Source organism: Lacerta agilis, chromosome 12 (genome assembly GCF_009819535.1).
Source record: "Lacerta agilis isolate rLacAgi1 chromosome 12, rLacAgi1.pri, whole genome shotgun sequence".
Classification (NCBI taxonomy): domain Eukaryota; kingdom Metazoa; phylum Chordata; class Lepidosauria; order Squamata; family Lacertidae; genus Lacerta; species Lacerta agilis.
The window spans coordinates 55,345,339-55,467,627 of NC_046323.1; the positions used below are offsets into that span (position 1 = coordinate 55,345,339).

At 47.3% G+C, this 122,289-nt stretch overlaps 5 protein-coding genes and 1 long non-coding RNA gene across 6 annotated transcripts; all 6 read left to right on the plus strand.

The window, feature by feature from the left end:
* Positions 1 to 495: 495 nt before the first annotated feature.
* Positions 496 to 1,232, plus strand: LOC117056202. The gene is made up of 3 exons (XR_004427702.1): positions 496 to 543; positions 816 to 897; positions 1,150 to 1,232. It is a non-coding gene; the product is annotated as an uncharacterized LOC117056202 (long non-coding RNA).
* A 668-nt stretch (positions 1,233 to 1,900) lies between these two features.
* On the plus strand, positions 1,901 to 28,017 carry LOC117055473 (zinc finger protein 420-like). The gene is made up of 10 exons (XM_033165007.1): positions 1,901 to 1,999; positions 2,686 to 4,002; positions 14,672 to 15,374; positions 15,464 to 15,467; positions 18,188 to 18,304; positions 21,602 to 21,631; positions 21,833 to 21,914; positions 22,633 to 22,724; positions 23,619 to 23,745; positions 26,473 to 28,017. The coding sequence occupies exons 1-10, from the start codon at positions 1,966 to 1,968 to the stop codon at positions 27,300 to 27,302; spliced, it is 3,336 nt and encodes a 1,111-aa protein (XP_033020898.1). The 5' UTR covers positions 1,901 to 1,965; the 3' UTR covers positions 27,303 to 28,017.
* Positions 28,018 to 33,232: 5,215 nt separating this feature from the next.
* On the plus strand, positions 33,233 to 38,441 carry LOC117055474 (zinc finger protein 850-like; the record flags this gene model as incomplete). Its single annotated transcript, XM_033165008.1, has 3 exons — positions 33,233 to 33,552; positions 36,244 to 37,531; positions 37,589 to 38,441. Coding segments are annotated over exons 1-3 (2,274 nt in total), but the record flags the coding sequence as incomplete, so codon positions are not given.
* A 10,293-nt stretch (positions 38,442 to 48,734) lies between these two features.
* LOC117055475 (zinc finger protein 345-like) lies at positions 48,735 to 55,902 on the plus strand. The gene is made up of 5 exons (XM_033165009.1): positions 48,735 to 48,757; positions 51,212 to 51,385; positions 52,344 to 54,140; positions 55,033 to 55,221; positions 55,871 to 55,902. Exons 2-5 carry the CDS (start codon positions 51,253 to 51,255, stop codon positions 55,900 to 55,902), a joined length of 2,151 nt encoding a protein of 716 aa, XP_033020900.1. The 5' UTR covers positions 48,735 to 48,757; positions 51,212 to 51,252.
* A 9,290-nt stretch (positions 55,903 to 65,192) lies between these two features.
* On the plus strand, positions 65,193 to 86,811 carry LOC117055476 (zinc finger protein 208-like; the record flags this gene model as incomplete). The annotated part of the gene is made up of 4 exons (XM_033165011.1): positions 65,193 to 65,335; positions 67,273 to 67,531; positions 67,562 to 69,154; positions 85,320 to 86,811. Coding segments are annotated over exons 1-4 (3,477 nt in total), but the record flags the coding sequence as incomplete, so codon positions are not given.
* Positions 86,812 to 101,377: 14,566 nt separating this feature from the next.
* LOC117055477 (zinc finger protein 850-like) lies at positions 101,378 to 112,458 on the plus strand. The gene is made up of 3 exons (XM_033165012.1): positions 101,378 to 101,407; positions 109,078 to 109,251; positions 110,209 to 112,458. Exons 2-3 carry the CDS (start codon positions 109,119 to 109,121, stop codon positions 112,257 to 112,259), a joined length of 2,184 nt encoding a protein of 727 aa, XP_033020903.1. The 5' UTR covers positions 101,378 to 101,407; positions 109,078 to 109,118; the 3' UTR covers positions 112,260 to 112,458.
* The last annotated feature ends 9,831 nt before the right edge of the window (positions 112,459 to 122,289 follow it).

Sequence of the window (122,289 nt, forward strand, 5' to 3'; positions counted from 1 at the left end):
GTGTCAATCTTACAACAGAACAATGTATTTGTTTTGTAGTATTTTCTAGCACCTGTAATTTGGAAAGATAGGACTTGGCAGAAGACTAAGGGTTACTTCCAGTCTCTTAGAAGATTCCTGAGAGCACAGATGGATGAGCAATACTCAGCTGACCCTGAAGCAGGAAGAGGCCATGACATCCAAACTAGGAGCAGTGGGAAATCCCAGGAAAACTCTTTGCGAAAGATCGTGGGAGAGGAGGACATCCTCTGCTCATATATGCAGAGCCAGCAGTTCAGGCAGTTCTGCTACAAAGGTACTGAAGGACCGCGAAAGGTTTGCAGCCAACTCTACCACCTTTGCCATCAATGGTTGAAGCCAGAACAGCATACGAAAGCCGAGATGCTGGACCTGGTGATCTTGGAGCAGTTCCTGGCTGTCCTTCCACCGGAGATGGAGAGCTGGGTACGGGAATGTGGAGTGGAGACCAGTTCCCAGGCAGTGGCCCTGGCCGAAGGATTCCTCCTGAGTCAGGCAGAGGAGAGGAAGCAGGCAGAGCAGCAGGTGAGAGAGACTTTCCTCTGGATACTCCCAAGGGGCTTCCATCATGAGGGAGAAGATCCCCAAATTCTCAGCTAATGGCTCTTCTTTTTTGGAAAGCATTCAAGGAATGATATCTGATACTCCTAAATTGTTTGCCTCTGCCATTCCTTTTCTAACTCTTCTCCTCATTCTCTTTTGGAATCCTTGTTGAGGTTCCTGCTTTGCATGGGGTTCGACAAGATGACCCTTGGAATCCCTTCCAACTCTAACATTCTATGATTCTTTTATTTCAGGGAAAGGATCTGTTTGCAGAAATGGGCCCGTATTCCTCTGAGGCAGAGAGAACTCCCTTGGACATCAGAGAGAGGCCACAGGGTATGGAGGATTGGGTTGTTTTCTGTTTGGTCACATTCCGTGAATTCTAAAACTCATGCAGGGGTTCCTTGAATCTTCTTGGGGGAAAGCCCCAAGGAAGGGAAGACACTAAAATACGAAACGGGTACAAACGTCCAAATGCTCTCTGCGAGTGAGGCTTTTTCTAAGGCCCATCTGTTGTTAGACCTGCACTGCTTCACCTCTGAGAGAAGCATGCACACCTGGCTTCACACTTACCTTTGTCTCTTGCAGGTGACGATAGGATGTTGGCAAGACCTCGTTCATCCTTTCATGGCTGTGGAGGGGAAGCGGCAGCTGTGGAACCAGATCAGGTAGGAGGAAGGAGCATATTGTGGAAAGAGACTGATGGGTGAGATATTCAGGGTGTCTCTGGGCCCAAGGAAATCTCACTCCTCCTCCACTTTGTTTCTGTCCAAGCTGCCCTGAACAAAGACCAAATAGGCCTTTCTAGAAGGTTGGTGTGCTGAAAATAAGGAACAGCCACCTCACCTCAACTAGCCTTACTGTTGCTTGCATTATTTCTCAGTCACTGTTTTCTTTATTTATTGTTGAATGCTAAAATAGGCTTCTAAGCAGTTGAGAAACCATAAAAAAGTAGCCAGGATTCACATTCGGGGCTTTCCTAGGTCTCCTCTTGCTTCTCATTTGCCCCTGAAGAACAGCACACAGGAAGAGTACAGAGGGGATCCTCCCCCCCCCCCCTTGCAAATTGGAATGCTTGCGCAGAGAGAATTATTTGAGGAATACCATGTTCAGTTCCACCGATTTGCAACAAGATTTATACTCACCATTGAAAGACACAATAGAAGAATTCGTTTGAAATGTTAAAATAATACTCCATAACTAAAATGTGCAGCAAATCAATTCCTTGAAAACAACACAGCAGAAAACACCAGATCAATGTCTAGTCGATCATCTTTACGCTGTATGAGGACATTTCCCTTTTTCTTTTAGGGTCCAGTGTGCTTTGAAGATATCACTGTTCCTTTCACGGACGAGGAGTGGGTGTTGCTGGATCCTGACCAGAAAGCTCTGCATAAGGAAGTCATGGAGCAGAATCGTGGGATGATGGACTTTCTCGGTAAAGGTCCCTGTTGAATCATCATATCTGTTCTGAAATGTAATATGTATATCTCTGTGTGACAAACCTCCAATATTTTTATGGAGCTCAACAATGACACCTACAACATTGTGACTCTTCACACCCGTACAGAACATTTTGAATAGGGGGCTATCTAATGTTTCGTCTGTGAATATTCTTCCTCCAGGTATTATTACTATTGTTATTATTCCTTTCATTTCACATTAAAAAAAACCTCAAAGCGGTTTACAAACTATGTTAAAAGTCAAATAAAACAATCTAGAATAAAATATTACATAAGGGAGTCAGCCTAGTCTGAACTGCCAAGGCCTTTCCAAACGTAGGCTTTAGAATTGTTAGGGAAGTGCCAGTAGTTTCTCCTAGGCTCTTTTGATGTTGCTTCTGTCCATTTTTTGTTGACCAATGAGGCTACTGACCTTGGAGATGAAGCGGATTTGATGATAGGGCCAAGTAAAATCTGAGAAAAAGGGTCAGGTTTTCTAATTTCAGGATCTCATAAATACCATCCTTAATGCCAGTCAACAAAGCTAGTGAACCCTTTAGTAAGACGTCACAGATAACTCCCTTCAGTTCTTCCCTTATGAAAAGCATTCATTAGCATTGTTCAATCATTGAGGGCTACATTTCCTCCTGAGGCTCTGATCTGTTTTTCCTCTTTGTTGCAGGTGGTGATAAATTAGAAATGAAAAACAAGGGAGACCATGACAAAATCCACACAGTGGAGAAGCCACATAAATATTCAGACTGTAGAGAGAGCTACAATCAAAACTTCCATTCCCCTTCCCATCAAATGAATCCCAGTCATACCGGGGAGAAACCCTACCAGTGCTTGAAATGTGGAATGAGCTTCAGTCAGAAGGGAAAGCTCACTTCCCATCAAAGAATTCATACAGGAGAGAAACCGTATCAGTGTTTGGAATGTGGAAATAACTTTAAGCACAGAACCACTCTCACTTCCCATCAAAGAATCCATACAGGGGAGAAACCTTATGAGTGCTTGGAATGTGGAAAGAGCTTCAGTCGGAAGGATCATCTCACTTCCCATCAAAGAATTCATACAAAGGAGAAACCCTACCAGTGCTTCCAATGTGGAAAGAGCTTCAATCAGAGTTCCAATCTCACTTCCCATCAAAGAATCCACACTGGGGATAAGCCCTATCAGTGCCTGGAATGTGGAAAGAGTTTCAGCCAGAGCTTCATTCTCACTTGCCATCAAAGAATTCATACCGGAGAGAAACCCTATCATTGTTTGGAATGTGGAAAGAGATTCGTTAAGGACTCCCAACTCATGTCCCATCAAAAAATCCACACTGGGCACAAACCCTATCAGTGCTTGGAATGCGGAAATACCTTTAATCACAGAGCCACTCTCGCTTCCCATCAAAGAATTCATACAGGGGAGAAACCCTATCAATGTCTAGAATGTGGAAAGAGCTTCAGTCAGAGTTCCCATCTCACTTCCCATCAAAGAATCCACACTGGGGATAAGCCTTATCAGTGCCTGGAATGTGGAAAGAGTTTCAGTCAGAGCTTCATTCTCACTTGCCATCAAAGAATTCATACAGGAGAGAAACCCTATCTGTGCTTGGACTGTGGAAAGAGCTTCAGTCTCAGGCACAGTCTCACTGTCCATCAAAGAATTCATACAGGGGAGAAACCCTATCAGTGCTTAGAATGTGGAAAAAGCTTCAGTCAGAGCTCCTCTCTCACTGCCCATCAAAGAATTCATACCGGGGAGAAACCTTATCAGTGCTTGGACTGTGGAAAGACGTTTAATCACAGCACTGCTTGCATTTCTCATCAAAGAATACATACTAGGGAGAAACCCTATCAATGCTTGGAATGTGGAAAGAGCTTTAATCGGAGTTCTGTTCTCACAGTCCATCAAAGAATTCATACTGGGGAGAAACCATATGCGTGCTTGGAATGTGGAAAGAGCTTCAGTCAGAGCTCCAGTCTCACTTCCCATGAAAGAATTCATTGCAGGGGAAACTGTAACAATGATTGGAATATGTAATGCACTTCAGTCAGAGCTCCTCTCTTAACTTTCCATGAAATAATTTTCATGGGCGAAAACCTTATCAGTGCTTCAAATACAGAAAGAATTCCACAATCTCACTGCCCATCAGTGAACTCAAAATCAGGAGAAGCCATACCCATGGCTGTGTACAGAACTAAATTTTAAGGGACTTTAATGAATAGGTAGATGAGGATTGCAACCGTGTTTTTGACCTTTGGGGACCCAGCACGGAAGTCGACCATGTCTTTCAGGACTATGGAGTACACACCCAGAGCCCAACATTTCTTCACAATACTATGCAGCTCTGTGAGCTGCAAGCCATTAGCCAATGACCTTCTTCATGCCATGTGTGGCGGAGGGTCAAGCACGATTTGGCCCCACTGATGAGGTTACCATCTATCAGTGGAGCACTGCTATAATTGGGCTCACAACCGTAGTGTAATGAACGGACTCTTCTGTCAATATAAATATCACCTTAGGAAACTCAGAGCCCCAGAAATGCGGGGGGGGGGGGCCGTTGGGTGGATATTGAATACAGTACTAGGGATCCCTGCTACCCACATGCGTTTGCACACTAACAATTGGACAAATGGTTGTGAGACCAACATTGAAATCCATGTGGCTTCACTCTATTCTTAAAGCCTCTTGTAGCAGTTTGCACAGCAATACAGAAAGCATGAGGCAGCAAAGTCTGTATTAGGTATCCATTCTGGGCACTTGGGATTTGCTAACTCTGCTCCTTTTACCAATAGCCAGACAGTCTTTCAAATGAGCATTAAAGGGTTTACTTATAGGAATCTTGTGTCCTTCAAAAGCAGTATGAATTGTTGGGATTTTTATATATCCTCTTCTGCTACAGCAGGACTGTTACAATTGGTGTAAATCACATCAGTGAGTGTGGGAACGGAAGTCTAGTCTTCTCTTTTCCACCTAAGTGTGTTATTGTATGTTTAAACAAAATAAAAAAAATCCTTCCAGTAGCACCTTAGAGACCAACTAAATTTGTTCTTGGTATGAGCTTTCGTGTATCTGAAGAAGTGTGCATGCACACGAAAGCTCATAGCAAGAACAAACTTAGTTGGTCTCTAAGGTGCTACTGGAAGGATTTATTTATTATTTATTTTGTTTTGACTATGGCAGACCAACACGGCTACCTACCTGTAATTGTATGTTTAGTTTCACTTTTGCCGTTTCACAGTTCTGTACTGGTGTTCACAGAACACAGACAGGATTATCAAGCCTCTGTAAATAAGACTGTAAATAAAGTAGCTTAGATCTACAGATGGCTCTTTCTTCTTGCTGTGTGATGCTAGAAGACCTGTGTGCTCTTTTCATGAGGGAAGAGTCGCAGATTACTGGCGCTCTGGACTGAAGAGGGATGCCAGCCAGAGAGGGCCACCGGGAGGACGCTCCGGAGTCTGGGGGAGTTTGCCATCCGCCCCAGAGTGTTTTTCCGACATGAATATAGGCAAAGACACCGTACATCATAGATAAATACGGAAGTTAGCATGAAGGTCATTTATGTGTGTCTGCAGAGCAGCCACACGCCCTTCCAGACTGACAGCATGGTAAGCAAGAGAAAGAATAGTCTTTGTAAAAGGCAAAGGGACCTTTTTACGCTTCCTCCTGGAGAGAAGAGAGATCAACACTAATCTGAGCCTTGCAGCCTTATCTAGGATTTAAAGGCTCTGTGGTTGTTAACCCCTTGCCTTCTGGCAATCATAATAATAATAAATAATAATAATTTTTTATTTCTACCCCGCCCTCCCTGGCCAGAGCTGGGCTCAGGGCAGCTAACATCATAAAACTAACACAGTATACAAAGAGCATAAGAAACATAAAAACAGGCAATCAATTAAAACACAGTACATCTTAAAATTAGTTCAAAAGAAATTAAAATCTGGACAGATGGCAGTCCACAGGGTAAAATTGAGAGTGGTTAATATTCTCTAAGGCCAACTTACCACTGGTCTTATAAAGGGCCTGTGAGTGGGCGAGGAGGCCTCCTTAATGTTTAACTACTTGACATTCAGAAAATACCTGAAGGCAGCCCTGTTTAGGGAAGTTTTTAATCTGTGATATTTTAATATATTTTAATAGTTGTTGGAAGCTGCCCAGAATGGCTGGGTTTTCCCAGCCAGATGGGCGGGGTACAAATAATAAAATTATTCTTTATTATTGTTATTATTATTATACAGAGAGAAAAGAATCAGGCTGAACCCCGACCAAAGGCCTGGTGGAACAGCTCTGTCTTACAGGCCCTGCGGAAAGATGTCAAATCCTGGTCTCTTGTGAGAGTGTTCCACCAGGCCGGGGCCACGGCCAAAAAGGCCCTGGCTCTGGTCGAGGCCAGTTTAATCTCCCTGGGGCCTGGGATCTTCAGGGTGTTATTATTTGCAGACATTAAGGTCCTCCGTGGGGCATACCAGGAGAGGTGGTCCCGTAGGTACGAGGGTCCTAGGCCGTATAGGGCTTTCAAGGTTAAAACCAGCACCTTAAACCTGATCCACCAGGAGCCAGTGCAGCTGGTATAGCACTGGGTGAATGTGCTCCCGTGGCGAGGACCCCGTAAGTACCGGTAGCCTTGCCACAGCATTCTGCACCCGCTAGAGTTTCTGGGTCAGCTTCAAGGGCAGCCCCACATAGAGTGAGTTACAATAATCAAGCCTGGAGGTGATGGTTGCATGGATCACAGTGGCAAGGTCAGGGCGAGAGAGAGAAAGGACCAACTAATTAACTCGGCAGAGATGAAAAAATGTGCAGTTGTCTTGGTCTGCATTAAATTCACACAAGGAAGGAAGGAAGGATTGTTTTGAGTATATGTCTAACTTAACACATGTATATAATGTCCCCACTGTGGAAGGATGTGTGGGTCCAGAATTGGCCTCCATAGTCACTTACGGACCCACTGTTAAAACCATGGGTAGGCAAACTAAGGCCCGGGGGCCGGATCCTGCTCAATCGCCTTCTAAAGCCGACCCATGGACAGTGGGAATCGGCATGTTTTTACATGAGTAGAATGTGTCCTTTTATTTAAAATGCATCTCTGGGTTATTTGTGGGGCATAGGAATTCGTTCATTTCCCCCCCCAAAAAAATATAGTCTGGCCCCCTGCTGAAAGTTTCCTGGACCCCTGGTTAAAACCGTGTTTATGGAAAACAATCTTACTCAGCTACGAGGGATCACCAAAGAAGAAGTATGAATAATAAATTATTATCATTATGATTATGATTATGGCTCTGGACATATAAAGGGCACCATTACCTTCAGGAGCTTAGGGCCTCATCAAACCTAAATCCAGCCCTGCTACCCAATCCCCACTCAGCCACGAAGTTCACAGGGTGACTTGGGCTCCATCACTGCCTCACCTCCATCAGCAGGGGGGGTGACCCCCACTCCCACCCGCAGGCTGGGACCCTCATGCATCCCCTGCTTTGGAGAGGCAAGGGGGCGCAACTCCTCCCTTCCGCCCCATTCACAAGCCGGATGCTCGAGGAATTTGAACCTTTCTCCAGGATCAGGGAAGCCCCAGGAGGGAGGAGGGGCTCGGTCTGCAGCAGGCGGAGCAATTTTGGTGGAATGGTAGAGTTCAGTCCCCTCCTCCTCCTCCTCCTCCTCCTCGGCAGTGAAAGAAGACCAGTGCTGGACCGCACCTCTTGGGGAGCCCAAGGAAGCATCCTGACTCTCGATTTTGTAGTCGAAATAAAAAAAGTTCCTTCCAGTAGCACTTTATAGAGACCCAACCAAGTTTGTTCTTGGTATGAGCTTTCGTGTGCATGCACACTTCTTCGATTTGCGTATACTGTATGTGTGTGAAATATACATCTATATATATAAAATGCAAGTGTCTCTGCGTCCAGTCCGTGTGTCTCTGGGTTTGCGCTACTGCGCATGTGCCCCACGGACACAGGGATTGGCGCAGAGAGACATCAGGCCACGAGCAGCGTCGGCAGTTCAAGCGGGGCGGTTGAATCCGAACGGCGGCGCTCCAGAGGCCGAGGAGAGCAGCCCAGAACAGCCCGCCCCACAGAGCGCCGGCGTTCCGCTTCAACTGCCACCGCCGCTGCGTCTTTTTGCTTCCCAAAAAGAGAAGCCGGTGAGCAGGAAGCAGCCGCCCCACCGGCGAGGTCCAGCGCCTTTTGAGGGAAGCGTGCCTCTTTAACCCCCTTGGGGGTGGGCGTGTCCGCGCTGCTACCGCTGCTCCACGGCCCGGGTAGAGAAGGAAGAAAGGGGGCGAGTCAGGGGGGGCGCCTCTTCTTCTTCCTCCGTGCTTCTTCCTCCTCCTCGCGCTCCGCTTCCCCCTCGCCGTCGCCCGCCTCTCTCTCCCCCGCTCCCTCCATGCTCCCGAAAGGCTGAGGGTGGTGGCGGCGACGGCTCCCTCTTCTCCCTCCTCCTGGACGGCGGCGAGAGCGAACGGGCAACTTTTTTTCCACAGGGCGTGCGAAAGAAAGCAGCGGTAGCGGTGCCTCCTTCTCCCGCGTGGACCAGCCCCCTTCCTAAGCCCTGACTGGGCCCAGGCCCGCTGGAGGTTGAGAGATGATGGGCCGTCCCGGCCTCGCGCGGAGCTCCGCCCCCGTCTTGCCTGTCTCTTCTTCTCCCCTCACGCCGCTTTCCCGCCGCTTTGTGGTGGTGGGGGGGAGCGGGAGTGGACGGTTCTGCCCCCCCTTCCTTTCTCCCTCAGAGGAGGGGCCACTTCAGTAGGGGTCAGTTCTGGCCCCTTTACTTTGGGGGTGGGGGTCCGTTTTGACCCTTTCTGCCTCAGGAGTGGACACAGTTCTTGCCCCCTGGGAAGGGCGACCCCTTTGGGGTCAGTTGGTGCCCTTCCCGCCTCTGAAATATGGCATGTGTATGTGCCATTATTGTCCTTTGTCCTTCGGGCGGCCTCGAGTCGCAACCAGTCTATGGGGGGGGGGGGTTGTGTGTGTGTGTGTGTGTGTGTTTTTCAGTTTAAAAAATCAATTGCAGGGGGAACTGGGGGGGGGGAGAGAGACCCAAACTGCGAGTCTGCGTGCAAGTGGTTTTTTTTTTTAAAGGGCCTCAGGAAGCGCAGCGGCTCCTTCATCTCCCCCCCCCCAGGTAAAAAAGCGGGCAAGAGGATCATTTAAAAACTCTTCTCTCTCGACCCGCAACCGACACCCTCCTGCTGCTGCTGCTGCTGCCGCTCTCCTCCTCCTCTTTCCGGGTCTCGCCCAGGCAGCTGGCGGAGGAGGAGGAGAGCCGGCAGCGAGGGAGGGAGGCCGGTCGGCTGAGGCGAGACCGCTGGCGGCGGCCGCGCTGAGGGGAACGCACCGAGCGCCCCTTCACAGAGCCCGGCTGTGCGAGAGGGAGCGCATGTACCTCCCTCCCTTCCGAGAGCCGGTTGACCCCTAGGGAGAGAAATCCTCCTATACATTTAACAGCAGTCCCCAAACAGCTCATGCAGTCAGAAGCTGCTCTTTCAGCACAATGCAAAGACTGCGCAAGAGAAGTACAGTGACTGCAAATTTCCCACTTCTCCAGCTCCTCCTATGCTACTGACAGCAGCCTGATATGCGAACATGTAATAGGTGGAGCGTATCCTGACATGGAGAGAAGTGCAGTGGGAAGCTTTGCCACCTTTATTCTTGGGGGTCCTGGTTGCTGACCCAGGGCACCTGTCTATAACTAACATTGAGGCAGAGTCGCCTCTGAAATTCTGTAGGACAAACAAACTGGTGTGATCTATACCATAGACCACATATGTTCTAGCGCCCGTTATTTTAACGGGCTTAATATCTACTAGTATATATATACTTCACTGAAGGGGAGGTTGCATCTCTCTCCTCCCCGCCCCCCCACCTGCCCCTGACTCGCCCGGTTGCACAGCCTGGTTACAACCCGAGTCCTGTAACTCCGGGCAACCTATGTGGGGAGGGAGCCTCTAAAAGGGCTGAGCCTCCTGCTCCTCCCACCGCGATCTCGGGCTGGCTGAGGAAGAGGGTTTTTGGGGGGGGGTATCTGCAAGGCTGCCCCCCTTCGAGAGCCAGGTGGGGGTGGGGAGGCAACGCCCCCACTCCTTGAGCTATGACGCCCCATGCCCACCTCCCCCCCCCCAGAGTGGGAGATTTCGATTCAAGGTGGGCTGTGGGGGACCCCAGATGCTGGAGGTGGTGCTATTGAGCAGCATCAAAATATTGGAGGTTTGTCACGCAGAGATTCAAAACAGAGGTGAACCAAAATGCCGATTGGGTGTTTGTGCTTACCTATGCCAAAATCTCAAGGGCTTTGTTTTTTTCCACACTTGATGCTTTATGTTATTGCTGTTGTTATTAATATTATTAGAATTATACAATCATAGAATTGTAGAGTTGGAAGGGATGCCAAGAGCTGTCTAGTCTAAGGTTACCAGACATCCCCATTTCCCAGGGAAAGTCCCCAGATTTAGAAATCGGTCCCCTGACAAAATCCATCTATTTAGTAGGAAGTTGAAAAGTGTCCATGGATTCATTGAAAAAAATCTGGTAACCTTAGTCCAATCCAACCTCTTTGTTGCAGAATCCAGCTACTACTACACTGATTACCCAGGGCAAATTAAAATTCAGTATTAGTGGTAATAAGAATTAAACCAAGACTCATCCATGCCTGCCCAAGGAACATTTTTCTTCTCCTGACTGCGTGTCAATCTTACAACAGAACAATATATTTGTTTTGTAGTATTTTCTAGCACCTGTAATTTGGACAGATAGGACTTGGCAGAAGACTAAGGGTTACTTCCAGTCTCTTAGAGGATTCCTGAGCGCACAGATGGAGGAGCAATACTCAGCTGGCCCTGAAGCAGGAAGAGGCCATGACATCCAAACTAGGAGCAGTGGGCAATCCCAGGAAAACACTTTGCGAAAGATCGTGGGAGAGGAGGACATCCTCTGCTCAGATATGCAGAGCCAGCAGTTCAGGCAGTTCTGCTACAAGGATGCTGAAGGACCGCGAAAGGTTTGCAGCCAACTCTACCACCTTTGCCATCAATGGTTGAAGCCAGAACGGCATACGAAAGCCGAGATGCTGGACCTGGTGATCTTGGAGCAGTTCCTGGTTGTCCTTCCACCAGAGATGGAGAGCTGGGTGAGGGAATGTGGAGCGGAGACCAGTTCCCAGGCGGTGGCCCTGGCCGAAGGTTTCCTCCTGAGTCAGGCAGAGGAGAGGAAGCAGGCAGAGCAGCAGGTGAGAGAGACTTTCCTCTGGATACTCCCAAGGGGCTTCCATGATGAGGGAGAAGATCCCCAAATTCTCAGCTAATGGCTCTTCTTTTTTGGAAAGCATTCAAGGAATGATATCTGATACCCCTAAATTGTTTGCCTCTGCCATTCCTTTTCTAACCCTTCTCCTCATTCTCTGTTTGAATCCTTGTTGAGGTTCCTGCTTTGCATGGGGTTGGACAAGATGACCCTTGGAATCCCTTCCAACTCTAACATTGATTCTTTTATTTCAGGGAAAGGATCTGTTTGCAGAAATGGCCCCGTATTCCTCTGAGGCAGAGAGAACTCCATTGGACATCACAGAGAGGACACAGGGTATGGAGGATTGGGTTGTTTTTCTGTTTGGTCACATTCCGTGAATTCCAAAACTCATCCAGGGGTTCCTTGAATCTTCTTGGGGGGAAAGCCCCAAGGAAGGGAAGACACTGAAATACGAAATGGTACAGACGTCCAAATGCACTCTGCAGGTGAGGCTTTTCCTAAGGCCCGTCTGTTGTTAGAGCTGCACTGCTTCACCTCTGACAGAAGCATGCACACCTGGCTTCACACTTACCTTTGTCTCTTGCAGGTGACAGAAGGATGTTGGCAAGACCTCCTCGTTCATCCTTTCATGGCTGTGGAGGGGAAGCGGCAGCTGTGGAACCAGATCAGGTAGCAGGAAGGAAAGAGGCTGATGGGTGGGATACTCAGGGTGCCTCTGGGCCCAAGGAAATCTCACTCCTCCTCCACTTTGTTTCTGTCCAAGCTGCCCTGAACAAAGACCAAATAGGCCTTTCTAGAAGGTCAGTGTGCTGAAAATAAGGAACAGCCGCCTCACCTCAACTAGCCTTTCTGTTGCTTGCATTATTTCTCAGTCACCGTTTTCTTTATTTATTGTTGAATGCTAAAATAGGCTTCTAAGCAGTTGAGAAACGATAAAAAACAGTAGCCAGGATTCACGTTTGGGGCTTTCCTATGTCTCCTCTTGCTTCTCATTTGCCCCCTGAAGAACAGCACACAGGGAGAGTACAGAGGGGATCCTCCCCCTCCCCCCCGGCAAATTGGAACGCTTGCGCAGAGAGAATTATTTGAGGAACACCATGTTCAGTTCCACCCATTTGCAACAAGATTAATACTCACCATTGAAAGACACAATAGAACAATTCGTTTGAAATGTTAAAATAATACTCCATAACTAAAATGTGCGGCAGATCAATTCCTTGAAAACAACACAGCCATGAACAAGCAGAAAACACCAGATCAATGTCTAGTCGATCATCTTTACGCTGTATGAGGACATTTCCCTTTTTCTTTTAGGGTCCAGTGTGCTTTGAAGATATCACTGTTCCTTTCACGGATGAGGAGTGGGTGTTGCTGGATCCTGACCAGAAAGCTCTGCATAAGGAAGTCATGGAGCAGAATCGTGGGATGATGGACTTTCTCGGTAAAGCTCCCTGATGAATCATCATATCTGTTCTGAAATGTAATATGTATATCTCCATGTGACAAACCTCAACAATGACACCTACAACATTGTGACTCTTCACACCCGTACAGAACATTTTGAATAGGGGGCTATCTAATGTTTCGTCTGTGAATATTCTTCCGCCAAATAAAAAAAATTCCTTCCAGTAGCACCTTAGAGACCAACTAAGTTTGTTATTGGTAGGAGCTTTCATATGCATGCACTCTGGGCGGCTTCCAAAAAATACCAAAATACATTAAAATATCACAGATTAAAAACTTCCCTAAACAAGGCTGCCTTCAGATGCCTCCTAAATGTCTGGTAGTTGTTTATCTCTTTGACCTCTGATGGGTGGACGTTCCACAGGGCAGGCGCCACTACCAAGAAGGCCCTCTGCCTGGTTCCCTTTAACTTGGCTTCTCGCAGCGAGGGAACCACCAGAAAGCCCTCGGCGCTACATCTCAGTGTCCGGGTTGAACGATGGGGGTGGAGACACTCCTTCAGGTACACTGGACTGAGGCTGTTTAGGGCTTTAAAGGTCACCACCAACACTTTGAATTTTGCCCGGAAATGTACTGGGAGCCAATGTAGATCTCTCAGGACCAGTGTTATGTGGTCTCGGCGGCCACTCCCAGTCACCAGTCTAGCTGCTGCATTCTGGATTAATTGCAGTTTCCGGGTCACCTTCAAAGGTAGCCCCACATAGAGCGCATTACTAGAGCATACACCACTCTGGCGAGACATTCCGCAGGCAGGTAGGGTCTTAGCCTGCGTACCAGATGGAACTGGTAGACAGCCGCCTCGGACACAATTAACCTGTGCCTCCATGGACAGCTGTGAGTCCAAAATGACTCCCAGGCTGCACACCTGGTCCTTCAGGGGCAGAGTTATCCCATTCAGGACGAGGGTGATAGTTGGCTATATTGGCTAAGTCAAAAGATTTTTTTTTAAGAAGCGGTTTAATGAGCGCCTCTTTCAGCGGGTCTGGGAAGACTCCCTCGCAGAGGGAAGCATTCACCACCCCGCGGAGCCCATCACCCAGCCCTTCCCGGCTCACTTTTATTAGCCAGGATGGGCAAGGATCAGGGAGACAGGTGGTCGGTTTCACTCGTGCAAGCAGCCTGTCCACATCCTCGGAGGTAACAGATTGGAGTTGACCCCATGAAACATGACTAGACAGGGCTCTAGCACTCTCCCGCCCCAGCCCTGCTCCCATGGTGGAGTCTACCTCCTTCTGAATCTGAGCAACTTCATCAGCAAAAAACTTTGCAAAAGCATTGCAGGAGATTTTGGGGTCCCTACCAGGCCCCGGTGACGAAGGTGGTTCTGATAGATTGCAAACCACCTGGAAGAGTCTCCTGCTGCTGTTTTCTGCAAATGCAATAGCAACGGTGAAGAAGGTCCTCTTCACCATCGCCATTGCCACTTGGTAGGCTCGAAGTTGAGCTCTAGCCTGTGTCCAGTCTGATTCAGAATGAGTTTTCCGCCACTGGCGCTCTAGCCGTCTCAGCGACTTGTTAGGGAAGTGCCAGTAGTTTCTCCTAGGCTCTTTTGATGTTGCTTCTGTCCATTTTTTGTTGACCAATGAGGCTACTCACCTTGGAGATGAAGCGGATTCGATGATAGGGCCGAGTAAAATCTTATCTGAGAAAAGAGCCAGGCAGGTTTTCTAATTTCAGAATCTCATAGATACTATCCTTAATGCCAGTCAACAAAGCTAGTGAACCCTTTAGTAAGACCTCACAGATAACTCCCTTCAGTTCTTCCCTTATGAAAAGCATTCATTAGCTACATTTCCCCATGAAGCTCTGATCTGTTTTTCCTCTTTGTTGCAGGTGGTGATAAATTAGAAATGAAAAACAAGGGAGACCATGACAAAATCCACACAGTGGAGAAGCCACATATATATTCAGACTGTGGAGAGAGCTACAATCAAAACTTCCATTCCCCTTTCTATCGAATGAATCCCATTTATACCGGGGAAAAACCCTACCAGTGCTTGAAATGTGGAATGAGCTTCAGTCAGAAGGGAAGGCTCATTTCCCATCAAAGTATCCACACTGGGCACAAACCCTATCAGTGCTTGGAATGCGGAAATACCTTTAAGCACAGAACCATTCTTACTGCCCATCAAAGAATTCATACCGGAGAGAAACCTTATCAGTGCTTGGAATGTGGAAAGTGTTTCAGTCAGAGTTCCCATCTCACTTCCCATCAAAGAATCCACACTGGGGATAAGCCTTATCAGTGCCTGGAATGTGGAAAGAGTTTCAGTCGGAGCTTCATTCTCACTTGCCATCAAAGAATTCATACCGGAGAGAAACCCTATCAGTGCTTGGAATGTGGAAAGAGCTTCAGTCAGAGTTCCCATCTCACTTCCCATCAAAGAATCCACACTGGGGATAAGCCTTATCAGTGCCTGGAATGTGGAAAGAGTTTCAGTCGGAGCTTCATTCTCACTTGCCATCAAAGAATTCATACCGGAGAGAAACCCTATCAGTGCTTGGACTGTGGAAAGAGCTTCAGCTACAACAGCAATCTCACTTCCCATCAAAGAATTCATACCGGGGAGAAACCCTATCAGTGCTTGGAATGTGGAAAGAGTTTCAGTCAGAACTCCAGTCTCACTTCCCATGAAAGAACTCATTGCAGGGGAAACTGTAACAATGATTGGGATATGTAATGCGCTTCAGTCAGAGCTCCAACACTTTCAAAAACCACGACCCAAAAGTCAAAGCTTGCTGGCTTCTGTTCCTGTCCTCTTGCAGCATTGTAACATTCTCGTGGTAAAATAGCAAAGCCCTGAGTGGTTGCACTTCTTTGTCTTCCTTCTGGACCATGACTTTTGCGTTATCAAATCCTTTTTGCATGCATACTCCCTTTGATTTTTTCCCCTTGGATATTCTCTTGTTCCTTTTGCACTTGTGTTATATCCTCCAAACTCACTTTTAGTCTCTAGTCCACTTTTCTGTAAAGTCAAATTCAGTCTTTCCACCCTCTGTCCCATGCACTCGATTTTCCCAGTTATCTGTTGCAAGAGTTCCAAAGTCTGTTTCTGAAATTCCACCGACCATTTCCCCTTAAGCATATTCAAGGTCGCAAAACAACTTCCCAGTCAACACAATTGCATTGCTGTGTACAGCGCCATTTTTGCTTTGTTCTTTGCCAATCCTTTCAAGACCTCCACAAAGAAGGGGTATAAATTTTCAAAGTCAATTCCAATTCAAATAAAGTCAAATCCAGCTCCTCTTTTACAGGAGAAACAGTTTCAGAAGACTTCTTTGTTTCTCAACTTTGACTCAGCCTCGGCTACAATGTAGCACTGTCTCTTACTGTATCAACTATCAGGGACCGACCTCCCTTCCAAACCTAATTTTAAAAATCCTTTTTTCCCCTTAATGCAATTGGTACTAACAAAGTCTAAATAGGCCAAATTTAACGGAAGAATGAAGCGCTCTGTTCTGCCGGCAATCGCTGCTTCACGCGGCCAGGATAGTGCTGGATCCACAGCGCCCGCGCCTGCAACCCCGTTCACTCCGGCAGCCCTTACTAGGGCTTACCAGAGAGTAGAGGAGGCGCGCTTGGGCACCCGCCGGATCACCATGTCTTCAGGACACCCCTCCTGAAGTTTTTAGGGGGTCTGCAGCGCAGTTGCGGCACCCCCGTTCCTGACAGCGCTGGAGTCTCTCAGAGCTGAGAGATCTCCCTACCGGTCAAAATGGCTCTCCACTGGAAGTCCCTATTTTGCGGCCAGTTTCGGGTGGATTAAAGATTGGATTTTGCTGAGGAATACAGAGATCTTAGATATTGAGGGGTGGTTGGCACTTATATTTGGCATATGGTAAAGTGTTAAATAATAAAGATTTCTTAAATCATATAATCAGAAGGCCCTTATATAAAGTTTGGGAAAGTCATTGTTGGTTACTTGAACCGAAAAACACCCTGGTGGGTTTCACCACCAGAGGTGATAGGAATTAAAAAATTGAACATGGGAAAGATCTGGCCAACCTACCATGAGTTAGTAATAAAAGAACAAGGTATTTTAAAATTAAGAGCATATGAAGAAATTAAAGACCATATGAAGAAATTAGTTGGCTCCATTATCATCAGATAGCAATTTTGTTTAAAGAGGATAAAAACAGGGTTTCGAACAGGGGATCTCAAATTTACAAAAGGAATTATTACAATCGGATAAAAAGATAATATCAAGAATGTACAATTTATTATTGGAGTGGGATGTAAAAGATGAAGTCATAAAGGAATCAACAATAAAATGGGCACAGGACCTGGGCAAAACAATATACCTAGAAAACTGGGAAAGATTATGGACCCAAGATATAAACTTTACCGCTTGCTACCTGATAAGAGAAAATATCATGAAAATGTGCCACCGGTGGTATGTTAACACCAGTGAAACTGGCCAAAATATATAAAAATTATTCAAACAAATGTTGGAGATGCAATGCAGAAGTGGGAACCCTAATTCACATGTGGTTGGGGTGTGTAGGCTAATAAAACAGTTTTGGATAAGGGTTCATGAAAAATGGGGGGGGGGGAATAAGATTACAATTCATTAACAAGAAGCATATTTATTGGGATTACTAACAGATGATATTCCTAAAAACAAGAAGAATATATTCTCATATGGAACAGCGGCAGCACGATTATTGGTTGCAAAAAACTGGAAAACAATCGTACCAGAGCTATAAAGGTCAATAAAGAATGGGAATGTGTTGAAATATATATGGAGAAGGTTGGAAAGGTAAACTAATTATTAGCAAAGAAATATTACTAAATAATAGTAACTGTATATTGCAAGGTAAATGAATAAAAATAAGAAAAAAATGAGTTTATTAAAGGAATTTAAATAACAGAATAATATAAGAACAACAAGATTGCATATAGGGGAGGGGGAGGAGGAAGAAATATTAAAGATTAAAATAATATAGGATGTAGTATGGGTTTGTTTGCTGATTTGTATGTTTATTTTTGTCTGTATGCTGTTATGATTATCAATAAAGATATTTTTTTTAAAAAAAATTACTACGGAGTACACACCCAGGGCCCAACATTTCTTCACACTACTATGCAGCTCTGTGAGCTGCAAGCCATTAGCCAATGACCTTCATGCCATGTGTGGCGGAGGGTCAAGCACAATTTGGCCCCTTCAGCTTAAAAGGTGAAACTAATATATGAGATAGACTCATGACATGCAAAGCAAGATATGTCAAGCCTTTATTTGTTATAATTGTGATGATTATGGCGTACGGCTGATGAGAACCCCAAATTAACAATTTCAACTTGGGGGTTTTCATCAGCTGGACAGTTCCACACCTGGGATTTTCCATTTACAGGTGCTACTGGAAATATTTTTTTATTTTATTGTTAAAACCTTGTTTCTGGAAGACAGTCTTACTCGCCTACGAGGGATTGCCAAAGAAGAAGTATGAATAATACATTTTTATGATTATGATTATGGTTCTTGGATCCAGACGAAGCCCCCAACCCTGTGCCCTGGCGGGCCACCTGCACTTGGCGACCTGCGCTTCTGGAGAGAGCCGGCTCCGGCTTCGCGCATTCGGCTCTTGCGGGGCAACCTGCTCGGGCGGGTGTGTGTGTGTGTGTGTGTGTGTCTCCCTCCCTCCCTCCCTCCCTCTGGCGGTGCTGCTGCTGGAGAGAGGGAATGCAGAGAGGAAGAGGGAGGGCTGAGCTTGCTGCGCTCGGCTTCTTGAGGGTTAAAAGAAACTGAGCTGCATTCCTAGAGAGGCCGGGAAAGAAAGGCGAGGGAGGGGGCGAGGCGAGCGGGTCCTCCAGAGCAGAACCCCCCCCCCCCGTTCCCGGTCTCTTCCTGCGAGAGGGTGGGGGGTTCCTTTTGTCTTTCTCCTTTGCTTCCTCGTTGCTCCTCCTGGGATCCGGTGAGTTTCGTCTCTCTTCCCCCATAGGGTGCAATGGGGAGAAGGGGGGGCAGGGCTGCCTGCAGGTGAAGGATGCATTGGGGGGGGGGTCTGCTCAGCTCAGGAATAGGGGGACCCCCAAGTCAGGGAGAAGAGAGAGCCCTGCCCCCAAAGCCAGAGAGAGGAGTGCAGGAGGTCTGCAACTCTATCCATGCCACTTGCCCCCCATTCAGATGGATGAGCTCAATATGGGGGGGGGGCCGCTGGCCTGATCCTGCAGAGCTCCTCTTCTCTTCTGATGTTGAGTTCCTGCAGATGCAGACGAACCCTCCTTTGCACTTCCCTTACAATCAAAGCTCTCCCCACACACACACACCCTCAAATAGGACAGGGGTCTTATCCAGACTCCTGGCTGGCACATGTGCACCTATCCGGACCTGCAGTCCCTACATGCTCAGAGGATCTTGTGAGATTGAACAGGAAGCCCTGCCGAGAACCTCTTGGGAGATGGACTGGATGACTCTTGGCATCCCTGGCAGCAACACTGGGGGGTCTTCATAATGCAAGGAATCAAACACAGAGAGTTGGGGTTGAAGGAGGCAGCACACCCCCCCCCCCCAAGGGCTTACAGTTGCTGGGAGACCCTCTCTCACCAGCTCCCTCTGCCCCGGCAAGAAGGAGGGGTTGCAAAACCACTCTGGGGGTCAGGGGGGGGTGCGTGTGTGTGTGGTTGAACAAGGTTCAGCTCCCATGGTTCTTGGCAGGAACCCCAAACCCATAAATGTGGCCAGGTTCTGCTTTGCAGATTTATGTCTTTTTGGATCATGGGACGAATGAAAGATACAGATAAATAGACCAAGTCTTCTCATGTCATTTGCATATAATAAAAAAGCAGAATAAATTTCCAGTCAGGGGACCTGGGGGTTGTGCTTAGATTAAGTGCAATAGTCATGTTTCCTCTTCTGTTACCAATGAAACAGTATGTAAAGGTAAAGGGACCCCGGACCTTTATATATTGTTTCGTTGGCGGCGCTCATGGGAGGGGGGTTTAAAGTGAAGAAGGTAACTTATGTTCAAATTTAAATTTATTTATTTTTTCCAAAAAAAATTATAGATTTTTTAACATAACACAAACAAACAAAAGCACTACACAAAAACTACGTACATACAAAAAAAGAGACACAATAAAAAACACTATTTAAACCTATCTAATCATCTATATAACATTGTAGGTTGAAACAAAATAGGAAATTCTTTCCAGTAGCACCTTAGAGACCAACTGAGTTTGTTCTTGGTATGAGCTTTCGTGTGCATGCACACTTCTTCAGATACAATGAACAATTGTAGGTTGACTTCCTCTCGTCCTCTCTGGCTGCTTTCCTTGGAAATTTAAATTTAAAGCAGTCAGATTGAGCCAAATGTTGGTGGGGTGTGTTTCCTTAAGGCTTTGTTTTTTCCTCACGATGCTGTAAAGTGCTTTGGTTGTTATTGTTATTGTTACTACTACTACCGTACTACTACTACTACTACATCATTTGTAACTCAGGTGAGTTACAACCATTTTGAAATTCAGTATTAAAGAGTTTAAACAAATTACACTTACAGGAGAGGGTGGGTCCTGAAAACATGTCTCAGGTGGTGAAACTACCAAGAGGGAAGGAGGCGGTCCTTCAAATATTTGGGGGCCTATGTGAGCCCCTTGAATTGGGCCTGGAAATGACATCTAATGCAGCTGTTTTGAAACAGGAGTTAAATGTGTTCTCAAGCAATACTGCAGGGGTTCAATGAATGGAGAAAAAGGTGGGGTAGAAATGCCATTAATACAGAGAGGAAACCAGCCCATCACCTGGTTTCTGCATTTTGGTTTCTGCAAGATTATTATTATCCTTTACCCACCCTTCACCCTAATTTCCCAGGGCAGAGGACCACATTAAAACGCAATATTAAAAGCAGTTTGATTCAACTTACGATCACAGAAAGAAGCAGAGTTCAACGTCTCTGACCATTTTGCATTGTCCTCTGGCCCCACCAACATGTCCCTTGGCCTCGCCCACTTGGCCCTCAGGAGACTGAGCAGAACAAAGAAACAGGGACCCCTCCCTAGTAGTATGTCTTGAGGACACTGGAGCTTCCAAGTGCTAGAAAAGGAGACAGAAGCAGGGAAGAAATGTGCATGGAAGTGGGGGGTGGGAGGGGGAGCAGTTCTTGAGGACCCCAGGGTTAGGACCCCCACTAGAGCCTGGTGTCCAGATCACACTCGGTACAAGTTCCTCACTTGTCCATCACGGTTTGACTTCAGGAGCAAGCAGGCTGATTCATCTCACAGAAATCCCTTCAGTTGCCTTCACATTTTGCATGGGAAGTGCCCTTCTATGTGGGCTAGAGGCTGACTTCTCCTCCTTCCCTTTTTTTAAATAAAAGAAAATTCAGTGTCTGGGCTCTGCTGCAGTCCAGCCCTTGTTTCTAGCGCGACTCATCTAATCTTGCTCAATGAACCTTTGTCTTCCGCTGATCATGACAATGTGTTTGCTTTGTAGGATTTCCTAGCACCTCTGCTTAGGACAGACAGAACGGGGCAGAAGACCAGGGGGATCCTTCCGATCTTTTGGGGGATTCCTGAGAGCACAGATGGATGAGCAAGACTCAGTTGTTCCTGAAATGGGAAGAGGCCATGACATCCAAACTGGGAGCAGTGGGGGATTCTGGGAAAACTCTGTGAAGAAGATCCTGGGAGAGGAGGACATTCTCCGCTCAGTTGTGCAGAGCCAGCAGCTCAGGCAGTTCTGCTACCAGGAGGCCAAAGGACCCCGAGAGATTTGCAGCCGACTCTACAACCTTTACTATCAGTGGTTGAAGCCAGAAAAGCATACGAAAGCTGAGATGCTGGACCTGGTGATCTTGGAGCAGTTCCTGGCTGTCCTACCACCGGAGATGGAGAGCTGGGTGCGCGAATGTGGAGCGGAGACCAGTTCCCAGGCGGTGGCCCTGGCCGAAGGTTTCCTATTGAGTCAGGCAGAGGAGAGGAAGCAGGCAGAGCAGCAGGTGAGAGAGACTTTCCTCTGGATGCTCCCAAGGGGCTCTCAATAGAAGGGAGAATACCCCAAAATTCTTTCCTAATGGCTCATCCTTTCTTTTTTTGGAAAGCAAGCAATGAGATCTGATAGCCCTGAAGTGTTTGCTTCTGCCATTCCTATTGTAATCCTTATTTTCATTCCCTGTTTTGAATCCTTGTTGCTCCTTCAGGGAAAGTTTCTGTTAGCAGAAATGGGTCCATATTTGTCTGAGGCAGAGAGGACTCCGTTGGACACCAGAGAGAGGCTTCTGGGTAAGGAGGAAGGAGTGTTTTCTCTTTTGGGTCTCATTCTATTAATACGGAAACTAATCTTTGGGTTTTCATTTTTGGGGTCGGTGGAGACAGTTGAGGCCAAGAGCCCAGAGGAGGGGAGATAGAATCATAGAATCATAGAGTTGGAAGAGACCCCAAGGGCCATCCAGTCCAACCCCCTGCCAAGCAGGAAACACCATCAAAGCATCCCTGACAGATGGCTGTCAAGCCTCCACTTAAAGACCTCCAAAGAAGGAGACTCCACCACACTCCTTGGCAGCAAATTCCACTGCCGAACAGCTCTCACTGTCAGGAAGTTCTTCCTCATGTTTAGGTGGAATCTTATTTCTTGTAGTTTGAATCCATTGCCCCGTGTCCGCTTCTCTGGAGCAGCAGAAAACAACCTTTCTTCCTCCTCTATATGACATCCTTTTATATATTTGAACATGGCTATCATGTCACCCCTTAACCTTCTCTTCTCCAGGCTAAACATACCCAGCTCCCTAAACCGTTCCTCATAAGGCATCGTTTCCAGGCCTTTGACCATTTTGGTTGTATTTTGGATGTATTTTTACACAAATAAAATATGAAATGGGTCCAAATGTCCAAATGTACTCATCATGTCAGACTTTTTCTGATGCCCGTCTCAGAGATGCACAGCTGAACCTCCGAGAGAAGCATGCAGGAATGTCTTGCCACTTACCTTTGTGTCTTGCAGGTGACAGAATGATGCCGACAAGACCTCCTCGCCCCTCTTTTCCTGGTGGTGGTGGAGCAGCAGCAGCAGCAGCAGCTGCGGAACCAGATCAGGTCAGGGGAAGGAGCCTTGTGGGGAGAGGCCGAGGGGTGGGGCAGCCCAAACAAATCTTCCTCCTCCTCTTGGCTTCTGTCAAAGCTGCCCTTAACAAAGGCTGAAAGGTCATCCGTATAATTCAGGCATGTCCAACAGGTAGATCGTGACCTACTGGTAGATCACTGGATGTCTGTGGTAGATCACTGGTAGATCACTGGCTCCCCCCAAAGAAACTCAGCAACTTTGGCTCCCCTAAAAAAAAGCTCTACATCTTTGCCCTGAAGCCCCCCAAACAGGGCTTTCCTTCCTAAAAAAAAAGCTCAACAAGCTCGACCCCCCCAGTTTTTAACCCTGTGAGTAGATTGCAGTCTCTTGGAAGTTGGCCACCCCTGAATAATTGATTGCCACTTGTTGCCATTTTCTTCATATACTTAACAATGAATACTAAAACAGGCTTCTAAGCAGTAGGCAGACTATGAAGAGTGGTCAGGATTCACCTACCCGGCTCCATGAGTTGCACAATGGGGCCTCCCTTCTCTCCTTCCCCTGCCTAGGCTGCCATGCACTCCTTAAAGTTTGCTTTAGGACATTGGGAAGGTGCCCTTCCATGTAACAGCGAGATGAGAGAGAGGATCTTTCCATCTGGCAAATGGGAATGTTTGTGCTAACAAAATGACTTGAAGAACACAGTGTGAAGTTCCACTCATTTAAACAATGATTAATACCCATCATTAAAACACATGAAAAAGTTTTTACACAGAGATGCCAATATAAGCATTCATACTTAAAATGTGCAGCAAAACAATCCCATTCAAACAAGACAGCCACTAACAGGCACAGAATACCAGAGCAATGTGTAGTAGATAATATTTACACTGCCTAAGAGGAGCACATTTCCCTTTTCCTTTTAGGACCCCGTGTCCTTTGAAGATGTTGCTGTTCATTTCGCAGACGAGGAGTGGGCATTGCTGGGTCCTGACCAGAGAGCTCTGCATAAGGAAGTCATGGAGGATAACTGTGGGATCCTGGTCTCTCTCAGTAAGGCTCCCTGTTGGATCATCATGCAGTGGTACCTCGGTTTAAGAACAGTCCTGTTTACGAACGATTCTGTTTAAGAACTCCGCAAAACCGGAAATAGTGTCCCGGTTTGCAAACTCTACCTCGGTCTAAGAACGGATTCCGAACGGCGGAAGGGCACCGGCGGCGGGAGGCCTCATATGGGAAAGCGTGCCTTGGTTTAAGAACGGACTTCTGGAACAGATTAAGTTTGCAAACCGAGGTACCACTGTATTTGTTTTGAAATTCCATACATATATCTATGTGAGAAATCTGCAATATTTTGATGGAGCTGGTTGCACTCGCTGAGCGAGAGTTGGCTGTCTTGGAGGAGAAGGGGAGAAAGTGAGGGCTCTGCGACTCCCCCCCAAAACCTCCAGGGGAATCTGGAGCCTCCAAGGACACCCCGCAGTGCAGAGGATCTCGAACGGGGCTGAGAAAGCTCCATGAAGGATCGGGGCAGGGGGTTAAGACAGCGAAGGGGAGCTATGCTCCCTCCAGGACAGAAAGCCCCTGGTGTGGACCTAACTGAGCGGTAGCACCCCAGAAACGAGCTGGGTCTGGGAGGAAGAGCCACTGGACCCCCAAAAGTACTTAAGAAAAAAGAAGCCCATCTCGATATGGCACTACGCTGCCTGGGGGGAAACTGACTGTGGTTACTGTTGAGAAGAACAGTCTAAGTATGAGGGAAGTGGAAGGGACGAGAGGAAGGGATGAGAAAGAGAGAGATGAACTTCTAAAGCTCAAACAGCTGGAAAATGGAGAGGATAAGAGGTGGAAGAGAGGATTGGAAAGGTGGAAGTGGAGGGGGGGATAAAAAGATGGTGGGTGGGTGAGTGACTGTGTCGCTGGTGGAAAATAGCGCTAAGGAGGAAAGAAGGGGAACATCTGTGAAGCAGCCCCTGGGGCGTAAGGGATTCTCTCTCTGAAAAAGACCACCCCAGAAAACAAAGATTTCCACTCAAGAAATTTGAGGCTAAAATTGGAGTATAAAACAGACTACAGACAAGAATGAATGCATGGGGGAAACGTCTTAAAGAGACTGAATAAATAGATGTTGAAACACAGCAAGACCTGAATGGACTATGGGACAAATGTGGATTGTGGAACTTGAGTGGACTTTGGCTTGATTTAAACCTTCAAGGGGGCAGGTAGCATTAAAACTCTCCTAAGGAAAGAATAAGCCAAGAGAGGACTACAGTGGTACCTCGGGTTAAGAACTTAATTCATTCTGGAGGTCCGTTCTTAACCTGAAACTGTTCTTAACCTGAGGTACCACTTTAGCTAATGGGAGCTGCCGCTGCCACACGATTTCTGTTCTCATCCTGAAGCAAAGTTCTTAACCCAAGGTACTATTTCTGGGTTAGCGGAGTCTGTAACCTGAAGTGTCTGTAACCCGAGGTACCACTGTATAGACTATAAAGGAGACAAGGCTACAGGCAAGCAGAGATGAGGACAGATTAAATAAGAAAAGCAGAGGGCTTAAGACTGAAGGGAGAAGGAAGGAAGAAGCTTTTTAATCACTTTTGTTGTGGGGGACAGTTAGTTTATTTTCCCCCTGCTTCCCATTTCTTGATGTCCAGAAGTATATTTAAGGGTGGTGTTTTGTTTTGTTTTTGAAAACTGAAAGGAGGGGGGGCGTATAGAAGGAGTGGTCTGGGAGAAAGAGACCAGAGGAGTGGGCATATCATGGCTTTTGATAATGTGTCCTGGGTTTTTCTGACAAGACTCCCTAGAATGCCATGTAGAGATGGACTGGAAAGTCCAAGGATAAAAGATAATGATGAATACTATATGATGCACATATGACTTGTAAAAATGCATTAAACTAAATAAATGATGCTGCTCAACAGTGCCACCTCCAGCATCTCTTATTCTAATACCCCTACAGCTCACCTTGAATGGAGGGGTATTTCCTGGTTTGTCTGCGAATATTCTTCCTCCATTCCTTTTAAAATACGATGATGAAGCTGGTCTGAACTGCCCCAGTATTTTTTAATGTACAGGTGAAACTTGAAAAATTAGAATATCATGGAAAAGTCCATTTATGTAAGCAATTGTTTTCATTAGCTACTGGAGTTTAATATATGAGGTAGACTCATGACATGCAAAGCGAGATACGTCAACTCTTTATTTGTTATAATTGTGATGATTATGGTGCAAAGCTGATGAAAACCCCAAAGTTGAAATTGTTAATCATCAGCTTTGCATGTCATGAGTCTATCTCATATATTAGTTTCACCTTTTAAGTTGAATTACTGAAAGAAATGAACCTTTCCATGATATTCTAATTTTTCGAGTTTCTAATTTTAATTAGAAATTTAATTTAATTTCTAATTCCATGATATTCTAATTTTTCGAGTTTCACCTGTAGGCTTTGCAGTGGTAAGAGAAGTAATTTTTGTCAGGATTTACGCTTTCGTTTTTGCTTCTGTCTGTTTTTGGTTGACCAAAGGGACGACTGACATTGGAGATGTGGTGGATTCCATGATTGGCCCAAATGAAATACATCCCAGAATAGTGTCAGGATTTTCAAATCCCATAAATATGTTAGTTAATTCCAGTCAATAAAGGCAGTGAACCCTGTAGTAGGACCTCACATTAATTCCCTCCATCTTTTCCCCTATCACAAGCGTTCATTAGCATTGTTCAATAATTTGGGGCACCATTTCTTTCTGAGGCTCTAATTAGTTTCTCTCTTAATTGTAGGAGGGGATGAATTGGAAAGGAAGAATGAGGGAGACCATGACAATATCTACACTGTGGAGAATCCATATCAATATATGGAGTGTGGAGAGAGCTTCGGTCAAAGCTCCCTTTCCACTTCCCATCAAATAAATCCCATTGGGAAGAAACACTATCAGTGCCTGGAATGTGGAAAGGGCTTCACTCGGAACTCCCGTCTCACATCCCATCAAAGAATTCATACAGGGGAGAAACCCTATCAGTGCTTGGACTGTGGAAAGAGGTTCACTACAAGCACAAGCTTCCATCGACACCAGAGAATTCACTATGAGGATAAAGACTATCCGTGCTTGGAATGCGGAAAGAGGTTCAGGTGGAAGGTCAGTCTCACTTCCCATCAAATAATTCATACAGGGGAGAATCCATATCAGTGCTTAGAGTGTGGCAAGAGCTTCACTCAGAGTGCCCATCTCACGACCCATCAAAGAATTCATACCGGAGAGAAACCGTATCAGTGCTTGGAATGCGGGAAGAACTTCAATACAAGGTCAAACTTCCATCGGCATAAAAGTATTCACCGTGAAGAGAAGCAATATCAGTGCTCGGAATGTGGAAGGGGGTTCAAGTGGAAGAGTAGCCTCGCTTCCCACCAGAGAATTCATACAGGGGAGAATCCCTATCAGTGCTTGGACTGCGGAAAGAGTTTCACTGTGAAGAAAAACCTCACTTGCCATCAAAGAATTCATACAGGCGAGAAACGCTATCAGTGCCTTGGGAAGAGCTTCGGTCAGAGCTCCCATCTCATTTCCCATCAAATAACTCAGTGCGGAGAAACCATAGCAATTGCTGTGTAGTGATAACTGCTTGGGAGAGACTATGGAAGGTAGATTTGAATTTTACTGCATATTCTGCCTTGAGAGAAAACTATATGAAAATAATGTATATATACTTAACACCATATAAACTAGCAAAGATGCATAAAAATGTACATGCCGGAAATGTCAATAGGAGGATTTTAACATATGTGGTGGTCCTGTGAAAAGGCAATGTATTTGGGGGGAAATGATATGCAATTAACTGAAATGGATGTTTAAGCTGACAGTTCCTTAAAAACCCAAGTGTTTCTTCTAGGAGCAATGGGGACAGAGGTCGTGAGAAAGCTAATTTATTTATGTAGCAACAACAGCAGCTAGAACTTTATATAGACAAGGGGTGGAAAGAGGAGGGATTACCAACAAAGGAGGAATGGCTTCTGAAATTCAGGGATTATGCTGGAATGGTGAAATTAACTGCCAGATTTGGAGGATATAATGATGAAGTGTTCAAGGGGGATTGGAGACCATTGATGGATTATCTATTGAAGTATCACTCAGACATGAAGTTGTTGGCAGGATTTGAAATATTAATGGATAGGTGAAAGAATTCACAATCCTGCAGTTTAGAAAGTAAAAAACATATGTGCTGTAAAACAACTAATAAAAGGGAGCAAAAAACACACATCAGGAAAGGGAGGTGGGACGTCAAGAAGAAAATTTATGGGGTAAAAAAATTATATAATGTTCTGAAATACTTTTGGAGATTTAATAAAAATGTTTTTTTTAATAAAAAAAATCAGTTTCTATGTAGTAATTAAATTTTAAGAGACTTTAATTAGTATTTGGGTGAGGATTGCAATGATGTTCTTGTGCTTCATAACCCCAGTAATTAATCTAGCAATTTGTTTTGCCATTTGAGTTTTGAGGGGGTGGTTTCGCTTTTCCAATTTTTCGCAGTTAGAATCCTGGCATCAGTTGTGAAGAACATAAATAATGGTCTGTTTGTCTTCTTGATTTCCATTGTCATGATTCCTAACCAAAAAAGCCTCCGGTCTCAGGCAGGACAGGCGGCCACCCAACCTCCACATCAAAATCTCCAGCAACGGAGAGTCAGGAATCGCACCCAGCCCCCAGGGGACCCCAGCACAGACCCACAAGCGCAGACATGCACGCGGAGGCCCCCCCACCTGCCACATGGAGCACAACCGCCTTCTTGACCCCCCCCCCGCCTCGCGACCCCCCCAGTGGCCCATGTGGCAGACGTAGGAGACCCTGTGGTCCTTGGTCAGTACGGGCAACAGGCGGGTGAAGCTGAAGGTGTCCCGATGTCCAGGAAGGCGTCCTGGGGGGCACCGGACCTCCTCTGTTTCCAGCTGACCGAGGCACCCAGAGGGTAGAAGTCTGAGACCTCGCAGGCCAGCTGAGGATGGGCACCGGGGGGGCCACTGAGAGCGTCATGGGGCGCAGCGTCACCTGGGGGGCCTCCGCAGGTGGAGAGGGGGGAGAGGAAGTGAGCACAGGGTCACCTGCTGACAACCAGGAGCGCTGCAGGCAGCCAGACTCCCAGCTGCTGGGAGGGGAGAGGGTGGCTCTTGGGTTCGAATCCTGGCTGGGGGAGGGACATCTGGTCAGCCGCTGTGAGGACAGGACAGGGCTTGATCCAGCAGCCGGCTCTTCTTATGGAGCCTCCCAGTCCAGGGGCTGTCTCCCTGGATTGCTTGAATGGTAGAGGTGGAAGGACCCCCAAGGACCATCCAGCCCAACCCACACAGGTATCTCAGGGCTATTTGGCCACTGCGAGGTTTGAGCACTCTCCCTGTGTTCTTTTGGAGCCTCCAGGTGCAGGAGCAGTCTACCTGGATCCCTAGGTCTGGCATTTGGACCCTGTGAGAATAAGGGTTGCAGGCTCAATGGTGGCAGCTGGTCCCCCTTCCCCTACGCCCTCCCTGTGAGGGAGGCCCCCTCCTCACTCAGTCACCCACCACCTGGAACTTGAGAGCCTGCTGGGCATGCAGCTGGGGCAGGTAGACGGTGCAGATGTAGGTGCCCTCGTGGCAGACGGCCACACTCTGTAGGCGCAGGGAGGCGCTGCTGCCCTCGGCGTCCAGTAGCAGCTTGGCCCCCTCCTTGGCCACCGAGACCCCCGCGAGGCTCTGCCGTACGCCGGCACTGAGAAGCCGCCATGCAGGACTGCCGGGCGCCCGAGGCAGGACTCCAGGCACGGCGTCCACATGACTACCAACAGCACCACTGCGCAAGGAGGGAGAGGGAGCGGGAGGAATCTAGACCATCCCCCTGTGCAAGGGAAGAATCTCAGAAGGGAACAACCCAAACCCAGCCTGCAAAAACAACAAACCCACCACCCCTTTGATTTATTCATTTAATTTAGTGGTGGACCCCCATAAACTCTTCCCCCCTCCAGCCAGTGCCCTAAAAAAGGCTTGGTTCAGAACAAAGGTTTGCACGACCCAGTAAGATGAAAGCAAGATTTGCCAAATGACTGAAAATCCACTTTAAACTACTCCAAGTAGTTCCACCCAGCAGATGCATTTGATGCAGGGATTTCCGCCTGCCCCGTGGTCGGTGCCCCCTACTCCCCAGGAGGGTGGAACCGATGATACTGGACACTCCTCGTTTAAATAACTGCATTTCTGCCCCTCCTTCTCCCAGGGGCTCAAGGCGGCCTCTCTCCCCTTCCTCGGCCATTCCCCCACGCTGACCCTGCCAGGTTGAGAGGCAGCATCTGGCCCTCGGTCCCTCTCGCCCAGGCTGCTGGCGCAGGGCTCTAACCACTAGGCCGCGCTGCTCCCCTTCTACGTGGCTGCGGTGGAGGTGACGCTGCTTCCAAGGCTCTGGGGTCTCCTCGGTGCGCCTGGATTTAGTCCCTCAGAAATCCCACCGGGGCCTGGAGCCTCGCTCTGATTGGCTGCCAAGCCAGCGGGGGGGGGGGCGGAGCCAGCACTTTTGGAGGGAAAATGAAAGGAGGCATTGGGAGAGGGGTGGTCTGAGGGGGGACCTTGGAGGAGACTCTCTCTGGCCAGAGGAAGGAGCCTCTCCGCTGGGAGAGGAGTCAGGCGGGAGTTCAAGGGGAGAAGCTGTGGGGAGGCAGGCGCAAGCGGGGTCTCCTTGAAGACCCCCTCCCCAAGCCCAGAAGAAGGGGACCCCCTGGGACTGGGACTGGGAGTCCCTCTGGAGGGGCTGAGAGAGGGGGGGCAGAGGAAAGGGGCCCCTCGCTCAGGAAGAGGGAATCTGTGCCCCAAGGATTGAATGGGGACACAACTCCGGGAAGGAAGGAGGGGGAAGAAGGGGCAGCAGATACCAGGGGCAGCATTTGGACCACCATTTCCAGAAACCTGAAGTGGAACAACTGCTTTTTGGCAACTGGAGCTGAAGAGAAGCTGTGCGTGGGCGACTGCCTTTAATGCCGTGACTTCCTCAAAGTTAAAGTATTATTAGTTACAGGTACGTAGCCGTGTTGGTCTGCCGTAGCCGAAACAAAATAAAAAATATATTAAAAAATAAAAATTATTTTGTTATAACAGACTTTCAGTCTTCTAGTGAGCAGACGGAGAAGAAGAAGAAGAAGAAGAAGAAGAAGAAGAAGAAGAAGAAGAAGAAGAAGAAGAAGAATGGTTTATTATTTATACCCCACCCATCTGGGGGCAGGGCACGAGGCTGCTGTCTTGGTGGCCTCTGAGCCGAGAATCACAGAGAACTCTGCACATGCCCTGGACCATCCGATTCGGGGAGGGAGGGAGAGCAGAGAGAGCTAGCGGTGGTCAGCTTGCGAAGGGTTATACAGAGCTGCAGTCCTAGAGAGGACAGGAAGTAGAGACGGGGGGCAGGTCCTCCAGAGAGGAAACCCCCCCCCCCATGCCCAGTCCCTTCCGCCATCTCTGGTCTCCTCCAAGTGCTGCCTCGGTTTCCCTTCTGGGAAGAACCCGGTGAGTCTCCTCTCTCTTCCCCCTTGGGGTGCCTGTGGGAGAAGGGGGTTCCGGGACTGCAGGGGGGGTGTTCTTCTGAATTGCAGGGGGAGACCCCTCCCCAAGTCTGGGAGCAGGGGGTCCTGCTGCCCCCCCATTCCTCTCTGCCAAGCCAGGGAGGGGCCGAGTTTCTAGGAGGTCTGCAGCTCTGCTCTTCCTTTGCATCCTCTTTGGGGAGGTGGGATGGGGGGGGGGAGTGCATGCCCAGAATCCCCCTTCCAATGGAGGAGCCCCTGCCAGGCCCTCCTTTGCTCCTGGCAGAGCCTTTTCCCCTGCAGATCAGCTCAGGTCTCCAGCCCAGAGGCTCAAGGCTCCTCCCGGGGTGCTGCTCTCCGTGGAGAAAAGGAGAGAGCGAGAGGAGAGGGTGCAAAGCCGCTTTAAGGACCCCAACATCTTGTCCTGAAGGGGATGAGACAATGTAAGGAGGAGGAGAGGGCTCTGGGTGGCAGGTCTGCAAACCTTTCTCTCTCGGTTCCCAGAGTGAGCTTTCAAGGATGTTCCCCATCCTGGAGTTTCTCTGCAGCTGCTGCTACTAGAGTCACCAGGTCGCCCGTCCCTTCCCAAAGGAGAAACACCAGTCTGGTCTCAATTGCAGCATGCTTTATTTACCTTAAATTTGTAACTTTCACAGCACGTAGGTAAAACTGGGGGACTCCCTTCCGCAGGAGTCCGGGATGGCCAACAACCCAGATGATTTTCAAGAGAGGATGAGGCCCCTGCAAGGAGGGGCTCTGGGGGGCTCTGTATCTTTTGCCCAAAGGCAACCATGCAAACAGACTATATCCAGGAAGAGGTGAATCCTGTAAAATGTTGTTTGCTTTTTGGAGACAACGGGAGCTACCGCTATATAGTTTCTCCAAAGATGGGAGAGGGCTCTGCCTCTGCCCACCCGCTGTAATGATCAATTGCAGTTAATAACAGTTTCAGGTTCAGTAAGAGCTGTGCGACCGTGGAATTTGCTGCCAAGGAGTGTGGTGGAGTCTCCTCCTTTGGAGGTCTTTAAGTGGAGGCTTAACAGCCATCTGTCAGGAATGCTTTGGTGGTGTTTCCTGCTTGGCAGGGGGTTGGACTGGATGGCCCTTGTGGTCTCTTCCAACTCTATGATTCTATGATTCTAGGTTAACAACAGACCTCCAGAACGAATTAAGTTCTTAACCTGAGGTACCACTGTAGACAAACTAATGTGAAAGCAAATTTCAGATCTATCATCAGGAAATGCTAAAGCAAGGATAAGACTCCTTCTCCTAACATTCTGGGACAAATGAGGGATGATCAGTCATTGGGTGGCTTGTACTATTAACAGCGGGCATGAAATGCATAAAATGCTTTTTGGCTGACTAATAAAATTCTAACCATCCTGATAGGTACTATACTCTGGTTTCTCTTCAGATCGTAGAGAAATTTCAATGCATTCCTATGGGAAACCGTGCTTCGCAAGACGAAATTTCCGTAAAACGAAAAGACTTGCGGAACGAATTAATTTCGTCTTGCGAGGTACCACTGTAGTTCTATCAATCTGCCCTAAGCCTTTGGAATTTTGTCACAAGAGGAGCGTAAACCTCACTTCTGGAGTTTTTTTTAAAAGGGTATGCATGCCTGGTGTTCTTAAGAACACTACAGATTTAGGACATGTGGCATCACCAGCTCCTTTGCTTCCACATACAGATTTGGTCCCCATGGAACTCCTGACAGAGGCAAATAGGGCCACAACACCTGACTGGCCTCCAATGAGAGAGTTCAATGAGTGTCAACAAGGCTCTCCGTACAAAGCACCTAGCTTGGAGGCACCTACATGTAATAGCTACTTGTCTATTTTCTGCCAATGTTATGGGGTTGCAGTTTTCAGGCTTGGGGACAGAATGGTGATTGGTTTTTACACTAAGTTCTGTCCATAATCCCACTGAGTTCAATCGGATCTACTCTCTGGTCACTACTGTGCAGACCATGCAAGCCTTACGAAGTGGGGTGAGAAGTAAATAGGTAAAATTGGAACCACTGGAGATGTTTAGAAATAGGGCTTCTTTTGGGAAGGGGCTGCCCCATTTGTGCTTCTCCAGGGGCAGGAGAATATCTAGGGCAGGAGAATCCCTGCAGGGCCTCTGAGGCTCCCTTTGCTTCTTCCTCTCTCCCAGGACCCTGCACCTTGTTTTGGCTCCTTGACTCCTCTTCAAGGATGAAAGAGATGGATCCTGCAAAGCTGGCAAGGATGGAAGGAGGAAGATGGACGGTTGACCTGGTCAGGTTGTCTCCTGCATCCCTCCCCACAACCTCTGAGCGTTCTCTCCCAGGGACCTCCAAGAGATCTGGTGAGTTCCAGGGGAGTGGAGATGGGGACATGGATGGATGGAGCCAGAGAGGTATTGCTGGCTTAGTTTGGGGGTGGAGGGAGGCAGGCAGGCGGATGGAGATGGAGAAGTGGAGCACCTTTTGGGCTCCTCCGCCTGCCTGCCTGAATCTTCCCTGTTTGGATGGAGACCAAGTGTCTTGGATTCTAACATCCCCACTGTGAACCCTGAATGGAGGGATATCAACTGTTTTCTCTGTGAATGTTCTTCATCTAGTCATGCCTTTTTCAACAATGACCAGACTTGTCTGAACCTCCCCGGCCTTCTTAAATCTTGGCTTCAGAGCTTTTAGGGAAGTTGAAGTAACGTCTCTGAGATCTGTTGTTTAGGCTTCTTTCTGCATTTGACTGACCTTGGAGATGCAGTGGATTCCAGGATTGAGCCAAACAAAATCTATCCCAGATAAAAGCCAAGCAATATGTCAGTTAATACCAGCCAACAAAGGCATTGAAAACTATAGTAAGGCCTCACATCTAACTCTCTCCACTTCTTCCTCTATCACAAGGATTTATTAACTTTGTTCAATAATGGATGTGAACCACGTCCCCTTCTTTCTGAGTGGGGCTGGGGCATAATCATGTTCACGCATCCGCATTGAATTGGTGGTGAGACAAGCAAAAGCTGCCATCAAAAGACTCTCTGGTGTTGGTACAATGTTCTGCTTTCTCAGTAACTCAACAGCTTGCGATGAAAGAGTTTTAATTTGTCCCCATGTGACATGATGATGTTGAAGCGGGACTCGATCACGATCTCTCTGCAAGTCCTGGATCTGAAGCGGTGCCGGATTGGGCATCGGGTCCGGATTGTTGGACATTGGAATCTGGAGACCCTGACGCCAAGCCATCTTTCCAAGTTTTTACGTACCGGGCTGGAACCCAAATTGGACCTGATGGAGAAAGCACAGCAGCGTAGCCCCGCCCCCATGTCAATAGGGGGACGGGCCCTTGCCAAAGAGGGTTAGGTAAAGCCCTATAACTAACCTGTGGCTGGGGATAACTCACCCTTTGGCCAAAATGATTTTCAACCAGAGTTGATAAATTTATAACATTCAAATGATTCAACGTAAACAGCACCTTATTTAACCATTCATGCTTTCCAGGAAGCCCAATAGGGACTCCCCCTGTTTTTTAATGTTTGTCAAGAGCAACCTTTAAGGTTCTATGCGCTCTCTCAATTATCCCGTCCTTGCGAATTATACGGAATTACAAAACGATGATCAATTTCCCATTGTTGGCAAAACTCTGCAAAATTATGACTACAGTAAGATGGTGTGTTATCTGTCTTCAGAATCTTAGGACGACCCATGACAGCAATCATCCGAATCCAATGGTTAATGACATGCTTTGTGGCTTCTTCTTTCTGAGGAGTCACCCAAATATAATGAGAATGCGTGTCAATCGTCACGTGAAGATGACTCCAAGGGGCAAAGAAAGAATACTGTGTAACATCCATTTGCCAAACTTCATTTGCTTTTAACCCTCTGGGATTTACTCCCGTAGAAGGTGACGGTACAATTTGAGAGCACTGAGGGCACTGCTGTAGGTTTTTGCATGGTCTAAAGGAAGCTGAAACTGCTTCGCTAATGCTTTTGCATTTTGATGAAACATAGCATGGCTGTTCCATGGTGTGACGGCACAAATCAGTCCTTTGCGGCCGTGTCAGCTTTAGCATTGCGGCCGTGTCAGCTTTAGCAGGAAAAGATTCATGTGACCTAATGTACGCAATGTAGAGCTGACAAGTGCGAGCCTGTAACAGCTGTTGCAGCGTTAGAAACAAAATCAAAAGATTTTCATCCTGATTTCCTCAATTAACTGTTCTAGCTCATCTATGCTAGCTGCTGCCTGACCAAAAATCTCAAGGATTTCCTGCAGCTCTTCTGCATGCACCTTCTGCTGAGCTGTTATTTCTGACCCTATACTCACGGGAGTGCAAACACTGGATCCTAGGCTATTCCAGCCTCATGTGGGAATGAGTGGATCACGTTGGGGTCACCAGATGTTGCACCGGCAAAGAAACGATGTGACGACAGGATGGTATCAATGGGAAGGCAACCCCGAGCCACACACGAGGGCCCCCTTTTATTAGCAATCTCACACACTGGTTAATGATTAGTCCCACAGGGACAACTTCAGGGACCAAATAAGGAAACATGCAAACCAATGTTGATACACCCACACCATATAAGGAAATGCTTCTACACAGGGTACTCTGGTAACACCCCAAAACTTCCCCCCATGACATCTCCATTGCGTACGTGCTCACTCTCCATGCTTCTCCCTCATGCACCCCTCCCGTGCTCATCTTGTGACTTTCCAGTACTTTTACACCACCCCTTTGTTTTGCTGTTCTCGCTGACCTGTGTCTCCCATTCTGACATTACAGGGTCAGGGTGGTTTGCCAGCGCTGTATTTCTAACGTTCCAGGGTCAGCGTGGTTTGCCAGCGCTGTATTCATAACCTTGGCGGAATTGATATGGCTTGCCAACGCCAATCCAGCCATATTCCCTACACATGACATTAAGTTAGACTTCAAGGATGTCCGTTGAGGCAAAAACGGAGCACTCAGTCTCACAGTGAGGTGGGGGGGATTTGTTCAATAAACAGGAGTGTCATTTCTTTCTGAGGCTCTAATAGGCTTCTCTCTTCATTGCAGATGGTGAAGAATTGGAAGGGAGAAACGAGGGGTACCACAACAAAATCCACATAGCAGAGAAGTCATATGAATATTCAGAGTGTGGAGAGAACATCCATCAGAGCTCCCAGTCCACCTCCCATCAAAGAAAGAGCTTTGTTCGGAGGGATAGCTTCATTTTACGCAAAAGAACTCACAGTAGAGTGAAATTGTATCAGTGCAGAGAATGTGGAAAGAGCTTCACTCAGAAAGGCAGTCTCGCTTGCCATCATAGAATTCATACAGGGGAGAAACCCTATCAGTGCTTGCAGTGTGGAAAGAGCTTCAGTCGGAAGGATCATCTCACTTCCCATCAAAGAACTCATACAAAGGAGAAACCCTATCAGTGCTTTGAATGTGGAAAGAGCTTCAGCGAGGGGTCCTATCTCACTTCTCATCAAAGAATCCATACAGGGGAGAAACCATATAAATGCCTGGAATGTGGAAAGAGCTTCGGTCAGAGGGCCTATCTCATGTCCCATCAAAGAATTCATACAGAGGAGAAAACATATCAGTGTTTAGAATGTGGAAAGAGCTTTCGGGATGAGATTAAGCTCTCTTCCCATGAAAGAATTCATACAGGGGAGAAACCCTATCAGTGCTTAGAATGTGGAAAGAGCTTTCGTCAAAGCGCACATCTCACTGCCCATGAAAGAATTCATACAGGAGAGAAACCCTATCAGTGCTTACAATGTGGAAAGAACTTTAGTCAGAGCTCCTCTCTCACTGCCCATGAAAGAATTCATACAGGGGAGAAACCCTATAAATGCCTAGAATGTGGAAAGAGCTTCAGTCTCAGGCAGAGTCTCACTACCCATCAAAGAATTCATACAGGGGAGAAACCCTATAAGTGCTTGGAATGTGGAAAGAACTTCCGGAAGGTGACTATGCTCTCTTCCCATAAAAAAATTCATACAGGGGAGAAACCTTTTCAATGCCATGAGTGCGAAAAGAGCTTTCTTCAGAGAGCCACTCTCACTGCCCATGAAAGAACTCATACAGGTCAGAAACCCTATCACTGCTTCGAATGTGGGAAGAGCTTCAGTCAAAGCTCGAATCTCAAGAAGCATCAAAGAATTCATACAGGGGAGAAACCTTATCAGTGTTTGGAATGTGGGATGAGGTGCAATCGAAAGGATAGTCTCATTTCCCATCAAAGAACTCATACAGGTCAGAAAACATATCAGTGCTTTGAATGTGGGAAGAGCTTCAGTCAAAGCTCGAATCTCAAGACCCATGAAAGAATTCATACAGGGGAGAAACTCTATCAGTGCTTGGAACGTGGGAAGAGCTTTTGTCAGAAAGGTGATCTCGCTTTGTGTGGAAGAATCTCTATAGGGGAGAAACCCTATCAATGCCTGGAATGTGAGAAGAGCTTCAGTCGAATGGATGGTCTCACTTCGCATCAAAGAATTCATACAGGGGAGAAACCCTATCAGTGCTTCGAATGTGGAAAGAGCTTCCGGGAGGGGGCTAAGCTATCTTCCCATCAAAGAATTCATACAGGGGAGAAACCATATCAGTGTTTGAAATGTGGAAAGAGCTTCCGTTTCAGGGAGAGTTTCACTAAACACCAAAGAATTCATACAGGGGAGAAACCTTATCAGTGCCTGGAATGTGGAAAGAGCTTTCGTCAGAGCGGTGATCTCACAACTCATCGAAGAATTCATACAGGGGAGAAACCATATCAGTGCTTAGAATGTGGAAAGAGCTTTGGTCAAAGTGCAAATCTCTCTGCCCATGAAAGAATTCATACAGGGGAGAAACCCTATAAATGCCTAGAATGTGGAAAGAGCTTCCGTCTCAGGCAGAGTCTCACTTTCCATCAAAGAATTCATACAGGGGACAAACCCTATCAGTGCTTAGAATGTGGAAAGAGCTTTCGTCGAAGCGCACATCTCACTACCCATGAAAGAATTCATACAGGAGAGAAACCCTATCAGTGCTTAGAATGTGGAAAGAACTTTAGTCAGAGCTCCTCTCTCACTGTCCATGAAAGAATTCATACAGGGGAGAAACCCTGTAAATGCCTAGAATGTGGAAAGAGCTTCAGTCTCAGGCAGAGTCTCACTATCCATCAAAGAATTCATACTGGGGACAAACCGTATCAGTGCTTGGAATGTGGAAAACGCTTCCGTCGGAAGAATCGTCTCACTACCCATCAAAGAATCCATACAGAGGGAAGACCAAGAAAGAAAATACAAAATAAAAAATAAAAAATTCCTTCCAGTAGCACCTTAGAGACCAACTAAGTTTGTTCTTGGTATGAGCTTTCGTGTGCATGCATGGTATCTGAAGAAGTGTGCATGCACACGAAAGCTCATACCAAGAACAAACTTAGTTGGTCTCTAAGGTGCTACTGGAAGGAATTTTGCTGTGGTTTTTGAAATGTTTTTGTAATGCTTAGGTGTAATGTTGAGTTTAGGTTAGGTTAGGTTTTTGTGTGTGAAAGCCGGCTCCTCATGAGGTTTGTAGCATGAGGCTGCTCATAGCATTCGTAGGCCCCCTTTTTCTCCAAGGAGTTCAAGTGGGTATAAATGGTTCCCTCCACCCCATTTAATAATAATAATATACCCCGGGCTGACGTCTGGTTTGTCCCACCCACAACAACCCTGTTTTGTAGCTCAGGCTGGCCCAGGGTAACTCGGTGAGCTTCATTACAAGATTCGAACCCTGGTCTCTCTCTTAAATGCATGCCTGCCCCTTTAATAGAATTAAACCCTTGCCCTAGATTTACCATCTCCTCTCCCCCCTCCGGAAACCTGATACATGGTACAGTCCACTCTGGCATTGAGCCTGGGGTCAGAAGGGACCATAACGATGCAAGGAGGGGTGGTGGGGAACTGGATGGGGTCCTTATACATTTGTGTGCGACGCTTTTTCCTCTTCCGATAACTGGAGTTTCATTTGTAAAGCGATACAGCAGTGCACAAAGGATTGTGTGTGGAGACAGGATAGGGAGCGAAGCGTAGTTGCCGAGCTTTCTCATCCTACATCCCCCTCCCCCCGCCATAGGGAATGGTATGGCCCGGGCCTAAAAACCTTTTCCTGCCTGGAGCCGAAACTACTAAGGAGAGTTTAGGCCTTCCTCTTAACTGTTTTCTGAGTGCGGTAAGGCCCTAGGCAGAGATCTGGGGCTAGGGAGCTTAATGGGGGCCTTCCCTTAATGGTTGCCCACGGGGAAATGGTGGTCTGAGGTGAAGGAGGTTTTTTGGTTGCCGCACAGTCTGTGATGCTGCCCTGCCATGAGCCTTTCTATTGGTTGTTGTTCAAAGTCTTCAGTTCTGTTGCTGTTGACACGTAATGTGTGCGCCATTTTTTTGCCTTTATTCCATATTTTAGGCATGACAGGTGTTGTTTTTTTTATGATGCCGGATCCTTCCTTGATGGTCATGTTACGCTTTGTACTAATTTGATGCAATTTGGTCCAGCGGTTACGGAGAACATTGGTTTCCGGCGCGCACGCAATGAGAACATTTTTATATATATAGACTTTGTATTGACTACAGCAGACCAACACTTCTACCTACCTGTAACAAGAAAGAAAAATAATAAAGCAAAAATTATTAAACAACCCGTACAAAACACAGTTGTATGGGAAAGAGAAAGGGGCGGGGGAGAATAATTAAAAATACCCTTCATCATGTTTGTATCATATAACAACAAACACCAGAGATCTGTTCAAGAAAATAGGAGATGTGAAAGGAACATTTTGTGCAAAGATTAGAATCATAGAGTTGGAAGAGACCCCAAGGGCCATCCAGTCCAACCCCCTGCCAAGCAGGAAACACCATCAAAGCATTCCTGACAGATGGCTGTCAAGCCTCCGCTTAAAGACCTCCAAAGAAGGAGACTCCACCACACTCCCTGGTAGCAAATTCCACTGTCAAACAGCTCTCACTATCAGGAAGTTCTTCCTAATGTTTAGGTGGAATCTTCCCTCTTGTAGTTTGAATCCATTGCCCCGTGTCCGCTTCTCTGGAGCAGCAGAAAACAACCTTTCACCCTCCTCTATATGACACCCTTTTATATATTTGAACATGGCTATCATATCACCCCTTAACCTTCTCTTCTCCAGGCTAAACATACCCAGCTCCCTAAGCTGTTCCTCATAAGGCATTGTTTCCAGGCCTTTGACCATTTTGGTTGCCCTCTTGACACGTTCCAGCTTGTCAGTATCCTTCTTGAACTGTGGTGCCCTGAACTGGACACAGTATTCCAGGTGAGGTCTGACCAGAGCAGAATATAGTGGTAGTATTATTTGAACATGTCTCTTCCAACTCTATGATTCTATGAGCTGCGGTCAGAGGCAGGTGGAGATGTTTTTCTCTTGCACTTCGATGAGGAAACAAAGCTTGGTACTGAGTCTTGAGAACTGATGTGAAAGTCAGCCCACACAGGGCTGCATCCATTGGAGCTACATTTCCTGCTGCTAAGACGCGAGGCAGGGTAAAAAATGGCTCCAGATATGCCACACGTAGAGCTACAACATCACATTAGGTAAGCAAGTGTTACAAAGAGAGAGACAAACTCAACAGATTTTACTAATTTTGATGAGAAAAAACAACTATGGGCTGAAACACATAATAACTGCTCACAAATTTAAACTGAACACCTGAAAAGAGCTGAATAGCTAAACCCACTGCTCTTGCTGCTCACTGAGGAAGGGGTGCATTGTACACACAAAACCACATGCTCAGGAAGCTACAACCACACCATTTCCTGGCTGCTGGAGCCATCACTGAAAAAAGGTACAGTATGAGAACTTGGTCTTGACAGACACAGACACGATGGAGTAAAAGGAGGGACACACTCAATCGGGGGACTTGGGGTAAGTTATAAAGCGAATCTTTAAAAAAATGCAACCTACTAAGCAAGAGAAGTTTGCAGGAAGTTAAAAACCTTGCTTTGTTACGGGCAATGCACTAAGTCAGAGCACTTACCGTGTTTCTCATAAAATAAGACGTGCCTATAAAATAAGCCATGGCAGGATTTTCAAGCATTCACAAAATATAAGACATACCCCAAAAATAAGCCGTAGTGCTGGGTGCAGTTCTAGAGGGCGCCAAAGAAGAGGAAGAGTCCTGTCGGGTTGGCACCCAGACTCGGATGTTGCTGCTGGTGCAGCCCCGTCAAAATGCCCAGCAACCCAGCAAGAGCCGCAGCGCGCGCCGCCTGGAGCCACGAGCCAGCGGGACCCAGCAAGAGCCGCCTCCTCCTGTTGGCTTCTGGAGGCTCGGGGCGCTCAGAGCAGCGCTGCTGGAAGCCGACCTGGCAAGCCGCCTCCTCCCCCTCCTGCCGCTGCGGCTTGGGGCGCTCCGTGCTGCGCTGCTGGGCGCCGACCTGGCAAGCTGCCTCCTGCCGCCGCGGCTCAGGGCGCTCCATGCAGCGCTGCTAGGTGCCGACCCGGCAAGCCGCCTCCTCCCCCTGCCGCTGCGGCTCGGGGCGCTCCATGCGGCGCTGCTGGGCACTGACCCGGCAAGCCGCCTCCTCCCTCCTCCTGCTGCGGCTCAGGGTGCTCCGTGCGGTGCTGCTGAGCACTTTGTCCGTACTTCAGCAGCAGCAGCAACAGCTAGTTCCGGGCACCAAGCTGCAGCAGGAAGAGGAGGAGGCTTGCCAGGTCGGCACCCACCGCCCCGAGCCTCTGGGAGCCAGCAGGAAGAGGAGGTGGTCTGCCGGGTCGGCGCCAAGCAGGACCACGTGCCCCGAGACAGCTGGACCAAGCAGCAGCAATGCCGGCCGCGGCAGGAGGAGGCAGGTGCCCAGAACTATACGGTACTTAATTTAAAAAAAAAAAGACACCCCCGAAAATAAGCCATAGGCTTATTTTCTTAAGTAAAATAAATATAAGACGGTGTCTTATTTTGGGAGAAACACGGTAGCTGCAGCGCATGAAACCGTTCTCTACTGAGGTCTGCAGGGATATATAGGGCTGCTATTGGTGTGGATGTTGAAGTGAAGAACAGGTTCAAGTGAAGAAGTGAAGAACAGGTTCAAGGATTTAGATTTGGTGGATAGAGTACCTGAAGAACTGTGGATGGAGGCTCGTAACATTATACAGGAGACAGCAACGAAAACCATCCCAATGAAAATGAAATGCAAGAAAGCAAAGTGGCTGTCCAATGAGGCCTTACAAATAGCGGGGGAGAGAAGACAAGCAAAATGCGAAGGAGATCGTGAAAGATACAGGAAATTAAATGCAGATTTCCAAAGAATAGGAAGGAGAGACAAGAGGGCCTTTCTAAACGAGCAATGCAAAGAAATAGAGGAAAATAACAGAATGGGAAAAACCAGAGATTTATTCAAGAAAATTGGAGATATGAAAGGAACATTTCGTACAAAGATTACCACAATTAAGGACAAAAGTGGAAAGGACCTAACAGAAGCAGAAGACATCAAGAAGAGGTGGCAAGAATACACAGAGGAATTATACCAGAAAGATATGGAGGTCTCATACACCCCAGGTAATGTGGTTGCTGACCTTGAGCCAGACATCCTGGAGAGTGAAGTCAAATGGGCCTTAGAAAGCCTTGCTAACAACAAGGCCAGTGGAAGTGATGATATTCCAGCTGAACTATTTAAAATTTTAAAAGATGATGCTGTTAAGGTGCTACACTCAATATGCCAGCAAGTTTGGAAAACTCAGCAGTGGCCAGAGGATTGGAGAAGATCAGTCTACATCCCAATCCCAAAGAAGGGCAGTGCCAAAGAATGCTCCAACTACCGCACAATTGCACTCATTTCACACGCTAGCAAGGTTATGCTTAAAATTCTACAAGGCAGGCTTAACCAGTATGTGGACCGAGAACTCCCAGAAGTGCAAGCTGGATTTCGAAGGGGCAGAGGAACCAGAGACCAAATTGCAAACATGCGCTGGATTATGGAGAAAGCCAGAGAGTTCCAGAAAAACATCTACTTCTGCTTCATTGACTATGCAAAAGCATTTGACTGTGTCGACCACAGCAAACTATGGCAAGTTCTTAAAGAAATGGGAGTGCCGGATCACCTCATTTGTCTCCTGAGAAATCTCTATGTGGGACAAGAAGCTACTGTTAGAACTGGATATGGAACAACTGATTGGTTCAAAATTGGGAAAGGAGTACGACAAGGCTGTATATTGTCTCCCTGCTTATTTAACTTATATGCAGAATACATCATGCGAAAGGCTGGACTGGATGAATCCCCAACCGGAATTAAGATTGCCGGAAAAAATATCAACAACCTCAGATATGCTGATGATACTACCTTGATGGCAGAAAGTGAGGAAGAATTGAAGAACCTTTTAATGAGGGTGAAAGAAGAGAGTGCAAAATATGGTCTGAAGCTCAACATCAAAAAAACTAAGCTCATGGCCACTGGTCCAATCACCTCCTGGCAAATAGAAGGGGAAGAAATGGAGGCAGTGAGAGATTTCACTTTCTTGGGTTCCATGATCACTGCAGATGGTGACAGCAGTCACGAAATTAGAAGACGCCTGCTTCTTGGGAGAAAAGCAATGACAAACCTAGACAGCATCTTAAAAAGCAAAGACATCACCTTGCCAACAAAGGTCCGTATAGTTAAAGCTATGGTTTTCCCAGTAGTAATGTATGGAAGTGAGAGCTGGACCATAAAGAAGGCTGATCGCCGTAGAATTGATGCTTTTGAATTATGGTGCTGGAGGAGACTCTTGAGAGTCCCATGGACTGCAAGAAGATCAAACCTATCCATTCTCAAAGAAATCAGCCCTGAGTACTCACTAGAAGGACAGATCCTGAAGTTGAGGCTCCAGTACTTTGGTCACCTCATGAGAAGAGAAGAATCCCTAGAAAAGACCCTGATGTTGGGAAAGATGGAGGGCACAAGGAGAAGGGGACGACAGAGGATGAGATGGTTGGACAGTGTTCTCGAAGCTACTAACATGAGTTTGGCCAAACTGCGAGAGGCAGTGAAGGATAGGTGTGCCTGGCGTGCTCTGGTCCATGGGGTCACGAAGAGTCGGACACGACTGAACGACTGAACAACAACAAAATTGGTGTGGATGGAGTCTGTGTGGCTGCTAAGCATGAGGGCTTTGCAGAACCAGGGCAATCCACAACCTGCTGGGCTAAAAAGGGGTATTTAGACTTTAGCAAAATGCATGTGGTATTTGCCAGTTGTTGGAACCAAGGTCAGAGGCTCTCTGGAACAGAGAGTCAGACCCTCTGTTCCAGCAGGCAGAGGTCTTTTGCTGGAGTGAAAATGATCTGAACTTCACCTGGCAGGTGGAAGGTGTTATCTAAGTGCAGAATCAAATCCAACACCGCACTGCCTTGGGCAGCAGCTTCTGAAGGCCTTACTGGCTGCTGCTACATGTTGAAGGCGATGGGATTATTTGTCCAGGAAACATCCTCCTTTGACCCAGGGCTGGAGGAGGGCCTGATGAGTCTCCTGCATGGATTAGCCTTGTCTGGCTGGCACAAGGCTGCTGCAAGAACATTTGCATTGTGAATTTGGGAACCTATATTGTGATACGCACACAGTATCTCTGGTTGATTTAAAATCTCGGAGACTTGTGCTGTTGGGAACACTTGCCTACAGCCGTCATTTGCATATGCCATGGACATTTTCAATGGAATTTCATGTGCAGCATCAGGGTTTCCAACCTGTTGCATTACTGCTGCTTGGAAGCGTTTAGTGAACCCAATAAAGCACTCAGGGGCTTTTTGGCTGATGGTGGCAGAAGTTTTGATGGATTTCTCAGATTCAGGGTTTTTCTTGAACACTTGGAGTGCACATGCAGAAATTATGGGAAAGCACTCCTGGGGCAGCTGACATTGCATGTCCACAGAACTATACTGCCCTTGCCCTGCCAACTGATCAAAGAGTACACCACGCGCAGCATGTAGCTGAGCTTGATGTCCTGCAGCCTGGCGAAATTCACTGAGCCAAATCGCATATTGACCAGAATTCAAAAGCATATTCACCAGGGCTTTCCAATCATCAGGAATAAGGCCGTGGCTTGAGGATAAGCCTTCCATGAGCCCTCACACATGAGTGCTGGACAAGCCAAACTCATCAGCAGCCTTCATTACTTCACTGACAACAGAATAAGGCAGAGGGTCCCAATGGCCAGCCTGATTTCCCATCGGCAGATCAGGAAACTCTTCTGCAGTTAGGCAAGAAGATGCTTTAGCCTCTCTAACCATTTGCTGGACGGCAGGAAGGTTTTCCCTCTGAGCCTTAACTGACTCAGAAAGCGCCTCTATGCCTGCTAAATCCAGCAGACTTGAGGACTTGAAAGGATTGTCACAGGAAATGTCAGATTGGGGTAAGGAAAGAAGTTGTGGAGAAACCTGAGAAGCCTCTGCAGCTGGCTTTTTAAACACTGGTTTCTCAGCAGCCAGTTTCATCAGTGCTATCACTGAAAAACCTGGCGGGGCAGGTGGAACAGATGGAGGTTTGACAAGAGAAAGTGCAGACTGGACCTCTGCAGGGACAAAACGCTGAACCGCGTCTCTGCAGATGTGCCAGGTGCCCTAGGCTCCGAATGCAGGGACTGTCCTTTCTCCTCCCAGTCCCTTGGCCAGAGAGACCCGCTCTCAAAATACCAGGGACACCGGGCATTTATTTCTTGCAAGAGGGCATTAAGTGCCTTGCAAGAAAAAGAATGCTGTCCTTTTAAAAGCAGGAGCTGGAGATCTTTATGATGTTGCAATAGTTGGACAGTAAGGGAACTCCCCATACTCACATGTCTTCCTTTGTATACTCACCGGGATTCCGTAGAATGCTTGGACGCATCTGTAACCCTTGCTGGGCATGGTGACTAGGATCTGCCCCACGTTGGGCACCAGATGAAGTGAAGACACACGTTGGGAGTTGATGCAAGTGAGCCAAGGGCTAGCTTGGCAAGAGCTCTTTTATTGGCAGAAAAATGCAATACCAGCAAGGTACATTTCGGACAGTGCCCTTTGCAGATCTTCCACTCACGAGGTCGTGGGGTGGTGCAAAGTTATTTCGGGACCTGTTTCCACGGCATCATTTCCCCATGAGCAAAGGTTACTCGAAAGTAGACAGGGATCACAGACAGGGCAGGCAGGTCATATAGGAAGCGAAAGAAGGGCCGCAGGCTTGCCTGGAGGCGGAAGTGTGCTTCACACTGCGAGGTCAGGCTGTGGCCTGCCGGGGGGAAGTGGGCCTCACCCCTGGTGATCAAACCACAGCCCGTCTGCAGGCAGAGACGGGGCTCACGCCGGTGGTCGTTTACTACACTTCCCATCACAGAATTCATACAGGGTCGTACACCCAGCCCGAACGCCTCAGTGATCTCTCCCAGAGGTTTCATATAAATATTAAAAAGCATGGGGGCTGTTTTTTACTTAGCTGCCCCACCAGGTTTTGAGTTGGGTAAAGAAAAGGTTTACAAAGTGCACAAGGCTTTATATGGTTTAAAGTAATCTGCAAGGAACTGGAATAAATGTTTGGGTGAAGCTCTTGTTTCTCTTGGATTCCAAAACAGTACTGCTGATAGTTGCCTGTATGTGTGTGGGTCTAGTGACAAGCAGGAGTTTTGTGTGATTTTCATAGATGACCTCTTACATCTTGTGAAATCAGATAAGCAGATCAAAGTGAAAGATCTTGGCACTGTGAAGTGTTATTTGGGTCTGGAAATGTGCTGGGACAAGGGAGGACGCTCTGCTCCGTGACTTGTGGGTCTTCACCCACCAGGCATGATTTGAACAGGGACCCCCATGCACCCTCCTTGCACCACCTGGCAGTGGCGTAGCAAGGTCAGGTGGTACCCAGTGCGAAAAATTTCTTGTGTCCCCCCCCCCACACACATTGACATTTATTTTTTAACTGCAAAAATGTTTTGACTTTATTTCATATTTTCTTACAAAGGAATGTGGATTCTGGGTCTCTCATAGCAAGTAGGCTACTGGGGACAGATACTTAAATCTACAGGATGGGTTGTGTTTTGGTTTTATCTCATCACCAGACTTGCCTCAGGCTCCAGGCATGCAAAGGTGGGTGGTGGGTACTTAAGAGATGTCTTCATATGCTGATCTTATACTTGGGTGTTGCCCTGACACATTTGCCTATGCTAATCTTGTGCAACCCTCCCCTTTCTGACATTTTAGTGATGTAGCAATGATGTATTGTTGATGCTGTGTGAACTGTATTCTGGGATATGGTGGGAAAGATTTAAAAATTAATGTCGCCCCATGCTCAGAGTTCATACTGCTGTTTGAACCTGTTGTGCAACAATAAAGGATCTTAGTCTACTGACTGCTGTTTTGCTCCAAATTACTTGGCAGGAATTTCCTTCTTTTACTTACAGCATTGACCCGCGGGGGACTTGTACCCCAACAAAGTGGGCTGTTGAGTAGTCTCTCAACTCAGAGTTTTCTTTAACAGATGCCATATAAAGTTCTTTTCCCCATTTGTCAGGAGCCTGATCTCCATTTGGGGTTCCTCCTTCTGCACCAAGAGGGAAACTCAGGAGGAAAACTCCCCCAGGAAAGCAGGTGAAGGAGAGGATGAGCCCAAAGGGAATCTGAAAGGGGATTGGCCAGCTGTCCAATGGAGAGGCTTTTGATTGGTCTAGCCCTGCTCTGGGGTGGGAAATGGGATCAGATGGTTCTGGGAGCCCAGTATAAACTGGTTTTCTTGCAGGAAACACAGGGAAAGGATGGCAGGGGTCCCTCTTGCTTTGAACTGGGAAGAGTCCCGGAGGGAGGGACTGCCCTGACCAACATGCACCCCCCTCCCTCTCTCCCCACTCCTGGGCTTCCCCTTTCCTGCCTGTGGTGATTTTACCGGGGGGGGGGGGCTTCCACATCTGCCACCCCTTGACCCCCCCCCCCAGTGTGTGCGTTTCATTCCTGGCATGGGACACTTCCTCATCTGTCTCATTACGTGGGATGAAAAGCGGCTGCAGAAGCAGAAAAGTCCTCTTGGCGGGGGGGGGAGATTATTTTCGGGGGGGGGTCGCCTGTCTGGGAAGCCCTCCATCCATCCTTCCCACCCCACTCGCTGAGCCGGAGTGTTTTTCCCCAGGGGGTGTCTTGATGGAGCCATTTCTTAGCCCAAGGCACCTCCTGCCAATAAGCAGACTTTCGCCTCTTCTCCATCCCAGCCTTTCCTTGGGATCCAGCAGCCTGGAGGCACTAGGCTCGGGGAGGGGGAGAGCCAAGGTAACACCCCCCCCATGGCCAACCCTGTCTCCCTTGCGGTTGGTCTGCTTAGATGTGGGCTCCTTGGGGCAGAGTCCTTGCAACAGATGGAGAAAGGGAGGGAGGGAAGGAAGGGGGGGCAGACCCTTGAGCGCAGGCGCACAAGCAGGAAAAACTGCAGGAAGGGAGGGGGGATTTGGTGCCCTCGGCTTGCCAAGGGTTAACAGGAGCAGAGCTGGATTCCTACAGAGGACAGGAAGTGAAGGTCCTCCGTGGCCAAATTCCCGCCCTCCCTCCCACATCCCTTCCGGCAAGCAGAGAGGAGGCTGCTTTCTTCTCTCTTCTTTGCGAAAGCTTCCTCGGTGAGTCTCCTCTCTCTTCCCCTTGAGGCTGCAGTGGGGAGAAGGGGGTCCCTGTTCAGACCATGCATTGGGGTGGGGGGAGACCCCCAATTCAGGGAGCAGAGGGCCCTGCCCCCAATTCCTCTCTGCCAAGGCTCCTCTCTTCCTCCTGAGGCTGCAGTGGGGAGAAGGGGGTCCCGGGGGTGCAGGGAGGTTGCATGGGGGTCCCTGTTCAGACCATGCATTGGGGTGGGGAGAGACCCCCAAGTCAGGGAGAGGAGAGTCATGGCCGAGGGCGAAGGAGACGCAGCAGCGAAGGGGGGGAATTGCAGGCGTCGCCCGAGGAGTTTGGGCGAAAGGGGCGGAGAGGAGGAGGCTGGAAAGGGGGAGGCAAAGGCGGGGAGGAGGGAAACGTAACACGGAGGGGTCAAGGTGGACAAAACAAACCGGGGAGGGAAGGTGGGGCGCCGGGGGGCGGAGGGACTCCCTCTCCAGCTCGCTCTGTCCTAGCCTGGAGGTCATAAAGCACCTACTACAGATTCCACATAATATCTATCCTGCGTTGTTTAGTGTGACAGCACCTGCACTTTGGAACTCCTCGCCTCTTGCAATAAAGCACGTGCCTTTGCTAGACTCTTTTCAGGCACCTGCTAAAAGCATTCTTCTTTAGGCAGGCATACCCAGATGCTTAGGAAGTTGAAGTAATTTTAATCTGTTTTAAATATTAACTTTTGTATGTTTCAAAGTAGGGTTGTTAATTTTTCTTGATTTTACTGCTGTGGTGTTTTATTGTTTTTTTTGTTTTGGTAAACAACTTTGCAGGTTTTAAAAAATAAATTTTATTAAATACATAAATAATAAATATAAATAAAACAACACAAGCCAAAACACAACTCATCTGTCCCCAGTGGCCTCCTTTTTATCAGAGGCCCAGAATCCACATTCCTTTGTAAGAAACTATGAAATAAAGTCAAAACATTTTTGCAGGCAATAAAATAAAATAAATGTTTTTTTGGGGGGGGATGACAGGAAGTTTTCGACACCAGGTACCACCTAACCTTGCTATGCCACTGCCAGGTGGTGCAAGGAGGGTGCATGGGAGGGGGTCCCTGTTCAAATCATGCCTGGTGGGCGAAGATCCCCAAATCAAGGAGCAGAAGGTCCTCCCTTGTCCTCTCTGGCAAGCCAGGGAGGGGGGGTTGAGTTCGCAGGAGGCCTGCAGCTCTGTTCTTCCTTTGCATCCAGATGCTGCCTTCCTTTTGGGGGAGGGGGCTTTGGGTCAAGGAAAGTTGGGGATGCAAATAAACCCCTTCAGATCTGTGGATAAGTCACATATGTTAAGAGGGGCTGCAGCCAGATGGGAACATTTGAACATGGAAGGAGAACAAGGAGAAGAAAAGCCCTTCTGGACCACTTTCTGTGTCCCAGATGCAACAAAACATGTCTCTCCCCTATTCAGGCTAAACAAGCAGACAGACTAATGTGAAAGCAAGTCAGATCTATCCTCAGGAAATGCTAAAGCAAGTATAAAAGACTCCTTCTGCCAACCTTCTGGGACAAATGAGGAGGGATTATCAGTCATTGGGTGCCTTGTACTAATAAGAGAGGACATGGGACGCATAAAATCCTTTTTGTCTGACTGTAATAAAATCCCTCCCATCCTGATAGGTACTTGTAAAACCTTCTGGAGAAAATCTAGGAGAGTATTTGGGTTTTGATAAACAAGAAATGGAAATTGGTGTTATCTCAAAAGAGGTTAGTTCTATCAATCTGCCCTAAGCCTTTGGGAATCTTGTCACAAGAGGAGCACAAAGCTCACCTCTGGAATTTTTTTTAAAGGGTATGCATGCCTGGTGTTCTTAAGAACACTACAGATTTAGGACATGTGGAAGAGCTATACTTTGATGGCTTCCATGCCAGGGTGGGGGCCAGATTTTGAGACTGGAGCCTTGCGAAGATGGTGTATAAACACAGACAGTATCTAAGGAGAAGTGGTGTATTCTTCTCATGAAGCAGCTCCTCTGCTTCCACATACAGATTTGGTCCCCATGGAAGGTCTGACAGAGGCAAATAGGGCCACAACACCTGCCTGGCTTGCAATGAGAGAGCTCAAAGAGTGTGAACTGGGATCTCAATACAAAGCACATAGCATGGGGGCACCTACATGTAATAGCTACTCATCTCTGCGGTTGCAGTTTTAAGGCTTGGGGACAGAATGTTGATTGATTTTTTGCACCAAGTTCTGTCCATAATCCCACTGAGTTCAATGGGATCTACTCTCTGGTCACTACTGTGCAGACCATGCCAGCCTTACGAAGTGGGGTGAGGACCAAGCAGGTGAAATTGGAACCACTGGAGATGTTTAGAAATAGGGCTTCTGCCCCATTTGTGCTTCTCCAGGGGCAGGAGAATATCTAGGGCAGGAGAATCCCTTCAGGGCCTCTGAGGCTCCCTTTGCTTCTTCCTCTCTCCCAGGACCCTGCACCTTGTTTTGGCTCCTTGGCTCCTCAGGAAGGATGAAAGAGACAGATCCTGCCAAGCTAGTGAGGATGGAAGGAGGAAGATGGACGGTTGACCTGGTCAGGTTGTCTCCTGCATCCCTCCCCACAACTTCTGAGCTTTCCCTCTCAGGGACTTCTAAGAGATCTGGTGAGTTCCAGGGGAGTGGAGATGGGGACATGGATGGATGGAGCTGAAGGGGTATTGGGGCTTGTTCAGTTTGGGGTTGGGGGCAGGCAGGCGGATGGAGATGGAAAAGTGGACACCTTTTGGGCTCCTCTACCTGCCTGCCTGCCTGCACTGCCTACACCTCCCTGCCTGAACCTCCACTGTTTGGATGGAGACCAACAGCATCTGGGATTCTAACATCCCCACTGTAAACCCTGAATGAAGGGATATCAACTGTTTCCTCTGTGGATGTTCTTCATCTATTCATGCCTTTTTAAACAATGGCCAGACTTGACTGAACCTAACAGGCCTCCTTAAATGTTGGCTTCAGAGCTTTTAGGGAAGTTGAAGTAACTTCTTTGAGGTCTGTTGTTTTGGCTTCTGTCTGCATTTGACTGACCTTGGAGATGCAGTGGATTCCAGGATTGAGCTAAACAAAATCTATCCCAGATAAAAGCCAAGCAATATGTCAGTTAATACCAGCCAACAAAGGCAGTGAAAAGTATAGAAAGGCCTCACATCTAACTCTCTCCAGTTCTTTCTCTATCACAAGCATTTATTAACTTTGTTCAATAATGAATGTGAACCACGTCCCCTTGGCTCTGAGTGATGCAGTTAGCATGACTTACGCTAACATGGCAGTGCACTGCTGGGGGGGGCGGTCAGGTGTTGGATTTGATGGATCTCTGTCATCTGCACCCCTGTCCCAGTATGCTGGCAGTGTCGCCCCACTGGTTTCAAGAGAGTCAGCTGCCCCGCAGGCATGCTGGGGGGTCGAAGATGCCACACATCAACGATGACATTAATTTAGACTTCAAGGATGTCTGTTTGAGGCTGAAACGGAGCACTCTCAAGTCTCGCAGTGAGGTGGGGGAGTTTGTTCAATAAACTGGAGCGCCATTTCTTTCTGAGGCTCTAATTAGCTCTCTCTTCATTGCAGATGTTGATGAATTGGAAGGGAAGAACAAGGGGGACCAGAACAGAATCCAAATAGTGGAGAAGTCATATAAATATTCAGAGTGTGGAGAGAACATCTGTCAGAGCTCCCAGTCCACCTCCCATCAAAGAAAGAGCTTTGTTCGGAGGGATAGTTTCACTTCACGCAAAAGAACTTACAGTAGAGAGAAATTGTATCAGTGCAGACAATGTGGAAAGAGCTTCACTCGGAAGGATCATCTCACTTCCCATCATAGAATTCATACAGGGGAGAAACCCTATAACTGCATGGAATGTGGAAAGAGCTTCGCTCGGGAGTACAGTCTCGCTTCCCATCATAGAATTCATACAGCGGAGAAACCCTATAACTGCATGGAATGTGGAAAGAGCTTTCGTTACATTTCTGGTCTTAAATCCCACCAAAGAATCCATACAGGAGAGAAACCCTATCAGTGCTTTCAGTGTGGAAAGAGCTTCAGTCGGAAGGATCATCTCACTTCCCATCAAATAATTCATACAGGGGAGAAGCCCTATCAGTGCTCCGAATGTGGAAAGAGCTTCAGAAAAAGCTCCCATCTCAGTTCCCATCAAAGAATTCATACGGGGGAGAAACCCTATCAGTGCTTCGAATGTGGAAAGAGCTTCAGCGAGGGGGCTAAGCTCTCTTCCCATCAAAGAATCCATACAGGGGAGGAACCATATAAATGCCTGGAATGTGGAAAGAGCTTCAATCAGAGTGCCAATCTCATGTCCCATCAAAGAATTCATACAGGGGAGAAAACATATCAGTGCTTGGAATGTGGAAAGAGATTTCGGGATGAGATTAAGCTCTCTTCCCATCAAATAATTCATAAAGGGGAGAAACCTTTTCAATGCTGTGAATGTGGAAAGAGCTTTCGTGTCCGGCTGAGTCTCACATTCCATCAAAGAATTCATACAGGGGAGAAACCCTATCAGTGCTTAGAATGTGGAAAGAGCTTTACTCAAAGCACACATCTCGCTTCCCATCGAAGAATTCATACAGGGGAGAAACCCTATCAATGCCTAGAATGTGGAAAGAGCTTCAGTCTCAGGCACAGTCTCACTACCCATCAAAGAATTCATACAGGGGACAAACCCTATCCGTGCTTGGAATGTGGAAAGAGCTTCCGGGAGAAGGCTAAGCTCTCTTCCCATCAAAGAATTCATACAGGGGAGAAACCTTATCAATGCCATGAGTGTGAAAAGAGCTTTCGTCACCGAGCCAGTCTCACTTCCCATCAAAAAATTCATACCGGGAAGAAACCCTATCACTGCTTGGAATGTGGGATGAGGTTCAGTCGAAAGGGTACTCTCACTGCCCATCAAAGAACTCATACAGGTCAGAAACCATATCAGTGCTTTGAATGTGGGAAGAGCTTCAGTCAAGGCTCAAATCTCAAGACCCACCAAAGAATTCATACAGGGGAGAAACCCTATCAGTGCTTGGAATGTGGAAAGAGTTTTCGTCAGAAAGGTGATCTCGCTTTGCATGGAAGAGTCCATACAGGGGAGAAACCCTATCAGTGCCTGGAATGTGGGAAGAGCTTCAGTCAAAGCACCTCTCTCACTTCCCATCAAAGAACTCATACAGGAGAGAAACCCTATCAGTGCTTCGAATGTGGAAAGAGCTTCCGGGAGGGGACCAAGCTCACATCCCATCAAAGAACTCATACAGGGGAGAAACCCTATCAGTGCTTGGAATGTGAAAAGAGCTTCAATCGGAAGCATGATCTCACTACCCATCAAAGAATTCATACAGAGGGAAGACCGAAAAAGAAAAGTAATAAAGCAAACATTATTAAACAACCCGTACAAAACACAGTTGTATGGGAAGGAGAAAGGGGCGGGGGAGAATAACTAAAATTACCCTTCATCACGTTGGTATCATATAACAATAGAATGGGAAACACCAGAGATCTGCTCAAGGAAATTGGAGATATGAAAGGAACATTTCATGCAAATATTACCATAAATAAGAACAAAAGTGCTAAGGACCTACAGTGAGGGGGGGGAAGTATTTGATCCCCTGCTAAATTTGCTTCCATGCCAGGGTGGGGCCCACATTTTGAGACTGGAGACTTGCAAAGATGGTGTATAAACACAGACAATATCTAAGGAAGAGTGGTGTATTTGTCTCATGATATTTCAAAAATGAGACATCACCAGCTCCTCTGCTTCCACATATAGATTTAGTCCCCATGGAACCCCTGACAGAAGCAAATAGGGCCACAACATCTGCCTGGCTTGCAGTGACAGAGCTCAAAGAGTCTGAACTGGGATCTCCATACAAAGCACATAGCATGGGGGCACCTACATGTAATAGCTACTCATCTCTGCGGTTGCAGTTTTCAGGCTTGGGGGCAGAATGGTGATTGGTTTTTGCACCAAGTTTCTCCATAAATCCACTGAGTTCAATGGGATCTACTCTCTGGTCACTACTGTGCAGAACATGCAGCCTTTCAAATTGGGGTGAGGAGCAAACAGGTGAAATTGGAACCACTGGAGATGTTTAGAAATAGGGCTTCTGTTGGGAAGGGGCTGCCCCATTTGTGCTTCTCCAGGGGCAGGAGAATATCTAGGGGAGGAGAATCCCTGCAGGGCCTCTGACGCTCCCTTTGCTTCTTACTCTCTCCCATGACCCTGCACCTTGTTTTGGCTCCTTGACTCCTCAGGAAGGATGAAAGAAACGGATCCTGAAAAGCTAGTGAGGATGGAAGGGGGAAGATGGATGGTTTACTTGGTCAGGTTGTCTCCTGCATCCTGCCCCACAACCTCTGAGCGTTCCCTCCCTGGGACCTCCGAGAGATCTGGTGAGTTCCAGGGGAGTGGAGATGGGGACGTGGATGGATGGAGCCGGAGAGGTATTGGGTCTTGCTCAGCTTGGGGGTGGGGGGAGGCAGGCGGATGGAGATGGAGAAGTGGAGACCTTTTTAGGCTCCTCCACCTGCCTGCCTGAACCTCCACTGTTTGGATGGAGACCAACAGCGTCTTGGATTCTAACATCCCTACCGTGACCCAAGCAGTATGTCAGTTAATACCAGCCAACAAAGGCAGTGAAGACTATAGAAAGGCCTCACATCTAACTCTCCAGTTCTTTGTCTTTCACAAGCATTTATTAACTTTGTTCAATAATGGATGTGAACCACATCCCCTTCTTTCTGAGTGGGGTTGGGGTCCTGGGCAGGGTTAGTATGACTTACGCTAACATGGCAGTGCACTGCTGGGGGAGGGGACAGGTGTTGGATTTGATGGTTTTGTGTCACCTGCGCCCTTGTCCCAGTATGCTGGCAGTGTCGCCCCACTGGTTTCAAGAGAGTCAGGTGCCCCGCTGGCATGCTGGGGGGTCAAAGATGCCACACATCAACAATGACATTAATTTAGACTTCAAGGATGTCGGTTTGAGGCTGAAACGGAGCACTCTCAAGTCTCGCAGTGAGGTGGGGGAGTTTCTTCAATAAACTGGAGCGCCATTTCTTTCTGAGGCTCTAATTAGCTCTCTCTTCGTTGCAGATGGTGAAGAATTGGAAGGGAGAAACTGTTGAGGATTTTGTCTACGTGCTTTGAATCAGCTGCACATTTGAGCAATTAACACTTGGCTGACTGCCCGGAACCCGATCAGAGCTCTCTGCTGATCTGCCTAGAGATATGGGTCCTGGTAACAGTCCGGTTATCGGAGGAGGTTCCCATAATAGCAGCAATTTATTCTTTGTACCCCACCCTTGGGCACAAGGAGAAGGGGGCGACCGAGGATGAGATGGTTGGACAGTGTTCTCAAAGCGACTGGCATGAGTTTGGCCAAACTGCGAGAGGCAGTGAAGGATAGGGGTGCCTGGCGTGCTCTTGTCCATGGGGTCACGAAGAGTCAGACACGACTGAACGACTGAACAACAACAACCCCACCCATCTGGCTGGGTCTCCCCAGCCACTCTGGGCAGCTTCCATCAGATATTAAAATACAATTAAAACATCACAGATTTCAAATTTCCCTAAACAGGGCTGCCTTCAGGTATTTTCTGAATGTCAGGTTGTTTATTCCCTTGACCTCTGATGGGCGGGCGTTCCACAGGGCGGGCGCCACTACCGAGAATGCCCTCTGTCTGGTTCCCTGTAGCTTTGCTTCTCGCAGTGAGGGAACCGACAGAAGGCCCTCGGCGCTGGATCTCAATGTCCGGGCTGAACGATGGGGGTGGAGACGCTCCTTCAGGTATACAGGACCGAGGCCATTTAGGGCTTTAAAGGTCAGCACCAACACTTTGAATTGTGCTCGGAAACGTCCTGGGAGCCCATGTAGATCTCTCAGGACCGGTGTTATGTGGTCCCGGCGGCCACTCCCAGGCACCAGTCTAGCTGCTGCATTCTGTATTAATTGCAGTTTCTGGGTCACCTTCAAAGGTAGCCCCACACAGAGCGCATTGCAGTAGTCCAAGCAGAGCATGCACCACTCTGGCGAGACAGTCTGTTGGCAGGTAGGGTCTCAGCCTGCGTACCAGATGGAGCTGATAAACAGTTGTCCTGGACACAGAATTAACCTGTGCCTCCATGGACAGCTGTGAGTCCAAAATTTCTCCCAGGCTGCGCACCTGGTCCTTCAGGGGGACAGTTATCCCATTCAGGACCAGGGAGTCCCCCACACCCACCCACCACCTATCACCCCAAAAAGTACTTCTGTCTTGTCAGGATTCAACCCCAATCTGTTAGCCGCCATCCATCCTCCAACCGCCTCCAGGCACTCTCACAGGACCTTCACCACCTTCACTGGTTCTGATTTGAAAGAGAGGTAGAGCTGGGTATCATCCGCATATTGATGAACACCCAGCCCAAACCCCCTGATGATCTCTCCCAGCGGCTTCATATAGATATTAAAAAGCATGGGGGAGAGGACGGAACCCTGAGGCTCCCCACAAGTGAGAGCCCAGGGGTCTGAACACTCATCCCCCACCACCACTTTCTGAACACGGCCCAGGAGGAAGGAGCGGAACCACTGTATAACAGTGCCTATTACCTCCATAGTTATTCTGGTGTTATTGAGGTTTGTTGTAAGGTTGGTGTTTTAGAGAGAAGAATTAGAGAGGAAATGTTTTGTTGTTTTCCTAAGATCCTGTCTGAATGTACTGTACATAATAAACGTCCTAGAGGTTAAACCAGTTACTAGTAGCAGCATCTCAGTTACTGCTTCATACTGTCTAGCCAGCATTTGTGACCTAGCTTCCTGGAAGTCTGTGCGTACTCTGCTGTGGTCCTTACAGTACTCTGCAACTGGTTCTGTGTAATTCAGACACAGACTCTAACAGGTTATGGAGTATGGTTGGCAAGCCACTTGCAGTGAGTTGGAGAAGCTGTGGATGACTGAAGCTGCCAGGACAGACAACAGCTGCAGCGTTTTGAAGCTGGATGCTGTGGATCTATCTTGGAAGCTGTGAGTAGCTGGTTTCTGTTTTGCTGTGAAACACTGCTCAGAGATGGCTTCGCAACCTTTCCCGGTGGCTTTTGAGCATCTAAACAACCACAACTATCTGCCATGGTCTCAGCGGATGCAGGCTGTGTTACAGAGGGATCAGCTCTGGGAGTCTGTGGACAGACTGCCTTTGAAGCCTGATGGTGATGATAGAGAAATGGATGAAAGGGCAAGAGCCACAATAATCCTGGGACTGGATGATTTACAGCTGCTGCATGTGCGAGGGCTTAATACTGTGAGGGCCGTGTGGTTAGCGTTAAGGAATCTCCATGTCCGGGAGACAGCCAGTTCCAAACTGTCCATCTGGAAATCTCTCTACAAAGCTATGCTTCAGCCTGGGGTCTCTATGCAAGATCATCTCCACAATTTGCAGTTAAAAGTTTGTGGCTCTGCAGGAAAAAAGGCTGTGTTTTGGCTGAGGAGGAGAAAGTTTGCGTTGTCTTGAGCTGTCTCCCCAAAAGCTGGGACAATCTTCATCTCTGCATTGAGCAGCAGTTGCGGCCTCCTGTGCTTCTGGAGCTATGCCAGGAAGCAGTGAGAGTGGAGGTGGTGTTTGTACACAACAGCCTTCCTCCTCCTTGATGGGGATGCTATGACTCCCATAGACTCCCTCCATCTTGCCCTGGGGATGCGTACTCACGATTCTGTAGCTTCTCACCCAGGCAAGGAAGATGGGGGTTCACCAGAGAGGTAAAACTGCCTTTGCAGTCCTCAATCTGGGCTTTGCTGCTGCCTTTCAAACAGTGGCAGCAAGTTGCAGACAGCTGAGCCATTCAGCAGACTGCAGACTGCTCCTGCCGGCACAGAAAGCATTCCCTGGACACTGCAACAGAGTCCCAGTCCAGGGAGGCACTTCTCAGCATGGCACACACGTTCTGGATCCTTGGAACTGCTCCAGAACCAGTCCAGAATTTTAAAAACTCAGCCCATAACCTCTAGGCTTTTGGATTGTTGGAAAAGCCTGAAAACCAACTTCGCACACAAATGGAGTCCAGCAAGCTTCCTTCTGCGTTCTCCTGCTGTACATTCTCACTTGCTTCTCCTGTGCTATCCGCAGAGTATTTTCTCATGTAACGGTGTGTGTGCATGCCAGCAACTATAAACGACAAAGTTCAGCTTCTTTTGCTAATCTAGAAGCTTTATTTACAAGGCATAAATTACATTCCAGGAGAGACACAAGACATTTTAGCCTTCTCCTTCTCCGGTCAAAAACGAAAGGGAAAGATACAGAAACAACAAGTATCACATTACACATTACACAGAGCCTTCCGGCAACGCTTTTCCTCTTGTGGGTGGGACGACCTGGTTGAGCTTGTTAACCATGAAAGCTCCAAACCTCTACAGGGACCTCCTCGGTTGGGCAAATGTGAGGACACCCCATGAGCACTGGCATGCGAAGCTTCCGCCCTCCTTCAGCCGGGAGGAGAGACCCCGAGAGCGTGGGACTCACAAGGCCCAAAGGGGAGCCATGGCGTCTCTGGGAGCGGCTGGTGCCTCCGGAAGAAACAACATGGCGTTCCCGCCTTTTTTGGAAAAGGGCGGGGGTACCGCCATATCCTGGCCCTGGTACCTCCGTGGGCTCCTCCTGGGCCACCCTGGCTGTAAGGGGGGGGGAATCCAGCTGCCCCAAAACAATGGGGGGGGGAGGAACAGGAAGAGAAGGAAAAAGAAATGAAGAAGCTGGGAGGGGGGCAGCCAAGAGTGAAACTCAGGAGGGAAACTCCCTCAGGAAACCAGGCGAAGGAGAGGATGAGCCCAAGGGGAATCTGAAAGGAGATTGGCCAGCTGTCAAATGGAGAGGCTTCTGATTGGTCCAGCCCTGCTCTGGGGTGGGAAATGGGGTCAAATGGTTCTGGGAGCCCAGTATAAACTGGTTTTGTTGCAGGAAACACAGGGAAAGGATGGCAGGGGTCCCTCTTGCTTTGAACTGGGAAGAGTCCCGGAGGGAGGGACTGCACTGACCAACATGCGCTCCCCCTCCCTCTCTCCCCACTCCTGGGCTTCCCCTTTCCTGTCTGTGGTGATTTTACGGGGTGGGGGTGGGCTTCCACATCTGCCACCCCTTGAGCCCCCCCCATAGTGTGTGCGTTTCATTCCTGGCATGGGACACTTCCTCATCTGTCTCTTCTCCATCCCAGCCTTTCCTTGCGATCCAGCAGGGTGGAGGCACTAGGCTGGGGGAGGGGGTGAGCCAAGGTAACCCCCCATGGCCACCCCCCACCCCCGGCTCCCTTAGAATCATAGAATCATAGAGTTGGAAGTGTTACGAAAAATCCAGGCATGCTTGCCCACCTGGCCCTATGAGAGAAGCCCACGGGTTCTGCGGAGTTCAAGGAGGAAGCCAGCCAGGAGCAAAGTAAAGCAAGAAAGCTTTATTGCGCAACAGGAGCAGCCAAGACTGTTCAACGGGAAAACGGGCGACATGGACTTTTAAAACTTTACAAAACATCCCAGCATACACTTCAGAAACATCATTATCACATGGGGAGAAACGTCAGATGATTGACAGGAGGAAGGGGGGTTCGCAAGATTTACATATGGAGTAAACAAGTTTAGCATAACAGTCAAGGGTGGCAGGAACAGGTAAATGGTTTAAGGGTGGGTACAATACACATTGAGAGTTTCCACTGGGGAAGAACAATAGGGAACTCTTGGGAGGATGTCTGCTACCATGGTAACTGATGGATGGTGCTCGGGTGGATTACCGGGAGGGGTGCATTTCCTCTTGCACCTGGACGAGTACGTGATCCGACGCTTAAAGGATTATGAGAGTCACTGAGATGGAAGTCCAAAAATTATGTAGTATCGAAATAATAAACTTCTGGTGGTCGGAGGATGGCGGGGACCGAGGGGCTAGAAGGGTTATTTCCTAAGGAGTAGATAGACACCAGAATCAAGCCAATCGGATATTGCATTGAGGAGATATTGATTTTTGTAGTAATAAATGTTATTGAGCTGTCAAACAGGCCACCCAGAGTCCAAATTGTCCAGTTGTTACATTGTAACTAGTTATAATTAATAACTTCCCAAACTAGATACATTTTAGTTTCGGATCCATTGTTCTCGCAGCAGGGAACCTGTCAATACCCACTTAGTGAGCAGTCAAGCGTGAAGGTGTTGAGTAAATCACTGAACGTTCCATTTTGCAGGCTGAGCTGAATGCATGCTCCTGATTGGTGGGCCTGCTGTTCATTGAGAAAAATGGTGTGTAGAGGAGCGCTTTTGACAGGGGAAGCGATACGAGGTTTTCGGGCTTTATGTACAGCCTTTTCGAAGGGTTTTGGGGGAAATCAGTGTGCTGCTTGTGAGACTGTGTGGGGAGGCATGTGGAGGGGTTTTCAGGGGTCCCGGGGGAGGGGTCCTTGAGGTGATCCGTTGCGTCCCGGCGGGTCGTCTTGCTTGTAGACCTCCGAGAAGGCGCACCCCCCCTGCCGGTTTCCCTATCAGAAGAGACCCTAGAAAACAAGCACAGCCCTAAGAAAGAAGCACACAAACAAATAAGGAACAAACAAAGAATTTTGTTTTAAATAAGGAACAATTAAGCCCACAAACTTAATCACACACAGCCCCCAAAAGACAAACGCACAAAACCTACAGAGTGTCCCTGAAGCTCAGCTCACCTTGTGCTCCCTCCTCAGGCTCTGCCCTCCAGGCACTGACTAGCTCCGCCCACAGCTAGTCACCTGACTCAACAGAGGCCCCGCCCCTTCAGGGAGTGCACACAGCCAGAAACAAACACACACACAAGCCTGGATAGTCCCACAATTACCAGAGGCAGAAGGCCTAGATAACAAGCACAGCCCTAGGAAAGAAGCAGACAAACAAATAAGGAACAATTAAATTGCTGTTAGTCTGTCTAGATGTGGGCTCCTTGGGGCAGAGTCCTTACAACAGATGGAGAAAAGGGGAGGGGAGGGGGGCAGCCCCTTGAGCGCAGGCGCAGAAGCAGGAAATCTGCACGAAGAGAGATGGGGGGTGGATTTGGTGCCCACAGCTTTGCAAGGGTTAAAAGGAGCAGAGCTGGATTCCTAGAGGGGACAGGAAGTGAAGGTCCTCCGTCGCCAAATTCCTTCCCTTCCTCCCACATCCCTTCCGGCAAGCAGAGGGGAGGCTGCTTTCTTCTCTCTTCTTTGCAGAAGCTTCCTCGGTGAGTCTCCTCTCTCTTCCCCTTGAGGGTGCAATGGGGAGAAGGGGGTCCCGGAGGTCCCTGTTCAGACCATGCATTGGGGTGGGGGGAGACCCCCAAGTCAGGGAGAGGAGAGTCATGGCAGAGGGCGAAGGAGACGCAGCAGCGAAGGGGAGAAATTGCAGGTTTTGCCCGAGGAGTTTGGGCGAAAGGGGCGGAGGGGAGGAGGCTGGAAAGGGGGAAGCAAAAGGCGGGGAGAAGGGAAGAGTAACACGGAGGGGTCAAGGAGGCCAAAACAAGCCGGGGAGGGATGTGGGGCGCCGGGGGGCGGAGGGACTCCCTCTCCAGCTCGCTCCGTCCCAGCCTGGAGGTCATAAAGCACCTTTTCCTGCTTTGTTCCTGTGCTTTAGGGAGGGTTGCCACCTTTGGTTGGGCAAAATACAGGTGTGTGTGTGTGGGGGGGGAATTGGGGGGGGCTACACATTCCTTTACCTGGTGCAGAAATCACTTCAAAGCAATCCATTGGGAGCTCACAGTCTCTGCAAACATTCCAGCAACAATATTGACAGGAAATCCTCCCCACCTGCTGGATTTCCGCCTGCCAGAATGGTGTAGAAACCCAGCCATAAAAGAGAGAGCAACAAATTCTGCTTCTCTTCCCCTCAGATTCGCATAACCCCAGGGCACCAAGGTCCCTTTGTTCCCCCATGAAATATTTGAGCCCCCTCCCCAAGTTAATGAGCATTGCCATTCAAATGGTGTGTGCACTCTGGATCTTGTGATCAGTTTTGCAGGGCGGGGCTTACTTGGGTCCAGGGGCGTCCAATGGGGGGAATTAAATCCTTAATTAACTAAGATTCTGCCCCTTCACATAGATCCTGGCTATGCCTAACTCCTGCTCCCTCCTAATATTTTATTGAAGTTGGCACCCCTGATTGACAGTAGCTGTTCACTGCTGCTATTATTATTATTATTATTATTATTATTATTATTATTATTAAATTTATATCCTGCCCTTCATCCAAAGTTTACAGGGCGATTCACAACATAAAAATGCAAAATTAGAACTCCAAATGCATAATAAGACAAAGACAAACCACAAACCTATTCAAAATTCCATAATAAAATAACCAGCCAAAGGCTCAGTTATAGAGAAAAGTTTTTGCCTAAACGGTCTCGGTCCTGTATACCTGAAGGAGCGTCTCCACCCCCATCGTTCAGCCCGGACACTGAGATCCAACGCCGAAGGCCTTCTGGCGGTTCCCTCACTGCGAGACACAAAGCTAGAGGGAACCAGGCAGAGGGCCTTCTCGGTAGTGGCACCCACCTTGTGGAACGCCCTCCCATCAGAGGTCAAAGAGATAAATAACTACCTGACATGACATGATTGCAGCCCATCTTATGCACCGTTAGCTCAGGAATAAGTCCCGCTGATCATGATGAGACTCTCAGGCGAGTAGATTGCTGCTGTGCAGTCCTTCTTTTTAAATAAATGTTTTCCTTTTCAGATAATACAGAGCATGATGAAATTCCAATAAATAAAACCTCCCCTTCAGTAGATTCAAGCACTACTACAGTTGAGTGTGGCAGGACCTTTTTGTTTTTGTGTCTTTGGTAAACAACTTTGCAGGTTTTTTTAAAATAAATTTTATTAAACAAATAAACAATAAATATAAATAAAACAACACAAGCCGAAACACAACCCATCCTGTAGATTTAAGTATCTGTCCCCAGTGGCCTACGTGTTATCAGAGGCCCAGAATCCACATTCCTTTGTAACAAAATTTGAAATAAAGTCAAAACATTTTGCAGGCAAAAAACAAATATCAATGTTGGGGGGGGGGGGGTCCCTGTTCAGATCCTGCCTGGCGGGGGAAGACCCCCAAATCAAGGAGCAGAGGGTCCTCCCTTGTCCTCTCTGCCAAGCCAGGGAGGGGGTGAGTTCGCAGGAGGTCTGCAGCTCTGTTCTTCCTTTGCATCCAGATGCTGCCTTTCTTTTTGGGGAGGGGGCTTTGGGTCAAGGAAAACTGGGCATGCAATAAACCCCCTTCAGATCTGTGGATAAGTCACCTATGTTAAGAGGGGTTGCAGCCAGACAGGAACATTTGCACATGGGAGGAGCACAGGGAGAAGAAAAGCACTTCTGCATCTGAAGCAGCACTACCGGACCACTTTCTGTGTCCCAGATGCAACAAAACATGTCTCTCCCCTATTCAGGCAAAACAAGTAGACAAACTAATGTGAAAGCAAGTCAGATCTATCCTCAGGAAATGCTAAAGCAAGTATAAAAGACTCCATCTCCCAACCTTCTGGGACAAATGAGGAGGGATTATCAGTCATTGGGTGGCTTGTACTCATAACAGAGGACATAAAATCCTTTTTGGCTGACTGTAATAAAATCCATCCCATCCTGATAGGTACTTGTAAAACCTACTGGAAAACATCTAGCAGAGTGTCCCTGCGTTTTGATAAACAAGAAATGGAAATTGGTGTTATCTCAAAAGAGGCTAGTTCTATCGATCTGCCCTAAGCCTTTGGGAATCTTGTCACAAGAGGAGCGCAAAGCTCACCTCTGGAGTTTTTTTAAAGGGTATGCATGCCTGGTGTTCTTAAGAAAACTACAGATTTAGACTATGTGGAAGATCTATACTTTGATGGCTTCCATGCCAGGGTGGGGCCCACATTTTGAGACTGGAGCCTTGCAAAGATGGTGTATAAACACAGACAATATCTAAGGAGGAGCGGTGTATTCTTCTCATGAAGCAGCTCCTCTGCTTCCACATACAGATTTGGTCCCCATAGAACGCCTGACAGAGGCAAATAAGGCCACAACACCTGCCTGGGTTGCAATGAGAGAGCTCAAAGAGTGTGAACTGGGATCTCCAAGCACCTAGCATGGGGGCACCTACATGTAATAGCTACTCATCTCTGCGGTTGCAGTTTTCAGGCTTGGGGGCAGAATGGTGATTGATTTTTTGCACCAAGTTCTGTCCATAATCCCACTGAGTTCAATGGGATCTACTTTCTGGTCACTACTGTGCAGACCATGCCAGCCTTACAAAGTGGGATGAGAAGCAAACAGGTGAAATTGGAACCACTGGAGATGTTTAGAAATAGGGCTTCTGCCCCATTTGTGCTTCTCCAGGGGCAGGAGAATGTCTAGGGCAGGAGAATCCCTGCAGGGCCTCCACGGATCCCTTTGCTTCTTCCTCTCTCCCAGGACCCAGCACCTTGTTTTGGCTCCTTGACTCCTCAGGAAGGATGAATGAGACGAATCCTGCCAAGCTAGTGATGATGGAAGGGGGAAGATGGACGGTTGACCTGGTCAGGTTGTCTCCTGCATCCCTTCCCACAACTTCTGAGCGTTCCCTCTCAGGGACCTCTGAGATATCTGGTGAGTTCCAGGGGAGTGGAGATGGGGACGTGGATGGATGGGACCAGAGAGGTATTGGGGCTTGCTCAGCTTAGGGGTGGGAGGAGGCAGGCATACGGGTGGAGATGGAGATGGGGAGACCTTTTTGGGCTCCTCCACTTGCCTGCCTGCCTGCACTGCCTGAACCTCCACTGTTTGGATGGAGACCAACAGCGTCTGGGATTCTAACATCCCCAGTGTGAACCCTGAATGGAGGGATATCAACTGATTCCTCTGTGGATGTTCTTCATCTATTCCTGCCTTTGTTAACAATGACCAGACTTGTCTGAACCTCCCAGGCCTTCTTAAATCTTGGCTTCAGAGCTTTTAGGGAAGTTGAAGTAACTTCTTTGAGGTCTGTTGTTTTGGCTTCTGTCTGCATTTGACTGACTTTGGAGATGAAGTGGATTCTAGGATTGAGCCAAACAAAACCTATCCCAGATAAAAGCCAAGCAATATTTCAGTTAATACCACCCAACAAAGGCAGTGAAAACTATAGTAAGGCCTCACATCTAACTCTCTCCAGTTCTTTCTCTTTCACAAGGATTTATTAATTTTGTTCAATAATGGATGTGAACCACGTCCCCTTCGCTCTGAGTGATGCAGAGTTAGCATGACCCAAGCTAACATGGCAGTGCATTGCTGGGGGAGGGGACAGGTGTTGGATTTGATCGTTCTGTGTCATCTGCACCCCTGTCCCAGTAATACCAAACACACAAAGATCGTAACCGGCTGCTAAAGTAATCACAATTCTCATCAATTGTGCATATAAACAAATATAATATAGAACTCAAACATAATAATAGATGGGTACAACTTGTTGTTGTTCAGTCGTTCAGTCGTGTCCGACTCTTCGTGACCCCATGGACCAGAGTACGCCAGGCACGCCTATCCTTCACTGCCTCTCGCAGTTTGGCCAAACTCATGTTAGTAGCTTCAAGAACACTGTCCAACCATCTCATCCTCTGACGTCCCCTTCTCCTTGTGCCCTCCATCTTTCCCAACATCAGGGTCTTTTCTAGGGATTCTTCTCTTCTCATGAGGTGGCCAAAGTACTGGAGCCTCAAGTTGGGTACAACTATTCAACTGTAAATATATAACCTCAACATGTGTCCATATGTATCATGAGATCCACATAATACAGATCAAGGTCCCAAGGCAGACAGAAGTCAAGCATAGATGTAATAATTGTAGTCTTGCCAGTCTGCAACATGAACGTTGCCACAGAGGGTTATGATGCAGGTTGTAGAGGTTGGCGATGACTCTGTAGTTACGCCACTCCAAAAGATACAGGTGAAGTTGCCACGAAGAAAACGTCAAACAAAGAAGGACAAGGTTGCCCGGATTACAGTCCTTGTTTCGCCTGAATTAGGCTTCATCAGCAACAAATACGCTGTATGATGTAAAGAAGTACAAAATCAGTTTCTTAACCCAAATGTATGTTATCAACCCGTAAAATAAATACTGTTATACATACCACTCGAAGTATTTAACAGTATTTAAATACAGTTGAATAGTTCTACCCATCCATTGTTATGTTATCATATATATATTATATTTGTTTATATGTACAATTGATGAGAATTGTGATTACTTTAGCAGCCGGTTATGATCTTTGTGTGTTTGGTATTACGTCAGTCATGACCTTGGTTCTTTTGGGTATTAACCCCTGTCCCGGTATGCTGGCAGTGTTGCCCCACTGCTTTAAAGAGAGTCGGGCACCCCGCCGGCGTGCTGAAATGCTGGGGGGTCGAAGATGCCACACATTGACAATGACATTAAGTTAGACTTCAAGGATGTCTTCTTGAGGCCAAAATGGAGCACTCTCAAGTCTCGCAGTGATGGGGGGTGGGATTTGTTCAATAAACAGGAGTGCCATTTCTTTCCGAGGCTCTAATAAGCTTTTCTCTTCATTGCAGATGGGAAAGAATTGGAAGGGAGAAACAAGGGGGACCACAACAAAACCCACATAGCAGAGAATTCATATAAATATTCAGAGTGTGGAGAGAACATCTATCAGATCTCCCAGTCCACCTCCCATCAAAGAAAGAGCTTCGTTCAGAGGGATAGCTTCACTTCATGTGAAAGAACTCACAGTAGAGAGAAGTTGTATCAGTCCAGAGAATGTGGAAAGAGCTTCAGCGAGGGGTCCTATCTCACTTCTCATCAAAGAATCCATACAGGGGAGAAACCATGTAAATACCTGGAATGTGGAAAGAGCTTCAGTCATAAGCGAAGTCTCACGTCCCATCAAAGAATTCATACAGGGGGGGAAACATATCAATGTTTGGAATGTGGAAAGAGCTTTCAGGATGCGATTAAGCTATCTTCCCATCAAAGAATTCATACAGGGGAGAAACCCTACCAGTGCTTAGAATGTGGAAAGAGCTTTCGTCAAAGTGCACATCTCACTGCCCATGAAAAAATTCATACAGGGGAGAAACCCTACCAGTGCTTTGAATGTGGAAAGAACTTTAGTCAGAGCTCATCTCTCACTGTCCATGAAAGAATTCATACAGGGGAGAAACCCTATAAATGCCTAGAATGTGGAAAGAGCTTCAGTCTCAGGCAGAGTCTCACTACCCATCAAAGAATTCATACAGGGGAGAAACCCTATCAGTGCTTGGAATGTGGAAAGAGCTTCCGGGAGGTAACTATGCTCTCTTCCCATCAAAGCATTCATACAGGGGAGAAACCTTTTCAATGCCATGAGTGTGAAAAGAGTTTTCGTCAGAGAACCACTCTCACTACACATCAAAAAACTCATACACGTCAGAAACCCTATCAGTGCTTCGAATGTGGGAAGAGCTTCAGTCAAAGCTCAAATCTCAAGAAGCATCAAAGAATTCATACTGGGAAGAAACCCTATCAGTGCTTGGAATGTGGGATGAGGTTCAATCGAAAGGATAGTCTCAGTGCCCATCAAAGAAGTCATACAGGTCATAAACCATATCAGTGCTTCGAATGTGGGAACAGCTTCAGTCAAAGCTCGAATCTCAAGAGCCATCAAAGAATTCATAAAGGCGAAAGACCCTATCAATGCCTGGAATGTGGGAAGAGATTCAGTCGAAAGGATGGTCTCACTTCACATGAAACAATTCATACAGGAAGGAAACTCTATCAGTGCTTTGAATGTGGAAAGAGCTTCCGGGAGGGGGCTAAGCTCTCTTCCCATCAAAGAATTCATACAGGGGAGAAACCATATCAGTGTTTGAAATGTGGAAAGAGCTTCCGTTTCAGGGAGAGTTTCACTAAACACCAAAGAATTCATACAGGGGAGAAACCTTATCAGTGCCTGGAATGTGGAAAGAGCTTTCGTCAGAGCGGTGATCTCACAACCCATCGAAGAATTCATACAGGGGAGAAACCATATCAGTGCATTGAATGTGGTAAGAGCTTCACCAAAAAAGCAGGTTTCACTTCCCATCGAAGAATTCATACAGGGGAGAAACCTTATAAATGCCTAAAATGTGGAAAGAGCTTCCGTCTCAGGCAGAGTCTCACTTTCCATCAAAGAATTCATACAGGGGAGAAACCCTTTCAGTGCTTGCAATGTGGAAAGAGCTTCAGTCGGAAAGATCATCTCACAACCCATCGAAGAATTCATACAGGGGAGAAACCATATCAGTGCTTGCAATGTGGAAAGAGCTTCACCCAAAAGGGAAGTATCACTTCCCATCGAAGAATTCATACAGGGGAGAAACCCTATAAATGCCTAGAATGTGGAAAGAGCTTCAGTCTCAGGCAGAGTCTCACTACCCATCAAAGAATTCATACAAGGGACAAACCCTATCAGTGCTTGCAATGTGGAAAGAGCTTCAGTCGGAAATATCATCTCACTACCCATCAAAGAATTCATAGAGAGAAGACCAAGAAAGAAAAGTAATAAAGCAAAAATTATTAAACAACCCGTATGAAACACAGTTGTATGGGAAAGAGAAAGGGGCGGGGGAGAATAAATAAAAATACCCTTTATCACGTTTGCATCATATAACAATAGAATGGGAAACACCAGAGATCTATTCAAGAAAATTAGAGATATGAAAGGAACATTGCGTGCAAAGTTTACCATAATAAAGGACAAAAGTGCTAAGGACCGACAGTGAGGGGGGAAAGTATTTGATTCCCTGCTAAATTTACCTGTTTGCCCTCTAACGAATAAATGACCAGTCCTTAATTTTAATGGTAGTTTATTGTAGCTGTGAGAGACAGAATAACAACAGGAAAACCCGCAGAAACCCAGAAGACAAAAGTCAGAGATTGATGTGCATTATAATGAGTGAAATAAGTATTTGACCCCTTTGCAAAAGATGACTTAGTACTTGGTGGTGAAATCCTATAGTGGCAATTATAGAGGTCAGATGTTCCTTGTAGGTGGCCATCAGGTTTGCACACTTATCAGGAGGTATTTTGTCCCACTCCTCTTTGCAGATCCTCTCCAAGTCAGTAAGATTTTGAGGCTGATGTGTAGCTACTCAAACCTTCAGCTCCCTCCACAGATTTTCGATGGGATTAAGGTCTGGAGACTGGCTAGGCTCTCCAAGCCCAAATTCCAAACAAATAAATCCGAGTGCTTTACTCATGATTGTCCTTTACTTTAATTCCTTTTTAAACGAAAAATCCGCCGCTAACAGCCGCCAGTCCAGAAGCTTTGCAATGAAGAAGGTAGCTATGTGAGTCCACAGTACTGTATCAAGCTGGGATTATAGGTAAGACCTCTCCCTTACAGCAGGCGCTTCTAATCTCAGCTTGTTACATACAGTGAAGATACCAGGTAGCCTGACATCTGGCTGATTGATAGGGGATCAAATACTTATTTCTCTCATTATAATGCACATCAATCTCTGACTTTTGTCTTCTGGGTTTCTGGGGTTTTTCCTCTTGTTATTCTGTCTCTCACAGCTACAATAACCCTACCATTAAAATTATGGACTGGTCATTTCTTCATCAGAGGGCAGTGATGGATACCGTAATTGTGGGAATATATGCTCCCAGTTAGAGGACATCTGAACTTTTAAAAGGGAATATAAACTTTATAGGGAATATAACGTTAATAGGAGATCTAAATGGGGCCGTTTCATTAGGTTAGAACAGGACAGTATGGAGGGGAAACTGCCTAATTCCTTTTAACACACGACAAGAAACACGGAATTAGTGGACTTAATGGAGACTCAAACATCCATTAGACAGGGAATATACATTTTATTATAACGCTTAAAACTCAGCAAGTAGAAGAGATACGGTGTGGGCAACAAAAGAACTGGCTCTTTTGTTGGAAAGTGGAAATACAACTGAGAATAATCTCAGACCACTATTCAATATCAGTTATATTTCAAGGGGAACAATTAATGCATAGAAGATGGAGACTAAATGAAGCTTCCGGGAGGGGGCCAAGCTCAGAAGCCATCAAAGAATTCATACAGGGGAGAAACCTTTTCAATGCCATGAGTGTGGGGAGAGCTTTCGTCACAGTTCCAGTCTTACCTCTCATCTAAGCACTGTATTTTTCGCTCCATAAGACGCACCTTTTTTCCTCCTAAAAAGTAAGTGAAATATCTGTGCGTCTTATGGAGCAAATGGTGGTCCCTGGAGCCGAGGTGCCAAAAGCAGATCGTGCTCTTTTAAAAAAAAAAAAGAGAAAAGGGTGTTGAAAGGACCCCGCTCAGCAGCTGATCAGCAAGAGATTGGGAGAGAGTTAAGAGTCTCCAGCTCCCTTTCAGCCCCATCCCTTTGCCCAGGCCTCCATTGTTGAATGTGCTGCAGAGGGAGCTTGTTTGTTTCCCCAGCGACATGTGACTGCCTGATTAGATTATCTGTCTGGAAACTGTAAAAACAGCTCGCTTTCCTTAAGAAGCTGCAGAAATGTGAGTTGAACCCCACAAAAACGGGGCCTTTCCTCTTTGCTTTTCCCCCTTTGCAAAAAAGCTGCAACACTTTGAGCTGATCCTCAAAAAAACAGGGCTTTTAGAGGAGGAAAACCAGAAAAATATTTTTTTTTCTTGTTTTCTCTAAAAATGAGGTGCTCCCTATGGAGCGAAAACTATGGTATTCATACCGGGAAGAAACCCTATCAGTGCTTGGAATGTGGGATGAGGTTCAAACAAAATGATAGTCTCACTACCCACCAAAGAACTCATACAGGTCTGAAACCATATCAGTGCTTTGAACGTGGAAAGAGCTTCAGTCGGAAAGATGGTCGCAATTCCCATCAAAGAATTCATACAGAGGGAAAACCAAAAAAGAAAAATAATAAAGCGAAAATTATTACTGGTAAATAACCCTTACAAAACACAATTGTATAGAAAATTAGAAAGTGGGGGAGAGAAAAACTAAAAATATCCTTTATCACATTTTTTTCATTTATATCCTGTCATTTATCAACCCATAGAAAGGCAGGCTCCTCCAGCTCTGCCCTGGGTGCCCCCTTCTCCCCGTCTCCCACCCTGGGGGATCCTTCCTTCCCTGTGTTCCTTGCCAGTCTCTCCCCCCTCAACTCTCCTCTTCCTGTATGTGTCCTCCTTAATTCAAAATAAAGCAGTCAATATAAAAGATAGATAAAAAGGAAACGCCCATCTCTGTCTGAAAATCATTTGTATCAACAATTATCTTCTTTCTTGTAGTTTGAATCCATTGCTCCGTGTCCGCTTCTCTGGAGCAGCAGAAAACAACCTTTCTCTCTCCTCTATATGACACCCTTTTATATATTTGAACATGGCATCTTCATTCCCTTTCAGAGTTTTCCTCATAAGAGATCATAGCTTGCATTGTTAACATTTTCAGCAATTGCATTACATCCCCTTTTGCTGGCTGTACCTTTTTCTCTGCCGATCATTCCCACACCAGCTCAGCCCAACCTCATATTTCCATGGACCTCGTCCTCTCTCCTCCTGTTCTTCCCTTGCCTGCTCAACACAACCTTCTGCCTCTCCCAGCGACTCCTCTCCAACGACTCCCAGCTTATGGCCCACACATTCTCCTTGGTCTGTTTTTCTGGGACCCGCTTTGTCTTCAATGCCAAGGCATTCCATGTCTGGATGGAGAGCAAAGCGCGGAAGCTTCTTTTTTGGAGTGGATGCATCTGGTTCTCAATAAATCATGCAGAGGCAAAGGTCGGCAAAAGAACAACTTTTTACTAAAGGTTTTTCAGCTTTGTTACTGAAAAAAATTTCAGGAAACAGCAGAAAGAGAAACCTGCCCACAGAGCTGACAGATTTATATTTCTGGCTCAGTGTGACCTTGAGAGAACAAAAGGGAAATCACAATATATCCAGCTGCCTCAGCAGAAAAGAAAAGAACCTTCTGGAAGAAACTAGTATTTTCCAGTATTTTCTGGTTTCTGCCCTCAAGACTTTAGCCATGACATTTTGCCCCACTGCCAGAAGACCATCTTTGGCTCCCCAGCTTCTGTGGCAACACTTTTTGGGATGTGGTTCTTTGCAGGCACATTTGTATTTCAATAAAGGCCTATCTTAACACTTGGAGACTTCCTCCTTTTCTTTGGGGTTTCTGTGGGTAACCTCCAGTCTAGGATCCTCTTTTTGAATTTCTCCTACATACACATGACTGAATTTAAATAAAATAATAAATATGAAAGTGATTTATAATGAGACTGAAAAAATAAATTTTTTGGTAGGAACAACTTCAAAACATTCAAAAAATGATTCAGCAATCAAATTTAAAAGAGAAATTTTTCATATTGTGAAGTTCAGTTTACAGAAGGTGGGGGGGGGCAACATGCCCAAGCAGAGCATGGTTTTAACAGGATCCTTATGAAATTTGTGAATGTCTGCATTGTGCATTCCCACATTTGGGAAACCCTGAGAGTGTGGGACTCACAAGGCCCACAGGGGAGCCATGGCGTCTCTGGGACCGGCTGCGGCTTCCAGAAGAAACAACATGGCGTTCCCGCCTTTTTTGGAAAAGGGCGGGAAACGCCATCTCCTTGCGATGTTGCCTCACTGGGCTCCTCCTGGGCTTGCCTGGCCATGGGGGGGGGGATCCAGCTGCCCCAAAACAATGGGGGGGGGGAGGAACATGAAGAGAATGAAGAAGCCTGGAGGGGGAGCAGCCAAGAGGGAAACTCCCTCAGGAAATAGAGCGAAGGAGAAGACAGGCCAAGGGAAATCTGAAAGGGGATTGGCCAGCTGTCCAATGGAGAGGCTTCTGATTGGTGCAGCCCTGCTCTGGGGTGGGAAATAGGGTGAGATAGTTATAGGAGCGCAGTTAAAACTGATTTTCTGGCAGGAAAAGGATGGCAGGTGTCACTCTTGCTTTGAACTGGGAAGAGACCCAGAGGGAGGGGCCGCCCTGAGCAACATGTGCCCCCCTCCATTCCTCCCCCACCCTCGGCTTCCCCTTTACTGTCTGTGGTGATTTTACGGGGGGGGGGGGCTTCCATATCGGCCCCACTTGGGCTCAACTGTTTTTCAACTGCCCGCTGGCCTGCGATCTCGCTCCTGACCAAGCTATCTATCTCCTTCAACAAACGCGGAGGGAAACAACTTCTGTGAGTGACCGTTTGTTCTCTCTCTCTCTCTCTTTTGCAAACCGAGCGCTGAAGGCTGAAGGTTGAAGCCAAAAACAAAGAAAGAAAGATCAGTTTTACAGGCCTACTAGTCTCCAGGTTGAAAAGGACATTCCTCCTGGGTCCCCCCACATAGACAACCCTGCCTAAAACCTTATGAGCTCACAACGAGCCTAAAGATAACTATATCAAATTTTCCCAGGCATTAATTACTTGATAAAAGCGGACTTACTTGGGCTCTGAAAACGGGTGATTTATTATAGAACCCTCCATCCTTTGCCTGCCTCAGTGCCCTACTCCTAACATGGTTCTAACAAGAAAGAACTGTAAAGACCTGGGCATTACGCCAAGTCCGCCCTGTAGTTTAAAGGAGCCGCAAAGGAGGCAAAGTAAAATTACTAAATATTTTACTCATAAAGAGGTGAATAAGAGTGACCAGAGTGAGATTATTCTCAATGAGGCCATCCCTAGTGTGATGGATTGGTCGATTCAACTTAAAGAACTACGAACGGACCATGAGAGCACAAATTATTCTACAAGCTTGGCTCAGGAACTTGCCTTAGCTGAGAATGTCATGAAGACAAACACACCCGATACAAAAGATCCCAAACCTCAAAGATTATCCTCGGACTCTGGAACAATTCATTTAAGCCACCGGCCCACTGATATTATAAATAAAAGCGAAGAGTGGGTAGATCAATTGCGGTTGCATGTACACCAAATAAACATGGATATACTTAACATCAAAAATTTCTTAGCTATAACAAATGGGCTTTTGTTGACGTTAGTGGAAAATTTCAAACAGCAAGAAAGAGCAGCAGACCATAAACCTAACAACACTCCTGTTTTGGATACCAAAAGTCAGTCCCCAAGGAAAACCAAACTACCGGAAAAAAAACCGGACCTCAAATTAAAGAAAAGTAAAAATATAAAAAATATAAAAATCTCTAAAACAACTCAACACAACAGCAAAAAGCAATGGCAAAAACTTTTCAACTTACTTCCAACTATTTCTAAGAAAACTAAAGTACGAAGTACAAGAGAGACTGGTAAGGCTGGTATACCCAAAACCAAATCTAGTCCCTTACGCGAGAGCAAACCCCAGAGACCTGTTAACGAAACCAAATCATCTACGGATGCACTCTCCTCGAGCCCACCCAGAGTACCCACTGTAATCACAGAGAGAAGAGAGCCTGGGACTCTAAACATCGGAGGGACTTTTCCACAGGAGGTACCAGCTGCACGTACGACGAAAGGATGGAGCTTGGTTCTTATTCCACATAAGATTATACTCGGAAATTACCCAAAACCGCTGGGGCCTTGCACAGGCAGAGATCGTGTGAAGCATCTATTGGATATTTTAAACAGAATTTTACCTGGAGTAGTCAAAGCAACCGACTTAGATGATATAGAATATTTATATCAAGACGGCTACTCGGTCCGAGCTTTAATCACATTTACAGACCACAACCTGGTTAAATTCATCCTCAGAGCAAGAAACCTATTCAAAAAGGACAGAATAGTATTGTCAAGAATTTTTGAAAATAGAGCTCCAATATCCTCTCTATCTGCTCCTAAGGGTGACGGGAGATTAAGATCTGAGGAGGAAAAGGACAGTGAATGCAACCACCAAAAGCAGGAGCGATATAAACAAGAAGCATTAAATCCGGGAAAGAAAGACACAGCCAACCATAAGACCCAACATCACTGGAATGAAAAAGAGGACTCTGCCACTGCAGAAGAGTTCACCGCAGAAGAGCACACCCTAATAAATCGATTCTGGTCATTGCAATCTCCAGCCCAAAATGAAATTTTGGATAGACTGGACACGCTTAGAAGTAGATTGGTCAAAAAGGTTAACCACACTGAGTCACCAGAGGGTCCTTATTTGTGGCCCATATCCCCCAAGTGTTTAGTGAATAAGAAGACGATGGGAGGCTCGTTTAAATGTATAGATACGGAGTTACAATCACAGCCGCCTATGGTGTACGAAAAGGCAGAACAAAATCAGGCTGTGTCATCTCCGATTGACTGGATCAGCTGCCTCAAGCTGTCCCCAAACGAGTTAGCTACTCCCCTATCTGCAAATTCTACCCATAAGCTGTCAAAACCAGACGAAAATCAACTCTACAGTAAGCAGACCTTCAAAGACAGAACAAACGGGAGTGTTTTTTTAGACACAACAGGGATGTTGGACAGAGTAGAAATGCCGAATGTACATTACGGAGACATAAGGAACTAAAATTGCTATCCTGGAACATTGCAGGGTGGCGCGCAAAGAAAAACAACCAGCAACTTATGTCATACTTCAAGCATTTTGATATCATTCTCCTCCAGGAAACTTGGCACTGCGAGCCCATTGTGCTCAATGGCTATAGTAGTCACACCCTACCGGCCACTCCTTCTCAAAGGGGAGGCAGGCCCAGCGGAGGCCTAGTCAGTCTCATCTCTACGGAACTAGAACACTCTATTAAAGTCCTACCAAGCTGTAACCCTCTAGCTACAGCAGTTGTACTCAAGCTAAAGAAAGACGCCCTGCTGCTGGTAAATGTATATCTGCCCCCTTGCCAAAAAAAATCGGCTGTTAAGGCCAACTGGGCAGAATTAGAGGCCTTTTTAGAGCCTCTTGAATCTACATATCCTTCTACCCCAATCATTATGGGCGGAGATTTCAATGCCCGAATGGGAACAGATGATAACAACTTATACAGATACTATAACCAGTTCCAGGATTATGACAACACCCGAGATATAGGAGTCACACGTCTCTCCAAAGACAGAAGATGCAACTTCTCCGGCCTCTGCCTCGCTCAAGTTGCAAAGAGGAGGGAGTTGTTAATTTTAAATGGCAATAATGAGGGGGACCGACCGGGCGAGTACACCTACCATTCAAAGAGGGGAGGAAGTGTCATAGATTATATCTTAATCTCAAGATTTGCCCACAGCCTGGTCTCAAAGTTCTATGTGGATCATAATACGGAGAGTGATCATCTCCCACTGACAGTAGTGTTCGAAGGCCCCTCTCTTAATAAACCCATGGCCAAGCATTATTATACCCCTATCGTTAACTTGGGTATACCCGCACCCAGAAGGATCAAATGGACCTCTAAATTCAATGTAAAGTTTACCCACCTCCTTCATGCAGGGGACATGAAGACTACCCATTCTGCCATTGTGTCAAATAACTCTGCGGACAAGCCCTTGGACCTGTTTAAGAAAATATCAGATAGGCTGAAAACCCATCTCACAACAGAGACATCAAACATCGCCACAAAGAGGATACAGGACCCAGCGAGCTGGTTTGACATGGAGTGTAGGCTAACAAGGAAACATCTGAGACTTGTCTATCGCAAATATAGGCATACCGGAGAACCCTCTTTATTTAGTGCATACATTGTTCTAAGACGGAACTATAAACAACTATTAAAGGGGAAAAAGATGAAAGCCGAGAGAAATGCCTGGCAGAGCTTGGTTAAGGCCTCAAAGGAGAAAGACATATCTTGCTTTTGGCGTACCATCTCGGGTCTTCTGGACCAGGAGCGCAGTGGATTCATCTGCATGGTTGAACCCCAAGAATGGAAAAGTCATTTTCAATCCTTGTTCTATGACGAGGAAGCCCAGCACAGCACGATAAGCCTGAGCTTAGAGAATTTACCACAATGGCCCCCAGTTTCTGTAGAGGAGGTCGCAGATTTAATAGCACAACTCAAAAACAATAAAGCCCCTGGCATAGATTACATTCCGCCAGAACTTCTGAAGAATAACATCGGCTGGTGGGCTCCCCTACTGGCCGCGATATTCTCACATATCGACTTAACAGGCTCATATCCAGATTGCTGGGCCGAGGCAATAATTATTCCAATCTATAAGAAGGGTCCTACGTCCAACCCGATGAACTATAGACCCATCAGCCTGCTTCCCATACCTAGCAAATTATATGCCAAACATCTTGAGATCAAACTTACTAGTTGGATGGAGTCTGAGGCGATCCTGGCGGAGGAACAAGCGGGATTCAGACAACACAGATCGACTATAGACCATTGTTTTATCTTAGCACATCTAATAGATAAATATGCTAAGAAAACGCGGGGGGTGTTATATGCAGCCTTCATCGATCTGAAGGCTGCATTCGACTCAATCTCAAGAGTCAAACTTTGGGCAAAACTAAATAAAACTAGCATGGATAAAAGGCTATTATTTCTAATTAGTGGCCTATATGAAGACTCCAAGCTGTACGTTAGAACTGCTCCGAATGGACAACTCACAGGCCCAATCCCAGTTTCCAGAGGGGTTAGACAAGGATGCATTTTGGCCCCAGCCTTATTTAACCTATACATTAATGATGTGATCAAATGCCTAGCAGCCCCGGAATATCATGCCCCCAATTTAGCCGCAAAACCAATCACAACGCTACTATACGCAGATGATGCGGTTTTACTATCACGAACAAAAATAGGCCTTAAAAGGTTGATAAGAGATTTTTCAGCATACTGCAAGAGAGAGCAGTTGGTGGTGAACCACCAGAAAACCAAGGTTGTGGTTTTCGCGAGAAAACATAAAATACACAGCTGGAGAATGGACAATCAACCAATTGAACAAGTCAAAGCCTTTAAATACCTGGGCATCGTCTTCCAGTCTACGGGGTCGTGGGTCGCACAGCATAAATATGCCAGAGAGAAAGCAACCCAAAGCGCCAAGACATTGTCCTGCTTTTTCTATACCAAGGGAGGCAAGTACATTCCAGCAGCCATAGAAGTTTTCAAGGCAAAACCTCTAGCGCAGCTAACATATGGGGCCCAAATCTGGACGGGGACCCAATGCAATCTTCTTGAAACGGTTCAATCTAACTTTCTAAGACAAATCTTTGCTGTTCCACCATGTGTACCAACTGCAGCATTATGCCTTGAAGCTGGTCTCCCATCTGTGGAAACACAGATCTGGAAAAGAACGCTTAATTATTGGCTCCGCTTAAACCAAAATCCAACAGGACTCTTGCCCCAGGTGATACGGGATGCCCACGAAAGCGCATGGTTCAAAATGGTGAGACTCAAACTTCTCCCATGCGGTCTACATGCTCAGCATTTGTTAATGTTGGGCCCCTCTAAAGCAAAAAGCTTAATCGATCAGCGCCTGATGGATATTGAGCAACAAAACAACTTGGCCAAAACAAAGAAATTTTGTGCATGGTTTGCCCACCTGCCCCCCTCGCACTTCGATGCCCCGGCATCTTATCTGCATAATTTAAATATCCCAAAGTATAGACGCGCTTTTACGTTGGCAAGATTGGACGTACTACCCTCTGCCGTGCTCGAAGGCCGATATCAGAAACTCCCCAGGGAGAAACGACTCTGCCCATGTGGAGACGGAAACTTGGAGACAGTGTCACATGTTCTTCTGACCTGCCCCCTGTACAAAGACCTGAGGAGCGAGATCATTACTCCCCTCCTACTTTCCATCCCAGGTCGCTCATCAGCGGCCGCAATGTTTTATTTGTTAGCGGACCAGAACATCCAGACAACAGAGAAGGTCGCCAGATTTATTGAGAGGGCAATGAGACTAAGGGCCACAATTTGACAGACAACTCGAACGAGGCCACCTTTGAACGGCCTTTTAGCCTGGGGGTTTCATATGATTTATTAGTATTTTTATATATTTGTGTACCTGACTGGTCTTTCCCCAGTATTTTTATCTGTTTTATCTGTATTTTTAGTCGCAATGGCCTGTTGGCTACGTGAATAAAGTTTGATTTGATTTGATTTGATCGGCCCCACTTGAGCCCCCTTCCCCCCCCCCCACTCGCTGAGCCGGAGTGTTTTTCCCCAGGGGGTGTCTTGATGGAGCCATTTCTTAGCCCAAGGCACTTCCTGCCAATAAGCAGACTTTCGCCTCTTCTCCATCCCAGCCTTTCCTTGGGATCCAGCAGCCTGGAGGCACTAGGCTCGGGGAGGGGGAGAGCCAAGGTAACACCCCCCCCCATGGCCACCCCTGTCTCCCTTGCGGTTGGTCTGCTTAGATGTGGAGAAAGAGGGCGGGAGGGAAGGAAGGGGGGCAGCCCCTTGAGCGCAGGCGCACAAGCAGGAAAAACTGCAGGGAGGGAGGGGGGATTTGGTGCCCTCGGCTTGCCAAGGGTTAACAGGAGCAGAGCTGGATTCCTACAGAGGACAGGAAGTGAAGGTCCTCCGTGGCCAAATTCCTTCCCTCCCTCCCACATCCCTTCCGGCAAGCAGAGGGGAGGCTGCTTTCTTCTCTCTTCTTTGCGAAAGCTTCCTCGGTGAGTCTCCTCTCTCTTCCCCTTGAGGGTGCAATGGGGAGAAGGGGGTCCCGGGGGTGCAGGGAGGTTGCATGGGGGTCCCTGTTCAGACCATGCATTGGGGTGGGGGGAGACCCCCAATTCAGGGAGCAGAGGGCCCTGCCCCCAATTCCTCTCTGCCAAGGCTCCTCTCTTCCTCCTGAGGGTGCAATGGGGAGAAGGGGGTCCCGGGGGTGCAGGGAGGTTGCATGGGGGTCCCTGTTCAGACCATGCATTGGGGTGGGGGGAGACCCCCAATTCAGGGAGCAGAGGGCCCTGCCCCCAATTCCTCTCTGCCAAGGCTCCTCTCTTCCTCCTGAGGGTGCAATGGGGAGAAGGGGGTCCCGGGGGTGCAGGGAGGTTGCATGGGGGTCCCTGTTCAGATCATGCATTGGGGTGGGGGGAGACCCCCAAGTCAGGGAGAGGAGAGTCATGGAGGAGACGCAGCAGCGAAGGGGAGAAATTGAAGGCGTCGCCCGAGGAGTTTGGGCGAAAGGAGCGGAGAGGAGGAGGCCGGAAAGGGGGAGGCAAAGGCGGGGAGAAGGGAAGAGTAACACGGAGGGGTCAAGGAGGCGAAAACAAACCGGGGAGGGAAGGTGGGGCGCCAGGGGGGCGGAGGGACTCCCTCTCCGGCTCGCTCCGTCCTAGCCTGGAGGTCATAAAGCACCTATTATTATTATTATTATTTTATTATTATTAAATTTATATCCTGCCCTTCATCCAAAGTTTACAGGGCGATTCACAACATAAAAATGCAAAATTGGAACTCTAAATGCATAATGAGACAAAGACAAACCACAAACCTATTTAAAAGGCCATAATATATTAACCGGCCAAAGGCTCAGTTATAGAGAAAAGTTTTTGTCTAAACGGTCCTGTATACTTGAAGGAGCGTCTCCACCCCCATCGTTCAGCCCGGACACTGAGATCCAACGCCGAACGCCTTCTGGCGGTTCCCTCACTGTGAGACCCAAAGCTACAGGGAACCAGGCAGAGGGCCTTCTCGGTAGTGGCACCCACCTTGTGGAACGCCCTCCCATCAGAGGTCAAAGAGATAAATAACTACCTGACATGACATGATTGCAGCCCATCTTATGCACCGTCGGCTCAGGAATAAGTCCCGCTGATTATGATGAGACTCTCAGGCGAGTAGATTGCTGCTGTGTAGTCCTTCTTTTTAAATAAATGTTTTCCTTTTCAGATAATACAGAGCATGATGAAATTCGAATTAATAAAACCTCCCCTTCAGTAGTTTCAAGCACTACTACACTTTAGTGAGGCAGCACCTTTTTGTTTTTGTGTTTTTGGTAAACAACTTTGCAGGTTTTTTAAACTAAATTTTATTAAACAAATAAACAATAAATATAAATAAAACAACACAAGCCAAAACAAAACCCATCCTGTAGATTTAAGTATCTGTCCCCAGTGGCCTACCTGTTATCAGAGGCCCAGAATCCACATTCCTTTGTAAGAAAATATGATATAAAGTCAAAACATTTTGCAGGCAAAAAACAAATAAATATCAATGTTGGGGGAGGGGTGACAGGAGGGTGCATGGGGGGGTCCCTGTTCAGATCCTGCTTGGCGGGGGAAGACCCCCAAATCAAGGAGCAGAGGGTCCTCCCTTGTCCTCTCTGGCAAGCCAGGGAGGGGGTGAGTTCGCAGGAGGTCTGCAGCTCTGCTCTTCCTTTGCATCCAGATGCTGCCTTTCTTTTTGGGGAGGGGGCTTTGGGTCAAGGAAAACTGGGCATGCAATAAACCCCATTCAGATCTGTGGATAAGTCACCTATGTTAAGAGGGGTTGCAGCCAGACAGGAACATTTGCACATGGGAGGAGCACAGGGAGAAGAAAAGCACTTCTGCATCTGAAGCAGCACTACCGGACCACTTTCTGTGTCCCAGATGCAACAAAACATGTCTCTCCCCTATTCAGGCTAAACAAGTAGACAGACTAATGTGAAAGCAAGTCAGATCTATCCTCAGGAAATGCTAAAGCAAGTATAAAAGACTCCTTCTCCCAACCTTCTGGGACAAATGAGGAGGGATTATCAGTCATTGGGTGGCTTGTACTCATAACAGAGGACATGGGACATATAAAATCCTTTCCATCCTGACAGGTACTTGGAAAACCTGGAAAAAATCTAACAACAGTTTCTGTGGGTTTTCATAAACAAGAAATGGAAATTTGTGTTATCTCAAAAGAGGCTAGTTCTATCGATCTGCCCTAAGCCTTTTGGAATCTTGTCACAAGAGGAGCACAAAGCTCACTTCTGGAGTTTTTTTTAAAGGGTAATGCATGCCTGGTGTTCTTAGGACACCACAGATTTAGGACATGTGGAAGATCTATACTTTGATGGCTTCCATGCCAAGGTGGGCGCCACATTTTGAGACTGGAGCCTTGCAAAGATGGTGTATAAACACAGACAGTATCTAAGGAGGAGTGGTGTATTCTTCTCATGAAGCAGCTCCTCTGCTTCCACATACAGATTTGGTCCCCATGGAACGCCTGACAGAGGCAAATAAGGCCACAACACCTGCCTGGGTTGCAATGAGAGAGCTCAAAGAGTGTGAACTGGGATCTGAATACAAAGCACATAGCATGGGGGCACCTACATGTAATAGCTACTCATCTCTGCGGTTGCAGTTTTCAGGCTTGGGGGCAGAATGGTGTTTGATTTTTTGCACCAAGTTCTGTCCATAATCCCACTGAGTTCAATGGGATCTACTCTCTGGTCACTACTGTGCAGACCATGGCAGCCTTACGAAGTGGGGTGAGGACCAAGCAGGTGAAATTGGAACCACTGGAGATGTTTAGAAATAGGGCTTCTGCCCCATTTGTGCTTCTCCAGGGGCAGGAGAATGTCTAGGGCAGGAGAATCCCGGCAGGGCCTCTGAGGATCCCTTTGCTTCTTCCTCTCTCCCAGGACCCTGCAGCTTGTTTTGGCTGCTTGACATCCCAGGAAGGATAAAAGAGACGAATCCTGCCAAGCTAGCGAGGATGGAAGGGGGAAGATGGACGGTTGACCTGGTCAGGTTGTCTCCTGCATCCCTCCCCACAACTTCTGAGCTTTCCCTCTCAGGGACCTCTGAGAGATCTGGTGAGTTCCAGGGGAGTGGAGATGGGGACATTGATGGATGGAGCTGGAGGGATATTGGGGCTTGTTCAGCTTGGGGGTGGGGGGAGGCAGGCAGGCGGGTGGAGATGGAGAAGGGGACACCTTTTGGGCTCCTCCTCCTGCCTGCCTGAACCTCCACTGTTTGGATGGAGACCAACAGCGTCTTTGATTCTACCATCCCTACTGTGAACCCTGTGAACCCAGAACCTCCTTGTTGTTGTTCAGTCGTTCAGTCGTGTCCGACTCTTCGTGACCCCATGGACCAGAGCACGCCAGGCACGCCTATCCTTCACTGCCTCCCGCAGTTTGGCCAAACTCATGCCAGTCGCTTCGAGAACACTGTCCAACCATCTCATCCTCTTTCCTCCCCTTCTCCTTGTGCCCTCCATCTTTCCCAACATCAGGGTCTTTTCTAGGGAGTCTTCTCTTCTCATGAGGTGGCCAAAGTACTGGATCCTCAACTTCAGGATCTGCCCTTCCAGTGAGCACTCAGGGCTGATTTCTTTAAGGATGGATATGTTTGATCTTTTTGCAGTCCATGGGACTCTCAAGAGTCTCTTCCAGCACCATAATTAAAAAGGATCAATTCTTCGGCGATCCGCCTTTTTTATGGTCCAGCTCTCACTTCCATACATTACTACTGGGAAAACCATAGCTTTAACTATATGGACCTTTGTAACAAGGTGATGTCTCTGCTTTTGAAGATGCTGTCTAGGTTTGTCATTGCTTTCCTCCCAAGAAGCAGCCATCTTTTAATTTCATTCCTGCTGTCACGATCTGCAGTGATCCTGGAGCCCAAGAAAGTAAAATCTCTCACTGCCTCCATTTCTTCCCCTTCTATTTGCCAGGAGGTGATGGGACCAGTGGCCATGATCTTAGTTTTTTTGATGTTGAGCTTCAGACCATATTTTGCACGCTCCTCTTTCACCCTCATTAAAAGGTTCTTTAATTCCTCCTCACTTTCTTCCATCAAGGTTGTATCATCAGCATATCTGAGGTTGTTGATATTTCTTCCGGCAATCTTAATTCCAGCTTGGGATTCATCCAGTCCAGCCTTTTGCATGATGAATTCTGCATATAAGTTAAATAAGCAGGGAGACAATATACAGCCTTGTCGTACTCCTTTCCCAATTTTGAACCAATCAGTTGTTCCATATCCAGTTCTAACTGTAGCTTCTTGTCCCACATAGAGATTTCTCAGGAGACAAATGAGGTGATCCGGCTTCAGAGCTTTTAGGGAAGTTGAAGTAACTTCTGTGAGGTCTGTTTTGGCTTCTGTCTGCATTTGACTGACATTGGAGATGCAGTGGATTCCAGGATTGAGCCAAACAAAATCTATCCCAGATAAAAGCCAAGCAATATGTCAGTTAATACCAGCAAACAAAGACAGTGAAAACTATAGTAAGGCCTCACATCTAACTCTCCAGTTCTTCCACTATCACAAGCATTTATTAACTTGTTCAATAATGGATGTTAACAATGTCCCCTTCTTTCTGAGTGGGGTTGGGGTCCGGGGCAGTGATGCAGGCTTAGCATGACTTACACTAGGGTGGCAGTGCATTGCTGGGGGAGGGATCAGATGTTGGATTTGATGGTTCTGTGTCATCTGCACCCCTGTGCCAGTATGCTGGAAGTCTCGCACCACTGGTTTCAAGAGAGTCAGGCGCCCCGCAGGCGTGCTGGAATGCTGGGGGTCGAAGATGCCACACATCAACGATGACATTAATTTAGACTTCAAGGATGTCAACTTGAGGCCGAAACGGAGCTCTCTCAAGTCTCACAGTGAGGTGGGGGTGGTGGGTAGTTTTTTCAATAAACTGGAGCGCCATTTCTTTCTGAGGCTCTAATTAGCTCTCTCTTTACTGCAGATGAATTGGAAGGGGAGAACAAGGGGGACCAGAACAGAATCCACATAATGAAGAAGTCATATAAATATTCAGAGTGTGGAGAGAACATCCGTCAGAGCTCCCAGTCCACCTCCCATCAAAGAAAGAGCTTCGTTCGGACTCACAGTAAAGAGAAATTGTATCATTGCAGAGAATGTGGAAAGAGCTTCACTCGGAAGGACATTCTCACTTCCCATCATAGAATTCATACAGGGGAGAAACCCTATAACTGCATGGAATGTGGAAAGAGCTTTACTTGTAGCTCCCATCTCACTTGCCACCAAAGAATTCATACAGGAGAGAAACCCTATCAGTGCTTGCAGTGTGGAAAGAGCTTCAGTCGGAAGGATCATCTCACTTCCCACCAAAGAATTCATACAAAGGAGAAACCCTATCAGTGCTTCGAATGTGGAAAGAACTTCAGAAAAAGCTCCCATCTCAGTTCCCATCAAAAAATTCATACGGGGGAGAAACCCTATCAGTGCTTCGAATGTGGAAAGAGCTTCAGCGAGGCGTCCTATCTCACTTCTCATCAAAGAATCCATACAGGGGAGAAACCATATAAATGCCTGGAATGTGGAAAGAGCTTCAGTGATAAGCGAAGTCTCACGTTCCATCAAAGAATTCATTCAGGGGAGAGAACACATCAGTGTTCAGAATGTGGAAAGAGCTTTCGGGATGAGATTAAGCTCTCTTCCCATCAAATTGTTCATACAGGGGAGAAACCCCATCAGTGCTTAGAATGTGGAAAGAGCTTTCGTCACCGGCTGAGTCTCACATTCCATCAAAGAATTCATACAGGGGAGAAACCCTATCAGTGCTTAGAATGTGGAAAGAGCTTTAGGCAAAGCACACATCTCACTTCCCATCAAAGAATTCATACAGGGGAGAAACCCTATAAATGCCTAGAATGTGGAAAGAGCTTCAGTCTCAGACACAGTCTCAATTCCCATCAAAGAATTCATACAGGGGAGAAACCCTATCAGTGCTTGGAATGTGGAAAGAGCTTCCGGAAGGGGACCATGCTCTCTTCCCATCAAAGAATTCATACAGGGGAGAAACCTTTTCAATGCCACGAGTGTGAAAAGAGCTTTCGTCATAGTTCCAGTCTCACTTTGCACCAAAGAATTCATACTGGGAAGAAACCCTATCAGTGCTTGGAATGTGGGATGAGGTTCAGTCGAAAGGGTACTCTCACTACTCATCAAAGAACTCATACAGGTCAGAAACCATATCAGTGCTTTGAATGTGGGAAGAGCTTCAGTCAAGGCTCAAATCTCAAGACCCATCAAAGAATTCATACGGGGGAGAAACCCTATCAGTGCTTGGAATGCGGAAAGAGTTTTCGTCAGAAAGGTGATCTCGCTTTGCATGGAAGAGTCCATACAGGGGAGAAACCCTATCAGTGCCTGGAATGTGGGAAGAGCTTCAGACTCAGTAACAATCTCACTTCGCATCAGAGAATTCATACAGGAAGGAAACTCTATCATTGCTTCGAATGTGGAAAGAGCTTCTGGGAGGGGACCAAGCTCACTTCCCATCAAAGAACTCATACAGGGGAGAAACCCTATCAGTGCCTGGAATGTGGAAAGAGCTTCAGTTTCAGGCAGAGTCTCACTTCGCACCAAAGAATTCATACAGAGGGAAGACCAAAAAAGAAAAGTAATAAAGTAAAAATTATTAAACAACCCGTACAAAACACAGTTGTATGGGAAAGAGAAAGAGGCCGGGGAGATTAACTGAAATTACCCTTCATTACGTTTGTATCGTATAACAATAGAATGGGAAACACTAGAGATCTGTTCAAGGAAATTGGAGATATGAAAGGAACATTTCATGCAAAAATTACCATAAATAAGGGCAAAAGTGGTAAGGACCTACAGTGGGGGGGGAAGTATTTGATCCCCTGCTAAATTTGCTTCCATGCCAGGGTGGGGCCCACATTTTGAGACTGGAGACTTGCAAAGATGTTGTACAAACAGAGACAGTATCTAAGGAGGAGTGGTGTATTCGTCCCATGATATTTCAACAATGTGGCATCACCAGCTCCTCTGCCTCCACATACAGATTTAGTCCCCATGGAACCCCTGACAAGCAAATAGGGCCACAACGCCTGCCTGGCTTGCAATGAGAGAGCTCAAAGAGTGTGAACTGGGATCTCCATGAAAGCACCGAGCATAAAGGCACCTATATGTAATAGCTACTCGTCTATTTTCTGCCCATGCTCTGGGGTTGCAGTTTTCAGTATTGGGGACAGGATGGTGACTGGTTTTGGCATCAAGTTCTGTCCATAATCCCACTGAGTTCAATGGTATCTACTCTCTGGTCACTACTGTGCAGAACATGCAGCCTTACAAAGTGGGGTGAGGAGCAAATAGGTGACATTGGAACCACTGGAGATGTTTAGAAATAGGGCTTCTGTTGGGAAGGGGCAGCCCCATTTATGCTTCTCCGGGGGCAGGATAATATCTAGGGCAGGAGAATCCCTGCAGAGCCTCTGACGCTCCCTTTGCTTCTTCCTCTCTCCCAGGACCCAGCACCTTGTTTTGGCTCCTCGACTCCTCAGGAAGGATGAAAGAGACGGATCCTGCAAAGCTGGCGAGGATGGAAGGGGGAAGATGGACTGTTGACCTGGTCAGGTTGTCTCCCGCATCCCTCCCCACAACCTCTGAGCGTTCCCTCCCTGGGACCTCCGAGAGATCTGGTGAGTTCCAGGGGAGTGGTGATGGGGACGTGGATGGATGGAGCCGGAGAGGTATTGGGGCTTGCTCAGCTTAGGGGTGGGGGGAGGCAGGCAGGCGGATGGAGTCGGAAAAGTGGAGACCTTTTTGGGCTCCTCCACCTGCCTTCCTGCCTGCACTGCCTACACCTCCCTGCCGGAACCTCCACTGTTTGGATGGAGACCAACAGCGTCAGGGATTCTAACACCCCCACTGTGAACCCTGAATGGAGGGATATCAGCTGGTTCCTCTGTGGATGTTCTTCATCTATTCATGCCTTTTTAAACAATGACCAGACTTGTCTGAACCTCCCAGGCCTTCTTAAATGTTGGCTTCAGAGCCTTTAGGGAAGTTGAAGTAACTTCTCTGAGATCTGTTGTTTCGGCTTCTGTCTGCATTTGACTGACTTTGGAGATGGAGTGGATTCCGGGATTGAGCTAAATAAAATCTATTCCAGATAAAAGCCAAGCAGTATGTCAGTTAATACCAGCCAACAAAGGCAGTGAAAACTATAGAAAGGCCTCACACCTAACTCTCTCCAGTTCTTCCTCTATCACTAGCATTTATTAACTTTGTTCAATAATGAATGTGAACCACGTCCCCTTCGCTCTGAGTGATGCAGATTTGCATGATTTACGCTAACATGGCAGTGCACTGCTGGGGGGGGGACAGGTGTTGGATTTGATGGTTTTGTGTCACCTGCGCCCCTGTCCCAGTATGCTGGCAGTGTCGCTCCACTGGTTTCAAGAGAGACAGCTGTCCCGCAGGCATGCTGGGGGGTCGAAGATGCCACACATCAACGATGACATTAATTTAGACTTCAAGGATGTCGGTTTGAGGCTGAAACGGAGCACTCTCAAGTCTCGCAGTGAGGTGGGGGAGTTTGTTCAATAAACTGGAGCGCCATTTCTTTCTGAGCCTCTAATTAGCTCTCTCTTCGTTGCAGATGGTGAAGAATTGGAAGGGAGAAACTGTTGAGGATTTTGTCTACGTGCTTTGAATCAGCTGCACATTTGAGCAATTAACACTTGGCTGACTGCCCGGAACCTGATCAGAGCTCTCTGCTGATCTGCCTAGAGATATGGGTCCTGGTAACAGTCCGGTTATCGGAGGAGGTTCCCATAAAGGCAGTAATAATACTGATAATAACAATAACAACAATAATAATAGCAATTTATTATTTGTACCCCACCCTTGGGCAAAAGGAGAAGGGGGCGACCGAGGATGAGATGAGTTTGGCCAAACTGCGAGAGGCAGTGAAGGATAGGCGTGCCTGTTGTGCTCTGGTCCATGTGGTCACAAAGAGTCAGACACGACTGAACAACAACAACCCCACCCATCTGGCTGGGTCTCCCCAGCCACTCTGGGCAGCTTCCATCAAATATTAAAATACATTTAAAATATCACAGATTTAAAGCATCCCTAAACAGGGCTGCCTTCAGGTATTTTCTGAATGTCAGGTAGTTGTTTATTCCCTTGACCTCTGATGGGAGGGCGTTCCACAGGGCGGGCACCATTAACGAGAAGGCCCTGTACCTGGTTCCCTGTAGCTTTGCTTCCCGCAGTGAGGGAACCAACAGAAGGCCCTAGGCGCTGGATCTTAGTGTCCGGGCTGAATGATGGGGGTGGAGACGCTCCTTCAGGACCAAGGCTGTTTAGGGCTTTAAGATCAGCACCAACACTTTGAATTGTGCTTGGAAACGTACTGGGAGCCAATGTAGATCTCTCAAGACCGGTGTTATGTGGTCCCGGCAACCGCTCCCAGTCACCAGTCTAGCTGCCGCATTCTGGATTAATTGCAGTTTCTGGGTCACCTTCAAAGGTAGCCCCACATAGAGCGCATTGCAGTAGTCCAAGCGGGAGATAACTAAAGCATGCACCACTCTGGCGAGACAGTCCGCAGGCAGGTAGGGTCTCAGCCTGCATACCAGATGGAGCTGGTGGACAACCGACCTGGACACCGAATTAACCTGCGCCTCCATGGACAGCTGTGAGTCCAAAATGACTCCCAGGCTGCGCACCTGGTCCTTCAGGGGCACAGTTACCCCATTCAGGACCAGGGAGTCCCCCCAAAAAGTACTTCCCTCTTGTTAGGATTCAACCCCAATCTGTTAGCCGCCATCCATCCTCCAACCACCTCCAGGCACTCACACAGGACCTTCACCGCCTTCACTGGTTCTGATTTGAAAGAGAGGTAGAGCTGGGTATCATCCGTATACTGAGGAACACCCAGCCCAAACCCCCTGATGATCTCTCCCAGCGACTCCATATAGATATTAAAAAGCATGGGGGAGAGGACGGAACCCTGAGGTACCCAAGTGAGAGCCCAGGGGTCTGAACACTCATCCCCCACCACCACTTTCTGAACACGGCCCAGGAGGAAGGAGCGGAACCACTGTATAACAGTCCCTATTACCTTCATAGTTATTCTGGTGTTATTGAGGTTTGTTGTAAGGTTGGTGTTTTAGAGAGGAAATGTTTTGTTGTTTTCCTAAGATCCTGTCTGAATGTACTGTACATAATAAACGTCCTAGAGGTTAAACCAGTTACTAGTAGCAGCATCTCAGTTACTGCTTCATACTGTCTAGCCAGCATTTGTGACCTAGCTTCCTGGAAGTCTGCGCATACTCTGCTGTGGTCCTTACAGTACTCTGCAACTGGTTCTGTGTAATTCAGACACAGACTCTAACAGGTTATGGAGTATGGTTGGCAAGCCACTTGCAGTGAGTTGGAGAAGCTGTGGATGACTGAAGCTGCCAGGACAGACAACAGCTGCAGCGTTTTGAAGCTGGATGCTGTGGATCTATCTTGGAAGCTGTGAGTAGCTGGTTTCTGTTTTGCTGTGAAACACTGCTCAGAGATGGCTTCGCAACCTTTCCCGGTGGCTTTTGAGCATCTAAACAACCACAACTATCTGTCATGTTCTCAGCGGACGCAGGCTGTGTTACAGAGGGATCAGCTCTGGGAGTCGGTGGACAGACTGCCTTTGAAGCCTGATGGTGATGATAGAGAAGTGGATGAACGGGCAAGAGCCACAATAATCCTGGGACTGGATGATTTACAGCTGCTGCATGTGCGAGGGCTTAATACTGCGAGGGCCGTGTGGTAACATTAAGGAATCTCCATGTCCGGGAGACAGCCAGTTTTAAACTGTCCATCCGGAAATCTCTCTACAAAGCTATGCTTCAGCCTGGGGTCTCTATGCAAGATCATCTCCACAATTTGCAGTTAAAAGTTTGTGGCTCTGCAGGAAAAAGGCTGTGTTTTGGCTGAGGAGGAGAAAGTTTGCGTTGTTTTGAGCTCTCTCCCCAATAGCTGGGACAATCTTGTGTTGACACTGGAAGCTATGCGTGAGCAGGATTTGATCTTGGACTACATGACTGGGCGACTGCTGGAGGAGTGGCAGAAACGGGAGGGCAAGCTGTCTGCTCCATGTACTTCGGCAAGCGGTCGGCTTGCAAGGAATGCAGGCAGAGTTCCAGAGAAGCAGGAGAAGCAGCCACAACAACGTCCGCGTGCAATGTCTGGTGAGGAGTCTGCATATGCTGTGTGTCGTTGCTATCAGTGCGGTTCTACAGAGCATCTCAGGAAGTGTTGTCCAGAGGGGGCCGGGTTAGAAGGTCAGCGACAGCGCAAGCAGCAGCAGAAGTTTGGCAAGCGAAAGCAGACGGGTCAACTTGTCACCGCCATGGTTAAGTGTCCTGATGTTGAGCAGCACACGACCTGGGTGGTTGATTCTGGAAGTTCTCGCCACGTTTCAGAGGCGTTTTTTGCTTCGAAGGGTTTGACACCACGCAGCCAGGTAGCTTTGGCTGATGGCAGGAAATTCGATGTGAAGTCGGGTGGTTCTGTTTATGTTTCTGGTCTACGCGTACATCTGGACAATGTTCTGTGTGTTCCATCATTGAGGAGCAATATGATGTCCATCTCTTGTCTGACGAAAGCTGCTTTTGGTGTGCATTTCAAAGACAACTGCTCCGTGATCAAGAAAAATGGAGAGACACTGGACTCTGCTGTACCAGAGTGGTTTGTTTGTACTTAGAGACTGTGCTCAAGAGTCTGTGTTAGCTAGCAATGATAGTCTGTGTATAAGAATGAGGCTTTGCATAAGAAATGTTTGCATTTATGGCATAGGAGATTAGGCCATATTTGTTGGGAAAGTGTGTCTAAAATGCCAATGCTAGCTGATGGGTGTGAGTTACAGAGTTGTGACAAATACCTAGACCAGGGGTTGGCAAGGTTTTCCGGCCCTGGGCTGGATCATTCTCATGGACGATTGTCCATGGGCCAGACGTGTGCAGCGTGATTCCGGAAATCGCGTCTGCACATGTCCGAAAGCAAAAACATGCGTTTGCGCAGAAGCAATTTTTGGTGTCTGGGCATGCTGCAGTGCTGGAAATCGCTTCTGCGCATGTCCAGAAGCCGAAAATCGCACCTGCATTTCGCATTTCTGGCACCACTTGGTGAGTCCCCATGCTGCGCTGCGCCAGTTTAGCGCAGCGCAAGGGGGACTTGCCGAGCAGGTAGCTTGGTGAGCGGGCGGCTCATGGGCCGGATAAATGGCCTCTGTGGGCTGGATCTGGCCCATGGGCCGGAGGTTGCCGATGCCCGACCTAGACTGTAACATTTGTAAAAAAAAGTCAAGTGCCACTGAGGGTCTTATCCTAGAAGTGAGAGGGTAAGCAAAAAACCTTTTCAGCCGATTCATGTTCATGTGTGTGGTCCTTTCACACTCTCAAGGGGCAATTCTCGCTATGTGCTTACAATTACAGTCATACCTCAGGTTGCGAAAGCTCCATGTTACGTATGTTCGGGTTGCGTACTCTGCAACCCCGGAAGCGTAACACACAGAAGCATCATGTGCAGAAGCGTGATATCACACTTTTGCACATGCGTGAAAGTGCCGCCCAGGTTGTGCACTGTTCAGTGTGCGAATGGCACCCCGGAACCAATTGTGTTCACAACCCGATGTACCACTTTATTGATGATGCCACAAGGTTCTGTTGGGTTTATGCAATGAAGCACAAAGGGGAGGTGTTTACCAAGTTTAAAAGCTGGGTTGCTTTTGTTGAGAGGCAATTTTCTCTCAAAGTAAAATGTCTTCAGTCCGATCGCGGAGGCAAATTTATGGCTGGGGCTTTTCAGAGTTGGCTACAAAAGCATGGCATAGGGCATAGGAAGACTAATCCCCATAGTCCTGAAGAGAATGGGCTTGCAGAACGTAAACAGAGATCGTTACAGGTTATGATGTATTCCAGGCATGTCTAACAGGTAGATCGTGATCTACCAGTAGATCACTGGATGTCTGCAGTAGATCACTGGTAAATCATTTGCTCCCCCCAAACAATTGTGGCTCCCCTAAAAAAAGCTCAACAATTTACCTCCCCCCTGAAAAAACTCAACAACTTTGACCTGAACCCCCCAAAAGGGTAGATCACTGCCAGTTTTTAACTCTGTGAGTAGATCGCAGTCTCTTGGGAGTTGGCCACCTCTGGTGTATTCTATGCTGGAAGATGCTGGTCTGTCAGAAGGGAATTGGGCAGAAGCGTATTTGACTTCTTGTTACTTGCAAAATCGTGTCTTCCATAGTGCTATTGGAACAACCCCCTACTTTAAGTTGTTCAATAGGAAGCCTAAGGTTGACCATTTGTGCACTTTTGGAGTAAAAGCATGGGTTCACATCCTCAAATCGCAGCATCGTATCGGCGATCCCAAGTCACAACAGTTAGTGTTTGTTGGCTATCAAGATCTTGGCAAAGGATACAGGTTTGCTGTTGGAGCAAATGGGCTTGTTGTATCTAGAAATGCCATGTTTTGTGAACACATCGGCTGGGAAAAGCTGCATGCAAACTCAGAGGTCTGGTTTCCTTCACAGAGTGTTTCTAAGTTTTCTGGTAGTAAAAAGAAAACAGGCAGTTCAGACTCTGAGGGGGAGGAAAAAAGCCCTAGAATGTTATCTTCCGAAGAAGCTGCTCAGTCTTTGCCTGTTAGAAAAAATTCTCAAGGGGGGCAGAAGTCTGAAGGGGGTGACAGTAAAACGGAAGAAAGTTTTACACCCAGAAGGTCTCAGAAGGAGAATAAGAGGATCTTCTCCTGATGTTTTCCATGTTGCAGTAGAACCTCAAAGTTATCAGGAAGTGGTAGCGTTGCCAGAAGAGCAGGCTAATCTCTGGAAAAACGCTATGCAAGAAGAAATGGAGTCTTTGCATGAGCATAAGGTTTTTACATCTACACCACCACCAAAAGGAGCCAAAATAGTGGGGTGCAGATGGGTGTACAAGCTCAAACCTTTAGCCACATGTGATTACAAGTACAAAGCATGTCTGGTGGCACAGGGTTTTTCACAGAGGCCGGGGTTTTTGCCCCGATGGCCAGAAGTGAAATTGTGCATTTGATGCTGGCAATGGCACCTAAACGCAAACTGAGAGTAGATCATTTTGACACCCAGACAGCATATTTACATGCTAGTTTGAGTGAGGATATCTCTCTCTCTATATATATGTTCCCATTGTGTGCGCGTTGGAGACTACCATGCTCCGTAACCGCTGGACCAAATTGCATCAAATTAGGACAAAGCGTAACATGACTATCAAGGAAGGATCTGGCATCATAAAAATCCAAAAAAACCACACCTGATATACCTAAAATAAAGAATTCTTTATAAAGTTTTCTTTAACAGATGCCATATCATGTTCCTTTCCCCATTTGTCAGGAGCCTGATCTCCATTTGGGGTTCCTCCTTCCGCACCCCAAGGTTCCTCCAAGGTCTTGGGGAAGGAACTGAGGCAGGCTCTGGTTGCTCCCCAGGGCCCTGCAGGGGATTCAGTGGGGGGCCTGTCTCTTCCTCTGGCCCTTGCAGCCCCTAGGAAGCCTTGGAAGAAAGGCAGGAGACCATCAGCAGACAACAGCCAAGTTCGGTTCTTCTCCAAAATGTCTTCCTCTTCTGAGGCCGCTTGCCTGCCATCTCCCAATGGAGGGACCTCTTCGGTTGGGCAAATGTGAGGATGCCCCGTGACCACTGGCATGTGAAGCTTCTGCCCTCCTTCAGCCGGGAGGAGAGACCCCGAGAGCGTGGGACTCACAAGGCCCAAAGGGGAGCCATGGTGTCTCTGGGAGCGGCTGGTGCCTCCGGAAGAAACAACATGGCGTTCCCGCCTTTTTTGGGAAAAGGGGGGGGATGCCATATCCTGGCCCTGCCACCTCCATGGGCTCCTCCTGGGCCACCCTGGCTGTAAGGGGGGGGGGAATCCAGCTGCCCCTAAACAATGGGGGGAGGGGGAGGAACAGGAAGAGAAGGAAGAAGAAATGAAGAAGCTGGGAGGGGGGCAGCCAAGAGGGAAACTCAGGAGGGAAACTCCCTCAGGAAACCAGGTGAAGGAGAGGATGAGCCCAAGGGGAATCTGAAAGGGGATTGGCCAGCTGTCCAATGGAGAGGCTTCTGATTGGTCCTGCCCTGCTCTGGTGTGGGAAATGGGGCCAGATGGTTCTGGGAGCCCAGTATAAACTGGTTTTCTTGCAGGAAACACAGGGAAAGGATGGCAGGGGTCCCTCTTGCTTTGAACTGGGAAGAGTCCCGGAGGGAGGGACTGCCCTGACCAACATGCCCCCCCTCTCTCCCCACTCCTGGGCTTTATGTGATGAATCAGGTTATAGTTAGGGGCTGTTTAGAGACCCATTGAGTTTTAAGGGTTAATGGAATCCCCAGGTAGAGTGACAGACACCCTTGAGAGGCGGGACATTCCGCATTTTAAAAGGAGGGAGCCGCCGTTAGGGTGGTTGGGGGGTTGGAGAATGGTGACTGAAGAAGGAGGGTGTGGGGAGAAGTTAGGTTTAGTTTAGGTTAGGAACATTAAAGATGTGTTGATGTTGATGAAACAAATGTTACGGAAATTACCGGGTAGAGGCTGCTCAGCTCCCGGTCCTACGGAGGAAGCCCGTGGTTCGCTGCGGAGGCAATGGAGACCAGCCGGAGATTGGAGCAAAAGCAAAGGAGTTTATTGCGCAACAAGGTTCAGGAGGATCCGAACCCCGAACAAAGAGTGTCATGGACTTTTAAAACTTCCCGCAATTGCCCAGAATACATCGCAAAATACATCATAGCTACGTCAGGGAAGGGAGGGGGGAGAGAGGAGGTTCTAGCGAGATTTACATACAGGTAAACAAGTTTTACATATCAGGAAAGGTGGCAGGAATCGGTGAATGGATTTAGGGTGGGTACAATATACATTCAGAGTTTCGACCAGGAGAGAACAATAGAGAAACTCCTGAGAGGATGTCTGCAACCATGGCAACTGATCGGAGGGTGCTTGGGTGGATTACTTGGGTGGGGGCATTTCCTCTTGCACCTGGATGCGTACGTGGTCTCTCGCCTAAAGGATTATGAAAGCCACTGGGATGGATGTCAAAAATTATACATAGAATCATAGAATCATAGAGTTGGAAGAGACCACAAGGGCCATCCAGTCCAACCCCCTGCCAAGCAGGAAACACCATCAAAGCATGCCTGACAGATGGCTGTCAAGCCTCTGCTTAAAGACCTCCAAAGAAGGAGACTCCACCACACTCCTTGGCAGCAAATTCCACTGCCGAACAGCTCTTACTGTCAGGAAGTTCTTCCTAATGTTTAGGTGGAATCTTCTTTCTTGTAGTTTGAATCCATTGCCCCGTGTCCGCTTCTCTGGAGCAGCAGAAAACAACCTTTCTCCCTCCTCTATATGACATCCTTTTATATATTTGAACATGGCTATCAGATCACCCCTTAACCTTCTCTTCTCCAGGCTAAACATACCCAGCTCCCTAAGCCGTTCCTCATAAGGCATCGTTTCCAGGCCTTTGACCATTTTGGTTGCCCTCCTCTGGACACGTTCCAGCTTGTCAGTATCCTTCTTGAACTGTGGTGCCCAGAACTGTACACAGTATTCCAGGTGAGGTCTGACCAGAGCAGAATATAGTGGTACTATTACTTCCCTTGATCTAGATGCTATACTCCTATTGATGCAGCCCAGAATTGCATTGGCTTTTTTAGCTGCTGCATCACACTGTTGACTCATGTCAAGTTTATGGTCTACCAAGACTCCTAGATCCTTTTCACATGTACTGCTCTCAAGCCAGGTGTCACCCATCCTGTATTTGTGTCTTTCATTTTTTTTGCCCAAGTGTAGTACTTTACATTTCTCCCTGTTAAAATTCATCTTGTTTGCTTTGGCCCAGTTCTCTAGTCTGTTAAGGTCATTTTGAAGTGTGATCCTGTCCTCTGGGGTATTAGCCACCCCTCCTAATTTGGTGTCATCTGCAAACTTGATCAGGATACCCTCAAGCCCATCATCCAAGTCATTGATGAAGATGTTGAATAAGACTGGGCCCAAGACAGAACCCTGTGGCACCCCACTAGTCACTTCTCTCCAGGATGAAGAGGAGCCATTAATGAGTACCCTTTGGGTTCGGTCAGTCAGCCAGTTACAAATCCACTGAATGGTAGCATTGTCTAGTCCGCATTTTACCAGCTTCTTTACGAGAATATCATGGGGCACCTTGTCAAAGGCCTTGCTGAAATCAAGATAGGCTACATCCACAGCATTCCCTTCATCTACCAGGCTTGTAATTCTGTCAAAAAATGAGATCAGACTGGTCTGACATGACTTATTTTTCAGAAACCCATGCTGACTTTTAGTGATCACAGCGTTCCTTTCTAGGTGCTCACAGACCGTTTGCTTAATGATCTGCTCTAGAATCTTTCCTGGTATTGATGTCAGGCTGACTGGGCGGTAATTGTTTGGGTCTTCTCTTTCCCCCTTTTTGAAAATAGGGACAACATTTGCCCTCCTCCAGTCTGTCGGTACTTCGCCAGTTCTCCAGGAATTCTCAAAGATTACTGCCAGTGGTTCTGAAATCACCTCTGCCAGTTCTTTTAATACTCTTGGATGTAGTTCATCTGGCCCTGGAGACTTGAATACATCTAAACTAGTCAAGTATTCTTGTATTACCTCCTTACTTATTCTGGGCTGTGTTTCCCCTGCTGAATCATCTGCCCCATATTCTTCAGGTTGGGCATTGTTTTCTTTTTTTGAGAAGACTGAGGCAAAGAAGGCATTGAGGAGTTCTGCCCTTTCTCTGTCTCCTGTTCGCATTTCACCATCTTCTCCTCTAAGTGACCCCACTGTTTCATTGTTCTTCCTTTTGCTACGGACATACCCATAAAAGCCCTTTTTATTGCTTTTAACCTCTCTAGCAAGTCTGAGTTCATTCTGTGCTTTAGCTTTTCTGACTTTGTCTGTACACTTGCTGGCTATTTGTTTGAATTCCTCTCTGGTGACTTCCCCCTTTTTCCATTTTTTGTACATATCCCTTTTAAATCTTAAATCAGTTAAAAGTTCTTTAGATAGCCACCCTGGCTTCTTTAGGCACCTTCCATGTTTTCGTCTCATTGGTACTGCTTGAAGTTGTGCTTTTAATACCTCCCTTTTAACAAACTCCCATCCATCATGAACTCCCTTCCCTTTTAGTATTACTGACCATGGGATCACTCCCAGCATTTCCCTAAATTTTCTGAAGTCAGCTTTCTTAAAGTCTAGAATTTGAGTCTTAGTATGCTTGGTTGCTCCTTTCCGCTGTATAATAAACTCCAGAAGAGCATGATCACTACTCCAGAAGAGCATGATCACTACTCCAGAAGAGTATCAGAATAATAATCTTCTGATGATCGGAGGATGGCGGGGACCGAGGGTTTAGAAAGGTCATCTCCTAAGATGAAGATAGACACCAGAATCGAGCAAATTGGACATTGCGTTCAGGAGATATGGATTTTTACAATAATAAACATTTGTACTGTCAAACAGACCACCCCAAGATTCTAAATTGTCTAGTGGTAACATTGTATCCAGTTATAATTAATAACTTCCCTTGCTGGATACAATTTAGTTTCAGTTCCATTGTTCTCGCAGCAGGGAGCCTGTCAATACCCACTTAGCGTGCAGTCAAGCGTGAAGGTGTTGAGTACATCACAGTAGCTGAGCTGAACGTTCCATTTTGCAGGCTGAGCTGAATGCATGCTTCTGATTGGTGGACTTGCCGTTCATTGAGAAAATGGCTCGTACGAGAAACGCTTTGACAGGAGCGCCCTCGGAGGCTTCTCAGAAGCGCAAATCGGGACTTTTGGGGAAACCCTTTATAGCGAGGGTTTATGTGGGTGCTTGTGCAACTAGTGTGAAGGGGAATGGCAGGAACAGGGGGGGAAGGGGTGCCCGCTCATCGTCGGGTAAGGGAGGCTTTGCGGTCCCGCACTCGCTAGCATGGAAGCCTCGCGGTGGGGACGCGTGGTGGGGAAGGTGACAGCTGAAACTTTTCCTTATCACAAAGAATATACACTGTTAACAAACTAAGCTTATGAACCTATACTGAAACCGCTATGCTTTGTACTAAATAAAGATCTCTTGTTTTTGAGCCGTCGTTCTTTTGGTCCAGCAGGTTATCTAAGCCAGTGTTTTTCAACCACTGTTCCGCGGCACACTAGTGTGCCGCGAGATGTTGCCTGGTGTTCCGTGGGAAAACATGGGCTGGCGGTTGCGGCACTGGCGGGAGGTGGCGACGCTGCTGCTAGCAGCAGGTGGGCTGGGCGCGTCTCCCCCTCGGCCCACGGCGGCGGCAGGCGCCTTTGACTATGAGCTGCTCCTCCTGCGGCGGAGCCCGCGGAGCGCCTTCCTGCCCAGTGCTCACGTCTTCGTGGGCGGCGTGGCGGACGCGGCCGACTTCTCGTCCAACTGGCTGCAGCTGCTGGCAGGCAGGCCGCGCTGCGGACTGGGCTCGGTGCGGGGCGAGTGCCCGAGGGTGCCGCTCTTCGCCGCCGAGCGCCCGGAGCTGGGCTCGCCGCTGCCGGGAGACGTGGCCTTCCGCCTCTGCGCCATCCGCGAGGCCTTCAAAGAAGCCGGAGTCCTCTTGGTACTGCCCAGCCCGGTGGCTGATGCCGCCGCCGCCGCTACCACCGCGGGCCCGGCCCGCCTGCTGCCAGCCGAGCGCCTCCCGCCGTCCTCGGGACTGGCTGAGTGGCGGCTGCGGGTGCAGCGGCAGCCCGGCAGCTTCTTGCAGTTGTGCCAACACCTGAGCTGCATGCCCAACATCTGGGCACTGCGCGAGTGGAGCAACTGGCTGACCCCCGTGGGCCGTGCGGGGCGAGGCGGCCGCCGCTACGACACCACCTCCTACCTCTGCTGCCTACCTAGCATTGGGGCATCTGCTGCTACCAATGCTATTTTTCTAGAAAAAGAGGTGCTGGAGCCTGGAACTCATCACGGACGCCTTCCCTCTTAGGCGCCCACCTGAGAGGTGCCAGAACTGAGTTCCTGTGGCTGGGGGGAGAGTCCTGACTAGTACTATAGTTGTTATTTATTATTATTAGCCTGGTGGGGGCGGGGCAAGGTGCGCCATCTTCACATGCTCAATTCAGACATGAGAAGAATTATCATTTTTATTATTACTACTACTACTACTATTATTGTTATCTAATGGTGGTGTGCCTCGTGATTTTTTTCATGAAACAAGTGTGCCTTTGCCCAAAAAAGGTTGAAAAACACTGATCTAAGCTCTTGAGGAGGGGAGTTCAGGTAAAGGGCAAAACTAATCTGAAAGAAGATAGTTTGTGTCTTAGAATTCCCTCAGGAGGGGCTAGTGGGCGAGAAACCTGGGTTTGCCACAAAGTTGCTAAGAGGGCTTAGTCAACTGGTATAGTGAGGGGATCTAACAAAGAGAGACCCCAAAGCCCAGAGCAGTGGAAATAAATGGCCACGTCCGCTGGACAGTAAAACCCCTGTTACTAAGAAATTCCCAGTTTATTAAATAAAGGGAAAGACAGTAACAGACGGACCTCAAAGGGACAGGTGGGGTGAGAGTTAATTTAACCCAGAACACCTGAGTAAAAACGTAACTTAGTAACAAGGGGAGAGTTTGAGGTGGAGGTTCGTCACAGCTTCCCCTTTCCTGCCTGTGGTGATTTTACGGGGTGGGGGTGGGCTTCCACATCTGCCACCCCTTGAGCCCCCCCCCCCATAGTGTGTGCGTTTCATTCCTGGCATGGGACACTTCCTCATCTGTCTCTTCTCCATCCCAGCCTTTCCTTGGGATCCAGCAGGGTGGAGCACTAGGCTGGGGGAGGGGGTGAGCCAAGGTAACCCCCCCCCCATGGCCACCCCCACCCCCACCCCCACCCCCGGCTCCCTTGCTGTTAGTCTGCTTAGATGTGGGCTCCTTGGGGCAGAGTCCTTGCAACAGATGGAGAAAAAGGGAGGGAAGGAAGGGGGGGCAGCTCCTTGAGCGCAGGCGCAGAAGCAGGAAATCTGCACGAAGGGAGAGGGAGGGGCGGGCTCGATGCCCACGGCTTGCCAAGGGTTAACAGGAGCAGAGCTGGATTCCTAGAAAGGACAGGAAGTGAAGGTCCTCCGTGGCCAAATTCCTTCCCTCCCTCCCACATCCCTTCCGGCAAGCAGAGGGGAGGCTGCTTTCTTCTCTCTTCTTTGCAGAAGCTTCCTCGGTGAGTCTCCTCTCTCTTCCCCTTGAGGGTGCAATGGGGAGAAGGGGGTCCCGGGGGTGCAGGGAGGTTGCATGGAGGTCCCTGTTCAGACCATGCATTGGGGTGGGGGGAGACCCCCAAGTCAGGGAGCAGAGGGCCCTGCCCCCAATTCCTCTCTGCCAAGGCTCCTCTCTTCCTCCTGAGGCTGCAGTGGGGAGAAGGGTGTCCCGGAGGGTGCAGGGAGGTTGCATGGAGGTCCCTGTTCAGACCATGCATTGGGGTGGGGGGAGACCCCCAAGTCAGGGAGCAGAGGGCCCTGCCCCCAATTCCTCTCTGCCAAGGCTCCTCTCTTCCTCCTGAGGCTGCAGTGGGGAGAAGGGTGTCCCGGAGGGTGCAGGGAGGTTGCATGGGGGTCCCTGTTCAGACCATGCATTGGGGTGGGGGGAGACCCCCAAGTCAGGGAGCAGAGGGCCCTGCCCCCAATTCCTCTCTGCCAAGGCTCCTCTCTTCCTCCTGAGGCTGCAGTGGGGAGAAGGGTGTCCCGGAGGGTGCAGGGAGGGTGCATGGGGGTCCCTGTTCAGACCATGCATTGGGGTGGGGGGAGACCCCTAAGTCAGGGAGAGGAGAGTCATGGCAGAGGGCGAAGGAGACGCAGCAGCGAAGGGGAGGAATTGCAGGCGTCGCCCGAGGAGTTTGGGCGAAAGGGGCGGAGGGGAGGAGGCCGGAAAGGGGGAAGAAAAAGGCGGGGAGAAGGGAAGAGTAACACGGAGGGGTCAAGGAGGCCAAAACAAGCCGGGGAGGGATGTGGGGCGCCGGGGGGTGGAGGGACTCCCTCTCCGGCTCGCTCCGTCCTAGCCTGGAGGTCATAAAGCACCTTTTCCTGCTTCGTTCCTGTGTTTTAGGGAGGGTTGCCACCTTTGGTTGGGCAAAATACAGGTGTGTGTGTGTGGGGGGTAATGGGGGGGGGCTACCCATTCCTTTACCTGGTGCAGAAATCACTTCAAAGCAATGCATTGGGAGCTCACAGTCTCTGCAAACATTCCAGCAACAATATTGACAGGAAATCCTCCCCACCTGCTGGATTTCCGCCTGCCAGAATGGTGTAGAAACCCAGCCATAAAAGAGAGAGCAACAAATTCTGCTTCTCTTCCCCTCAGATTCGCATAACCCCAGGGCACCAAGGTCCCTTTGTTCCCCCATGAAATATTTGAGCCCCGCTCCAGTTAATGAGCATTGCCATTCAAATGGTGTGTGCACTCTGGATCTTGTGATCAGTTTTGCAGGGCGGGGCTTACTTGGGTCCAGGGGTGTCCAATGGGGGGAATTAAATCCTTAATTAACTAAGATTCTGCCCCTTCACATAAATCCTGGCTATGCCTAATACCTGCTCCCTCCTAATATTTTATTGAAGTTGGCACCCCTGATTGACAGTAGCTTTTCACTGCTGCAATTATTATTATTACTATTATTATTATTATTATTATTAAATTTATATCCTGCCGTTCATCCAAAGTTTACAGGGCAATTCACAACATAAAAATGCAAAATTAGAACTCCAAATGCATAACAAGACAAAGACAAACCAATGATCTCTCCTCCCACAAACCTATTTAAAAGGCCATAATATATTAACCAGCCAAAGGCTCAGTTATAGAGAGACGTTGTTGCCTGGCACCTAAAGATGTAAGGAAGGTGCCAGGCGAGCCCCCCTTGGAAGAGCACCCCACAAATGGGGAACCACTGCAGAAAAGGCCCTGTCCTCGTGTTGCCACCACCCAGACCTCTCGTGGAGAAGTCACGCAAAGAAGGACCATTGAACAGAGACTGGGGGGCTATTAGTCAGGGATGGTCTAGTTGAGATTCCTGCATTGCCCCAGGGGGTTGGCTAGATGACCCTCGGCGCTCCATTCCTACTCTACAATTCTCTGGCGCAAGTTTGTGAAGATTTTTAGGTACAGGTTGGATGCAACCTCCACTTCAGTAGATTCAAGCACTACTACAGATTCCACATAATATCTGTACTGCGTTTAGTGTGGCAGCACCTGCACTTTGGAACTCCCTGCCTCTTGCAATAAAGCACGTGCCTTTGCTAGACTCTTTTCAGGCACCTGCTAAAAGCATTCTTCTTTAGGCAGGCATACCCAGATGCTTAGGAAGTTGAAGTAATTTTAATCTGTTTTAATATTTTAGCTTTTGTATGTTTCAAAGTAGGGTTGTTAATTTTTCTTGATTTTACTGCTGTGGTGTTTTATTGTTTCTTGTTTTGGTAAACAACTTTGCAGGTTTAAAAAAATAAATTTTATTAAATAAATAAACAATAAATATAAATAAAATAACACAAGCCAAAACACAACTCATCTGTCCCCAGTGGCCTCCTTTTTATCAGAGGCCCAGAATCCACATTCCTTTGTAAGAAACTATGAAATAAAGTCAAAACATTTTTGCAGGCAATAAAATAATTTTTTGGGGGGGGGGACAGGAATTTTTCCACACCGGGTACCACCTAACCTTGCTATGCCACTGCCAGGTGGTGAAAGAGGGTGCATGGGGGGGGTGTCCCTGTTCAAATCATGCCTGGTGGGCGAAGATCCCCAAGTCAGGGAGCAGAAGGTCATCCCTTGTCCTCTCCGGCAAGCCAGGGAGGGGGGGTTGAGTTCGCAGGAGGCCTGCAGCTCTGTTCTTCCTTTGCATCCAGATGCTGCCTTTCTTTTTGGGGAGGGGGCTTTGGGTCAAGGAAAGTTGGGCATGCAAATCAACCCCTTCAGATCTGTGGATAAGTCACATATGTTAAGAGGGGCTGCAGCCAGATGGGAACATTTGAACATGGAAGGAGAAAAAGGAGAAGAAAAGCCCTTCTGGACGACTTCCTCTGTCCAAGATGCAACAAAACATGTCTCTCCCCTATTCAGGCTAAACAAGTAGACGAAGTAATGTGAAAGCAAGTCAGATATAGCCTCAGGAAATGCCAAAGCAAGTATAAAAGACTCCTTCCTACCTTCTGGGACAAATGAGGAGGGATTATCAGTCATTGAGTGGCTTGTAATAGAGGACACGGAACGCATAAAATCCTTTTTGGCTGACTGTAATAAAATCCTTACCATCCTGATAGGTACTTGTAAAACCTACTCGAAAAAATCTAGCAGTGTCTGTGGGTTTTGATAAACAAGAAATGGAAATTGGTGTTATCTCAAAAGAGGCTAGTTGTATCGATCTGCCCTAAGCCTTTGGGAATCTTGTCACAAGAGGAGAGCAAAGCTCACCTCTGGAGTTTTTTTAAAGGGTATGCATGCCTGGTGTTCTTAACAACACTACAGATTTAGGACATGTGGAGGATCTATACTTTGATGGCTTCCATGCCAGGATTGGGCCCACATTTTGAGACTGGAGACTTGCGAAGATGCTGTATAGAATCATAGAGTTGAAAGAAACCACAAGGGCCATCCAGTCCAACCCCCTGACAAGCAGGAAACACCATAAAAGCAATCCTGACAGATGGCTGTCAAGCCTCCGCTTAAAGACCTCCAAAGAAGGAGACTCCACCACACTCCTTGGCAGCAAATTCCACTGCCGAACAGCTCTCACTGTCAGGAAGTTCTTCCTAATGTTTAGGTGGAATCTTCTTTCTTGCAGTTTGAATCCATTGCCCCATGTCCACTTCTCTGGAGCAGCAGAAAACAACCTTTCACCCTCCTCTAGATGACATCCTTTTATATATTTGAACATGGCTATCATATCACCCCTTAACCTTCTCTTCTCCAGGCTAAGCATACCCAGCTCCCTAAGCCGTTCCTCATAAGGCATCATTTCAAGGCCTTTGACCTTTTTGGATGCCCTCCTCTGGACACGTTCCAGCTTGTCAGTATCCTTCTTGAACTGTGGTGCCCAGAACTGGACACGGTATTCCAGGTGAGGTCTGACCAGAGTGGAATACAGTGGTACTATTACTTCCCTTGATCTAGATGCTATACTCCTATTGATGCAGCCCAGAATTGCATTGGCTGTTTTAGCTGCTGCATCACACTGTTGACTCATGTCAAGTTTGTGGTCTACCAAGACTCCTAGATCCTTTTCACATGTACTGCTCTCAAGCCAGGTGTCACCCATCCTGTATTTGTGCCTTTCATTTTTTTTTGCCCAAGTGTAGTACTTTGCATTTCTCCCTGTTAAAATTCATCTTGTTTGCTTTGGCCCAGTTGTCTAATCTGTTAAGGTCATTTTGAAGTGTGATCCTGTCCTCTGGGGTATTAGCCACCCCTCCCAATTTGGTGTCATCTGCAAACTTGATCAGGATTCCCTCAAGCCCATCATCCAAGTCATTGATAAAGATGTTGAATAAGACTGGGCCCAAGACAGAACCCTGTGGCACCCCACTAGTCACTTCTCTCCAGGATGAAGAGGAACACAGACAATATCTAAGGAGGAGCGGTGTATTCGTCTCATGATACTTCAAAAAAGTAGCATAGCCAGCTCCTCTGTTTCCACATACAGATTTAGTCCCCATGGAACCCCTGACAGAGGCAAATAGGGCCACAACATCTGCCTGGCTTGCAATGAGTGAGCTCAACGAGTGTGATCTGGGCTCTCCATACAAACCACCGAGCATGAAGGCACCTACATGTAATAGCTACTTGTCTATTTTCTGCCCATGCTCTGGGATTGCAGTTGTCAGTATTGGGGACAGAATGGTGACTGGTTTTGGCACCAAGTTCTGTCCATAATCCCACTGAGTTCAATGGGATCTACTCTCTGGTCAATACTTTGCAGACCATGCCAGCCTTACGAAGTGGGGTGGAGAACAAGCAGGTGAAATGAGAACCACTGGAGATGTTCAGAAATAGGGCTTCTGCCCCATTTGTGCTTCTCCAGGGGCAGGAGAATATCTAGGGGAGGAGAATCCCTGCAGAGCCTCTGAGGCTCCCTTTCCTTCTTCCTCTCTCCCAGGACCCAGCACGTTGTTTTGGCTCCTTGACTCCTCAGGAAGGATGAAAGAGATGAATCCTGCCAAGCTAGCAAGGATGGAAGGGGGAAGATGGACGGTTGACCTGGTCAGGTTGTCTTCTGCATCCCTCCCCACAACTTCTGAGCTTTCCCACTGGTGTCTCAACATTTATTATTAGGTTTGTGAGGTCCATGCCTTTACACAAAACACCATACAACACCGTTAAAAAGTAAACAAAAAAATTATTAAAATAGGTTTAAGATTTTAAAAGCCTGTGCCGCGCTGTCGCAGCAAAGGGGACAAATCCAGACCAGACAAAAAACAAAGAGGCAAAAAATGAAACCCAACACCCCCCATACAGGAAAAATGATTCAACAGGTTAGGAGAGCGATGGGAGGGCCTTCACTACCTCATTCAGGAACCCCACCCTGGTTTTCATAGCCCTCGCCATGAAAACCGCTACCACGTGGGTAATCCGTGGGTCAGCGTCCACCAGCAGAAACTTTACTTGGTCCTCAGAATTGACTAATGACTTGGGAATAGTTTGTAAGATCGCATCCCTGAAGGCGGAGTAAATGGGACAGTACAACAAGTAATGCGTGAGGTCCTCTTTGGTTCTCATGTGGCAAGGACATAAACGGTGCTCTACCGGGATTTTTGCATATCTGCCTGACAGATAGGCCGTAGGGATAGTTTGAAAACGGGCCATGGTGAAAGCTCTCCGAAGTGTGGGATCGGTGATATTCGCCAAGTAATTGGCGCAGGTTTTAACTGATTTCAGTCGGGGAAACCAGTGGGAGGACCCTGGGTTCTGTATTTTTGTGATGTCTAACAGGGCATCTCTCTCCAGGATCCATTCCCGAACTTTGTCCGGGCTCCACAATTTGAGTGTATTAAACTCCGGTAGGGTGTATCTAACCAGGATATCAGATAGGTTTTGACGCCAAGTGGTGTTCTTTTGAAGAGAAACAAAGGCTTGTTTGGCCAGTAAGATGTTCGAGGTATTTGCAAGGTTGATGTAAAAACGTAAGAATCTCAAGTGGGCCCTGGCAGACACAGAAGGTAATCCTACCTCCACTCTCAAGTAAGCTGCCGGAGTTCCTTGAGGAAGGCCTAGGATCCTCTTGAGATAGTAATTTTGCAAGATTTCAAGCCATTCCAACAGCCTCTGGTTCCACCCCCAGAGCTCTACCCCATATAACATCTGGGGAATAGCTTTCCCAACAAAAGCTCTTATTGCCGGGATCACCAATTGTCCTCCCCGGGTATAGAAGAAGCTAAGCAGGACACCAATTGTTCTTCGTGTTAGGAGGGTTACAGCCTTAAAGTGGGCTAGCCAACTAGATGTAGCCTGAAATGTAACACCCAGATATTTAAAAAAGGGGCACTGTTCAATTACATGTTCATCTAAAGACCATCTAAAAGTGTGGCGAGCTCTAGAGAACACCACAATTTTTGTTTTGTCGTAGTTTATCTTTAGTGAATTATGAGAACAGTAGGCTGCAATCCCCTCCAACATGCTGCGTAAGCCTCTTCGGGTGAGTGCCATTATAGCCATGTCATCAGCATATAGCAATATATTCAAATGTTTGCCTTCGAGGGCTGGAGCCGATGACTTGTACTTTGCCATGTGCTGGACAATATCGTTTATATAAAAGTTAAAAAGAAATGGGGCTAGCAGGCATCCCTGTTTGACCCCTTTCTCCAATGGCAGAGGGTCAGTAAGATTTCCCGATGGCCCGGTTCTGATTTTAACGGTGGTATCTGTGTGTAGCTCTCTGAGAATTTTTAAAAGTCGTCTATCAATATCTGTTTCATATAATTTTTTCCATAGACTATCTCTACAGATTGAGTCAAAGGCGGATGTCAAGTCTACAAAAGCCACAAAGAGTCTGCTCTTATGCGCTTTTGAATATTTAGCTATCAGGGTCTGTAGTACCATGCAATGACCTATCGTATTGTGTCCCTTCCTAAATCCTGCCTGTTCCTGGTTGAACAGGTTAGAGTGGTCCGCCCAGTCCACCAACTTATTTAGTAGGTAGCGGGTATAAAGTTTGTATGCGATGTCCAGGAGACTTACAGTGCGATAATTTGCTGGATCTTGGGTATCACCCTTCTTGTAGATAGGGGCTACCAAACTTAGTTTCCAGTTTGCTGGAATTTTACATGTGTTATTTATTACCGTAAAAAGTTTGGCCAGAAAGATGGCCCACCATTGGTCATTTGATTTAAACACCTCAGGAGGGATCATGTCCTCACCAGGAGCTTTACCATTTTTTAATGTTTTAATTAGCTGTAGGCACTCTGATTCCGTAACAGGATCCCATCTAGCTAAATAATCATTCTTCAATGGAAGGGGCAGTCTTGAATTAGCAGTATTTGAGGATGTGTATAGCTGGGAAAAGTGTTGAGTCCATACATCAGATGAGATACTGTTGTTTACAATTTTCCTTTTGGATGAGACTCCCTGTGCTATTATGTCCCAAAATTTTCTATCGTCTCGCAGTTTAATCGCCTAAGTTCTGTCCATAATCCCACTGAGTTCAATGGGATCTACTCTCTGGTCACTACTGTGCAGACCATGCAAGCCTTACGAAGTGGGGTGAGGAGCAAATAGGTGAAATTGGAACCACTGGAGATGTTTAGAAATAGGGCTTCTTTTGGGAAGGGGCTGCCCCATTTGTGCTTCTCCAGGGGCAGGAGAATCGCTGCAGGTCCTCTGACGCTCCCTTTGCTTCTTCCTCTCTCCCAGGACCCTGCAGCTTGTTTTGGCTCCTTGACTCCTCTTCAGGGATGAAAGAGACGGATCCTGCAAAGCTGGCGAGGATGGAAGGGGGAAGATGGACGGTTGACCTGATCAGGTTGTCTCCTGCATCCCTTCCCACAACTTCTGAGCTTTCCCTCTCAGGGACCTCTAAGAAATCTGGTGAGTTCCAGGGGAGTAGAGATGGGGACAAGGATGGATGGAGCCAAAGGGGTATTGGGGCTTGCTCAGCTTGGGGGTGGGGGGAGGCAGGTAGGCGGATGGAGATGGAGAAGTGGACACATTTTGGGCTCCTCTACCTACCTGCCTGCACTGCTTGAACCTCCACTGTTTGGATGGACACCAACAGCATCTGGGATTCTGTCATCCCCACTGTGAACCCTGAATGGAGGGATATCAACTGTTTCCTCTGTGGATGTTCTTCATCTATCCATGCCTTTTTCAACAATGATCAGACTTGTCTGAACCTCCCAGGCCTTCTTAAATGTTGTCTTCAGAGCTTTTAGGGAAGTTGAAGTAACTTGTGTGAGGTCTGTTGTTTTGGCTTCTGTCTGCATTTGACTGACTTTGGAGATGAAGTGGATTCCAGGATTGAGCCAAACAAAACCTATCCCAGATAAAAGCCAAGCAATATGTCAGTTAATACCAGCCAACAAAGGCAGTGAAGACTATAGTAAGGCCTCACACCTAACTCTCTTCAGTTGTTTCTCTTTCACAAGGATTTATTAACTTTGTTCAATAATGGATGTGAACCACGTCCCCTTCGCTCTGAGTGATGCAGCTTTGCATGACTTACGCTAACATGGCAGCGTAATGCATTACTGGGGGAGGTGTGAGGTGTTGGTTTTGATGGTTCTGTGTCATCTGCACCCCTGTCCCAGTATGCTGGCAGTGTCGCCCCACTGCTTTAAAGAGTCGGGCACCCCGCCGGCGTGCTGAAATGCTGGGGGGTCGAAGATGCCACACATCGACAATGACATTAAGTTAGACTTCAAGGATGTCTGCTTGAGGCCAAAATGGAGCACTCTCAAGTCTCGCAGTGATGGGGGGTGGGATTTGTTCAATAAACAGGAGTGCCATTTCTTCCGAGGCTCTAATAATCTTTTCTCTTCATTGCAGATGGGAAAGAATTGGAAGGTAGAAACAAGGGGTACCACAACAAAATCCACATAGCAGAGAGTTCCTATATATATTCAGAGTGTGGAGAGAACATCCATCAGATCTCCCAGTCCACCTCCCATCAAAGAAAGAGCTTCGTTCAGAGGGATAGCGTCATTTCATGTGAAAGAACTCACAGTAGAGAGAAATTGTATCAGTGCAGAGAAAGTGGAAAGAGCTTCAGCGAGGGGTCCTATCTCACTTCTCATCAAAGAATCCATACAGGGGAGAAACCATGTAAATACCTGGAGTGTGGAAAGAGCTTCAGTCATAAGCAAAGTCTCACGTCCCATCAAAGAATTCATACCGGGGAGAAACCCTACCAGTGCTTAGAATGTGGAAAGAGCTTTCGTCAAAGCGCACATCTCACTGCCCATGAAAAAATTCATACAGGGGAGAAACCCTACCAGTGCTTTGAATGTGGAAGGAGCTTTAGTCACAGTTCAGGTCTTACTTACCATCAAAGAATTCATACAGGAGAGAAACCCTATAAATGCCTAGAATGTGGAAAGAGCTTCAGTCTCAGTCACAGTCTCACTGCCCATCACAGAATTCATACAGGGCAAAAACCCTATCAGTGCTTGGAATGTGGAAAGAGCTTTAGTCAAAGCGCACATCTCACTTCCCATCGAAGAATTCATACAGGGGAGAAACCCTATAAATGCCTAGAATGTGGAAAGAGCTTCAGTCTCAGGCAGAGTCTCACTATCCATCAAAGAATTCATACAAGGCAAAAAACCTATCAGTGCTTGGAATGTGGAAAGAGCTTCCGGGAGGTGACTATGCTCTCTTCCCATCAAAGCATTCATACAGGGGAGAAACCTTTTCAATGCCATGAGTGTGAAAAGAGCTTTCTTCAGAGAGCCACTCTCACTGCCCATGAAAGAACTCATACAGGTCAGAAACCCTATCACTGCTTCGAATGTGGGAAGAGCTTCAGTCAAAGCTCAAATCTCAAGAAGCATCAAAGAATTCATACTGGGAAGAAACCCTATCAGTGCTTGGAATGTGGGATGAAGTTCAATCGAAAGGATAGTCTAAGTGCCCATCAAAGAAGTCATACAGGTCAGAAACCATATCAGTGCTTTGAATGTGGGAACAGCTTCAGTCAAAGCTCGAATCTCAAGACCCATCAAAGAATTCATAAAGGCGAAAGACCCTATCAATGCCTGGAATGTGGAAAGAGATTCAGTCGAAAGGATGGTCTCAGTTCGCATGAAAGAATTCATACAGGAAGGAAACTCTATCAGTGCTTCGAATGTGGAAAGAGCTTCCGGGAGGGGAATAAGCTCTCTTTGCATCAAAGAATTCATACAGGGGAGAAACCATATCAGTGCCTGGAATGTGGAAAGAGCTTCCGTTTCAGGGAGAGTTTCATTTCACACCAAAGAATACATACAGGGGAGAAACCTTATCAGTGCCTGGAATGTGGAAAGAGCTTTCGTCAGAGAGGTGATCTCACAACCCATCGAAGAATTCATACAGGGGAGAAACCATATCAGTGCATTGAATGTGGTAAGAGCTTCACCAAAAAAGCAAGTTTCACTTCCCATCGAAGAATTCATACAGGGGAGAAACCCTATAAATGCCTAGAATGTGGAAAGAGTTTCCGTCTCAGGCAGAGTTTCACTTCCCATCAAAGAATACATACAGGGGACAAACCCTATCAGTGCTTGGACTGTGGAAAGAGCTTCAGTCGGAAGGATCATCTCACAACCCATCGAAGAATTCATACAGGGGAGAAACCCTATCAGTGCTTGCAATGTGGAAAGAGCTTCACCCAAAAGGGAAGTATCACTTCCCATCGAAGAATTCATACAGGGGAGAAACCCTATAAATGCCTAGAATGTGGAAAGAGCTTCAGTCTCAGGCAGAGTCTCACTACCCATCAAAGAATTCATACAAGGGACAAACCCTATCAGTGCTTGCAATGTGGAAAGAGCTTCAGTCGGAAATATCATCTCACTACCCATCAAAGAATTCATAGAGAGAAGACCAAGAAAGAAAAGTAATAAAGCAAAAATTATTAAGCAACCCGTATGAAACACAGTTGTATGGGAAAGAGAATGGGGCGGGGGAGAATAAATAAAAATACCCTTCATCACGTTTGCATCATATAACAATAGAATGGGAAACACCACAGATCTATTCAAGAAAATTAGAGATATGAAAGGAACATTGCGTGCAAAGATTACCATAATAAAGGACAAAAGTGGTAAGGACCGACAGTGAGGGGGGAAAGTATTTAATTCCCTGCTAAATTTACCTGTTTGCCCTCTGACGAATAAATGACCAGTCCTTAATTTTAATGATAGTTTATCGTAGCTGTGAAAGACAGAATAACAACAGGAAAACCCGCAGAAACCCAGAAGACAAAAGTCAGAGATTGATGTGCATTATAATGAGTGAAATAAGTATTTGACCCCTTTGCAAAAGATGACTTAGTACTTGGTGGCAAAATCCTATAGTGGCAATTGCAGAGGTCAGATGTTCCTTGTAGGTGGCCATCAGGTTTGCACACATATCAGGAGGTATTTTGTCCCTCTCCTCTTTGCAGATCCTCTCCAAGTCAGTAAGATTTTGAGGGTGATGTGTAGCTACTCAAACCTTCAGCTCCCTCCACAGATTTTCGATGGGATTAAGGTCTGGAGACTGGCTAGGCTCTCCAAGCCCAAATTCCAAACAAATAAATCCGAGTGCTTTACTCATGATTGTCCTTTACTTTAATTCCTTTTTAAACGAAAAATCCGCCGCTAACAGCCGCCAGTCCAGAAGCTTTGCAATGAAGAAGGTAGCTATGTGAGTCCACAGTACTGTATCAAGCTGGGATTATAGGTAAGACCTCTCCCTTACAGCAGGCGCTTCTAATCTCAGCTTGTTACATACAGTGAAGATACCAGGTAGCCTGACATCTGGCTGATTGATAGGGGATCAAATACTTATTTCTCTCATTATAATGCACATCAATCTCTGACTTTTGTCTTCTGGGTTTCTGGGGTTTCTCCTCTTGTTATTCTGTCTCTCACAGCTACAATAACCCTACCATTAAAATTATGGACTGGTCATTTCTTCATCAGAGGGCAGCGATGGATACCGTAATTGTGGGAATATATGCTCCCAGTTAGAGGACATCTGAACTTTTATAGGGAATATAATGTTAATGGGAGTTCTAAATGGGGCCGTTTCATTAGGTTAGAACAGGACAGTATGGAGGGGAAACTGCCTAATTCCTTTTAGCACACGACAAGAAACACGGAATTAATGGACTTATGGAGACTGAAACATCCATTAGACAGGGAATATACATTTTATTATAACGCTAAAAACTCAGCAAGTAGAAGAGATACGGTGTGGGCAACAAAAGAACTGGCTCTTTTGTTGGAAAGTGGAAATACAACTGAGAATAATCTGAGACCACTATTCAATATCAGTTATATTTCAAGGGGAACAATTAATGCATAGAAGATGGAGACTAAATGAAGCTTCCGGGAGGGGGTCAAGCTCACAAGCCATCAAAGAATTCATACAGGGGAGAAATCTTTTCAATGCCATGAGTGTGGGGAGAGCTTTCGTCACAATTCCAGTCTTGCCTCCCATCTAAGTACTGTATTTTTCGCTCCATAAGACGCACTTTTTTTCCTCCTAAAAAGTAAGTGTTACGGAAAGTACCGGGTAGAGGAGGCTCAGCTCCCGGTCCTACGGAGGAAGCCCGTGGTTCGCTGCGGAGGCAATGGAGACCAGCCGGAGATTGGAGCAAAAGCAAAGGAGTTTATTGCGCAACAAGGTTCAGGAGGATCCGAACCCCGAACAAAGGGTGTCCTGGACTTTTAAAAGTTCCCGCGATAGCCCAGAATACATAGCGAAATACATCACAGAAACGTCAGAAATGGGAGGAGGGAGAGGAGGTTCTAGTGGGATTTTACATATAGGAAAAACAAGTTTTGCATATCAGGAAGGATGGCAGGAACCGGTGAATGGATCTAGGGTGGGTGTAATACACATTGAAAGTTTCCACTGTGGCAGGACAATAGAACGCTCCTAGGAGGATGTCTGCTGCCATGGTAACTGATGGATGGGTGCTTGAATGGATTACCGGGAGGGGTGCATTTCCTCTTGAGGACGTGACTCGCTGCTTAAGGGATTATGGAAGCTACTGAGTTGAGAGTCCAAAAATTATGCAGTATCGAAATAATATACTTCTGATGATCGGAGGATGGCGGGGACCGAGGGGTTAGAAAGGTTATTTTATAAGGAGCAGATAGACACTCGAACCAAGCAGATCGGATAATGCGTTGCTGAGATATTGATTTTTATGTTATTTTACTGTCTGAGCTGTCAAACTGCCCACCCACAGTCTAAATAAGTCCACTTGCAACATTGTTGCAGTTCATAATTAATAGTTTCCCAAACTGGATACATTTTGGTTTCAGTTCCATTGTTCTCGCAGCAGGGAGCCTGTCAATACCCACTTAGCGCTCAGTCAAGCGTGAAGGTGATGATTGAATCATAGTAGCTGAGCTGAACGTTCCATTTTGCAGGCTGAGCTGAATGCATGCTCCTGATTGGTGGGTTTGCCGCTCATTGAGAAAATGGAGCGTGTACGGAGCGCTGTTTGACAGGAGCGCTTTTCCAGGGGCTTTTCGGAACGCAGATTTGGGGTTTTGGGGAACCCTTCATCGCGAGGGTTTTATGTGGTGCTTGTGCGACTTATATGTGTGTGTGGGGTACCCGCTCATCGTCGGGGGGGGGGGGGCGGCAAAGAGAAGAAAGAGGCTTCCAGGTCCCGCATTTGGCAGCGCGGGAGTCCCGCGAGGAGGCTGTGCGGTGGGGAAGGTGGCGGCTGGAATTTTCCTTATCATAAGGGAAATATCTGTGCGTCTTACGGAGCAAATGGTGGTCCCTGGAGCCGAATTGCCCAGGTGCCAAAAGCAGATTATGCTTTTTAAAAAAAAAAAAAAAAAAGAGAGAGAGAGAGAGAAAAGGGTGTTGAAAGGACCCCACTCAGCAGCTGATCAAGAAGAGATTGGGAGAGAGATCAGAGTCCCTGGCTCCCATTCAGCCCCATCCCTTTGCCCAGGCCTCCATTGTTGAATGTGCTGCAGAGGGAGGTTGTTTGTTTCCCCAGCGACATGTGACTGCCTGATTAGATTATCTGTCTTGAAACTGTAAAAACAGCTCGCTTTCCTTAAGAAGCTGCAGAAATGTGAGTTGAACCCCATAAAAATGGGGCTTTCCCTCTTTGCTTTCCCCCCTTTGCAAAAAAAGCTGCAACACTTTGAGCTGATCCTAAAAAAAACAGGGCTTTTCCCTTTGCAAAAAGCTCCACAAATTTGAGCTGATCCTCAAAAAAACAGGGCTATTAGAGGAGGAAAACCAGAAAAATTTTTTTTATTGTTTTCTCCTCTAAAAATGAGGTGTGCCCTATGATCCGGTGCGCCCTATGGAGCGAAAACTATGGTATTCATACCGGGAAGAAACCCTATCAGTGCTTGGAATGTGGGGTGAGGTTCAAACAAACGGATTCTCTCACTACCCATCAAAGAACTCATACAGGTCTGAAACCATATCATTGCTTTGAATGTGGAAAGAGCTTCAGTCGGAAAGATGGTCGCAATTCACATCAAAGAATTGATACAGAGGGAAAGCCAAAAAAAGAAAAACAATAAAGCAAAAATTATTACTGGTAAATAACCCTTACAAAACACAATTGTTTAGAAAAGAGAAAGTGGGAGGGAGAAAAACTAAAAATATCCTCTATCACATTTTTATCATTTATATCCTGTCATTCATCAACCCATAGAAAGGCAGGCTCCTCCAGCTCTCCCCTGGGTGCCCCCTTCTCCCCGTCTCCCACCCTGGGAGATCCTTCCCTGTGTTCCTTGCTGGTCCCTCCCCCCTCAACTCTCCTCTTCCTGTATGTGTCCTCCTTAATTCAAAATAAAGCAATCAATATAAAAGATAGATGAAAAGGAAACTCCCATCTCTGTCTGAAAATCATTTGTATCAACAATTATCTTCTTTCTTGTAGTTTGAATCCATTGCCCCGTGTCCGCTACTCTGGAGCAGCAGAAAACAACCTTTCTCCCTCCTCTATGACATCCTTTTATATATTTGAACATGGCATCTTCATTCCCTTTCCTCAGAGTTTTCCTCATAAGAGATCATAGCTTGCATTGTTAACAGTTTCAGCAATTGCATTGCATCCCCTTTTGCTGGCTGTACCTTTTTCTCTGCCGATCATTCCCACGCCTGCTCAACACAACCTTCTGCCTCTCCCAGCGACTCCTCTCCAACGACTCCCAGCTTATGACCCACACATTCCCCTTGGTCTCTTTTCTGGGACCCGCTTTGTCTTCAATGCCAAGGCACTCCATGTCTGGATGGAGAGCAGAGCTGCAGAAGCTTTTTTGGAGTGGATGCATCTGGTTCTCAATAAATCATGCAGAGGCAAAGGTCCTTGGCAAAAGAACAAATTTTTACTAAAGGTTTTTCAGCTTTGTTACTGAAAAAAAATTCAGGAAACTCAGCAGTAAGAAAAACCTGCCCACAGAGCTGACAGATTTATATTTCTGGCTCAGTGTGACCTTGAGAGAACAAAAGGGAAATCACAATATATCCAGCTGCCTCAGCAGAAAAGAAAAGAACCTTCCGGAAGGAACTAGTATTTTCCGGTTTCTGCCCTCAAGACTTTAGCCATGACATTTTGCCCCACTTTCAGAAGAGCATCTTTGTCTCCCTAGCTTCTGTGGCAACACTTTTTGGGATGTGGTTCTTTGCAGGCACATTTGTATTTCAATAAAGGCCTATCTTTTTGAATTTCTCCTACATACACATGACTGAATTTAAATAAATAAATAAATATGAATGATTCATAATGAGACTGAAACAATAATTTTTTTGGTAGCAACAACTTTAAAACATTCAAAAAACCGAATCAGCAATCAATTTTAAAAGAAATTTTTCATATCGTGAAGTTCAATTTACAGAAGGTGGGGGGGGGCAACATGCCCAAGCAGAGCCCATGTTTTTAACGGGATCCTTATTAAATTTGGGAATGTCTGCATTCCCACATTTGGGAAACCCTGAGAATGTGGGACTCAAAAGGCCCACGGGGGAGCCATAGCGTCTCTGGGACCGGCTGCGGCTTCCAGAAGAAACAACATGGCGTTCCCGCCTTTTTTGGAAAAGGGCGGGAAACGCCATCTCCTTGCGATGTTGCCTCACTGGGCTCCTCCTGGGCTTGCCTGGCCATGGGGGGGGGATCCAGCTGCCCCAAAACAATGGGGGGGGGAGAGGAACATGAAGAGAATGAAGAAGCCTGGAGGGGGAGCAGCCAAGAGGGAAACTCCCTCAGGAAACAGAGCGAAGGAGAAGACAGGCCAAGGGGAATCTGAAAGGGGATTGGCCTGCTGTCCAATGGAGAGGCTTCTGATTGGTGAAGCCCTGCTCTGGGGTGGGAAATGGGGTGAGATAGTTATAGGAGCGCAGTTAAAACTGATTTTCTGGGAGGAAAAGGATGGCAGGTGTCACTCTTGCTTTGAACTGGAAAGAGTCCCAGAGGGAGGGGCTGCCCTGAGCAACATGCGCCCCCCCTCCGTTCCTCCCCCATCCTCGGCTTCACATTTCCTGCCTGTGGTGATTTTACGGGGGGGGGGGGGCTTCCATGTCGGCCCCACTTGAGCCCCCTCCCCCCCCCACTCGCTGAGCTCTAGTGTTTTTCCCCAGGGGGTGTCTTGATGGAGCCATTTCTTAGCCCAAGGCACCTCCTGCCAATAAGGAGACTTTCGCCTCTTCTCCATCCCAGCCTTTCCTTGGGATCCAGCAGCCTGGAGGCACTAGGCTCGGGGAGGGGGAGAGCCAAGGTAACACCCCCCCCCATGGCCACCCCTGTCTCCCTTGCGGTTGGTCTGCTTAGATGTGGAGAAAGAGGGCGGGAGGGAAGGAAGGGGGGCAGCCCCTTGAGCGCAGGCGCACAAGCAGGAAAAACTGCAGGGAGGGGGGATTTGGTGCCCTCGGCTTGCCAAGGGTTAACAGAAGCAGAGCTGGATTCCTAGAAAGGACAGGAAGTGAAGGTCCTCCGTCGCCAAATTCCTTCCCTCCCTCCCACATCCCTTCCGGCAAGCAGAGGGGAGGCTGCTTTCTTCTCTCTTCTTTGCGAAAGCTTCCTCGGTGAGTCTCCTCTCTCTTCCCCTTGAGGGTGCAATGGGGAGAAGGGGGTCCCGGGGGTGCAGGGAGGTTGCATGGGGGTCCCTGTTCAGACCATGCATTGGGGTGGGGGGAGACCCCTAAGTCAGGGAGAGGAGAGTCATGGCATCATGGCAGAGGGCAAAGGAGACGCAGCAGCGAAGGGGAGAAATTGAAGGCGACGCCGGAGGAGTTTGGGCGAAAGGGGCGGAGGGGAGTAGGCTGGAAAGGGGGAGGCAAAGGCGGGGAGAAGGGAAACGTAACACGGAAGGGTCAAGGAGGCCAAAACAAGCCGGGGAGGGAAGATGGGGCGCCGGGGGGTGGAGGGACTCCCTCTCCGGCTCGCTCCGTCCTAGCCTAAAGGTCATAAAGCACCTATTATTATTATTATTATTATTTTATTATTATTATTTTATTATTATTAAAATTATATCCTGCCCTTCATCTAAAGTTTACAGGGCGATTCACAACATAAAAATGCAAAATTAGAACTCTAAATGCATAATAAGACAAAGACAAACCACAAACCTATTTAAAAGGCCATAATATATTAACCGGCCAAAGGTTCAGTTATAGAGAAAGGTTTTTGTCTAAACGGTCTCAGTCCTGTATACCTGAAGGAGCGTCTCCACCCCCATCGTTCAGCCCGGACACTGAGATCCAACGCCGAAGGCCTTCTGGCGGTTCCCTCACTGTGAGACCCAAAGCTACAGGGAACCAGGCAGAGGGCCTTCTCGGTAGTGGCACCCACCTTGTGGAACGCCCTCCCATCAGAGGTCAAAGAGATAAATAACTACCTGACATGACATGATTGCAGCCCATCTTATGCACCGTTGGCTCAGGAATAAGTCCCGCTGATTATGATGAGACTCTCAGGCAAGTAGATTGCTGCTGTGCAGTCCTTCTTTTTAAATAAATGTTTTCCTTTTCAGATAATACAGAGCATGATGAAATTCCATTAAATAAAACCTCCCCTTCAGTAGTTTCAAGCACTACTACACTTTAGTGAGGCAGCACCTTTTTGTTTTTGTGTTTTTGGTAAACAACTTTGCAGGTTTTTTAAAATAAATTTTATTAAACAAATAAACAATAAATATAAATAAAACAACACAAGCCAAAACAAAACCCATCCTGTAGATTTAAGTATCTGTCCCCAGTGGCCTACCTGTTATCAGAGGCCCAGAATCCACATTCCTTTGTAACAAAATTTGAAATAAAGTCAAAACATTTTGCAGGCAAAAAACAAATATCAATGTTGGGGGGGGGTCCCTGTTCAGATCCTGCTTGGCGGGGGAAGACCCCCAAATCAAGGAGCAGAGGGTCCTCCCTTGTCCTCTCTGCCAAGCCAGGGAGGGGGTGAGTTCGCAGGAGGTCTGCAGCTCTGTTCTTCCCTTGCATCCAGATGCTGCCTTTCTTTTTGGGGAGGGGGCTTTGGGTCAAGGAAAACTGGGCATGCAATAAACCCCCTTCAGATCTGTGGATAAGTCACCTATGTTAAGAGGGGCTGCAGCCAGACAGGAACATTTGCACATGGGAGGAGCACAGGGAGAAGAAAAGCCCTTCTGGACCACTTTCTGTGTCCCAAATGCAACAAAACATGTCTCTCCCCTATTCAGGCTAAACAAGTAGACGAACTAATGTGAAAGCAAGTCAGATCTATCCTCAGGAAATGCTAAAGCAACTATAAAAGACTCCTTCTCCCAACCTTCTGGGACAAATGAGGAGGGATTATCAGTCATTGGGTGGCTTGTACTCATAACAGAGGACATGGGACGTATAAAATCCTTTCCATCCTGACAGGTACTTTTAAAACCTGGAAAAAAATCTAACAACAGTGTCTGTGGGTTTTGATAAACAAGAAATGGAAATTTGTGTTATTTCAAAAGAGGCTAGTCCTATCGATCTGCCCTAAGCCTTTGGGAATCTTGTCACAAGAGGAGCACAAAGCTCACTTCTGGAGTTTTTTTAAAGGGTATGCATGCCTGGTGTTCTTAAGACACCACAGATTTAGGACATGTGGAAGATCTATACTTTGATGGCTTCCATGCCAGGGTGGGGCCCACATTTTGAGACTGGAGCCTTGCAAAGATGGTGTATAAACACAGACAATATCTAAGGAGGAGTGGTGTATTCGTCCCATGATATTTCAACAATGTGGCATCACCAGCTCCTCTGCTTCCACATACAGATTTGATCCCCATAGAACCCCTGACAGAAGCAAATAGGGCCACAACATCTGCCTGGGTTGCAATGAGAGAGCTCAACGAGCGTCAACAAGGCTCTCCATACAAAGCACCTTTTTTACTGTCCCCGCTCATCGGATTAACCGGGTTCATTACAAGATAGGTGCCCCGTGGTTTTGTATACAATGTAAACAAGCCAGACAACTTCTTGGTGCCATTTATAACGAGTACAAAGCCACTGGAGCGGAAGTGCTTCCTAAGGAATATTACCAGGCAAAAATAGTGTTTAAACAAACGCAAAAAAGGGCTAAACAGGAGTGGCAATCAAAGCGATGGCAGGAACTAGTGGCTGTCTCTAAGTCTTGGAATTCCCACCAATTCTGGGCTCTAGTTAATAGTAAATCTAGAAGATGCCCATTAACAGTTATCTCTGCTCCAATATGGGAAGACTATCCGAGGAGTTACTTTACTTTACCAATTACTAACATTGATTTAAAGGATGATCTTTATGATCACCTCCCCTTCTGGCCAGCCATTGACCCAGATGAAATTTTAGATAACATCTCTGAATTCAAAACCGGTAGAGCTCCTGGCCCCGACTTGATCCCAGTGGAGTCTATAAAAGTCCATGCAGAATGGTGGGCAAAAGTTCTAGCTATCACGTTCGATGCCGTGAACAACAGTGGTAAGATTACAAAAATATGGAAGGAGACAATTATTATTCCGATCTTTAAAAAGGGTGCACCAGAAAACCCAGAGAATTAAAGGAACATCAGTTTAGTGTCCATAATTGGGAAAATTTACGCACGCTACTTGCAAAAAAAGCTTACAAAATGGGTGGAAGATAATAAATTGATTGGCTTTGAACAGGCATGATTTAGACCCAATCAATCCACCACTGACTACGTGCTAATTTTACATCACTTAGCTCAAAAATACTCTTCCCCAAAAAGAGGACAACTTTGTGCGGCCTTTATTGATTTAAAGGCCGCTTTGGATAGCATCCCCAGAGAACTATTGTGGGAAAAATTAGCCCGATGGGGAACACACAGAAGGCTTTTATGGCTGATAACTCAATTACATAGCGGATCGGCTGCCAGGGTGAGACTTACTCCTGCTGGCGACCTTTCAAATTCGGTTCCTATCAATAAAGGAGTGCGCCAAGGATGTATACTTGCCCCATCTCTTTTTAATCTTTTTATTAGTGACATGAGGACGCCATTGATAGAATCACAGGAAACTATTCATGCCCCACGTTTAGCCCAATATCATTGTCCCCTTTTACTTTATGCGGACGATGCGGTGGTCCTATCCTTTTCTAAAGTTGGCCTAAGGAGAGCATTAAATATTTTTGATTCATATTGCAAATCCAATCTTCTTACGATAAATCATGCCAAATCTAAAGTTTTAATTTTCTCCAAAAGCCGGAGATCTTATAACTGGAAAATAAATGGAATACCCATTGAGCAAGTTTTAAAATTCCAGTATTTGGGAGTTTATTTGCAATATAACATGGTCTGGAAGGCACATCTCACCTATACAGTAAATAGAGCTAAAGCATTTTCATTTGCGCTTTTGCGTTTCTTCTTTTCAGATGGAGCCTTTCATATCCCATCTGCACTAAAAGTCTTTAACGCTAAGGTGATCGCCACATTGGCTTATGCGATCCCATTAT

Coding starts and splice junctions, on each gene's coding strand:
- LOC117055477 (XM_033165012.1), top strand. CDS start 109,119: ATGAAAGAGACGGATCCTGCAAAGCTGGCGAGGATGGAAGGGGGAAGA. Junction 109,252..110,208: donor AGGGACCTCTAAGAAATCTG/GTGAGTTCCAGG, acceptor TCTTCATTGCAG/ATGGGAAAGAATTGGAAGGT.
- LOC117055475 (XM_033165009.1), top strand. CDS start 51,253: ATGAAAGAGACAGATCCTGCCAAGCTAGTGAGGATGGAAGGAGGAAGA. Junction 51,386..52,343: donor AGGGACTTCTAAGAGATCTG/GTGAGTTCCAGG, acceptor TCTTCATTGCAG/ATGTTGATGAATTGGAAGGG. Junction 54,141..55,032: donor GGGAAGACCGAAAAAGAAAA/GTAATAAAGCAA, acceptor TTGACTCCTCAG/GAAGGATGAAAGAAACGGAT.
- LOC117055473 (XM_033165007.1), top strand. CDS start 1,966: ATGGAGCAGAATCGTGGGATGATGGACTTTCTCG. Junction 18,305..21,601: donor GGGGCAACCTGCTCGGGCGG/GTGTGTGTGTGT, acceptor CTATTGAGTCAG/GCAGAGGAGAGGAAGCAGGC. Junction 21,915..22,632: donor CACCAGAGAGAGGCTTCTGG/GTAAGGAGGAAG, acceptor TGTGTCTTGCAG/GTGACAGAATGATGCCGACA.